We start from the raw sequence: 144,179 nt of genomic DNA, 5'->3' as shown, positions 1-144,179 counted from the left end.
ATTTTCTCCCTCTTTTCTTCCTTGGTGTGGCCGGCACTTCTCTTTCTCTTCTCTCCATCCTTGTGGCCGAACCTTTCTTCTTCCTTGGAGATCTTGTGGTGGCCGGATTTTAGCTTGGAGAAGAAGGAGAGAAAGCTTACATACCTTGGAGCTTGGTTGGTGGAAAAAGATCTTCATCTTTCAGAAGCATTGTGCTTGGCCGAAACTTGAAGAAAGGAGAAGAAGGTGCTTTGGCGGTTTCTCATCTCGGAAGATCGTTGCCCACACAACATCCGAGGTTAGCAGAGGAATACGGTAGAAGACCTAGAGGTTTTTGCTTGCAAAAGAAAAGGTATACTAGTATTTAATTTCCGCATCATACTAGTTTTATTTCTTTGTAAAAATACCAAATACAAGAGGCATGTGATTCTAGTATTTCAAATTTGTTTTTGATGTTGTGTTTTTTTGTTTTACTTTTCCTTGTGATTTGATTGTTCTTTTCGGTTGACCTAAAGTTATTTAAGGAAATTAAATATTAGCTTTCCTTAAAAGACTTTGTCTAGGCGGTGGCGGTTGTTCTCATATCCAAGAAGGCCATGTGCCTAGCCATGCAGTCCTGGAAGCCAATTTTGAAAATTAATATTTAATGAAATTAATAACCTAGGTGATTTGGATCGAACGTGTTAAGTTCCGCAGGAGATCCAAGTCTAAACCTAAAATAAAAAATAGATTAAACTTTGGATCAAGCGTGTTAAGTTCCGCAGGTGATCCAAGTTTAATTTAAAAGAACACATGGTAACTAGGAAAAGGTTCAGACCTTTGTACAAAATTTTTGTACAGTGGAACCATTAGGTTTTCCGAGTAGCAACCAACAATTGGTATCAGAGCTAGGGTTTTGTCTCTGTGTATTTGGTATTAGTTTAATTATGCACATGTCATACATAATTTAGGCAGGTTAATAGTAGGATGTGCTAACTTTGTGGATGCAGGATCCAACTATTATGGCTTATAGTTATTATGTGCGTGATTGGACCCTTGGACATGTCAAGGGCATTTTATTGTGTGTGCATGATTGTATTATAAAATACAGCAGGAGCTGTATTTAGTTTATTAGGATTTTATTTTTGATCTAGTTACATGTACATTCCTTTTATGGAATATAGGATCGATGGATGTAAATTTTATTTTATGTCTGATCTAGTTTACATGTACATTCCTTTGAGGAATATAGAATCGAAAAATGTAAAATTCTATTTATGTCGTGGATCGAATCTTGCAAGGCGTTGAACCTTTTGAGGACCAGAGACGCAGCGGAACAAGGAGCAAGATGGATGCGACAACTAGACCCGGTGGCAATGGCCAAAGATGGCAGCAGCTTGGGTTGGTGACATACGGAGGACAACAATAGATAAAAGCCATAATAGTTGAAAATTAGTTTTTCTATTTATTGCTTTTTATGCTGTGTTGTGTGTGCTTGTTAGTATGCATGTTAAGTAGGCTAACATAGTCAAAATTCCTCACTTTAAATAACTAAGTGGGAGAGAGATTTATTTTTAAAATAAATTCCAAGGTCTCCATTACTGGTTTATAAGTGATGCAACAAGCTTACGCGTTGGCTCTGAGTGCCTTCCTCCATATCGGATGAGCTTGTTTGCGGATCACTAGATTAAACTTCCATTTTGGATGACTATAGGAAGTTAATTAAGAGCGTGTGATCTTCCCCATCGGAAGGGGCACAATCTTATTAATGGACTTAGTGTCAAGTAATGGTATACACTTAGGCACGTCTAATAGTATCCTCCCCATCGGAGTCACTGCTATTATTTGTGTGACCAAAGGAAACCAACTATTAATTTTATTTGTCAAAAAGTTAGGTTGATAAGATAATAAAATTAATGGGTTAAACCCTCCTTTTACAAATGTTAAATTTGTATACGTCCACACTATCGTGGCATACAAAATTCACGGTGTTTTGAGGTGTTGGTTAATTTAAAATAGTATTGTTTGAGGAATCAATATTATTCTAAATTTAGAGTTCTGACCAAAAGTTATTTGTGATTCTTAGGATGACTTTCAACCCACTGACCATCATACTAAAAGGGAACAGACTTACTGGTCCTAATTACATAGATTGGAAAAGGAACCTGGACATTGTTCTTACTGCTGAAAGCTATAAGTTTGTACTGACTGAACCTTGCCCTGATACACCCAATGGTGAATCTACCCACGAGGAGATTGAGTATCATAGGAAATGGGTAAAAGCAGATGAGATGACGCAGTGTTACATTTTGGCTTCAATGTCAAATGTATTGCAACATCAGCATCAAGATTTACCAACAGCCTATGATATTATGAACAATCTCAAGGAACTCTTTGGTCACCAGGATCGGGCCTCTAGGTAAGAAGCCATGAGAAAGATAATGACGGCCACCATGCAAGAGGGTACTCCCGTGAGGGATCATATCCTAAAGATGATGGCTTATCTAAATGAAATACAAATTCTTGGAGGAGAAATTGATGGGGAAACCCATATCGATATGATCCTCCAAACGCTACCTAGAAGTTTTGAGCAATTCCGCCTGAATTACAACATGAATAAAAGGGTATATTCATTGGTGGAACTACTGCCAGAACTTCAGGCAGCAGAAGGTTTGTTCCGTCATAATTCTCATATTCACTATGCTGAAAATGGTTCTACTTCTAAACCGAAAGGAAAGAAGAAGAAGAAGAAACAAGTTAGTTCAGCAAAGAAAGTGAATAAATCTCAGAGTACAGGACCTAAAGCTGGAATGAAGAAGCCGAAGGGCAAGTGCTTCATATGCAAGCAGTCAGGGCATTGGAAGGCAGACTGTTCTCGTAGGAATCAAAACAACAAAGGTATATCTCATGCTCCAGTTGTTGAAACATGTTTAGCGGTGTTATCTACCAGCACCTAGTGTGTAGATACGGGAGCCACTGATCATGTCTGCAATTCCTTGCAAGGGTTCCAGGAAACCCGACGACTAACTGAAGGAGAGATTACCGTCTACATGGGCAATGCTACTAAAGTGGCGGCTGTTGTAGTGGGAGACATCTACTTATCTTTTAATAGGAATAGAAATTTGGTTTTAAGAAATTGTCTTTATGTACCCAGTTTTGGAAAGAATTTAATTTCAGTTTCTAAGCTATTTTTGGATGGATATTCAGTTTCCTTTAGTAACGATGTGGTTATTAAGAGAAATAAAGTGATTATCTGTTCTGGTGCATTGGTTGGCAATTTATATACTTTAAATCCAATTTCTCCCACAAAGCAAAATATGGAAATTAATAACATATCTTCTAACTCAAATAAGAGAAAAGAACCTTCGAAAATGAACCAAGCATATCTTTGGCATCTAAGGCTTGGTCATATTAACTTAAGTAGGATTCAAAGGCTTATAGCCGATGGACTCTTGGGTTCATTAGAGTTGGAAAATTTTCCAACTTGTGAATCTTGCTTGGAAGGTAAAATGACCAAGAGGCCTTTTAAGGCCAAGGGGTATAGAGTCAAAGAAGTGTTAGAATTGGTTCATTCTGATTTGTGTGGTCCTATGTCTATCCAGGCGAGAGGTGGTTTTGAATATTTTGTCTCTTTTATAGATGATTATTCAAGATACGGATACATTTACCTAATGCGCCGCAAGTCTGAGTGCTTTGATAAGTTCAAAAAGTACAAGGCTGATGTGGATAAACGACTAGGTAAAAGTATCAAGACACTACGGTCTGATCGTGGTGGCGAATACCTCTTAGGAGAGTTTAGGAATTACTTATCAGAGTCCAGGATTCAATCCCAATTGTCTTCACCTGGTACACCCCAACAGAATGGTGTGGCAGAACGAAGGAATAGGACTCTTATGGAGATGGTTAGATCGATGATGAGTTAATCAAAATTACCAAATTCGTTTTGGGGATACGCTCTGGAAACAGCAGAGCACATTCTGAACTTAGTACCTTCTAAATCAGTTTCTTCTACTCCCACAGAATTGTGGAATGGGCGAAAACCCAGTCTAAGACATATTCGAATTTGGGGTAGTCCAGCACATGTGCTGAAACCAGATGCTGATAAGTTAGAATCTCGTACAGAAGTTCGCGTGTTTGTGAGTTATCCCAGAGGAACGAAAAGTGGTTTATTTTATAGTCCTAAAGACCAGAAGGTCATTGTTAGCACCAATGCCCAGTTTTTAGAAGAAGACTATATAATGGATCACAAGCCCAGTAGCAAAGTTGTTCTAGAAGAACTTAGAGAGGACACGTCTACTTTAGTACCAATAGTACAAGATGAAGTACCACAAGAGACTGCAACACGTGTTACACCTGATACACAACCACAGACGGTGCCTCGTCGTAGTGGGAGAGTTGTGAGGGAACCTGAGAGATTCATTTTTTTGGGAGAGTCTTCAGACTTGATCCCGGGTAAACATGAACCTGATCCCCGAACATATGTGGAAGCACTCCAAGATATAGATGCAGCATCTTAGCAAAAGGCAATGAATTCTGAAATAGAGTCTATATACTCTAATAAGGTCTGGGAGCTTGTAGAACCACCCGATGGTGTAAAAGTCGTTGGATGCAAGTGGATCTACAAAAGGAAAAGAGGGACAGACGGGAAGGTAGAAACCTTCAAAGCTAGGCTTGTTACGAAAGGGTATACTCAGAAAGAGGGAATTGATTATGAGGAGACCTTTTCACCGGTAGTCATGCTTAAGTCTATCCGGATACTCTTATCCATTGCTGCTCATATGGATTATGAGATTTGGCAAATGGATGTCAAGACAGCTTTCCTTAATGGAAGTCTTGAAGAGAACATCCATATGAAGCAACCAAAATGGTTCATTGAAAAAGGCAAAGAGCATCTAGTGTGCAAGCTCAATCGGTCCATTTATGGACTGAAGTAAGCTTCAAGGTCTTGGAACATCCGGTTTAATGAAGTAATCCAGTCATATGGATTTATTCAGTGTCCGGATGAGTCTTGTGTATACAAGAAGTGTAACGGAAACGTGGTGGTATTTCTTGTACTATACGTAGATGATATTTTGTTAATTGGCAACAATGTCAAGGTATTATCGGACGTAAGGGTATGGTTGTCCAAACAATTTGATATGAAGGATTTAGGAGATTGTGCACACATTCTTGGGATCAAAGTTATAAGGGATCGCAAGAAAATAATGTTGTGGCTGTCCCAAGCTTCATATATAGATACAATCCTTGCTCGTTTTAGCATGCAAGATTCCAAGAAAGGTTTCTTATCTTTTAGGCATGGAGTAGCTCTATCTAAAGAGATGTCTCCGAAGACATCAAAAGAGATAGAGGACATGAAAGCAGTTCCTTATGCCTCGGCTGTAGGAAGCCTTATGTATGCAATGCTGTGTACGAGACCTGATATCTGTTTTGTCGTGGGCATAGTTAGTAGATATCAGAGTAACCCTGGACAAGGACATTGGACTACAGTAAAGCATATATTAAAGTACCTGAGAAGGACTAGAGATTATATGCTAGTTTACCAAGCAGACGATTTGCTCCCTGTGGGTTACACGGATTCAGATTTCCAGTCAGATAGGGACAACAGTAAGTCTACATCAGGCTATGTGTTTACTTTAGGAGGAGCCATTGCATGGAGGAGTGTTAAGCAGAAATGCGTTTTGGACTCAACCATGGAAGCTGAGTATGTAGCAGCCTCTGAGGCAGCTAAAGAAGCAGTATGGCTCAGGAACTTTCTAATGGGCTTAGATATGATTCCTGGTTTGCCCAAAATCATTACAATTTATTGTGATAATAGCGGTGCAGTTGCAAACTCGAAGGAACCACGAGCCCATAAGGCAAGTAAACATATAGAGCGCAAGTACCACCTGATACGAGATATGGTGAAACGAGGAGAAGTTGTCATCGCCAAGATTGCATCAGCAGATAACCTGGCAGATCCTTTCACTAAGGCCCTTCCGACAAAAGCTTTTGATCGGCATGTGGAGGGAATGAGAATCAGATGTATGGCAGAAGATATGACAGCTTAGTCATTAGTATAAGTGGGAGATTGTTAGAGTGTATATTGAAAGCCTAAGCTTTTGTAAACATTTATTATGAATAAAGAATCACATTTGATCAAGTTATCTACATTTGTTTGTAGTTGTTCAATTAATTTATATTGTAGATAACATAGTATGTGGTGGCACATACAGAAGATGATGTTATCAGTACATTATAAATTATAAACAGTAGCTCACGACCAAAATGGAAAAGAACAAACCATTGGAAGGTCGTAGTGTAATTAGGGATTAGTTTATCTTAACTATATAATTATACTAGTACACTTAGAGTGTATTGAGTAGGACCATTAGAGGTTGTTTCTTTTATACTGACTTTATAAAGGAACAAAGATCTCAGTTATTATGGAAGTGTGTGCTCTTAATCCTAATATAATAACAAGCACATATATTTGATATTTATTTCTTTAAATTATCAATGGGTGAGATTTAGTTCGATAAATCAATAAGCCCGATAAGTTGGGAAATGATATCACTTATAGTGTGTGTTGTTGATTATAGAAGGAAACTGTGTCCTAGTTATCTAGGTTGATAATGTCTCCAAGAAGAGCTCATAAGGATTGTCATGTTAAACCCTGCAGGTGGACTTAGTCCGACATGACGATAAGGTTGAGTGGTACTATTCTTGGACTAAGATATTGATCCTGTCTGAGAAGCTGACCGCAACGGAGATCCGGAAGAAAGAAACCCACGGTGCTGATGAAGAACAACGCTGATAAAACCTCGATCCGAGAACCCAAAGCGGATCAGGAGAAAACCAGAACCACCGAAGGAAATCTGATAAGTAGGGAGGAATCCCAGTCTGAGGGGGAGAACGCAGGACTTCCCAAGCTTCCAAGACCCCCTACACACAAGAGACCAGCCAACACTATCATCAGTGACCCAAGACCGGGGTGGGAATCCCTGGCTAGGCCCTCCGACGCTCAAGTTAGTGATCTCTCTTGATGTGAAGGAAGAAGAAAGAAGATGAACAGTAGTTAGGAAATTAGGGTTGTGAAAGTACACGATGATGTGAACTTACCTAGCCAACGGAGAGGATTCCCCCTTTTATACCACTTCATATAACCTCCGTAATCATGAAGTGGACCCCGGTTTGTTAAAATTCGTTACGAGATGATGTCAGGTGTGTACTTGCGAAAGATGATTTTTAAGGAATCTTTTTTGTACCCCAGATGTACCTTCTTTGTCGTTTAGCACCTGCAAGATAACCTGAAAGCATATTTCCCGCCGAAAAATATATAACACTTGTCATGAATTATTTTATATAACACCTGTCATGAATTATTTTATTTGACACCTCCTTGTTATGTTACAAAATAACAATAAGTTGCCTTTTATTCAACATGTTTCTAAGACATTGATTGAATAATCTTTATTAACTATCTACTTGAAAGAATATTCCCGACCGATATTAATCTATCCTTATCCTAAGGGTATGTAACGACAGATGATGACCTACCTTTACCTTGAAGACATGTCCTGGCCGATATTATTCTACCTTCATCCAGAAGATATGTTTCGACCGATATTGGCCTACCTTTACCTTGAAGACATGTCCTGGCCGATCTTGTTCTACCTTCATTCGGAAGGTATGTCTTGACCACTATTGGCCTATCTTTGTTCGGAAGATATGTACTGGCCGATATTGGCCTGTCCTCCTTCGGCAAGGTATATCCTGACCGATATTAGCCTATCTTTGTTCTAAAGGCATGTCCCGGCCGATATTGGCTTATTTTCATCCAGAAGGTATGTCCTGATCGATATTATCCTACCTTTATTTGGAAGGTATGTCTTGACCACTATTGGCCTATCTTTGTTCGGAAGATATGTACCGACCGATATTGGCCTGTCCTCTTCGGCAAGGTATATCCCGACCAATATTAGCCTATCTTTGTTCTAAAGGCATGTCCCGGCCGATATTGGCTTATTTTCATCCAGAAGGTATGTCCTGATCGATATTATCCTACCTTTATTCGGAAGGTATGTCTTGACCACTATTGGCCTATCTTTGTTCAGAAGATATGTACCGGCCGATATTGGCCTGTCCTCTTCGGTAAGGTATATCCCGACCGATATTAGCCTATCTTTGTTCTAAAGGCATGTCCCGGCCGATATTGGCTTATTTTCATCCAGAAGGTATGTCCTGATCGATATTATCCTACCTTTATTCGGAAGGTATGTCTTGACCACTATTGGCCTACCTTTGTTCGAAAGATATGTACCGACCGATATTGGCCTGTCCTCCTTCGGCAAGGTATATCCCGACCAATATTAGCCTATCTTTGTTCTGAAGGTATGTCTCGATCGTTACTGGCCTACCTCCTTTGATTCTTTCTTCCTTTTCTTTCCTCATCTGGAGACCCATAAAACCTAACCCATATCAGATATTAATTAAATGAGTTGTCAGTAACTCACTTAATTAGTGGACATTCGACATCTTAAACACACGGAGACTAACACACTCATAATAAGGAGCCCAAAAATATAATTTGGGATTGGTGCGGTAGTTCAATAATAGTTCTCTAGTGGAATGAATTATTATTGATAAAATTAAGTTGTGTGTTCGGGGCGAACACGGGATGCTTAATTTTATCGGGAGACCAAAACCAATTCCTCCTCTCGGTCCCTATCGTAGCCTCTTATTTATAGAATATTATACCCACCTATACCCACCTTCATACCCATGGTGTAGGGGTCGGCCAAGCTAGCTTGTGGATCAAACTAGGGTCGGCCAAACCATTGGTTCATGGGTGGCCAACCCTATCTTGAACCCAAGCTTAGGTGGTCGGCTTTATTTAATTAAAAAAGAATTTTAATTTTAAAATTTTCTTATGTGAAAGATATAATTTATTGGAGAGATTAAAAATTAAAATATCTCTTTTATAAGGTTCTACAAAATATTAAAGAAAGAGATTAAATCTCTTTCCTTATTTGTAGATTGGAAAGATATTTTATTTTTCTTCTTTATAAATTATTCACATGTTGAAAAATTAAAATTATAGAAAATTTTTTTTATCAACCATGAAGGGATTTTAAAGGGAAATTTTATTTTTTAAAATTTTCGAAGACAAATAAGGAATTTTTAATTGTTGATTGAAAATTGTCTTGTTTGCTCTCCATGAGGTGGTCGGCCATGACATAAGGGATTAGGAAATTTTGTTTAATTTTTATTAATTAATTCATGTCAAGGAAAGTTAAGGAAATTTTATTGTAATTAAATTTCCTTATTTGCCAAAGCTAAGGATTATAAAAGAGGGGGTTTTGGGAGCCTTCAAGGTGAACAACCTCTATTATTTTCTCCCTCTTTTCTTCCTTGGTGTGGCCGGCACTTCTCTTTCTCTTCTCTCCATCCTTGTGGCCGAACCTTTCTTCTTCCTTGGAGATCTTGTGGTGGCCGGATTTTAGCTTGGAGAAGAAGGAGAGAAAACTTACATCCCTTGGAGTTTGGTTGGTGGAAAAAGATTTTCATCTTTTGGAAACATTGTGCTTGGCCGAAACTTGAAGAAAGGAGAAGAAGGTGGTTTGGTGGTTTCTCATCTCGAAAGATCGTTGCCCACACAACGTCCGAGGTTAGAAGAGGAATACGGTAGAAGACCTAGAGGTTTTTGCTTGCAAAAGAAAAGGTATACTATTATTTAATTTCCGCATCATACTAGTTTTATTTCTTTATAAAAATACCAAATACAAGAGGCATGCGATTTTAGTATTTCAAATTTGTTTTCGATGTTGTGTTTTTTTGTTTTACTTTTCCTTGTGATTTGATTGTTCTTTTCAGTTGACCTAAAGTTATTTAAGGAAATTAAATATTAGCTTTCCTTAAAAGGCTTTGTCTAGGCGGTGGTGGTTATTCCCATATCCAAGAAGGCCATGTGCTTCGCCATGCAGTCCTGGAAGCCAATTTTAGAAATTAATATTTAATGAAATTAATAACCTAGGTGATTTGGATCGAACATGTTAAGTTCCGCAGGAGATCCAAGTCTAAACCTAAAAGAACAAATAGATTAAACTTTGGATCAAACGTGTTAAGTTCCGCAGGTGATCCAAGTTTAATTTAAAAGAACACATGGTAGCTAGGAAAAGGTTCAGACCTTTGTATAAAATTTTTGTACAGTGGAACCATTAGGTTTTCCGAATAGCAACCAACAGCAACAGTCCAACAAGTGGTATAATTAAGAGCTGAGACGCCTCAGAAGGACTAACCGTCAACTGAAGCAACAAAATGATGGCCGGAGCTAGCGTCTACCCACTAGCATTTGAGGGGGAGTTTGCTTTTTGGAAGCAACAAATGGAGGTATATCTAAACAGTGATTTTGGTATTTTTTTTAATAATGGAATTTGGTTATGAAGCACCAAAGACAACAAATGGAGAAGAACTCGAGAAATATTTCTGGACCGATAAGCAACGTGACGAGTCCATGGCAAATGCTCGTGCAGAGATTCACCTTCTAAGCGTAATACCAGATGAAGATCTCGAGAGAATCGGAGAATACAAAAGCGCAAAAGAACTTTGGGAAAAGTTCTTGAAGATCTACGATAAAATAGCTGAAGTTGAATCCAACTCCTCGATGGACACCAAGTCACCATCAGAACAGTCCGAGAATGAGGAAACTGTCGAGACAGCCAAACTCCTTCCCGAGGACACAAAAAGCTCATCCCAGATGAGCATCAATGAATGGGGAGAATCTTTAGAAGAAAGCAACTCAACAGGGGGAGAATCAACAGCTGACAAGGTAAGTCAGGTATAGTCTTTACCTTCTGAACAATTGGTCAAATCAATTAAAAAGTTGCCTAAAGATTTTTGCAAATTAGAAATTGAATCGTCAAAAGAGTTTTTCGGATTAGAAAATATTTTGTTGAATAAATTTTGCAAATTAGAAGCATTACCAAAAGTTTCTTGCGAGTTACAAAATAATTTGTCGAATGAATCTTACAAACTAGAAACACCGTTGAAAGATTTTTTACCAATTATTTTGTCAAAAGAATTTTCTGGATGCTTAATATTGTTTGCCTCAAATCTTAAAAATTATGATTTGAGAGATAATGATAGACTAAAATGGAAATTTAGATATCATGATGATATTAAAAAAATGACAGTAACTTGAGAATGAATTTGTTTAAATAATAAAATAATAATAATAAATATTATTTTTTTTTGCAATTTTGCCTAAGTCAAAAGTTTTTTATGAAATTAGAAATTTCTCCTTAAATTTTTTACTTAGAAAAATCTTCAAAAAAAAAATTTTTTTTTTTTTGCAAAGTTACCTAAGTAAAAGTTTTTTAACTTAGAAAATTTCCTTACTTAAAATCTTACTTAGAAACTTTGTTTTACTTAGAGACTGTTTATGTGAAAATTATTTTAAATTTTTTAAGTCTCAAAATTTTCTAAATTTTACCCTTAGATTTTTTTTAGAACCCCAATTTTTTTTATGTAATCAAAGGGGGAGAAGAAAAAATATAAGTCTAGGGGGAGGTAGACAAATTTTTTAACTGTTTGCACTTAATTACAAATCTAGTTAATTTATTTTTATGTCTATTTTTACCCTAGCTTAACTTGGGTTGCTCACATCAAAAAGGGGGAGATTGTTGGAACCCCAAGGTTGTTTTGGTGTGATCAACAAGTTAAGTTAGGTCGTGTGTGTTTTAACCCTTGTGTCTAAGTGTGCAGGAGCTTAGGAACACAAGAAGTCGAGCGGAAGACGTGATTAGCGAGAAGGACAGCACAGGGAGAGAGTCGACGGGCTCGGTGCGTTCGAGGGACGAGGTGCTGCAGAAGAGTACCCCGGCGGATGAGAAGGAAGAGTGTGCTGGTTCCGAGGGACGAGAAGCGGGAGCGGAAGATTGCTCGGGGTTCAAGAGATGCAGCTAGCGAGAAGATCGACACGGGAGAGAGCCGATAGGCTTGGTGCGACCGAGGGACGAAGACTGCGGATGAGTACGCTAGCAGACGAGAAGAAATCATGCGATGATTCCGAGGGACGAGGAGCCGAAACAGAAGTCTGCTCGAGAAGGCCGGGAGTTGGACTCAGGTGAGCCCTTTTCCGGATGGACGAGATCACCCAAGCAAGTGGATCCTGAGTTTAAGAACCGGACCGAGGCGGACTGAACCGGAGCAAAGGTCCCCGGATGAAAAAATCAACATCTGCTGACTTTAGGGCTCCGGGCGCCCGGAACAGTTCGGGGCGCCCGGAATGGCTCCGGGCGCCTGGACCTAATTTGTTGACCATATCGCGTCAAACATGATCTGAACATTGGGAAATAAAGTTTTATCCCCCCCAGAGCTCTCGGAACCCCTCAGGGCACCCCGACTAAGGTTATAATTATAGCCTTAGTCCAGAAGCTTTTCAACAATTCCAAGCAACTCATTTTCAACACTTGTATGTTCTAATTTAGAGTTGAGCTTCTATTTCTTATGCGTCAACGTTGTAAGAGGCTTCTCCGCCTGAAGGAGATACTAGTGCTTCAACTTTCTTGGATTAACAACCTCCTCGGTTGTAACCATGTAAATCCCTATGTGCCTCTTTCTTTTCTATTTTATTTATCTGCTTAATTATTTAATGCAAGTGTTAGTTTAAGAAAAATTGAGAAGGGTTGTTTTAATTTTTTTCAGGGCTATTCAACCCCCCTTCTAGCCTGTCGTAACGGTCCAACACATACATGCCATTTATTATATATATATATATATATATATATATATATGTTGTGGTTTATATGATTCAGGTGTTACAGACAGATCTATTGCTAGTGAGTACTGTTCATTATTAATGTTTATGTTGATTTCTAGATTGGGTTTGTCTATCATTACGTCAGTTGTGGTATATACAGTTTGTACGTCAGCTATGATCATTATATCATGTGAGATAGACTGGTACTAGTAGTTGAGTTTATTGGTTATATCGGTATGATCATGTTCTTTATTCTCTACTGAGACTGTATACCTTTGATCTCGATGTTTATCTATGGACCCTGCACTATTCTTGTCTATTACCTGCTGAGTTATCTATAATCACCACTGCATTTATACCTTTCTGTTTTCAGGTAGCAGGCTGATGGTTGGTGTGTCGCTTGGAGTATTCTGTCTGTCGGTCCTACGTCATATCCGAAAACTGCTTTGGGTATCATTTAGGCTTTTTTCGTATTTTGTATTTGGTGTATTTAGTGTTTTTCTTGTATTTGTGTGTTGTGGTTGTTGTATAAAGCCTAGTCGGCTAGCAGTTGTCGTTTTTTGTTTGTATGGATTTTCTATAACGCCCTGACCCAGGCGGGCCCCACCCAGACCGAACTGGGAACGCCACCAGAATTACCCATCAGGTTGACGACTAGCTCCACAGACCACCAGAGGTCCTTTCAGCGTGCTTTGTCCTCACTCGCACGAACCTTGAAAAACTCCCAGGAGGTCACCCATCTCATATTTCTCAAAGCCAAGTACGCTTAACTTTAGAGTTTTTAAGTTTGGGCATCCGAAAAGGAAGGTGCACCTTGGTGATATGGATAGTACCATCTAACTTTTTTTAAGTCATACTTAACCAGAATCTCAGAATCGGGGTATTACAAATCACCCCCACTTAAAGACACAACGTACTCGTTGTATAACCATGAATCACATCACAGACAAATCCTAGAATCTCCCTCGCTAGGTGGTGCCCTGGGTGCTCCTGCCACAGGCGCACTCACGGTCGCAAGGTCGCTCTGATACCATCTGTAAGGCCCCGGCCCGGGCAGGCCCCACCTGGACCGAACCGGGAACGCCACCATAAATAGCCCATCAGGTTAACGACTAGCTCCACAGACCACCGGAGGTCCTTTCAGTGTGCTTTGCCCTCACTCGCACGCACCCTATAAAACTTCCCAGGATGTCACCCATCCTCAGATTTCTCCAAGCCAAGCACGCTTAACTTTGGAGTTTTTAAGTTTGGGCGTTCCCGATTTGATCTGGGTGGGGCCCGTCCGGGCTGGGGCGTTACATTTTCCTTATCGTTTTTCCGCTGTGTTGATTTTTAGTACAACCGTGTGGGCTGATTATAACTGCGTGATTGTTGTTATTTTTATCCAGCTGGGTAGGCGGAGATTATTAATTGCGTGGTTGTGGATATATTCTACCCATATGTGGCTGATGTATATTTGTGTGTATGTATGCTTCAGATTATCATCGGTACAGGGGAGATGCTGCAGGATTTTTGTCTGATAGGGACTCCTCTGGGGGCGTGATAGAAAGTTCAACAATGATAAGGAGCTTTGGGAGGAATTGATCAGGCTTCATGAGATTCTTTCAGAGCCAGAAGACCAAGTTGAACCCGAGTTCGAATCTGAGTATGAATCTCCAGAGTCAACCTTCGAACCAGACTTACAAGAATCATATCAGACCGATTTCATAGCATAGATGGCCAAAAAAGAGATAGCTGAATCTGAGTCTGAATTCGAGATGACAACAGTCAAGGGGGAGAATCCTATCATGAATCTATAAGGTAAAATTATAAATTCAAATTATAAATTTCATATAACTTATTTTAAGTGTAGGGAGAGAGGACACTATAGAAACCAGTGCCCTACTCATAAGATTTGGTCGGCACAACCAGAGGAAAAAGAGAAATCGATCCAGAAAGGGAAGAAGCACATTGAATGCTCCAAGTACAAATGAATGGGTCATTGTAAAAGTCAATGCCTAGAAAGAAGACCCAAGAATCTAGGGGGAGAAATCAAGGTTAGTAAATATACATTACATGAAAATCTAATTTTTGCAGCACATGTCGGTACCCTAACTCATCATGTTTGCATTAGTTTAGATTTCTCTAAAAAATTAGATATGCATACTAATAATGTAATGAATAAAGTTGATTCAAATCTAAATAAGAATAACTCAAAGTTATTTAATAAAAATAAGAAATTAACTCTTAGAAAAATAGAATAATATTTTTTTAAAAAATTAATAAATTAGAAAAGATGGTTAATAATTTAACCAAATTGTAAAATCTAGACTTGGATTACAAGTCTAAGGTAAAACTTAAATTCTACAAACCAAGTTATAATCTGTTAGATCGTAGAAGTCACTACGCGCGCACGCGCGGGGGGTGAGGGGGGGGTGAGGGGGTGAATAGAGATCGTTAAAAATTCATAATCTGAATCAAGTATGCAGCGGAAAAATAAACGGCACAATGCTAACACAAATCAATTTTACTTAGTTCGAAGCCTTCGTCGACTCCTACTCCAAGGCCTGCACTTGTTAAGTGCTTTCATTAAGCAATTCACTAGCAGTTCACAAAAAGGATTACAAAAATAACTACAAGAACTCTTAAGAGAAATACCGATAACAATTTAAAAAAAAACTTGAGCCGTAAGTTGTTGGAGAGGCTTCGCAGCATCGCAGGATCTAAGCGCAATAAAGCAGTCATAGAAAGAAGTTGTTTTCCATAGCTCTGGAGGAAGGCTCCTTTTATAGGGGTGTTCCGGGCGCCTGGACTGTGACGTAGGCCCGGCCAACTAGCGCGCTCCCGTCGAGATAGAATTTTGCATTCCATGTGCCCGGATCCCTTCCGGGTGCCCGAACTGCCATTTTCCAGCAACTCAATTTCCTACAAGAAAATATTAGTCTGAGGCAAATGCAAATTATACTACGCTGTAAAATAATGTGTTAGTACAATTATAGTAAAAGAGTATCAATTAGATTTCGTCTCACCGCCACCGAAATATAATCACGATCTCAACTCAGATTCTCGAAATGGTTCTAAGTTGGATTGAGGCCTATTTTCCCTAACTGGGAACGCATCCTTACCAAGTCACTCCCCTCCAGTGACTTATCTTAACTTACCTGCCAGATATTCGGTCAGCTCATCGACCTGTCTGGACTTCGTGCAAGCTATCCGGTAGGCCCGTTGACTTAACTGGACTTCCCTGCAACACTGAGTTAGCACAATAGATAAAATAGTATAGTAAAATAGTGTTAACAGAATTCAAGTTTTGCTGGTCCGGTCGACCGCGTGCGGCTTCACATATAACCAGTCGGTCACATATAACCTAGGGTTACCTCCCTAGGGTTGCCTACCTTCACTCACTAGGGCCCGGCTTCATTCACTGGGACTTCCACCATCTAGCTTCACTCACTAGGGCCCAACTTCACTCATTGGGACTTCCACCACCTAGCTTCACTCACTAGGGCCCGACTTCACTCACCGGGACTTCCACCACCTAGCTTCACTTATTAGGGTCCGGCTTCACTCACCGAGACTTCCACCACCTAGCTTCACTCACTAGGGCCCGACTTCACTCACCAAGACTTCCACTACCTAGCTTCACTCACTAGGGCCTGGCTTCACTCACCAGGACTTCCACTTTGCCTAACCTTTGGTTAGAACTTACCTTTGCTAGTCATCTAGTCCTGACTAGACTTCTCTCTCCCAAACATCAAGTCCTGTTTGGGTCCATCCTTGGTCATATTGTCAAACATCGAAACCCTAGAGGTCAATTGCACCAACAACTCCCCCTTTTTTATGTTTGCCAATTTTCTTAAGTTAGGCTTGGGTCTTTAAGGGTTAATTCTCAAGATTTAAGAAATTTGAAAAAGTTTGAGAGGTTAGAAATGTTTTAACTTTTCTAACTTAAGATAACTCTCTTCCTTTAATTTTTCTAACTTAAGATATCACTCTCCCCCTTTAGCACACATCAAAAGGATATAAACTTAAGGTTAGTTTCTATTATGTTTTGCACCAACAATGTGCGAAAAACTTTCAACGTACATTTTAAAATGGCCGAGGAAAGAAAAATTTCTAAGTAAACATAAAAGAAAACTTAAGTAAACCTTTTTTCTTAAAAGTTTTGTAAGAAAAAATTTTATAAAACTGTTGAAGAGAATTTTTTGAATTAAAGCTTTTGAAAAAAAAACTTCTAAGTACTTAAACAAATTTTCTAAGTGACAAAAGTAAGTTTTCGCAATTAAAAACTTTTGAAAGTTAAAGTAATTCTTTGATAGCGCATTTTCAAAATATTTTTCAAGGTGTTTTCACAAAAATTTGTAAAGCAAAGAGTATTTTGTAAAAGATTATGAAAATAATTTTTCAAACTCAGTTTTAAATATTTGCAAAACTTAATTTTTAAAAATTACTTTTAATCTTTGTTCCCTCCTCTTCTGTCGTGCAACTCTTGCTCGGTGGAGAGCCCATGATAGCAATCGGGTGTCACTCAGTTCGGCGTGATCATCAGTGCTTGGTGGGAATCACGGTCAGTCGTTGTATTCTGGGAAACAGATGACCATAGTAAGCCTCAAAGCACAGCCAGAGGTGGGCGAATCTGTTTCAAGGAAACTACGTCAATCGCAAGCCTCGGTGCGCAACTCAAAACCCGACCGACCACTTAGTAAATCTGTCACTCTGCAACACAGATCTGCTCGCTCTGTCACTCTACAACACAAACTTGCAGCTCTGTCGCTCTGTAACACAGATCTGTCACTCTGCAACACATACTATTGGCGCTGGGAATTCCGTTCTGTGTAAATCCCTTGTATAAAAAATTGTACAAGCACAGAACTTTTCCTAGCAACTCACATGCACGATCAGACATGTGTTTGATCAATCAAGAAAGTTCTTGATTGATCAAAGCGCACCTTGATCGAAGCACAAGATCGCTGGTCTCTTGTGTTGGTGTTCAGGATCCAAACAAAGAAAAACAAACTAATTGCACTGCGGAATAAGAATTAGTTGTACCTTTCTTCGTATGCTAAGACTTCTTGATCTTCTGTTGTATTCCTCTCCTCTTCTTGAACGTCGTGTGGGCGACGATCTACCAAAACAAAACACCCAAACCTTTTCTTCCTTTCCAAGCCACCTACCACCAAAGAATGCAAAGCAAAAGGGGTGCCTCCTTCTTCTTAAAGCCGCCGGCCACCAAGGTGGAAGCAAGGATTGTCGTCGGCCCTATGGGTTGAAGGTGGATGCTGCCTCTTCTCCCTTCTCTCTTCTCTTCCTCTTGTCTTCTTGCCACCGGCCACAAAAGATATGGAGGCTAGAATTGCCGCCGGCCCTAGCAAAAACAACTAGGTGTCGCCGGCCCTAGAGGTATTGAGGAGAATTGTGTAGAGGAGAGATTAGAGATTAGGTTATTATTTAGGGAGTACCTTCTACTGTTCTTTTATAATCTTTGCTAGCGGCTAAAAAGAAAAGATTCTAATAGAATTCTATTTTTAAATAAAATTTCCTCTTTTTTTATTCCTATTATGGATGGTTACAAAAAGGAAAGATTTTAACAAAATTAAAATTTCTCTTTAAAACCATTGTAAATAGTTATAAAAGGAAATAATTTTTAATAAATCTTCCTTTTATTACTATTATGGTCGGCCCCTTGCTTGGGCTCCAAGCAAGGATGTGGTCGGCCCCTTTCTTGGATAGGAAGTAAAAATGAAACAGGTGAATACGAGGTTTTATAGAGGCTATAACAGGGACCGAGATGAGGAATTGGTTTTGGCTTCCTGATGAACTTGAGCTTCCTATGTTCAACCCGAACACCCAACTCAAGTTCATCAATAATAACTCATACCACTAAAGAGTTATTATTGAACTACCACACCAATTCCATATTACAATATGGGCCCCTACATATCATGAGTGGGTTAATCTCCCTGTATTTAAGATATCGTATGTCCGTTAATTAAATGAGTTACTGACAACTCACTTAATTAACATCTGACTTCAAGAGTAGTACGACTTAACTTTATTATCATGTCGAATTAAGTCCACCTGCAGGGTTTACATAATAATCCATATGAGCTCCTCAAGGGGACATCATCAACCTAAATAAATAGAACACAGTTTCCTTCTATAATCAACAACACACCATATAAATGGTACTATCTCCCAACTTATCGGGCCTATTGATTTAAAGAATAAATCTCACCCATTGATAAGTCAAAGAAATAAATACTAAGTATATGTGTTTGTTATTATATCGAGATTAAGAGTACACACATCCATAATAATAGAGGTTCTGTTCTTTCATGCAGTCAGTATAAATCGAACAACCTCAAATGACCCTGCTCAATACACACATAGCATACTAGTGTAATTTTATAGTCAAGACAAATTAAAACCAAATTACACTACAACTATTCTAATGGTTTGTCCCTATCCATCTTGGTTGTGAGCTACTATTTATAATTTATAAGGAACCGATAATATGATCTTCTGTGTGGCACCACACACCATGTTATCTACAATATAAATTAAATAGACAACTGCAACGACATAAAATGCAAACATTTGACCAAAGTGATTCTCATTTTAAAATATCTTAAAACAGATGTTCATACAAAAGCTATACTTATAGTATACATCCCAACACATACTTGCAGCTCTGTCACTCTGCAACACAGATCTGTCACTCTGCAACACAGATCTATCACTCTGCAACACAGATCTGTCACTCTGCAACATAGATCTGCCCGCTCTGTCACTCTATAACATAGATATGTCACTCTATAACACAGATCTGTCACTCTGTAACACAGATCTGTCGCTCTACAACATAGATCTGCCCGCTCTATCGCTTTGCCGCTCTACAACACAGATCTATCTCTCTGCAACACAGATCTGTCCGCTCTGTCACTCTGCTGCTCTACAATGCAGATCTGCTAGACCTCACTATAAGAAAAAAGCTAATAGACAACGCTTTAAAAGAATTGTCTATGTGGCTGAAAAGCGTTGTTAAAAGCACTGTTGTTAAAAGTCTACTCAAAGACTACACTTTAAAAGTGTTGTCGTTTGTAGCAAAGACAACGCTTTTGCAACGCTTTAAAAGCATTGTCATTTTTTACAAAGAGAACACATAAAAAATGTTGTCTTTGTTAAAGACAATACACAAAAAACATTGTCTTTGTTAAAGACAATGCATAAAAAGTGTTGTCTTTTTTAGCAAAGACAACAATTTCACAATGCATAAAAAAGTGTTATTTTTTTAGTAAAAGATAAGAAGTTTTAAACTATTGTCTTTTAATATCAAAGATAAATAAAAGATAAATGAAAATAAATCTATTTTAATCAACAACATATTATTGAATAAACAACTAAGATCAATATAGAAATTATCATCCTTACACTTCTATAACAAACATAATTACTTGCATACAAATAAATTTTAATTAGGAGGCACTCAAAACTACTCCTATCGACTACATCTTATTGCATGAACTTAAAAAATCTTGATAGATGCTACTTGTCCTCTTGATTTGAATGTTCTTTACTCATTGGCTTTAACCATCTTCTCGTTTAAATCCCAAAGTCTTTTTAATAGTTCTTCGTCAAAGTACTTTCCAGCCACACCCTTGAGGTTTGGATGCAATGTCACATAACATGTAGTTGTTGCTCCTATAGTCATCCATATTTGAGTTGTTTAGCCGAAGTTTCTGAATACCTTCATTCACCATTCAAAATATCTGAAAAGACACTGCATGTAAAATTTCCAAAATCTCAATATTGAATGAAAGTCAACAGGAATAAGCAAACAACATGTGAAATTTTCACAATCTCAGCTTCTATCATCCAAGAAGTCAAAACCTTATTTCAAAAAAGTTAAGAAATTAATGCATCATAACAGAGTCAACTAAAATAAAACTATCAACTAAACATAAAGGCAAACATAGGGAAAGTAAATACCTTGGAGATGACATGTAAGATTGTTTCAGTAGTCCACATGGCAAGGTCTGACTGGGATAACTAGTATCTATTCTATGTAGTTGTTTATAGATTCACAATGTTGAGGTACAGACTTAATTAAAGTTTTGTCACCCAAAACTAACTCCCGCAATGATGCAAATCCAGTTTGTGGGAAAAGAAAAGAATAGATGAACAAAGAAAATTCAAGTATTAGATAATAGACATGAAATATGAAATAGGAGAAAAAATAATATTCAAAGTATAAACCAATTCAGTATGCTTACACAACTTCTAGAAAAATAAAAGAACTAACAAATTCAAGATAATAAGAATTTGAGCAGACTGAATTCTTAAAAGAATTATTACAGATGAGATAATCATCCAATGACAAACTATATATGCATGTAAACAATTTGCAAGGGAAAGTAGGAAACTCACTTGTTCGTAGGCTGGATTTTTGATCCAATCTAACCTAGAGCATGGAAAGTAAAAAACACATCAAGTAAACATCTAGTGAAACAAACACTAGAGCATATAACAAAACCTAAACTAATTGCATTCAAATAAAGAACAAACATCATGGGAACATAAATCACTAAACTAACAAGCATTACATGAACTTAAACTAAAGAAATTGTATCGACTAAAACCTATATAATGGAAGAGACATTTAATCAAACACTTGATGGATGTGAGTCAATGAAATCATAATGTGTGCAAATTGAAACATAGGAGGTTAAATTAATACAAGCACTCACTACAACAAAAATGTTAAAAGACAACACCCCTACGACAACGGTTTTCAGAGAAAGCATTGCGTATTGCTCAAAGATAACGGTTTTTGCCAAAACCGTTGTCTTTGAACTCTCATTAAATATAAAAGACAACGGTTTTGGGAAAACTGTTGTCATTGAGCGATTTATTTTTGAATCAACAACACTTTTTACAATGATTTTCTAAATCCGTTGTCTTTAAGCGCTTTTTAAGTGGCTACGACAACAGTTTTGATAAAACCGTTGTATTTGACTTTGGTCTTTTTTTTTTCCCGCTCGTGCGCAGTTTTGTTTTCCCTCTCTCTGAATATCTTTTCGACGTCATATTTTCCCCTTCGCGTTCCCGAACCCTAAGCCATTTTTCTTTCCCTCTCCCCATACAATCTCTTCATGTCATCCTGCCGACCGATGGATCTTCCTCCACGATGGTGTGCTCTCCTCTCTCTCTCTCACTCTCACCCTCACTCTTGATTTGTCTACCTTTTCCTCCTAAAGGTTCAAGACAAGCCATGTCCTTGGTGTGCTCCTTGCATCTTCCCCTCTTCTGGAGCAAGCCTGGACCCGCTGCCTGCGTGCCAATGCAGGTAGCGCCAGCTTTATCATCGACAGGAGCAACGCCGCAGTCTTCATCGCCTTCTCTAGGGCGCAAGCTGTTGCTTCACCGTCTAGCCTTGGAAGAGGGTTCTTTGAACCTATTTCCCTATATAGCAGCACGTATGAGCTCTTCGCGCCACTGGGAAGAGCCGAAGAGGACAGCGGTGGGAAGCCGCAGCCCGTGCTCCTCCAGGCCGACGCCCTCCGCTTGTTTATGAGCTTGTAAATAAGTAGAATGTGGATTGGCTGGTGGTTAAAGCAAAGAAGATCTCATCCTCTCTCTTGTTTGATCCCTCTCTCTGGTGGAGAAGAAATAAATGGTGGACCAAATCGATCTTGATTGGCCTTGGAGCCTTCCCTTTGTCCTTCTCCTCCTCCTCCTCCTTTCCTGCTCTCTCTCCCAACTTGCTTCGTTGTGTCACTCCAAATCATTTTGGGAAAACTCTGGCCTGGGATCGATCCGTGATGGAGCACCGATTGCTTCAACGGATGATGGCCCTAATCTTGCGGTGGCATCGCCTATCGAGGTCAGGTAAAGTTTTGATTTTTCATGGCGCTTTGCTTCCCGTGGTTAGAATTTGGTGGAAATCGCGGGCGAGAATTGTTGATTTTGCCGAAATTGTGTGCATCCTTTCTTGTAGATATCCTTGGAGAAGTTGCTTTTTTTTATGCCGACAGAGTTTTCCAAATTAATATTTTCTTTTATTTTCTTTTCCTTTTGAAAAAAAAAATCACCACTTCTTTTTTTAGTTCAATTTAGCCGCTTTTGTTGCCGCTACAGGCTTTGGTTGTTCCTTGATGTATTGGAATAATTCATAGATCAGAGAAGAATATGAAAACATACGTCTGTTTCACATGTAAGCAAGCTTCTTCTGCAGGGTCTATAGCAGACTGCAAAGGCATCAGGATTTTAGCCATGGCATCCTTGTTTATTGTTGTTTTTGTTCATGTCTATAGAACTACAATAGAGTCAGAGATGCATATTTCTACATTATATGCTCCAAGAAGACTGTCCATTTTCTAACAAAGATAGTCAACAAGTTTTAGTCAAAATAAGCTAATTTTTCCATGCCTGGAGAAGGCAATAGAATCTTTGATGTCGAAGTCAGTCTTACATTAGGAAGATTATGAAAATATGACAAATTATCCAAGTTTGATCTGCTTTCCACCATAAAATTAGCATGTGACCTCTTCTATACTCCTTTTGTTGTTTAGTCAGTATTAAGATAAGAAGTTCTGATTTTAATTCATTAATCATGGTCTTGTATACCATTAACCAGCTCTCCTGAATTTTAAAAAACTAAAATTTTAATAAGATGTGCATCTAATTGGATTTTCGTTAAGGTAATAATGTGATCCTATGTTTCTCAAGGGCATAAGTTGATGTTTATTAATATCGTAATAACATGTTATCTTGTCTAGGTAGATTTGTGATTGTTTCTTTTATTGCTATTGTTAGCTGCTGATATCAGATACTCAAAACAAGTCGGCAGTACCAGTTCCTTAAATAGAGTTTCTTTAAATATATTTTGAACTTTCAAATTACTTTCTTGAAGAATTTGATTCCAGTAGCTGACTGTAGAGTTTTTTCACAAGTAACCAAACAACATAATGAAGATTGTAAACGTCTCTTAAGACTAATAGGCGTGCCTACTATTGAGGTAAACTAGTCCACTTTCACTTATTGAATTCTTTATCCTTGCTACAAGAATTTGAACTAACAATGATACAGTTTTACTTTCTCTTACAAACATTTCCTAAAGCTGCATGCAATTGCTTAATATACAAGTATTGTATCTCTTGTTTTAGAAGCTAAACTCATCTTTCTGATCTAAAGGCACCTTATGAAGAAGAAGCTCAATGTGTAGCTCTTTGCAAAAGTGACAAGGTAAAATGATGCAATGTAACACAATCTATTTTGTTTTTTTAAGTTTAATATCCTAAATGTATTTGTTTGTTATCAATCTCTAGATGTTTGCGGTTGCCTCAAAAGACATATATGGATACTTTAACTTTTGTGGCACCAAGGTTTCTCCGTCATTTAATGGATCCTAGTTCCAAAAAAATCTATGTGATGAAATTTGAAGTTTCAAAGGTATATTTATTCTGCTTATTCCTAATTGAATTACTGTATTTATTCTCATCCTTATTTTTCAGGTTCTTGAAGAGCTAAGACTCACTATGGATCAGTTCATTGATTTGTGTATTCTCTCTGGATGTGATTATTGTGATAGCATTAAAGGTAAACTAGTTCCTTTGTAGCTCAATATCAAGGTCATTTCGTTAGTAGCTCTTTTGTCTTGAATCTTTGCTGTTTTCTGGACTGCTAATGGTCGAATTTTATTGTCATATTACATCTACTTTTCCCTTTTTGAACCTTGATGGCTTGCAGTCCTGAACTTTGAATTTCCCGTTGTAATGATTAACTTCGTGGGATTTCATATTTCTCATGGTGAATTTATTCTAAGGAAGAACATTTTCGAGAATTTACTTATACAAAATTTATGGCCCAATAGTTCCAAATCCACAAGCTTGAAGGCATATTTTAGACCACAATTTTGCTTGCTGTTCGTGAGTTCTTGACTTCCTTTTGCAGGTTTGCATGGAAACTATGATGCACTTAACATGCACGAATATGCCTGTGGAGAAGATCGACCATGCTCAGAATACCATCAAGGCCAATGGTATTCAAAATGTCGTAGCACTCAGGGGGATCCTCCTCATGGTCAAGATAAGTTTGTTCAAGTGGCTGGTGGATCTGCATGCACCCTTGATCCGGTATACTTCTTTCGTACATTTTAAAATCTTTTGGCTTCATTTATGGGGATTTTAATAGCTCGCGAGTGGCCTTTGTTGAGAATCCTCTTTATCTTTTATCTTCACTGATTGAACACTGAACATCAAGATATACTAATTTTGTAAATTGTCCTTTTGAAATATACATAACTAAATATGTGGGCTATGGTCTCCATGACCAATGAAAGTAATAGTCTTGTTTTTTTAGCGATTGAGTATTTGTACTTGAAAGTTTATCTTATTTTAGACATTTTTTTATTGTGTTAATGGATGTATTTTGCAATTGGCTTACAGGTGCAGCATATTCGAGCTAAGTATGGAGATTACTTTGGTATCACTGTTGCTAGGTATCCAAGTCAATTTAGAACAATCTCAATCCAAATGCTATTTAGTTATTTATATTGACCATGAATGTTATTCCTAAATACATTTTCCATTTTAGAGGCTCATCCTGATATGATACAAGGAGATGAAGGTGCTACATTGGAAGCCTATAACAGTGACCTTGCTTATTTGAAGAGAAAGGTTCCTCGTCATTCTTATCTAGAACATGATTAATTCTACAACTTGACTGTGACTAATTAAGTAATGCCATGACAAGAATTTGTATTGCATAAGTTTTATTTCTTAGAGACTATAAGTTTGTATTGCATAAGTTTATATTGAATAAATTTTTTTCTCTTCTGTTTTGCAGACATTGAGTGTTGTCCTGAATTTTTGGAAATCCTTCTCTCATGTCAAGATATTAAAGCTATGCGAAATATTTATTCTCTGGTTACAGTTCATGCAGTACCTACATATGGAGAACATTAATGGAAAACATGTGATTTATGGGCAGATTCAGTGATGTTGCGTTCCGAATGGGTGGATTGCGTACTAGACTATATTCATTACTAGGTATAAATTACTAGACTTCAAAAGATGGTTGAACACTTTGTCTGTGACTCCATGACTTATTGATTTTGATTCCTTAGTGCTAATAATTTGTTTGTTCACAGCTAGCTATCTCCTTTTCTCAATACTTCATTCTTGCATTTCTACCATGAGCAGAATTAGCTGACATTTCCCTTATTTATTGCCTCTCTTTGTTCTCATCTTTTGCTTTGATATGTCAATACCTAATATACATCCATGTGTTATCTTGCTAATTAAATATTTTGTGAATTTAGTTATAGGTAAAGCCGTGGTGTCCTTATAATTTTGTTTGGCAACCATGTGTTATCTATGGTCAGGACTTCTACTTCCTTTTCCTAAAAAATGGTTGCCAAACATGCGTCGAACAGTATTTCTTGGTATGTTTCTTTGTGGTCCAAAATTAATAATGGTTGGGTTGTGTGAGTAGCTTATTTAGTTGTTTCCGAATTATGCAAGGACTGACAATGTGGAAGTTATCTCTTTGTGAATTGTTAGATGATGACCTTTTGTATCTTATGAGTTGCTCTACAAATTTCTTGTTTGTTCTCTCCTTATGGTTTTCATCTATACGTCATGACTCAATCTTGTTTTTCCTCCTATCTCACAGTCTCCATGTATACAAGGTGGTAAGGATGAGTTTACATCTTTAACGTTTTATAGAAAACATCTATATACTGTAGTTTGATTTCTTAATAGTTCGCTCTATATACTGCATGTTAGTTTGGTCAAACGAGTGACAAGGAGGTATAATTCTCAAGGAAGAAAAGATCATTCCTTCTTTTGTGTTGAGTATAATGTAATTTTATCCTGCGTGAATGGATGTTACCAATTGTTTCTTGATACACACTGATTTGTATCGTTTTGTTTGACTTGTGTAGCATGAAACAACACCTAATATCTGTTCTATCTTGTATTGCTTGTTTTCCAAGAATTTGTGTTGTCATGTAGACTATAATCTGGAATTCTAGAATTTGATAAGTTTTGTTAAATTTTTCTCCTGCAGTTCGGTAATTCGTGAGGCTTGAGTTTTTTTTATGCAAGAAGTGAGCTTTGTTAGGATGTAGCTTGCCTTGCTAATTTGTAAATTAAAAGTCATATGGAGAACAATAAATGAAAAACATGTGATTTAATGTATATGGAGAAGAGTAATGGAAAACATGTGTATTTTGATGAGTAATAACTCATTTTGTATATTTTTGTAATGTGTGGCTACAAGATGAATTATATATCGATGTTTATTTTGGATTTAATGTAGTAAATATTTAGTTTTGTATTGGTGGTTTGCTTATATTAAAATAAGATTGGTTGTTTGGTATTAATGAACATTAAAGACAACAATTAAAAATGTTGTAAAAACTATGTAAACAACAACGGAATTTTTTTGTAAAAAGTAATAAAAGACAACAGTTTTATCCATTGTAAAATATATTAAAATTATATACCACAACAGTTTATAACTGTTGTAAAAAAAAAAAGCAAAATGAGTAAATATTATCTACCACAACGGTTTATATCGGTTGTAAAAAGAGTATACCACAACGGTTTATTTCTGTTGTTGAAATTATCTACCACAACGGTTTTAAAACGTTGTCGTATCCTTCGTAAACAAATTTTGAGCATATAAACAACAACGGATAAAAATCATTGTCAAATGTCTACAAAGATAACAGATTCAAAACCGTTGTCATAGGACAATACATTCTGCAACGCCTTCAGTTACAACGGTTTTTTGACCCTACGACAACGGATAATATCCATTGTCGTTTGCAGTTTTTGTTGTAGTGACTTAACATTCACATAAAACATGACTCAACATGAAAGAAATCAAACACATAAGAAACCACAAGTGTTTATGGATGAACCTAAGCTTTGGACGGATCTTGTAGATGATGGTTGTTGTAGATGGAATTAAACTAAGAAATGAAATAGAAAAGCATTAAATGAAACTTAATCTAGTAAATGAAAGACAATGCAAGTAAAAAAATCTAGTCTAACTTAAACTATGATTGCAAGGAAATTAAAGTAACATCAAGTAAGCATTGAATGAAAGCTAGAGCATTAAAAAAAATCTAATATATCCTAATTGCATTCAATCTAAGGACAACTATCACTAACATTTAACCAAACAAAACATTGAAAGAAATTAAGAAACTAAAATGCATTAATAAAGCTATAAAAAGTGTTTGGGCCATTACATCGAACAACTTGTGAGCAACATTCAACTTAAGCCTAATCTAGAGAATCTTGAACATGGGAACTAGAATTCAATTACAATCAACAATCATTCAAAACATAAAAACCAAAGAAGCAATCAACAATCAAACAAATAGACCAATAATGGTGACAAAGAAGTTGCTGTTGGATACTTGAAGAAGATTGGATCTGATCAGAAGTTGGAGCTTGTTCTGTCCAGATCTAATTCGGATGAAGGATGCTCGAAGATGATAGATGGTGGCCGGATCTAAAGTGAAATCGGAACTTGTTCTACTTAGATCTGGTCCGGATGAAGGAAGTGGAAGCAGCTTCGATCATGGCGAGCAGGATGGCGTCAGGGTTGATGTGCGTCGGAATTGAAGTTACGTGTCCTAGCTTCCTCCTCTAACCTGAAGCAGAAGGGGCTGTCGGATTGCGGTGAAGTGTGCGGCGATACTTGCGGTTGCATCGGGGCAGAAAATCATGAAGGGCAGAGTGGATGAAGAATATGGTGAGATGGAGAGGATGAGGATGTGAGGGGGAGTTCCGGCTGGCGGTGATTGATGAGCAGAGGTGGCCGCCGGCCGTTGGTGAAGGAGAGGAATTAGAGGAGAAGGCAGCGTGCGTGGCTTCTCTCCGCGTGAAGGCAGAAGAACGAATGAGAGAGGAAGAGAAGAGTTTATTTCCCCAAATCTGATCCAACGGTCGTGATCAATCCAGATCTGATGGAGCGGCTGAGATTAAATTTGAGTGAAACCAAGGGGTTTGGGAGATAGGTAGGTGCCGAGTGAAACCAAGGGTTTTATTACTCTTTACTTGATCCAACGGTTCATAACATCCCAGATTGAGATGATAACTTGACAATAGACAACGCTTTTTAAAAATCGTTGTCGTAGACACTAAAAAAATTGATAATAGACAACGTTTTTCAAAAAGCGTTATCTTTGACCCACAAAAATTACTAATAGACAACGATTTTTAAAAAAACGTTGTCTATTAGTCAAAAAATAAAGAGATAAGCAACGCTTTTCACTAAAAGTGTTGTTAAAAAAACAAAGACAACGCTTTTTTAAAAAAATGTTGTCTTTTAAGTATTGTAAAATCTCAATTTTCTTGTAGTGTCTACCGTTCGACAATATAGACCTACTACTTGGCTGATCAGCCTGCTCGACAACTCAGTCCGCTCTTCGACACATAACAGAAACTAGCCCCTACTGGCAGCCTGAGATTATCCGCTCAGGTCATTTCGACTGTAAGTTGAATTTAATTTAGTGTTGTATAAATTCAACTAATACCCCATAAATCTCCGGCAACAGATTGTTTATTTCCAACAATCTTAAAACACACTTGGTTCTATTGAGATGGCCACAGAACAAAATATTGAGGTGCAACAGACTCAACACCTGAAGGCTCCCTCTGCCCCGATTGGAATTGTGTCAATCAATCATGGGGAAAAGCTATAGAAGTTCAGTGGACTAAACTTCAAGAGGTGGCAGCAGAAGATGCTCTTCTACCTGACCACGCTTAGTCTGGCTCGATTCTTGACTGAGGTCCCTCCCATGCATGCTGAGGATGCTGATGCACAGACCATTAGTGCAATGGAGGCATGGAATCATTTTGAGTTCCTTTGCTGAAACTATATCCTCAATTGCCTTGCCGACTCGTTGTACACTATGTATAGCATGAAGAGAACGACTAAGGAGCTATGGGAGTTCCTGGACAAGAAGTACAAGACGTAGGATGCAGGGGCCAAGAAATTCATCATGGGTCGATTTCTGGACTACAAGATGGTTGACTCCAAGACGGTGATCAGCCAAGTCCAGGAGCTTCAGGTGATCTTGCATGAGATCCACTCAGAAGGAATGGTTCTGAGTGAAATCTTCCAGGTGGCTGCTATCATTGAGAAGCTGCCCCCCGACTGGAAAGACTTCAAGAACTACCTGAATCACAAGAGGAAGAAGATGAATGTGGAGGAACTCATTGTTCGACTTCGCATCGAAGAAGACAACAAGAGTTCATCGAGAAAACTGTTCTCTCAGGCTACTATGAAAGCCAACGTGGTCGAGTACGGTCAAAGCTCGAAACAAAAGAACCCTAAGTCTTCCAAGATGGGACCCGGAGGAGGCATCAATAAAAAGAAGCTCCTTGGGAAGTGCTTCAACTGTGACCGAGTGGGTCACAAATCTTCGGAGTGCAGGAAGCCGAAGAAGAAGCAGGAGACTGACCTGAATGAGGGACCAGAAATGGACGACCTCTACTCTATGGTCTCTGAGTTGAACTTGATTGATTCAAACTCGCGGCAATAGTGGATCGATACTAGAGCCACCAGACATGTATGCTGCAATAAGGAGATGCCCTACAACTTTAAAGAAGTCACTAGAGACAAGCTGTTCATAGGGAACTCAGTAACCTCAGACATCATGGGCTAAGGAAAGGTGGTGTTGAAGATGACCTCGAGCAAGGACCTTACTCTGAACAATGTGTTGTATGTTCCAGAGATTTAGAAGAATCTAGTATCCGGATCACTGTTAAGCAAGCATGGTTTTCGTATTATTTTTGAGTCGGACAGAGTTGTATTATCCAAGAATGAAATGTTTATAGGAAGAGGTTATGTATCTGATGGGATATTCAAGCTCAATGTAATAGTCATTAGGCCCAAGATAAATAAAAATGAAAGTTCTTCCACTTATATGCTTGAGTCTTCGTGTTTATGGCATGGTAGACTAGGACATGTTAACTACGAAGTGTTATGTAGATTAATAAACATGCAAAGCATACCTGCATTCCACCTTGACCTAAAACACAAGTGTTAAATTTGTGTTGAAGCGAAAATGACAAGGTCATCCTTTCAACATATTGAAAGAAGTAACGAACCACTTGACCTAATCTACACTGATGTGTGCGACCTAAAGGTATGCCAACACATGGTGATAATAAATACTTCATCAATTTTGTAGATGATAACATAAAATACTGTTATGTGTATCTTCTCAAAAGTAAGGATGAAGTTATAAAGAAATTTACTCTCTATAAGACTGAGGTTGAAAACCAGCTTAATAGACCGAGTTATATGTTGAACATGGGATCAGATACGAAACAATAGCTCCTTATACTCCTCAGCAAAATGGAGTTGCTGAGTGAAAGAATCAAACTCTAAAGGAGATGATGAATGCTCTTCTATTGAGCTCTGGATTGCCAGAGTCTATGTGGGGGGAAGCTATGTTAACACTTAATTACTTTTTAAATAAGGTGCCCCGGAAGAAAATAGATAAGAATCATTATGAGTTGTGGAATAGAAGACAACCGTCCTACAAATATTTATGAATGTGGGGGTGTCTTGCCAAAGTGTTGGTGCCTGATCCGAAAAGGATTAAGATAGAACCAAAGTTTATTGATTGCGTATTTATTAGATATACACAGAACAGTAGTGCTTATCCGTTTGTTGTGTATGAATCACAAATACCGGAGATACACAAGAACTCAATAATAGAATCAAGAAATACCTCGTTCTTCGAGCATGTATTTTCATATAAGACCCGGGAGGATGCTAGCTCCTCAAAGAGGGCATATGAAACACAAAGCGAAGAAGAAGATGATGAACCAGTCGAGGCTAAGCTTAGACGGAGCAAAAGAGCTCGGGTAGAAAAATCCTACGGATCATATTTTATCACTTTTATATTGGAAAGTGAGTCTTGAAGTTACTCAGAAGCAATAAGCTCATCTGATAGACATTACTGGAGAGAGGCAATTGCATCTGAGATAGATATCTTGCAAAATTACACTTGGGAACTTGCGGATCTTCCTTCGGGAAGTAAACCACTAGGTTACAAGTGGATCTTCAAGAAGAAAATAAAATCAGATGGCACAATTGATAAGTATAAGGTCAGATTGGTAATCAATGAATACCGACAACAAGAAGGCCTTAATTACTTTGATACATATTCTCCGGTATCGAGAATAATTTCCATTAGAGTATTGTTGACTATTGCCGCTCTATGGAATCTTAAAATATATTAAATGGATGTAAAGACTGATTTTCTAAACAAGGATTTAGAAGAGGAAATCTATATAGAGCAACCTGAGGGGTTTTTTGTGTCAGAACAGAAAAACAAGGTATGTAGATTGGTGAAGTCATTATATGACTTGAAACAAGCACCAAAGCAGTGACATGAAAAATTTGATAATGTCATAAAGGAATGTGAATTCAAGATCAATGAATGTGATAAATGTGTCTACATAAAAGCCACAGAGAGTGACTATGTTATCTTGTGCCTCTATGTAAATGACATACTTATCATTGGAAGTAATGAAAAGATAATAAAATCGACAAAAGGTATATTGAGCTCAAGATTTGATATGAAAGACATGGGCCTAGCTGATATGATTTTAGGAATTAAAATTCTTAGAATAGAAGGACTTGTTCTTGGTCAGTCCCATTACGTGGACAAAATTCTTGAGAAATTCACCAAGGGTGATACTATGTTGGCACGAACGTCGATAGATACGAGTCAACATCTATCAAAAAATCATGGTGAAAGTATCTCTCAGCTAGAGTACTCTCGAGAAATTACAAGTCTGATGTATCTGATGAGTTGTACACGACCAGACTTGGCCTACGCAGTAAGTAAACTGAGTAGATATACGAGTAATCCTAGTGTTGAGCACTGAAAAGGGATAACAAGAGTACTGAGGTACTTAAGGTATACTCTTGAATATGGTCTGCACTATACGAGATATCCTACTGTGATCGAAGGATACAACGATGCAAGTTGGATATCTAACATAAAAGACTCTAATTCTACAAGTGGATATGCATTCACTCTGAGAGGTGTAGTCATTTCCTGGAAATCTTCTAAGCAAACCATAATAACCAGATCTACGATGCAATATAAGTTTGTAGCTCTTGACAAATGTTGTGAAGAGGCTAAATGACTATGACAATTCTTAGAAGATATTCCACGATGGTCGAAACCTGTGTCGATAATTTGCATACATTGCGATAGTTAATCAGCGATTGGTTGGGCATAGAGCCATCTGTCTAATGGTAAGTCTAGACATATACGCCGTAGACATAATACCATTAGACAACTGCTCTCAATGGGAGTTATCACTGTTGACTATGTGAGGTCAAAGGATAACTTAGTGGATCCGCTAACCAAAGGGTTAAATCGAGAGTTAGTTACAAGCTCATCGCGAGGAATGGGCTTGATGCCATTGTTAGCGATCAGTGCGGAGGACACCCAACCTATGCTGACTGGAGATCCCAAAAACTAAGTTCAAAGGGATAACTAATCTGCACTGACTAGACACACTGTGAGGGATAGCCCAATGAAATATTGACTAGACCAGGGTAAGCCGATGGGCTTTTAATGATCAAGAAAAGTAAATGGCAACTCTTAGGAGATCACCTATGTGATAAAGAAGTGAGGTCACTTCGAAGAGAATTAGATGCACAATTCTTAGAGCTTCTCACAAAACCAGGCTTGTTGATGGCCAAGAACAAACACACTTATGAGAACTGAGTTGTATCAAGGAGAGTCTTAGGTGAGATTTGTCACTACTTACACAGATGATAGTATAGTTCAAGGATATTGTGTCTACTATCAACAGTGAGCAACCGGATCTTCACAAGAGAAGGTTCAAAGGGTAAAACCTACCTATCCTATACTTGACTCAACTGCTGAATGCTATCACATACTCTATCTCCATTCATATAGGGGATTATTAAATATGTGTGAATGGAGAAGAGGTTGAAGAGGATAGAAGCTCCATTATGAATGAGACTTTAGTCCCACATTGGGAGTTTCATGGTATGTTGGTTAGTTTATATTGATTCACATGCATTGAGGATGTGAACAAATGCATAGGGAGAGGCTCTCTTTCACGCGTGGGTGCATAAGGGAGGGTGCAAATCCAGGGCCTAGATTGCACTAAACCATGTTAACTCATGCGCGGGCATGACCTGCGCGTGCCATGTCGGATCGGTCAGGACAAAATTTGTCCAAGTAGAACAACCAACATTTTTCCACGTAAACCTTTTTGTTGCTGTGTAACAGATGCATTAAAGTCAAGATTAATGCAGAATCAAAACGGTTGAGTGATAATGAGTGAAACAGTAGACGTTTTATTGGTCAACGAGTAATGGTCATTAATCGATCATTAACGCTGTCATTGATCTGAGCTCCTATATAAGGAGGTTACAATCACTGGCAGAATATACTGTTAGTTAGAGCCCTAGGGCCAATCATTTGATGATTGTTGTATGGACTCATTGTATCATATTCTTCTATATATAAATAAAGGCATTTGTTTTGGTTATTATACTTACTTGTATTGGTGCCAAATAACTAAGTATAATAGCGTCCTTGAGTAGAAGGTTCTTACCTATATCAATCGATTGGTTGAATCGATAGTGAGATGATATAGGGAACACTACTCTTAATCATTCCTAGTCGAGTATTAACATTCAGGGACAATGTTAATGTGACGAGACTAGCATGTAGGTCAACTCGATGACTTGATCTCACAAGTCATGGATATGGAGATATCAAGTTGACACACGGGTATGCATTGGAGAATGTATACTGAATGACCCGCCATGAGAAAGTATCATGGATCGTTATATGAGTGTCATATACTTTCTCATGTGGCTATTAGTATGACTACTAGTCCTTGGACCTAAAGTCACCATGGTTCCCTACATAAGGAGTTACGTACTTTGGCTTTGTCAAACGTCACTCGTAACTGGGTGGACTATAAAGGCGATTACTGGGTATGTAACAAATTATGCAGAGGGATGTGAGTGATGTAGATGGGATCTATCCCTCCTATATGGCGGGAGAGACATCGATATTCTTGATAGAGTGAGACCACTAAGTGCATGGCCATGCCCAAGTGAGTCAATATGAGATATTGAGCTCATTTGATCGAGTGAGTCTACTTGGAGTTCAAGATTTAGATTGATTAGAGGATGACACGGTCTATGTCTCATATTGATCAATCTAGAAGTCTAGGATAGAAAGACACTTGTCATATATTGTGAAGAGTCACAATTAGTAGTCACAATATGATGTTGGATCTCAACATTCTTATAACTTGGGTAGTAATGATGTGTTGCTAGATACCGCTCATTACTTATGCTTCTAAATGGGTTTAGGAGCATTGCCAACGTTATAAGAACCTATAGGGTCACACACAAAGGGCAATTAGATGGAGATTAGGTTCATTTGATGAACCTAAAGGATTAGGTTCATGTGATGAACCAAATTGGATTAAGAGTAATCCAAATTAGGCTAATTGAGTTGGACTCAATTTGGTTCATGTATTAAATGAGTCTAATTTGGACTTAAACTCATTGAATCAATTTAATTCAATGAATAGGGATTCATTAAATTAAAATTGACTTGAACCAATGCTTAAATTTGATCAACCATGAGAGAGAAGTGGTCAAGTTTGACTTGAATTGAGAGGAATATGAAGAGTCAAGTTTGACTTGACCATTTGCCACCTCATTGGTGAGTTGGCAAGAAGTGGACCAATGATGATGCTCCACATCATCATGGTTGCTTAAGTGAGATGCCACCTCATGGGAGTTACCAAGAGTTGTGACTCTTGGCATCCCATGGAGGTTACATTCTCTCTTAAAGTGGCCGGCCACTTTAGATGAGTGGGTTAGTGCATTTTGTGTGCTTGGTGAGTAACTCCTTCTTCTTCCTTAAGCTCTTCTCTTCTCTCCCTCTACTCCACCATTACTGATCTTCTAAGGTTGCTAGCACATCCTTAGAGGTTCTCTCCATCGAGTTGTTTGTGTGGATACACATAAAGAAGTATCTACTTTGATACTTTCGAGATTCGGCGAACCTTAGACGAGCGGGATTACGCGAAGGGCTTTGCATCAAGGGTAAACTCTTCTCCTTTATAGATCTAGTGTAGATCTAGATTAGAAAACTCATACTCAAAGTTTTACTACTTTTATTCTTCGCACGGATCCGATGGTGGGGGTTTCGGGGTTTCCGCAACGCAAAAAGTGATTTTTGCAACCCGAAAATCCCAACATATACACATAGAAAAACACAAGCAGAAGCTCTCCACCTGTGTTCCCTCCTCTTCTATCGTGCAACTCCTGCTTGGCGGAGAACCTGTGATAGCAATCGGGTGCTACTCAGTTCACCGTGACCACCAGCGCTTGGTGGCACTACAAAAATGCTTGTTTTTAACGACGGGGGTACCGACGGAATCTCAACTCCGTCGGCATATACCGACTGAATATATCTCTGTCGGTAAGTCCTGACGGGATTTAGGTCAGTCGGTATTTACCGACAGAATTATTATTCCGTCGGTATTTACCGATGGAATTACTAATTCCATCGGTATTTACCGACGGAGTAATAATTCCATCGGTAAATATCGACTGAATAATAATTCCGTCGGGACTTACCGTTAGGGTTTTGTTTATTTCCGACGGAATTAATATTCCGTCAGTAAATAGGTACAGCTAACGGGTGCGAGCGTAAACATTACCGACAGAATTATAATCAGTCGGTAATTACCGGGTTTAGGGTTTTATAATTCCGACGAAAATCCAATTCCGTCGGCATTTACCGACGGATGTATGTTTCCGTCGGTGGGGTTCCACCCGTACCCGTTCTCTTTTAAATTCGCTAAAGCTTGCCCGATAACTAGCCATAATCACCGACGGAATTAACAATTCCGTCGGTAACTCACGATTTAGGGCACAGAATGGCCGCTTTCCTCTTCGCGCGACCCTCTCTTTCCTCCGATTTTCCAGCGGCGGCGATTCACTCGGCGATTTTCTGGCGGCTCTCTCCAGCAATCTCGGCGCCCTCTCCTCCCGTTCACCCCGTTCCGGCGATCTCTCAGGTATGCTCTTTCTCTTCTCCTCTCTCGTTTTGGTTTTCACATGGTCGGCAGTCGCGCCCTGCTCGCGGATCGCTGCCGGCAGGGTGCTCGCGGCCGGCAGGGTGCTCGCGGGCGGCAGGATCGCTGCCGGCGGCCTGCTCGCGGCCGGCAGGGTGCTCGCGGGCAACAGGGTGCTTGCGGCCGGTGGCCTGCTCGCTACCGCCGGCCTACTCACGGCCGCTGGCCTGCTCGGGGGTTCCTGGTCTGCTCGCGGCCGCCGGCCTGCTTGCGGCCGCCGGCCTGCTTGCGGCCAGCAGCCTGCTCGCAATTGTAGCTGTGCTTTGCTACTGTCCGTAGCTGAGCACAATCAAAACCTTAGAAAATTTAAGTGCCGTGACATATTTTGATCCATTTCTCTATTGTACTTGCATAAAATGTAGTGGTCAATAGGTGTTTGATCGATGCTTCTCATATATGTATGAGTATTTCATTTGATGATGCTATAAGGAACAACATGTTTATAATAGTTTCATTTATTTGCTCTAGTGTAGAGGTGATTTTCAGTAATATGATATGATGATCGTGAGATGAAATTGTGCACATAATTCTTTATTTAAACTTATTTCAAGTGATACAACAAGTTTAATAATGTTTCAATTTATATTCTCTTTAGGTTATAACAATGTATATGAACAAAGCTTGGATGTACAATCGATTAGACAATGGTTTTATCAGAGATGATTTTATTGCTGAAGTTGAACAGTTTATGATTTTTGCTAAAAGTCATCCAGAATGTATGAATGGTGCTGAGTTACGGTGTCCGTGCAATCATAAAAAATGTCAAAATAGAGCATTTCATGATGAGGATAATGTAAAAATGCACATATGTAGAAATGATTTTGTGCCAAATTACTACAATTGGTATTGTCACGGAGAGCCTTATTTATATGAACCAATTGGGTCATCTGGTGGTTCATATTCTGGGACTACTGTTACAGCTCCTGAAGCATCAAGTAAAATTGATATTTCAATGCAATCAATGGTTCAAGATGCGATGAATGCAGTTGATTATTCGAATATAGATGAAATATCAACCCCTGAATATCAGCAACTATATGAAATGTTAAAGGCTAGTGAAAGAAAAGTGTGGGAAGGCATTCCTTCTGGTCATTCACAACTATCAGCTACAGCAAGGTTATTGAATATGAAAGCAGAACATCATTTCTCAGAAAGATGTTATGATGAGATTTGTCAATTGATGTCAGAGTTGCTCCCTACTGATAACATAATGACTGATAGCTTCTATGAAACAAAGAAATTGATCAGAGGTTTAGGTTTGCCTGTAGAGAAGATTGATTGTTATATAAACAACTGCATGATATTTTGGAATGAAGACAGTGATTTGAATGAATGTAAAATCTGTACTCACCCTCGTTTTAAGCATCGTAATCGCATACCAGGGAAGAAGAGGAAAAATATTGCTTGGAAAGTGATGTATTATTTTCCGTTAACTACTAGACTTCAACGCTTGTATGTATTTGCAATTACAGCTAACCACATGTTGTGGCATCATGAGCATGAGCATGAGCACGAAGGAGGTATAATATGTCATCCTTGTGATTCTCCTGCATGGAAACATCTTGATACTGTGTTTCCCTCCTTTGCAATGAAACCACAAAATGTGAGATTGGGACTTTCTGCAGATGGATTTCAACCATTTGGTCAGTCGAGACAACAATATTCATCTTGGCCAGTTATATTAACACCGTACAATTTACCACCATGGATGTGCATGAAAGATGAATTTATGTTCCTTACCATGCTTATTCCTGATCCAGCCAATCCAAAAGATAAGATAGATGTTTTCTTGCAACCTCTAATTGTCGAGCTTAATGAATTATGGAATGTAGGGTCGGTTACTTATGATATTGCAAGTAAAACTAATTTTACATTGCATGCGGCCTTATTATGGATGATCAGTGATTTTCCAGCATACTCAATGTTGTCGGGATGGAGCACGGCTGGTAAATTAGCATGCCCACATTGCATGACAGAGTCCGATGCATTTTCATTGCCTTGCAGTGGGAAGGTATCTTGGTTTGATAATCATCGTAAATTTCTACCACTGGATCACCCTTTTAGACGAAATAAGAAAAATTTTCTAAAGAATGTTGTAGTCAGAAAACCTCCCCCAGCAGTCCATACTTCAGGTGAAGAAATCATTGAACAAATAGATAGTTATGGATTCCTCCCAGTATCTCAGCCTAATTCTGATGAGATAAATAAGTATCTTGTGAGGATGTGCAAGTGTGGTTGGAAGAAAAGGAGCATATTCTGGGAGTTGCATTATTGGAAGTATCTACTCATTCGACACAATATAGATGTGATGCATGTTGAGAAAAATTTCTTTGATAATATCTTCAACACTGTGATGAATGTACCTAGAAGAACTAAGGGCACTGCAAAATCACGTGAAGAATTAAAAGAAGTAGTCAACAGACCAGAGTTGCATCAGAATGAAACAACCAATAAGTTTCCCAAAGCTTGTTATACATTGGACAAAGATGGTAAACAAGCTTTATGTAGTTGGTTAAAAGAAATCAAATTTCCATATGGATATGCTTCGAATATGGCTCGATGCGTTGACATGAACAAATTAAAGATGTTTGGAATGAAGAGTCATGACTGTCATGTGTTCATGCAAAGACTTATTCCAATAGCTTTTCATGATTTACTTCCCAATAATGTTTGGCAAGCACTTACAGAGTTGAGTCTTTTTTTTAGAGATTTGACAGCGAGGTGTATTATGACGGTTGATATGATTCATCTAGAGACTGACATTCCTCTCATACTTTGTAAGTTGGAGATCATATTTCCACCAAGTTTTTTTGATTCAATGGAACATCTACCGGTACATTTACCATATGAGGCACGAATAGCTGGTCCTATGCAATATAGATGGATATACCCATTTGAAAGGTTTTTGAGAAAATTAAAAAATAATGTTCGTAATAAAGCAAGAGTTGAAGGGTCAATATGTAATGCTTATCTGGTGGAGGAAGCATCTTCTTTCTGCTCTTATTATTTTGCTAATAATGTTAAAACCAGACACCGCAAATGTCCTAGAAATTTTGATGATACTCAGAATATAGATCCATCGATGATTTCTATTTTCAAATTTTCTGGTAAACCAATGGGTGCATCTGTTTCTAGATGGTTAACTCAACAAGAATACCATGCTGCAAAAACATACATACTCTTAAACTGTGATGAGGTCAAACCCTACATAAAGTAAGTTAACTTCTCTAATCAAGCTTTTATTTCGTTGTAGTTAATTGCTTGATATCCTAATTTTCTTATAATTACCTTATTTCAAATCTTGTATGAGCAACAATTACATCTTCAAAATCCATCAATGACTGCAAGTGAGGTTGCTGAAAAGTTAGAGATCGAATTTACATTATGATTTCAAATATATGTGAGTTAGAGAAATTTTCATAATTCTTTATTAAAATAAATTTGGTCCTAATTTTTCTTATTACTATTTTGATAGGTGAAAGACCGAAGAATATCTAATGTACAAGATGATAGAATATTGAATCTTGCATCTAGACCCCTACGCCAAATAATGGTCTATTCGGGTTACTATGTTAATGGTCTCAAATTCCATGTGAGACAATGAGATTCGCAGAGATTAACTTTTAATTCTGGTGTCTGCGTTAAAGGATCTATCGACACCAATAACACTGAGTTTGATTACTATGGTAGACTTGAGGAAATTATAGAGGTTGAGTATCCTGCATTACCGATAAAAAGGTATGTGTTGTTCAAATGTTCATGATATGATCCAACCCCAAGAACAGGTACCAGAATACATCCAAATTATAATTTAGTAGAGATTAATGCAAACAGAAGGTTCAATAAGTTTGAACCTTTCATTTTTGCAATACAAGCGGGTCAGGTTGTTTATCTTGAATATCCTATGAAGAGAAGAAGAGCTAGTGAATGGTTGTCTGTTTGTCGATTGAAGTCTCGTTCTACCATAGAAATGTTGAACACTATTACTGCTCAAAACCATGATGCATTCAGAATGACGAAGTTGAGAGACATTCGGTTGATTCACAACTCCAATCTACATCACAATTACTTGTAGATGGTAATGCCACTGACGAGGAGATAGATGATGGAGAGAAATCCAGCAGTGAGGATTTTGTTGAACTAACAGAGTCTAGCGACGACGACTTACAAACTGTTAATGTTGAGTAGAAATGCTTCCAGAGTCTAGCATTGATTAAATTTTAACATTATTATTCATCTAGTAAGTTATACTGTAATCATGTTTTGTTGCTTATTTATCATGTTATTAAAGACTTATTATGATGTGCTGTAATATGTTTTTGTAGGTATAAGGTATCATGGTAGATCTTCCAGCACCACTCCGTGGATCCACCGTCCTTAGGGTTGTTGAAGAGTCGTAAGTATTTTTTTTTATTATTAGTAATTCAAGTTCTTTATTTATAACATATATCTTATGTCTTAAGATTGCTTATATGTAGGTTTACTCCCGACGGTCATCGAGTATCCACATATATCACATGAAAATTTAAGGAAAGAGTTTACATATCAGGGACTACATGGAGACATGTAGATGCTGCAACTAAGGATTTCTATTATCAAGAATTTGTGGTAAGTAAATTGAATATGTACTGTAAAATACCGAAAAATGGCGAATAGTGATATGGGAATTTTTCAGAATTTTTAGAAATTTTCTGGGAATTTTTCGGAGCTCGTATGGATGAGTTTATGGGGATAAAAATAGGGCCCGGGAAAGCCAGTTTAGTCTACCCTATTTTAGCGAGAAAATGTTTATTTTCTTAAATCCTTTTTCTTTTCTATTCTTTTTCTTTTTTTTCTTATTTCCTCTTCTCACGTCGTTTTTCTTCTTCCCTCCCCGCGTGCCCGACGCCAAAAACCTAACCGGAGGTGGTTTCTTTCCTCTCCTCTCGCGATTAAAACCCAAGCCGAGCCCTTCCTCTCCTTCTTCTCTTTCCCGAGCCGCACCAGGAGCCGCCACCACCTGAGGCCGAACGGAGCGGCGCCGATCCACCGCCAATGCACTTGTGCCCTAGCACTCTTTGCCCCTTCTTTCCTTGCCGCGGAGATCCTCAAATCGTGCCGACCATCGCCGAAGGTTCCCGCTCTCGTGCCCTAGTTTTGGGTTCACAGCCGTTGCCACCGCACCTTTACCCCTCACGGCGACTGCATCTCATTGTTTCCCATCGGCCGATCTCCGACGCCACTGCCGCCGGCCTACTCCACGATGTGCCCTAGTCTGGATCAACTGCTCTCTTCGTCATCGTTGACCTAGGGTTCCGATGGCCAGTATTGAGGTAAGCTATGTTTTGTGAAGTAGAGTACGATTTGGTGATGATTGGGTACGATTTGCAACTCTGATGTACGATCCATTTTGTAAATCTCAGACATCGCCGCACTGCATCCTTCGCCGGGAGTGCATCACAGCCATCGGCGCTAGAACTCGTAGTGTTTCCTTGCTGGCACTCATAAGGTATATTGCTGCCACTCATTTTGTGGAGGTTTTAGTATTTACTTAGTACTGATCTAGGTAATCTGGTTTGGGAATTAGCTGCAGCTTATTGCGCTAGCCACAAGGAGGCAGCATTAAATTGAATTCCAGCAGCAGTAGACACACCAGTGATTTCCAGCTGTGGGTTACACTCTGATCACAAGGCATTAGTGGTTATCATCAGATTTGGTGAGTTTTAAGGTTGAAGTTATTGCTAGGATTAAAATGGCGGATTGTTATTTAGAGGATTGATTAAGTTATTTGGGGAATTATGTGAGTTTGGTTCATCATATGTTGAATATTAAGTGATTGATTTTTATGAGGTAATTGATTCATGATGGAAATCTTATTGATTGGTTGATGTAGAAGGTCACATGATCAATTATAGGATTATGGGATTAGTATCATGATTTGTTATGATGGATTGTTGATTAAATTGACATTGTGATTAATAGAAGAGTTTATAAACGATATAATCATTGGATTGATTATAAAATGTGGAGTGTCTTGGAAAGATTAAAGGATTCATAGATGATTTGATTAGGGTTTTCCCTAATTAGGTTGAGTTGAGATTTAGCTAATTGTTGCATATGTAATTAGCTAAATTATAATCATGTGATTTGCAGGACGTTGATTCGGGACGAGCACTTCGACATAGAGGTTGATTAGCTCGATCTACATTGGAGGCGGGTACCTCTTGACTTATCTTTTATGATATTGTCAATTGGATATGCATAGTATTTTATAGCTACAAGAAATGATCATATTTGCCTTTGGTATGTCACGGTTTGATACCCATAGTATGTTCTGTGTTGTCGCTTGTTATGTATACATGTTTATACCTCGTGATTTTTGCCATGAGTACCTTAATTCCTAGAGTAAGTGGCATACCATACCTTACTGATGTTAGGACTAGATTCTGGATTTTATTTTCTGGCATGTGTATCTAGATTATCTGATACCTAGATTTTTATATCATACCTGATTTGTGTACCTAGACCTTCTGTTTTGTTTCATGTATAATGTTGGAACATATTTTATGGAGGTGGATATGTTCAGGACCTAGGTTATTATACCATAGAGGACCTGTATACCCTAGATCTGTGGATCTGACTTACTTGTACTAGGGTACACATTTTTTTATATATATATGTGGATTTGGTTCAGGATATTGTCATGCTTAGTTTCATGCACCATTCGCATGATTGCATGCTGCGTGATAGGCTGTTCCATTATTGTAAAGCATATCGCCAGTTTCATCACTGTTCGGTGCTCCGTTGGTCCGCTCATGGGTAGCGTGACGCAGCGTGATAGCATGTCAGTTTTGCTCTGTTCGGTGCTCCGTTGGTCCGCTCATGGGTAGTGTGACGCAGCGTGGTAGCACGTCAGGGATCCCTTCCCGTCATAGTGTACCGGGAGATGAGAGCATTGCGCTCCCCCATTTATGATTTGGGGTAGGAGTATGTGTGTACTCCGACAGCATCCCATCCACTCACTACTAGAGTGCACGGTTGTCACAGCCCTACCTACTCCGTCTCACCATTGTGTGTGAGATGACTGACTGGCGTCTGGGGTGACCATGTCATTGGCACCATATGCATTTATTGCATTTATTTGTTTGTGTTTGCTGCACTTATATGCTGCATTTTGGTGGATGCATTTGTTTGACATGCATACAGTAGGCATAGTGTGTATCTGGTTTGACGACCTTTTTGTCTGGATAGGAGTTCCTGGTGAGTACAGCTTCCTCAGTTACCTTCCAGTTTTACATATTTCCTACATATGATTAGGGAGTTGTATTCCATGTTTACTGCTGTTAGATATATCTTACTAGGCATGTCTATTGGTATTCGCTGAGTTGTTGAACTCACCCCCGTGGACACTATCTTTTTCAGGTACCAGGTTGTTTATGGTGTCGCTTGGAGTATCCTGTCTGCTGGTCCCCATGTCACCTCAGAAGATCTGTCTCCGCATATTGTTTACTTTTATTTTGGTATATGAACTTGTGTATTTAGCTTGTGTTCCGATTTTGTTTTCTGGAGTGTATTTTGTATTGGTTGTTGGTTGTGTAAGCCTAGTCGGCTAGCAGTTTTGTGTTTGGTTTGTATTTGGTTTTTGTCATTTTCCATTGTGTTGGTTTTGTTCCAGCCGAGTGGGTTGATGATATATATATATAACTGTATGGTTGTGTGTATATTCCAGCCGCCTGTGGCTGATGTATATTATGCATGTAGAAATGCTTCAGATTGTCACCCGTACAGGGGAGGTGCTGTCGAAATTTCTTCGGACAGGGACTCCCCCGGAGCGTGACAATTTAGTAGTATCACAGCGAAGTTATACGATACTTGCTATGTGTTCTGGATTTTGTGGTTTATCTGATACCAATTTATTTGGTATCAGAGCTCAGATTACTAGTCTTATTTCCGGTGTTTCGGATTTCGGGATTTGGTTTTCTCGATGTGACTTTTCGGATCTTGGGACCTGGCAGCGGTAGGACATCTCCAAGCTATAGGAGGTATGTTGGTATACTGTAATCCTACCTTTTTGTTAGTATATGCACCGTTGACTATTACAGTTTATGACATGTATTAGCACTCTTTACTAGTACCTGTCTAGTTGAGATAGCATATATTTTATGTATTAGGTAAAACCTTGATGATGATCGACCTTGATAGAGATTAAGGGTTACAGATTCTGGTGATTTATCATATCATACACCAGTAGTTTTTAGCTTCTGTTATTACTTGTTGGTTAGCAGATTGAGGCACATACCAGCCTCTGCTATTATTAGATGGGTAGTGGATAGTATCTATATCTTTATGTTGACCTAGCCAGTAGTATACCATTTATTCTGAGTTAATTTCATCAGTAAACATTGATTTACTCTTGTTAGATCGGTTAGTGGAAGACTGATTTACGTTTGTCGACTTGGGTAGTCATAGATTGATATACCTTAGTAGCTTGTGGAGGATTAAGGTATTCTTGATTAGTTAGTAGATGACCGATTTAGCTTTATTGGTCCGATCAGTAGAGGATTGTCATACTCTAATTTTGGAGGTTTGAATCTTTGGATTATTTGTGCTTAGTTAGGTAGCTAGAGCACATGTGAGTATATGACTTGTACTGACGTAGAAAAGACTGAATTAGTCGTATACCATTGTCGGCTTGGTCAGGCTATAGAGGTTCGATGTATCCTATTCCATGGGTACTTTAGTTTTAGACTGTATGTACCTAGTTGGATTGTCTATGATTACGTTTTCCTGTATGATCTTTATGTTTGATTCTATTTAGTTATACCCCTAAACCATGAGAGTAGGTAGCATAGGGTTTGTGTGGTAGATTGGATTAAATATGTTGATTATACATACCTGCGTAGTTTATACACTTAATTATTATGTGTTGTAGGAGTTCAATGATAGACGGTTAAATTGCATGTAGTGGGTGTATATTTGTCCAGATGATGATTATTGTGGGTATACATTTCCAGTTATGATGGTTGTGAGTTTCTAGTAGATTATACCCGAGTGGTTAGACGTATGTGTCTGATTGGTTTATTGGAGGTATTTTGTCGATTTATTCTGAGTTGTGATATGTGCAGATGTGTTCGGTGTAAGATTTGAGGTATCTTGTGGAATATATATGATTTATGAGTACACTTGTGTCTATTAGGCTTTATTGGAAGTATTTAGTGATTATGCTCATTTGGTATATGTTGTGAGTATGTTTGTTGTGTACTAGTTGGAGGATTATGTCGATTATACATATGTTGTGTGTGCACTTGTGCCAGGTGTATGATTGGTAGCATCATGATGATTCTACCTATGTTGAATGTAGAATGGGAGTGTCTACATTATGTTATTGGTTGTATTACCCTGTCAAATTAATTCTCTTATTAGTGGGTGACCGACCCACTAGGATGATGATGCAGTTGACGATGGATTTGATTTGCTTATTAGGGTGTTATACCCTTGACTGCCCACAGTGGTCTGTGATAGAGTGATCTCATGCAGTCTCTAGCTAGATAGTTAGGTGTCCTGAGCACTGATGGATCGTTTGTGGTGGAGCGTAGCTCCCACATATTATTGTTGGTTTATGGTGGAGCGTTGCCCCATATATTTTGGGTTGTTGTAGCTCCCACATATTGTGGATTGCTTGTAGCGGAGCATTGCTCCCATATTTAATTGCAGATACATATTTCGGATTATTTGTGGTGGAGCGTTGCTCCTACATATTGAGGATTTCTTGTGGTAGAGCGTTGCTCCCACATATGTGGTATTTCGTGTGATGGAGCGTTGCTCTCACACTAGAGGATCTATTCCTTGGTGATTTATGTTGTTGGTGATTAGATTTCCGACTTATTATCAGAGATCTTATGGTTAGGAATGTCTGTGATACGGACATTTTGTGTCTTGATTTTACCATTAGGGCTTGGGAAGCCTTAGGTGTTTCAGGGACTCGATGATTTTGGTATGTCTATGATGTTTGGATCGGTTTCCATTATCCTTGTTGACGATGTTGTGATTTAATACGGATCCGAGGTGAGTCACATACACCACGTTTGCATAGTTCTAGAGATGTTTCGATGGGAACATCTATATGCGAAGTTCAGTAGTGTGTATTTTGATTGTCTTCTGTGAGATATTTGAGACACACGGTCACCAGTAGGAGTATACCGTGGTTCCACAGAAGACAGAGGATTACCGTTGGGAGTAGACAGAGTCTATACAGGAAGCTCGCAATTTCCTCTGTTTGGCTCGATATTTCCGGAGATACGTTGAGGGTTTCTCTCGGATAGCTATGTCACTGACACGCCTGATCGGGAAAGGCGTGAAGTTCACGTGGTCCGAGGATTATGAGACCAGCTTCCAGGAGCTGAAGCGGAGATTAGTGTCGGATTCAGTTTTGGTTTTACCTTCTAGAGAGGATGGATTTGTATTCTACACCGACGCTTCTTTTCAAAGGTTTGGGCGCTGTTTTGATGCAGCACGGCAGGATAGTCTCCTATACTTCTCGACAGTTGAAGGAGTATAAGGAGAACTACCCAGTACATGACTTGTGGCTGGCCGCCATTATTTTGCCTTGAAGATTTGGGAGCAGCATCTGTTCGGTATTACATTTGATATTCTCACTGACTATAAGAGTCTCAAATATCTGTTCACTTAGAAAGAAACTATATCTTCGACTGAGGAGAAGGATGGAATTCCTGAAAGATTACAATTTGTACCATTAGCTATTACCCGGGGAAAGCTAATGTGATTGCCGATGCACTCAGCAGGAAGTCCAAAGGGAATTTGGCTTGCCACCGAGTTTTAGTTACAGACTTGGTTCAGAGTTTCTTCGAATTAGAGCTTGAGGAGCAGGGACGGACAGAGCAGGGTATTCTTGTTACCATGGTTGTTCAGTCGTCGATCAAGACGAGGATCCGATAGGCCAGGCAGGTGATCAACATTTGCAATTTATAGGCAGCCAAATAGTTTTCGGGCAGCAGACCGAGTTCACACGAGACGAGGAGGGTATTATATACTTCCGAGGCAGATTATGCGTACCTCAGTCTCATCCGGTCTTACAGGAGCTACTTTAGGAGGCTCATCACTTTCGAATTGTGGTCCACCCAGGCAGGACCCGCATGCATGGAGATTTGATGCGTTCCTATTGGTGGAACGGAATGAAGAAAGACATCGCAGATTTTTGTAACTAGATATCTTGTTTATCAGCAGGTGAAGGTTGAGCACTCGAGACCTGCCAGATTACTTCAGCAGATTTCTATTCCTGAGTGGAAATGAGAACACATTCCTATGGACTTTGTGGTGAGTTTGCGGAGGGCACGACGAGGCGATGACGCGATTTGGGTAATCGTTGATCGATTAACCCGATCCGCGCGCTCGTTAGCGATTCGGAAGACTGATTTCCTGGATCGATTGGTAGATCTGTTTTGCCAGGAGATCATCAGATCACGTGGTGTCCCATTGACTATTATTTCGGATAGAGACCCCCGATTCACGTCTCATTTTTGACAGAGTCTGCAGCAGGCCTTGGGCACGCAGCTCTGTTTCAGTACAGCTTTCCATCCTCAGACAGATGGACAGTCAAAGCTGACCATTCAGACTCTAGAGGACTTGCTGAGGTCTTGGGTGTTGAATTTTGGAGGCAGTTGGGAGGACCATTTGCCATTGGTAGAGAGTTCGCCAACAACAACGGTTTGCATTTGGCTATCCAGATAGCACCGTTTGAAGCGTTGTATGGTAGGCCTTTTCGGACACCCACCCTCCGGGATGAGGTTGGGGAGGCCCAGTTATTGGGACTTCATAGAGCTCAGCTTGAGACAGAGTTGGTCCGTACTGTCAGACGGAGGATGTCAGAGGCGCAGGACCGCTAGAAGAGTTATGCAGACCGGAGTCGTAGACTCTTAGAGTTCTCTGCAGGCGACCATAATTTCTACGAATTTCACCCACGAAAGGAGTGAAGAGATTTGACTTCAGAGGTAAGCTAGCTCCGTGATACATTGGACCTTTCCAGATTTTGGAAAGGATTGGAGCGGTAGCTTACCGGTTGACACCACCACCGTTCCTAGCAGAAGTTTATGACGTATTTCATGTATCTATGCTGAGGGGATACATACCCGACCTAACACATGTGCTGACAGATGTTTCAGTCCCTATTCAGCTTGACGTCACTTATGAGTAGATTCTGGTACGGATTCTATACCGGAAAGAGCGTCAGTTGTGGAACAAGACTATCCGGCTGGTAAATGTCAGATGATAGCATCATTCAGACGAGGAGGCTATTTGGGAGCTCGAGGATACGATCCGAGCTCGATACCCCTATCTTTTCACTTGAGATATGTGATTTAATTTGTCGTTCAGCATTTTATACTATCTATTTGTTGTTAGTACTTGCTGATGGTAGATGATGAAATTTGGGGCCCAAATTTTTATTAGTAGGGGAGAATGTAAAATATCGAAAAATGGCGAATAGTGATATGGAAATTTTCCGAAATTTTTAGAAATTTTTTGGGAATTTTTCGGAGCTCGTATGGACGAGTTTACGGGGATAAAAATAGGGCTCGGGAAAGCCAGTTTAGGCTACCCTATTTTAGCGAGGAAATGTTTATTTTCTTAAATCCTTTTTCTTTTCTATTCTTTTTCTTTTTTTCTTATTTCCTCTTCTCACGCCGTTTTTCTTCTTCCCTCCCCGCGTGCCCGACGCCAAAAACCTAACCGGAGGTGGTTTCTTTCCTCTCCTCTCGCGATTAAAACCCAAGCCGAGCCCTTCCTCTCCTTCTTCTCTTTCCCTAGCCGCACCAGGAGCCGCCACCACCTGAGGCCGAACGGAGCGGCGCCGATCCACCGCCGGCGCACTTGTGCCCTAGCACTCTTTGCCCCTTCTTTCCTTACCGCGGAGATCCTCAAATCGCACCGACCATCGCCGAAGGTTCCTATTCTGATGCCCTAGTTTTGGGTTCACAACCGTTGCCGCCGCACCTTTACCCCTCACGGCGACTGCATCTCATTGTTTCCCATCGGCCGATCTTCGACGCCACTGCCGCCGGCCTACTCCACGATGTGCCCTAGTCTGGATCAACTGCTCTCTTCGTCATCGTTGACCTAGGGTTCCGATGGCCAATATTGAGGTAAGCTATGTTTTGTGAAGTAGAGTACGATTTGGTGATGATTGGGTACGATTTGCAACTCTGATGTACGATCCATTTTGTAAATCTCAGACATCGCCGCACTGCATCCTTCGCCGGGAGTGCATCGCAGCCATCGGCGCTAGAACTCGTAGTGTTTCCTTGCTGGCACTCATAAGGTATATTGCTGCCACTCATTTTGTGGAGGTTTTAGTATTTACTTAGTACTGATCTAGGTAATCTGGTTTGGGAATTAGCTGCAGCTTATTGCGCTAGCCACAAGGAGGCAGCATTAAATTGAATTCCAGCAGCAGTAGACACACCGGTGATTTCCAGCTGTGGGTTACACTCTGATCACGAGGCATTAGTGGTTATCATCAGATTTGGTGAGTTTTAAGGTTGAGTTATTACTAGGATTAAAATGGCGGATTGTTGTTTAGAGGATTGATTAAGTTATTTGGGGAATTATGTGAGTTGGGTTCATCATATGTTGAATATTAAGTGATTGATTTTTATGAGGTAATTGATTCATGATGGAAATCTTATTGATTGGTTGATGTAGAAGGTCACATGATCAATTATAGGATTATGGGATTCGTATCATGATTTCTTATGATGGATTGTTAATTAAATTGACATTGTGATTAATAGAAGAGTTTATAAACGATATAATCATTGGATTGATTATAAAATGTGGAGTGTCTTGGAAAGATTAAAGGATTCATAGATGATTTGATTATGGTTTTCCCTAATTAGGTTGAGTTGAGATTTAGCTAATTGTTGCATATGTAATTAGCTAAATTATAATAATGTGATTTACAGGACGTTGATTCGGGACGAGCACTTCGACATAGAGGTTGATTAGCTCGATCTACATTGGAGGCGGGTACCTCTTGACTTATCTTTTATGATATTGTCAATTGGATATGCATAGTATTTTATAGCTACAAGCAATGATCATGTTTGCCTTTGGTATGTCACGGTTTGATACCCATAGTATGTTCTGTGTTGTCGCTTGTTATGTATACATGTTTATACCTCGTGATTTTTGCCATGAGTACCTTAGTTCCTAAAGTAAGTGACATACCATACCTTACTGATGTTAGGACTAGGTTCTGGATTTTATTTTCTGGCATGTGTATCTAGATTATCTGATACCTAGATTTTTATATCATACCTGATTTGTGTACCTAGACCTTCTATTTTGTTTCATGTATAATGTTGGAACATATTTTATGGAGGTGGATATGTTCAGGACCTAGGTTATTATACCATAGAGGACCTGTATACCCTAGATCTGTGGATCTGACTTACTTGTACTAGGGTACACATTTTTTTATATATATATGTGGATTTGGTTCAGGATATTGTCATGCTTAGTTTCATGCACCATTCGCATGATTGCATGCTGCGTGATAGGCTGTTCCATTATTGTAAAGCATATCGCCAGTTTCATCACTGTTCGGTGCTCCGTTGGTCCGCTCATGGGTAGCGTGATGCAGCGTGGTAGCACGTCAGTTTTGCTCTGTTCGGTGCTCCGTTGGTCCGCTCATGGGTAGTGTGACGCAGCGTGATAGCACGTCAGGGATCCCTTCCCGTCATAGTGTACCGGGAGATGAGAGCATTGCGCTCCCCCATTTATGATTTGGGGTAGGAGTATGTGTGTACTCCAACAGCATCCCGTCCACTCACTACCAGAGTGCACGGTTGTCACAGCCCTACCCACTCGGTCTCACCATTGTATGTGAGATAACTGACTGGCGTCAGGGGTGACCATGTCATTGGCACCATATGCATTTATTGCATTTATTTGTTTGTGTTTGCTGCAGTTATATGCTGCATTTTGGTGGATGCATTTGTTTGACATGCATACAGGAGGCATTGTGTGTATCTGGTTTGACGACCTTTTTGTCTGGATAAGAGTTCCTGGTGAGTACAGCTTCCTCAATTACCTTCCAGTTTTACATATTTCCTACATATGATTAGGGAGTTGTATTCCATGTTTACTGCTGTTAGATATATCTTACTAGGCATGTCTATTGGTATTCGCTGAGTTGTTGAACTCACCCCCGTGGACACTATCTTTTTCAGGTACCAGGTTGTTTATGGTGTCGCTTGGAGTATCCTGTCTGCTGGTCCCCATGTCACCTCAGAAGATCTGTCTCCGCATATTGTTTACTTTTATTTTGGTATATGAACTTGTGTATTTAGCTTGTGTTCCAGTTTTGTTTTCTGGAGTGTATTTTGTATTGGTTGTTGGTTATGTAAGCCTAGCCGGCTAGCAGTTTTGTGTTTGGTTTGTATTTGGTTTCTGTCATTTTCCATTGTATTGGTTTTGTTCCAACCGAGTGAGCTGATGATATATATATATAACTGCATGGTTGTGTGTATATTTCAGCCGCCTGTGGCTGATGTATATTATGCCTGTAGAAATGTTTCAGATTGTCACCCGTACAGGGGAGGTGCTGTCGAAATTTCTTCGGACAGGGACTCCCCCGGGGCGTGACATGTACATTATATTTATCCTTTAATATACTAAAATTTTATTTTTAAATTGCAGAAAAAATATACATGGGAGAAGGGGCACGAGGTAGAATTTGCAAAAACTTGAAATATTTATTGTGCCAAGTTGTACAAAGAACTATTATACTATGTGAGAAAGGATGGCACACGACCTGCTTATGTATCCGACGAGATTTGGAGTGCATGGACGGCCACTTGGTCTGCAGAAAGATGGCAGACAAAGGCTCTAAAAGCTCGAGCGAATAGGAATACAGAGCTAGGTGGCCCGAGTACCAGATCTGCTCGGCATACATCAGGATCTCGATCCATTGTTGAGCACGCTATGGATCTGGTGATTTTAATTTAAAGTTATATAAATTAAATTTTTATTTATTAATGAACTTGTATAATTTTAGCCAAACTTATTTGTGCATGCAGGAGCGTTCTTTATAAAGACAACCCACTTGCTTGGAAATCTTTCTCAAGACTCACCAGAGAAAGGATGACACATATGTTGATGATTGATCAAAGAACATTGGAGTTTGAATTATTAACTTACAATTTATATTTAATCTTTAATAATGATTAATTAGCTTTAATAATTGTGTATAAGATATAAATTGTATATTTTTTCTACACAGGAGGAAATGACAAGCAGGGTTGCTCAGGCATCTCAGCCACCTGTAGAGGGAGGGGAGTCACAGGATCTATCCACCCAGGAAATAAATGAAATTTATTATGATGTTATGGGTGGAAGGACAAAGAAATCCTCCCTCTACGGCCTTGGCTCCCAGGCCAAGGTGGTATTTGATCGCTTGAGGACTCCTAGGGGTCGTGTGAGTTCCTATTCTTCTTCTTCTGAGGTGGAGTCATTAAGAAAAGAAAACCAAGACTTGAAGACTCAGATGACTACCATGGATCAGAGGTGGGAGAAGAAGTGGGTTGCACAGGAGCAGGCATTGGCCCAGATGCAAGCACTCATTGCACGATGGGACCCATCACAGCAGCCCCAGTCAGAGGAGACCCCAGACCCATCAGACCTAGACCCCGCTGATGATTAGATTTTTTTGAGGTATGTTTAACTATAACTTGATTTTTTTTTAGAATTTTTTAGAAATTCATTAAGTCAAATATATTTATTGTATTGGGATATTATTAGATGTTTATCTTAAAGTGTTTTATATTTTTCAGGAGTTCATACTGATACATTCACCATCACCACTATTATTGGTTATCTAAAATATAATTCAGGTATTTTTTTTTACAAGTAAAATTAGTTATATATAACAATGTTTGAGTTATATTACATTTGCATCGATTTATTCTGATCATAATCTATTGTATTTGACTTTTACAGGATTATATTCGGATATATGTATAGGTGATGTATCATGGTATGTATTTTGGATATTTTGTATTTGTCGTTCACTTATATACTTTTAGATACTTATGATTGTGAGAACTTGATACTGTTAGAGTGTATACTGAAAGCCTAAGCTTTGTAAACATTCATTATGAATAAAGAATCACATTTGGTCAAATTGTCTACATTTAGTTGTAGTTGTTCAATTAATTTATATTGTAGATAATATAGTATGTGGTGCCACATACAGAAGATGATATTATCAGTACCTTATAAATTATAAACAGTAGCTCGCGACCAAAATGGAAAGGAACAAACCATTAGAAGGTCGTAGTGTAATTAGGTATCAGTTTATCTTGACTGTATAATTACACTAGTACACTCAGAGTGTATTGAGTAGGACCATTTGAGGTCGTTTCTTTTATACTGACTTTATAAAGAAACAAAGACCTCGGTTATTATGGAAGTGTGTGCTCTTAATCCTAATATAATAACAAGCACATATATTTGATATTTATTTCTTTAATTTATCAATGGGTGAGATTTAGTTCGATGAATCAATAAGCCCGATAAATTGGGAAATGGTATCACTTATAGTGTGTGTTGTTGATTATAGAAGGAAACTGTGTCCTAGAGATACTAGGTTGATAATGTCCTCAAGAGGAGCTCATAAGCATTGTCATGTTAAACCCTGCAGGTGGACTTAGTCCGACATGATGATAAAGTTGAGTGGTACTACTCTTGGACTAAGATATTAATTAAAAGAGTTGTTAGTAACTCACTTAATTAGTCGACATTCGATATCTTAAACACAGGGAGACTAACACACTCATAATAAGAAGGAGCCCAAAAATGTAATTTGGGATTGGTGCGGTAGTTCAATAATAGTTCTCTAGTGGAATGAATTATTATTGATAAAATTAAGTTGTGTGTTCGGGGCGAACACGGTATGCTTAATTTTATCGGGAGACCAAAACCAATTCCTCCTCTCGGTCCCTATCGTAACCTCTTATTTATAGAGTATTATACCCACCTATACCCACCTTCTATACCCACCTAAAGGGGGTCGGCCAAGCTAGCTTGGGAACCAAGCTAGGGCCGGCCTAAGCATAAGTTGGGGTGGCCGGCCCTAGCTTGAACCCAAGCTAGAGGGGCCGGCCATATTAAATTAAAAAAGGATTTTAATTTTAATTTTTATTATGTGGAAGATATAATTTATTAAAGAGAATTAAAATTAAAATATCTCTCTTGTAAAAGATCTACAAAAGATTAAAGAAAATGATCTCTTTCCTTATTTGTAGATTGGTGAGATATTTTATTTTCTCTTTAAAAATTATTCACATGTTGTAAAATTAAAATTATAGAAATTTACTTTTATCAACCATGAAGAGATTTTTGAAGATAAATTTTATTTTTTAAAATTTCCGGAAACAAATTAGGAAGTTTTAATTTGTTGATTAAAACTTGTCTAAATTGTTTCCCCTTGATGTGGCCGGCCAATATAGATTAAATTGGAAAATTTTATTTTATTTTTCTCAATTAAATCATGTCAAGGAAATTAAGGGAATTTTATTGTAATTAAATTTCCTAATTTGCCTAGGCCAAGGAATATAAAAGAAGGGGTGGGGGTGTCTTCATGAGACACAACCTCTATTATTTCTCTCCCTCTTTTGTTCCTTGGTGTGGTCGGTCATCATCATCATCCTCTCTCTCTCTTCCTCTTGTGGTGGCCGAACCTCTCTCTCCCCTTGGAGCTCTTGCGGCGGCCGGATACTACTTGGAGAAGAAGAAGAAGAAGAAGAGAAAGCTTACGTCTCTTGGAGCTTGGTTGGTGTTTTGTTCTTCATCCTTGGTAAAGCTTCTTTGTGGCCGAACCTAGCTAGGAGGAGAAGAAGGTGGTTGGTGGTTTCTCATCTCGGAAGATCGTTGCCCACACAACGTCCGAGGTTAGAAGAGGAATACGGTAGAAGATCAAGAGGTTTTTCTAGAAGGTATAACTAGTAGTTTTTCCTTTTCCGCATCATGCTAGTTATTTATGAAAATAATACCAAATACAAGAGGCTTACGATTCTAGTATTTCGAATATGTTTTTCGATGTTGTGTTCTTTTGTTTTATTTTTCCTTGTGATTTGATTGTTCTTTTCGGTTAACCTAAAGTTAGCTTTCTATAAAAGGTTTTGTCTAGTCGGTGGTGGTTGCTCCCATATCCAAGAAGGTCATGTGTCTCGCCACGTCAGTACTGGGAACCAATTATGGAAATTAATATTTAATGGAATTAATAACTTAAGGTGATTTGGGTCGAACGTGTTAAGTTCCGCAGGAGATCCAAGTCAAAACCTAAAAAAACAAATAGATTAAGTTTTGGATCAAACGTGTTAAGTTCCGCAGGCGATCCAAAATTTAATTTAAAAGAACACATGGTAGCTAGGAAAAGGTTCAGACCTTTGTACAAAATTTTTGTACAGTGGAACCTCTAGGTTTTCTGAGTAGCAACCAACAGATACTTAGATTTTATTATATTTTGGAGATTTTCTATTTGTCGTTCAGTTATGTTTATGTATTTGTTGTATGTTGTATTTTGGAGATTGTGGATTGATTTATATTATGATCTTGTTGTTGTATGTTGTTAATATATTGTGTGGATTGTGTTTGTGATGTCATTGCTTGTGATGGTTTTTATTTGTATTAAAATTATATATGGGAAACGAGCAAAACAGGGACTGGATTTTAAATTTTTTTCAGTTTTTTACCAACGGAATTATAGTTTCCATCGGTAAAATATCGAAAGAACAGTTACCATTTTTGTGATATATCGCCGACAAAATCACTAATTCCGTCGGACTATTACCGACGGAATCACATATTCCGTCGGTAATTCCCGACGGAACCCCTGATTCCGTCGGGAATCTCCGTTTACCACCATTTGGTTTTTTACCAACGGGTAAAAAATGCAGTCGGTAATATACCGACGGAATATATAATTCCGTCGGTAATTACCAACGGAAATACTTTTCCGTCGGTAAAGTGAATGCCGACCAAAATACTTCTGATACCATGAATTCCGTCGGTATTCCGTCGGTAATGCCAAATACCGACAGAATATTCAGTCGGTAATAATAGTATTTTTTTGTAGTGTGGGAATCACGGTTAGCCGTTGTATCCTGGGAAAAAAACGACCACAGTAAGCCTCAAAGCACAACCGGAGGTAGGCGAATCTGTTTCAAGGAAACTGCGTCAATCGCAGGCCTCGATCCATAAGTCAAAACCTAACCGGCCACTTGGCAGACATGTTGCTCTGCGACACAGATATGCTCGCTCTGTCACTTTGCAATACAAACTTGCAGCTCTTTCGCTCTGTAACACAGATATGTCACTCTGCAACACAGATCTGTCACTCTGACTTGTAGCTCTATCGCTCTATAATATAGATCTGTCACTCTGCAACACAGATCTATCGCTTTGCAACACAGATCTGTCACTCTACAAAATAGATCTGTCGCTCTACAACACAGATCTGTCGCTCTGTCACTCTACAACATAGATCTGCCCGCTCTATTGCTCTGCAACACAGATTTGTCGCTCTGCAACACAGATCTGTCGCTCAGCAATGCAGATTTGTCGCTCTGCAATACAGATATGCCCGCGCTATCGCTCTACAATACAGATATGCCCGCTCTGCCGCTTTGCAACACAGATCTGTCCGCTCTGTCGATTTGTCTCTCTGTCGCTCTGCAACGCAGATCTGCTAGACCTGTCGCTCGGCAATACAGACCTACTACTTGACTGATCAGTTCACTCGGCGACTCAGTCCGTTCTTCGGCACGTAATAGAAATCAGCCCCTGCTAACAGTCTGAGATTATCAGTTTAGATCATTTCAACTGTAAGTTAAATTTAATTTAGTGTAATTTAAATTCAACTAATATTCCATAAAGCTCGCTCCGACAACAAATTATTTTTTTTCCAACAGGGCGTTCCCCTGCCGAAACACTCGTTCCGGCCATTTCACGTCTTTACAGGCAAACCGTGGTGATAAGGGAAGTATCATGTGACAGTGTGAGCCATGGACTACGAAAAGAACTCTAAAGCTAGGTATGTAGAGCTACTATTAAAAGATTTCAATTAGGCAAATGTCACACTTTTCATGGTTGGATAAAACTAATACAATGTAAACTGTACACTACTGTGACAGAACTTTATCATTGGCAACCGTTATAGAATACGACGTTTATTGGAGAAACGAGGGCATGAGTATGCTTTTGACAAACAAGGAGAGGTGCCGATAAAGCCATGGATCTACTTATTCAAGCATATTCAAAAGATTAGCTGGAGAGGAATCAACTTTGCAAGTCCTCTTGATGCATATGGGAAGACATATATCTCTCTACCAGTAGCACCTTAATAGTCATTTAGGAGAGCCAAAAATTAAAGAGAACACAATACCATGGTCAATGGTCTCGATATTATATTGACTAAGCAAGATTTTATTTCTTTATATGTCACTTATTTTACCCTTCAATTACTTTTACAAAGACGAGACATATAGTTCTACATTTTATTTATTAATGCGTGACGAGTAAAGGAAGGCGCAGATGCAAATATACGTATATAGGATATTAGGATATATATATAGCATCAACCTGAACAGATTTAAAGAAAGAACGTGAATTATGATGGTTGATGCATCAGCAGATAAGATGAAATAGCTTCTTCAGCTCCTAGCTACTACAATCTCATCACACTTATTGTAATCTTAATAAAGAGTCAATAGAAGAGCTGGATGAGAGAACGCAATGCCGAGATTGGTGAGATGGTGTAGTCTGAGAAACCAGCAGCTACAAAGATACTTTTCCATTCTGCTTCGCTCCTCTCCTTCCCTGGCGCAGGCACCATCATGTGCACATCCAACAGAAGCTGCGTCTCTGTCGTTTCATCATGAATACTTCCATCCTCCTCATTTTCCAATTTCATCACCATTTCAATAATTATCACCTTCCCTCCTTCCTCCTTTGGAGGAATCGCCTTCTTGCAATTTCGCAGTATCCTCACGCAGTCTTCGTGGTTCCAGTCATGCAATATCGACTGCATTATATAGCAGCAGATGATTGATGATTCATTATAAGAAAATTAAGTGGAAGAAGAAAATTAATGATATTGCATGCCTTGAGAATCACTGCGTCTGCAGGGGGGACAAACTCGAACATGTTGCCAGAGATGGCTGCCACCGTTGGGTTTCCCTGCAGCGAACTCACAACGTGCGGGAGATCGAACACGGCGCACTTGATCTGCGGGAAGGCTTCGGCGATGGCGGTGGCCATCACGCCGATCCCTCCTCCAACGTCCACCAGCGATCGCAGGCCCCGGAAGATGTCGTCGCCGTACTGTTTGAGGATCAATTTCGCCATGAAGCTGGCATCGGCGGCCATGCCCAGGTTGAAAGTAACGTTGAACTCGGGGTTGTTTCCGGTCAACTCGAACACTGACTTCCCGTAGAAGAGGTCGAAGACGGTGGGTGGTTCGGCGGCGGAGGTGAACCACCTGCTCAAGCAGTGCCAGGGGTTGACAACTACCGGGTCGAGAATGGTGAGCACGAACGGGGACATGTTGTCTGCTTTGCTGGTCACGAGAAAGGAGGCAGAGATGGGGGTGAGGGCGTAGGCCTCTTCTTCCTCATCGCCGGCAGTGGAGCTGGCGAAGAGCCCGGAGTGGACGAGCAAGCGCATGAGGCGGCGGAATGAGTCGGTTCTTGAAGGGAGAATGGAGAGCTTGGTAAGCAGAACGGAGAGAGGAAGAGGCTGGCCATGTCGATGGATTACGTCGGCGATGCCGAGCTCGACGGCACACCTGAGGGCCATGGAGTTGACGTAGCTGAAGGTGATGTTCCAAAGATGGCCGTGGTCTCGCACTAGCTCAGCCATGGTCACTTCTTGATCGCCATGAATTCCACTTTTATTCATGGATTCCATTTCTCATCAACTATGGATCTGCAAGTTAATGGTTCCTTGCAATCAGTCTTCGTGATGTATAAATAATGATACTCAAACGCCCATGGCATGATGCCATTAGAAAACAATTGCAAATTAGCAGGCAAGTGTTTATATAATGAAGCAAGTTGCACGGAGGAAATATAATGAAGCAAGTTGCAGTATGCATAGTAAATACCTATCGAAAAAATCAAATATGCATGTCAACGGAAGGAATCAGAAACAAAAAGGCATGAACGAGGAGCTGAACAATATGCAGGCTTTTTCTTCTTTCTTTTCAGTTTTTGGTCGTTAGATTTTTCCAGAATATAATCTCGACTGTTGGTTGTGAACAAACAAAAAGGCACCCGCCAACGGCCTGCACCCGATCCAAGTAAAATTAAGATCAAGTTGGTAGTGGATATTATTTTTTTCTAAAATATACTTTGTATGAAGTAAAAGTAATTATAAGAATTAAATAGAAAATTTTGATAGATTTATTTACATATTCTAATTATTTAAGATTGTCAGTTCTATTTTAAATATTATTGTGTATCATATGTAATTAATTAAATTTAATAGGCTGAGTTTTTGCAGTGATTTTTTAAGTATAAATAAGTTTCATAACGTGCTGTGATTCGAGAAGGATTTCATTTGTCATAGGTTTATGTTTTTCACAGGCATAATTCTCTTTTAAAGTTTGACATTTTAATGAATCGCTTATTTGATTTTTATTAATACTCAAATCATTCATATATTTATCAAATCATCCAATTTTTTTTTTTAAAATGATTATATTATAATTTTTAAAATCAGTGTTTCCTTTCTCTGAAAAGTTATTTTTTTTTAAATGATCCGGCAGTAAAGACAGGGGATCCTCTTTGTGGAAAGCCAATAACACGTGGAGGTCAAAAGTTAAAAGGGTCAGCATGAGGTCTATCCGATCGGCCGAACGGGTCCGGGCGGAATCAAAGACAACCCGACGGGGAGTCGGGTTTCCGACGCTCATGGTGAACAGGGTCGTCGGGCCGAGCGGGTAGTCCGCTCGGCCGAGGCGTGAAGAAGCAATACTGTGAAGGAACTGTCTCAGCCGAGCACGCGACCGGGAATCTTCCGGTCGGACCGATACCTATGCCCGGTCGGAAGTAATATACCTGCCGAGCGGCTGGACGCTCGGCGTGGGGAGAGAAGTGACAAAAGGACAAGGGAACATTAGGGAACATCTTCTGACAACAGGCATGTTCGACGACCAAGTCATATGCAGAATCTTACGACGGAAGGTTCTGCTGTCTCATCAGAGAGGTGCTCGGACTGTATCAGTATGGTGTCAAGCATGCTCTGGCAAGCCCATACTAAGGCATGGTAAAGGACATGTGTACGCCTCGGTAGGTGTGCATGAGCCTCCCCACAGCTCTATATAAGAGCCCTCAGACTTCGCCGGAGGTACGCGATCTCGCATCTTTGGAGCCACTTCATCGTTTTCCTCTTGCCTGACTTGAGCGTCGAAGGGTCGTCGCCGGGAACCCCTTCCCGGCTCGACTTCCTTGCAGGTTCGTCGGAGACTCATACGGTCGGTCAGAGATCCACGTCATCATCTGGAAGAGCGCCACGTGCCCAGCGTCCATCGACTCAGCGCTCAGACAGGATCAAATTGGCGTCGTCTGTGGGAATGCACCTGCATCCGAGCGGAAGAGATGGACGAAGCTGGACGACCGCACACCGTGATGCTCTCCCAGGAGGAGCTCGACTCTCTAATCGAGGCAAGAGCAGCTAAGCTCGTGGAGCAACAGAAACAGAAGGCGCAAGCCGAGCGAATGGAGCAACAAGCGACGTCAGCGTCAGGAGGCCGAGAGGAAGCACTGCCTGCCCCGGTTCCATTTCATCGGGCCCTATTCCGTATGCCTCCCGAAGCCGCACCAGCCAACCTTGATCGAGGATCTTCATCCGACGAGGCTCCCCGGCGAGACTACAGAAAAGGCAAGGCTCCCCGAACGGACGCCTCCCCCGAGTGGATCAACCAATAGTTTTCAGAGGCCATCCTGCGGGACCCTCTACCCAAGCATTATGTGCCCCCGGCGATCGGGGAATACAACAGAACCACCGACCCGAATGACCATCTAGGAAAGTTCGACAACACAGCTACACTACATCAATACACGGATGGAGTGAAATGTCGAGTGTTCCTTACCACCCTCTCGGGATCGGCGCAACGATGGTTCCGGAGGCTGCCGGACGAATCCATCACCAGCTTTAAAGAGTTCCGCATCGCTTTTCTCCATCATTTTGCGAGCAGTCGGCGTTACCAGAAGACCAGTGTCAGTCTATTTGCCATCAAGCAAGAGCCCAGGGAGCCGCTCAGAGCTTGCATCCAATGATTCAACCGAGTGGCCATGGATATTCCAACGGCCACCTCAGAAACAATGATGAATGCGTTCACGCAAGGCCTCGTGGACGGTGACTTCTTCCGTTCACTTATTCGAAAGCCGCCCCGAGACTATGATCATATGTTACACCGGGCCAATGAGTACATTAATGTGGAGGAAGCACAGGTAGCCCGAAGAAAAAAAGCTCTAACTGAGCGACTAGCCCCTGCCGAGCGGAAGCCTCTCACTGGTCACCAGCTGCCCAGAGGACCGCGAACCGAAGCAGTCCGCCCTCAACAAGCAAGGTCTCACGCCATCCAAGAAGTAGCCGCCGAGCGGCCCAAACCAAAAAAGAAGGTATGGACCCCTTCCACATCCTGGAGCACACCCCCTTCCCCGTCTCCACCTATAAGGCCGCCGACGAGATGCTCGCCGCGCATTGTACTCTTCTTCGCTGCTCTGCTCTTGGGATTCTCCTCTGCTCCGGCCACGGCGCTGATCCCCTACATGAGAGGGCTGTGGGATGCGATGTTCCCCACCGCCGGCGACTATAAACCCTCCGGCCGGAAGACCGTCGAGCTCCAACGTTAAATATAGAGAGTCGCGCCGGCGACTATAAACCCTCCGGCCGGAAGACCGTCTAGCTCCGACGTTAAATATCGAGAGTCGCACCGGCGACTATAAACTTTCCGGCCGGAAGACCGTCGAGCTCCGACGTTAAATATCGAGAGTCGCGCCGGCGACTATAAACTTTCCGGTCGGAAGACCGTCGAGCTCCGACGTTAAATATCGAGAGTCGCACCGGTGATTATAAACCCTCCGGCCGGAAGACCATCGAGCTCCGACGTTAAATATCGAGAGTCGCACCGGCGACTATAAACTCTCCGGCCGGAAGACTGTCGAGCTCCGACGTTAAATATCGAGAGTCCCATCGGCGACTATAAACCCTCCAGCCGGAAGACCGTCGAGCTCCGACGTTAAATATCGAGAGTCGCACCGGCGACTATAAACTCTCCGGCCGGAAGACCATCGAGCTCCGATGTTAAATATCGAGAGTTGCACCAGCGACTATAAACTCTCCGGCCGGAAGACCGTCGAGCTCCGACGTTAAATATCGAGAGTCACATCGGCGACTATAAACTCTCCGGCCGGAAGACCGTCGAGCTCCGACATTAAATATCGAGAGTCGCGCCGACGACTATAAACTCTCCGGCCGGAAGACCATCGAGCTCCGACGTTAAATATCGAGAGTCGCGCCGGCGACTATAAACCCTCGGCCGGAAGACCGTCGAGCTCCGACGTTAAATATCGAGAGTCGCGCTATAAGACCGTCGAGCTCCGACGTTAAAAATCGAGAGTCGCACCGGCGACTATAAACCCTCCGGTCGGAAGACCGTCGAGCTCCGACGTTAAATATCGAGAGTCGGACCGGCGACTATAAACCCTCCGGCCGGAAGTAATGCTGTTTAGCGATAATTCCAGTTAAAGCTACGCATGTATTCAACTAAGCGGGTCCAGCTGACCAAGTGTGCAAGCGGGCGGGTTACCAAGAGTACCCCGTAAACATTTAGCGAAAATCTCATTTGCGAGACAAGATATATTCAGCCGAGCGACCTAGCTATACAAAATACTTCGTAAAAAATCTCGTTCAAACACAAGAGAGGCGGGATGAGAGGCGAATAACGAGGAGAGGTGAACAAACGTGAACGACGGTAGTTGGTGAGCCGAGCGGACAGCACGCGTATTAATTAGCAAAAGGAAAAAAAGCAAGCAAGAGGAATCAAGGTCGAGCGGCCTAATTACAAAAAGGGAAGTTTTTGGCCGAACGGTCGAATCACATAAAAACTTCTATTCAAGAAAATCATAAAGGTCCTTAGGGATGTTGCTAAGGAGCGCTGCGTAGTCTTGGGCCGGGATGCTGGCGGAGTCAGGGAGTTGACCCTTGGACTTCAGATAGTCCGTCGTGGTGGTGATGGCAAGCTCAAAAGCATTATACATCCGCTCGCGTACTTTTTCTGAGAATTCGACCGAACGGATGTAATTTAGCCTCAAGGCGGCAACCCGGCCTGGCTCAACCTCCTAGTATTCTTTGAGGGCCGCTCGGGAGGCGTCGACAGCTGCCTGGTGTTCTTGCAAGGCAGCCTCAAGCTTCGCCACCTCATCCGATCGGGTCGCCTTCTCGTCGGCCAACTGATCCATCAGCTCCTTAACCCGTTGCTCCAGGCCTCGCACCTCGACGTTCTTCTTCTCCAGATCGGCGATAGCCGTTTTCTTCCGATCGGTGGCCAGGCTTATTTTTCGGTCCAGTGATTTGACCTGTCAATCGAGTTCGGACAGAGTATGGGCCTAGTCGGCCGTTTTCTTTTGCTCATCCGACAACAGATCTTGGGTCTTCTTGAGCTCTTTCTGCAGCTCGGCGTATGAAGGACCCTGGGAGGGTGCGCCGCCCGAACTCCTTAACCTTTTTAACTCTGCGTCCACCATGGCCAGGCGGTTGGAGACGACGATCTCTTCTACCCACCTCTGACATAAACAAGATCATTAATAGCCAATCGGAGAAAGTGCGTAGAAGACTTCAAAGAAAACATACTTACCCCAGTGGCCTGCTGCATATGGCTATTGGCCAGATTGCTGAGTGGAATCATTGCGACACGTGCCCGAGCGTCGGCCCACATTTCGGCTAGGGGCCCCTTCATGGTGATCATGTGCTCGGGCGCGGTTGGCCGATCGGACTCAGGCATCAACTCTTCGGTGGGGAGATGCAGGGAGACCCTGATGGTACGGTGCCGACCGGGAGTCGTCTGGGCGGAAGCTGGGGAAGGATCGGAGGCCGGTGCAGAAAACTGGGACAAAATGGCCAAGCGTTGGACTCGACGGGGAGAGGGCGGAAGAGCGCTGACAGGTATGGCCTCGAGGGGATCCGCGGACGCGCCCAGTTGGGATGGGGTCCGATCGGACGAGATTGCCTCAACTGCTGGGGCTTTGCCGCGAGAATCGGCGGTGGTCCGCTCGGACGGCTGGACCGCGGAAGTGGCCGATCGAAGTGGTGTCTCCGCTCGGCGCCTCTTTTGTCGAAGAGGGCGCTCTTCCTCCTGAGCGGAGCCTCCCTCCCGGACGGAAGGCCCTCGGCTCCGGGAGAGAAGCCTGAGCGGCCGACTCCCCCGCATTCGTTTCGCTCTCTCCTTCGTTAGAGCTGACCGGGGTGATGCCCAGTTGCTCCATCTCTTTGGCAGCTGCGGCCTCGAGCGCCGCCGCTTTCCTCTTCAAAATTCCAGCCATCACGGACTCCATGACAATGTCCGCTGCAAAGAAAAAAGGAGAAAATCAGTTAGCAATCAAGGCGAATGTACAAGTAAAATTCTTACCGAAGCCGCTCGGAAGGGGAGTCCGGATCGGACTCAGGCCAAATATGTACATCACCCCTTCAGGTAAGAACTTATTGATGTCGAACTTCAGACCGGCTAGCATGTTGGCAGCGTGAAGATAGTCCGATCGGGTCTTGAACCTCTTAAGCTCATGGGAGATTGGCGGTCCAACCTGCCACTGGGTTCGGAAGGAGGCCCGTTCGGGAAGACGAAGATAGAAGTAGTACTCTTTCCAATGTTTATTGGAAGAGGGCAGTTTATTAAAGAAGACTAAACCGGGCCGAGCCTGGAACATGCATGTAAGTTCCCAGCTCAGACTGTTTAGGGTAATAAAAATAGTAGAAGACCTCCGGTCGGAGGGGAATGTTGTGGATTTTGAACAAGACAACAACGCCGCATAGAAGGCGGAAGGTGTTAGGGACTAAGCTTCCGAGCGGAATGCCGAAAAAATTACAAACTTCTACGATAAAGGGATGGATTGGAAAGCGCGGACCGGCTATGAACTGGTCGCGGAAAACACAGAAAGCTCCGCGCGGCGGTTTGTGTGGCCGAGCGGAGGGGGAGGGTAAGATAAGTTCAAAATCAGAGGGGATGCCAAAATTGTCCATCAGAATATCGGCGTCGCGCCGATCGAAGCGCGACTCCGTGGTATACCACGGGCCGAGGGCTTGGTCTTGAGGCTAAGAGGAACTGGTCATTGTCCGAACGGATGAAACCACAAAAGGCGAGGAGAGGCAAAGGATAGAAAGAAGAAGACAACGAACAATATAGCAACCAGAGAGCGAGAACTCGGCAAAAAACACGAAGATAACAGAGAAGGGGTAAGGACCTTACAAAGAAGCTGAGGATCGAAAGGAGGAGGCGGGAGATCGCCGGAAACGGAAAAGCGGGATCGCCGGAAGTCTGAAACGCCAAAGGAAGCTGTGGAGCACGAGAAGGCACAAATGCGGCGAGGAGGGGGAGAAGGAGAAGGCTTTATAGGGTTGAGCCCGAACGGCCTCCACCGTCGGATGCAGGTCACGGGAACCGAAGCATGCATCGGGCCGTCCATTTCAAACCGCCTCGGTCTCGTCACCCGCGACGCCGCCGTCGTACGATGACGGCAGCAGCGCCACGTGGCATTCGACCACTGGAGGGCATTTAATGAGCGCCTTCACGAGGCGCAGAGCGCATGCTCGGCCTTAATGTCGAAGATTGGCGCAAATTTCGAAGAGATCCGAGGAATGTTGGCGTTGACTGAGGTCATAGATATCCCCGTGGGGGTCGAGCGGAGGATAGTTTCACAGAGACGCCGTTCGGCGTGACTGGCGGTCCAGTCAGTCGGACTAATCGCCTCCTTCGACTAGACTTGAAGGGGAGGCAAGTGATCCGGCAGTAAGGACGGGGGACCCCCTTTGTGGGGAGCCAATGACACGTGGAGGTCAAAAGTCAAAAGGGTCAGCATGAGGTCCATCCGATCGGCTGAACGGGTCTGGGCGGAATCAAAGACAACCCGACGGGGAGTCAGGTTTCCGACGCTCATGGTGAACAGGGTCGCCGGGCCGAGCGGGTAGTCCGCTCGGCCGAGGCATGAAGAAGCAATACTGTGAAGGAACTGTCTCAGCCGAGCACGCGACCGGGAATCTTCCGGTCGGACCGATACCTATGCCCGGTCAGAAGTAATGTGTCTGTTGAGCGGCTGGACGCTCGGCGCGGGGAGAGAAGAGACAAAAGGACAAGGGGACATTAGGGAACATCTTCTGACAACAGGCATATTCGACGACCAAGTCATACGCATAATCTTACGACGGAAGGTTCTGCTGTTCCATCAGAGAGGTGCTCGGAGTACTGTAGCAGTATGGTGTCAGACATGCTCCTCTAGCAAGCTCATACTAAGGCATGGTAAAGGACACGTGTACGCCTCGGTAGATGTGCATGAGCCTCCCCACAACTCTATATAAGAGTCTTCAGACTTCGCCGGAGGTACGTGATCTCGCATTTTTGGAGCCACTTCATCGTTTTCCTCTTGCCTGACTTGAGCGTCGGAGGGTCGTCGCCGAGAACCCCTTCCTGGCTCGACTTCTTTACAGGTTCACCGGAGACCTATACGATCGGTCAGAAATCCACGTCATCATTTGAAATAGTGTCACGTACCCAATGTCCAATCATAAGACTTCACAACGGATTAATTAACAAAAACGATTTGCACGCAGGAAATATAATAAAGCAAGTTGCAGTGTATATATCGTACATACCTAACGAGTTCTCTTTAAAAGTTCTATTTCATTTGTCATAGGTTTATGTTTTTTCACAGGCAGAGTTCTTTTTTAAAGTTTGGCATTTTAATAAATCGCTTAGTTGATTTTTATTAATACTCAAATCACTCGTATATTTATCAAATCATCCATTTAAAAAAAAATGATTATATTGTAATTTTTAAAAGTAATATTTCCTCTCTCTAAAAAAGTTGTTTTTTCAAGACTTCACAACGGATTAACTATAAGATGAAATTACAATTTGAATCGAATGTAACCGGTCTAAGGTCACGAGTGAATTTAGATAAAAACTCATTGATCTTACTCATGCATATTAAAATCAACTCAAATCAAAATTAATATTACATGGAGATCCGTGATCAATGATTGATATTTCGGTCTCTAATCGAGCACTAAGTGTACTTAGTGATCGATAATTTCAATCGCAATAAGTTTAATCGTTGACGTCATTTAGCAACGAAATTTAATTTTCATCGCTAAAATTAACAACGGGCCCTTAATGTCCATCGCTAAATATAGTGATAGAAATTTATCTTCATCGCTAATATTAGCAACGGAAATAAATATTCGTCGCTAATGCAAAATACTTATTTCTGTTGCTAATTTAGCTAAAGAAAATTTAAATAAATTTTATCACTAATCTCCAATAAATTTTCAACAGAACCTTCTATATTTGACAATACATACTATACATTCAATAACAGTCACATTCAGATCAACAATATTCATATTCATATTGATACATGATATATTCATATTCAAATCCATTACATTCAACTTTCACAAACACATTCAAATCCATTAGGAATCAAACTATCAATAAAGCAACAGAATATCCAATTGAAAGTCTAAAGTTAAAACATCAAATATACATAGTTCAAAAATAATATAATTCAAATCCATTACATCCCAACTTAAATCTTAAAAACTAATACATTCATTATCATCACATCTCACCATCTTATCTTGTAGTAAGTATAATACCATATGTTATTAAAAAAAATAAATACATGATTCAAACTACACTACATTTTCTATTTTAAAATAATCCTACTAATATATGAATCTAAAGTTTAAACTACTTATTAGAAAATATAAAAACTGATTAATACAAGCTCATCATGCTTTAAAAGAATGCATACCTTAATGATATAATATAGTATCAAATATAATTCTTCAAATATTGATCTTTTAGAAAAAAACTCTTTTGAAGAAAGAAAATAAATCCTAATAGAAAAAAAACATTCACAATTCTAAAATCCCTAAACGGACTCAAAATTCAAATATACAAAAGATAAACTTTTTACTAAAAATACCTAAATACCAAAAATAGTTTAAATAACAAGAAAAATGAAAATTACCAAACAAAATAATAAAAAAAATCTTTAGATCCTTCTACTTTAGTCACTCCAGGTTGAAAAAAAACTCATCCTTGAATTTAAAATAATATCAAGTAATAATCCAGAAAGTCGATCATCAAATAGTAACTCGACAATTCTTTGTTATGGATAGATGCATACTAGAGTAGTTTTATTTGGTCCTTATCTTCTAAAGATTGATTCTTCTACTTAATCATTTTTTTTTGTAAGTGGTTTCTAAATCTCTATAGGCAAAATCAGCTTCCTCGATTCCGTTAACTTCATTTGCATTAGTAGGTGCTTCTTCATCAAAGATTTCTTGAAATATATTTCTCATTGCATGCTTCAATGTCATGTAATTGACTCCTTCCTTGTGAATCTTAAATGCTCACCCCTAGGAGTATGGTGCAATGGAAGGGTGTCTAATTATCACCCACATATTTACGGTTCAATTCCCAGTTACGATGCATTTGTAGAGATTTTTCCTTCAAATGAGACACACAATCAAAGGATACTCAGATTATGGACCGCCCACTGCGGTCACTTCCCAATTTATCCTAACGGCCGATGGAAAACTTTACCTGATTTGATTAATTATTTTTTTTAAATGCTCTATTTATATAAGAAACATTGTTCCAATTAGTAAGGGTATGCACATCTTCTAAATATTCAAGATCTTGATCAACATATGGAACAAATAATCTTACAAGAAGTCTGCTTGATCTATTAGATTCAACAATTTCTAGTTCATCAGTAGGTTGTCGTGATTGCAAAGATGATGCCTTATTAAGAATGCAATCTTTGCCAACAGGCCCAAGCTTAACTCTGGATGAGATTGGATGATAATCATCTATGTCACCCTATTACCAATGACTACCAAATGTCAAATTGATCTGCTTGTGGCATATTCATAATACTTTTAATGTTTCTATTGATGACATATGCAGCCTCTTTTAGTATAATGTAGCTAAATTTCACGATTTCTTCACCTTCACAAGGTGTGAAAATTTCTCCTGGATACTCTCTAAAATGGACCATTACATTCCATGGCTTTTCTGTCAAATTAGAGCCATTGTTGGACTGCTACTTGGTTAGAACCTCCAGAGAATGCCAGTTGTATGGATTTACCATGGCCTTGGATTTCTTGGCTGGTGACAGCCCAAAACCAATGATCTTCACATGTAGAAATTCCTCTGAGGAAGTGCCCCTTGTTTTCAATAACGGATTTTAAAGACGGAATATTCCGTCTCAAATTTTCTTTAGAGACAGAAAATTAACTTTCAAAGATAGATTTTTTCGTCTCTAAAATCATGTTTTCTTGTAGTGTATTATATTTAAGAGGTGTTCTAAGACAATCAATTTATATATTGTATCATTTATTGGATAAATAGAATTCATTATTTGAGTGCGCATTATATATATATATATATATATATATATATATATATATATATATATATATATATATAATGAACGGTCAATGCCGTGAGAATCCAGTTAAGCGGACGTGTGTACCCGATTCTGCATTAAGCTTGGCCTGATGCTGAGCTTCCGACGCTCAGAAGACTCAAGCATGGCTCTAGCATGGAGGAACGAGGGTCGAGCGTCCCCCCGCTCGGTCGAACGGGGAATGCAGCCTCGGCCTGGCAGATATGGTTTCTTCGCTTGGCAAGACGGAGCTTGGACAACAGGATGATTGGCCGAGCGGACATCCCGCTCGGCCTGGCCATGGGGTCGCCCGAAAGGCACTAGCCGAGCGGTTCCTCCGCTAGGCCCGGTAAAGGACAAAGGAAGCATTTGGCAATATCCTCTTAGGGACCAGTGTCGTCGCCGACAGGTGGCATGGTTGACGGCATGGTCAGACAGAGAATCGTACGATGGAAGTTTCCACTGTCACGTCAGGGATATGCTCGTGCTATTAAGGTATGGCGTCCAACACGTTTTTTTGACACACTCATTCCAGGTATATTTTGAGGAGCATGTACGCGCCTCTGGGGAACCCTATATAAGGACCCCCAGACTTCAACGGAGGTATGCTCACGTCTTTACTGTAGCTACAGTTTTCACTTCCTCTTTACTCTACTTCTTTCCGTTGAAAATCTTACTTGAGCGTCGGAGGGTCATCGCCGGGGAACCCCCCCCCCCCCTCGGTATTGTGCTTGCAGGTCCACGGCAGCGAGAGATCTACACCTTCAAAGTCTTCGACTAGTCAACAAGAGCGTCATATCCTAGCGTCCATCGACTCAGCTCTTGGACATGATCAAATTTGGCGCCGTATGTGAGAACACACTTGAATCTGAGCTAAGGAGATGGAAGAAGCTGGACGTCAGCACACTGTGACGCTCTCTCAGGAAGAACTCGGGGCGCTCATCCAGGCGAGAGAAGCCAAGATGGTAGAACAACAACAGAAGCTGTTAGCCGATCGGCTAGTGCAACAAGCAACATCGGCGTCTGGAGGCCGAGCGACGACGTTAAACCTATGTCTCCATCGACGGTTGAGTGACGACCATAAACCCCAGTCTTCACCAAATCGTCGAGAGACAACGTTAAACCCATGTCTCCATCGACGGTCGAGCGGCGACCTTAGACCCTAATCTTCACCAAATCGTATAGTGACGACATTAAACTCATGTCTCCATCGACGGTCGAGCGACGACTTTAAACCCCGGTCTTCACCAAATCATCGAGCGGCGATGTTAAACCCATGTCTCTATCGACGGTCAAGCGACAACCTTAAACCCCGGTCTTCACCAAATCATCAAGCGACGACCTTAAACTCCTGCCTTGGAAGATCGTCCAACGGAGACGTTAAAACCTAGAGTCGAGCGGCGACTATAAACCCCGGAGGTACAAGCCTAGCGAATATTTCAATAATGAAAGTACGGTCATAATAGTCGATCGGAACCATACAACCAAATACTTTAGCAAATAGATGGCGTATGAAGAAAGAGCCCAAAAGGATTTCATTGATAATTGGTTACTTCTGAACGGCAGGAGTACATTCAAAACATTCTCTACCGACCCCTCGCTCACTCGATATATTCGAAAGCCTCGTCGGGAATGGACTCAAGGAGTTGGACGCGGTTCACATCTTTATCAGACAAGGCCTCGGAGACATGACCGTTCGCCTTCATTTGGTCGAGCATCGCATCGATCGCCAGCTCAAACGATCGAACGATCCGATCAGTCGTCTTCTCCAGAAATTGGTCTGAGCGAAGGTATTGTTGCTTCAGGACCGCGAAGCAGCCCGACTCGGCCTCCTGATAGGTAGTCAGAGCAGCATGGGAGGCCGCCAGCTCATCTTCAAGGCGCTTCACTCGATCCTGAAGCTCCGCCTCCTTGGCCGAGCAGCTCTCCCGCTTGGCAACCAGGAAGTCCTCTGCCTTCTTCAGCTTCTCGGCCAACTATCGAGCATCCTGGTTTTTCTGCTCCAGGTCGGCGATGGCTCGTTGTTTCCTTTCGGTAGCCAACTCGAGTTTATGATCGTAGGTCTTCAATTGCGCCTCTATCTGGCCCATCCTACTGGCTTGTTCGGCCGACTTCTGCTACTCCTCCGCGAGGAGCTGTTGGGCCTTCTTCAGGTCGGCCTACAGACAGGCGGTCGTTGGCCCCTGGGAGGAGGCTTCTCCAGAAATTTTGAGCTTCTTCAGCTCATCCTCCACTTGTGTCGGCCGCTGGCACATGATAATATTCTACTCCTAGTACTACAAGCAAATATTAGTGCCGAGCGGAGGTAACTTATGAATTGATTGTTGAAAATACTAACCCTGGTGAACATCTTCAGATGGCTATCAGCAAACGCGCCCGGGGGTTTCATCGTCGTTCGGGCCCTCGCTTCCTCCCAGATGCGAGCGAGCCATCCACTAAAATAGACTTGATGCTGGGGAGAGCTGGGTTGGTCGCCTGGCGCAAGAAAGTCCTCCGTCGGCAGGCGAAGAGTGGCGGTGACGGATCATCGCCCGCTCGGCGTCGAGTGAGAAGAAGCGCTCAATCCTGAAGTATGGGCAGGGGGGATTGGAAGGACAGCGGATCGTGTTATCTTTCGCCTAGTTGGTGGCAAGGAAGCGATCGGTTGCACGACGAGCGGCTCCGGTAACTCAGCCACAAACGGAGTCCGATCGGAAGAGGTAGCCTCCACTGTTGCAAGAGCAGTTGGAGACGGGGCACCCCCTGCAGAGGTTTGGGCGGCCGAGGTGACAGAACGGGAAGGCGCGTCCGTCCGACGTCTCTTACGGGAGAGCGGTATTTCATAGCCCGAGGACCCCGAACCCTCAGTGGGGATGACAGGTGGGGCTTCTCGGACCGATCCTGGGTCGGCCGCCCCTTCGGTGCTGGGCGTCCGCTCGGCAGTCCCGTCGCCCGCAGTTGTTGTTTCCCCAGCTATGCCTTCCTGTGAGCCGACAGGGGCCAGGCCGAGCCGTTCCATCTCCTTGGTCATGGCTGCTTCAATCTCGGCCTGCTTGACCTTCATTATCCCAGCTGCTCGGGCACGCATCATGATGTCAGCTGCAAAAGAAGAACATAATCAGTTAAACTCAAAGGAAGAAGGTTGAGAAATTTCATACCTAGGCTGCTCGGGAGCTTCGTTCGGATTGGACTTAGCCCGAATGCGTACATTACACCCTCTGGCAACAGCTTGTGAATGTCGAACTTCAGGCCGGCCAGCATATTAGCAGCATGGAGGTAATCCAGTCGGGTCTTGTATTTCTTCGGATCAAGTTGAGTAGGGAGCCTGACCTGCCACTTGGTCTGGAAGCAGGGTCGCTCGGGAAGTCTCAGGAAGAAGAAGTATTCCTTCCAGTGCTTGTTGGAGGTAGGCATTTTGTCGAAGAAGACTAGACTGATCCGAGATTGGAAAAGGTACATGCCCAGCTCGGATTGCTTGGAATAGTAGAAGTAGTGGAAGACCTGAGGGGTCAGTGGGATGTTGTGCACTCGGAACAACACCACCACGCTGCACAGCAAGCAGAAAGAGTTGGGGACGAGCTGGGCGAGTGGGATACGAAAGTAATTGCAAACTTCGGTTATGAAGGGGTGGATGTGAAACCGAAGACCGGCCATGAACTGATCTCGAAAGAAACAAACTGTGTCGATCGGCGGGTCATTGGGTCGGTCGGACGGGGAGGATAAAATTATTTCATGGTCAGAGGGGATGTCGTAGACGTTTACGAGACTCGCGGCGTCACCCGTGTCAAACAGAGTCTCCATGGTAGTGTACCAGAGATCGAGAGCGGGGTCGAACGGCTGCGAGGAACTCGCCATTGCCGGGAAATGAAAAGGCAGAAGGTTCGACGGAGAAGATGATCGAGAAAAACCAGGTGGAAACGGGAAACAGGAAAGCTATGGAAACTATGCACAAACGGAGATTGGGAAAGGTCGAAAGGCTTACAAAGAGAAAGGCCGCTGGAGGAAGCCGAGAGTCGCCGAAACGCTTGACGCAAACAAAATCGCTGGAGCAAACCCGTCGGAAAGCACGAAGAAAGCATAGACGGGAAGGCGACGCTGAGGCTTTATAAAGATGGGCGCGTCCGACTAGAGTTGTCCGATCTAGGGCCCAGAACTCGGAGCGCGCATCTGGCCGTTGAATTCGAACCGTCAAACGTCTCATCAACAGTTGTCACCTCGGACGTGTGGCGGCTGCGTCGGTGACACGTGGCATCCTCCCATAGGCCAGCATTTAATGGGTGTGGGCGTGTGCTCGGTCTTAATGGGGGTGATTTATGCGTATTCCAAGGAGATTTAGGCGACATCAGCATTGACCGCCCGGCTCGCACCCCGCCGGGAGCGATGAGGAAAAAATATTCAAGTACGAAGGCTTTAAGCGCCGATCGACATAGAAAGATCAGTCTTACACGGGCCGATCGGGATCTAACCAACCCATTGGCTGGTCGGCCAATCGGTCACCAGACTACATGTCCAGTCAGTCAAACTTACAGCCTCCTTCGATTAGACTTGAGGGGGAGGCATGTGATCCGGCGGTACGAGGGGGCCCCCGTCCTGCAGAAAGTCCTGAGCCACGTAGGAGGTCAAAGTCAATGGACAACGCCGTGAGTATCCAGTTGAGCGGCCGTGTGTGTCCAATTCTGCATTACAGCTCGACCTGATGCCGAGCTTCCAACGCTCAAAAGACTCAAGCATGGCTCTAGCAGGGAGGAACGAGGGTCGAGCGACCCCCCGCTCGGTCGAACGGGAACATAGCCTTGGCCTGGCAGATATGGTTTCTTCGCTCGACAAGACGGAGCCGGGACAACAGGATGATTGGCCGAGCGGACATCCCACTTGGCCCCGCCATGGGGTCGCCCGAAAGGCACTAGCCGAGCGATTCCTCCGCTCAGCCCGATAAAGGACAAAGGAAGCAGCTGGCGATATCTTCTTAGGGACCAGTGTCGCCGACAGGTGGCATGGTCGGCGGCATGGTCAGACAGAGAATCGTACAGTGGAAGCTTCCACTGTCACGTCAGGGATATGCTCGTGCTATTAAGGTATGGCGTCAGACACGCTTTTCTGATAATTCCATTCCAGGTATGTTTTGAGGAGCGTGCATGCACCTCTGGGGAGCCCTATATAAGGACCCACAGACTTCGACGGAGGTATGCTCACTTCTTTACTGTAGTTACAGTTTTCGCTTCCTCTTTGCTCTACTTCTTTCCGCCGAAGATCTTACTTGACCGTTGGAGAGTCATCGCCGGGGAATCCCCCCCCCCCCCTCCCGGCTCGACATTGTGCTTGCAAGTCCACGGCAGCGGGAGATCTACACCTTCGAAGTCTTCAACCAGACAACAGGAGCGCTATATCCCCAGCGTCCATCGACTCAGCTCTCGGACAGAATCACTTCAAAAGTCTAAATTTTAAATTTAATAAACTAAAATTTGAAATTTTGATTTCAACACTTGGTTCTAGTTGAAACAATGATCTGTCAATCTCTAGAACTTATCTATGATTTAAAGTCAAAGAATCATTTATGATTTTACTTCCTCTTAATATTTAGCATATCATATCTAAATAATAATTATAACTAGTAACTTAATAAAATAAAATTTATAACAATTTCATTTTTATTCATATTATACTCAATGATGTTTTTTCTTATCTCAGAATCACTAGAATACTCATTCGAGCCCACATTAAAAGTTATGGAGGAGATAAAGGAGGTGGTGCATGGTGGAGTGGGAGGTACTTGTTTGAAGTAGGTTCATCTTATATATTTTTTAAAATATCTTAATATTATTATTTCACCTAATTTATTATTAGAATAATATTTTAGAAACATAATAACCTATTTCAATGATTATTTTTTTTCAACAATTTAATAATAAATAACAAACAAAATTGATAGCAAACAAGCAACATACTTAACTAGTAAAAAAAATATGAATATATGAAAATTTAAAATTAATATTTTTCAAACACTTAATCCCGTAATTGAAAGAGATCTAAAAAGAAAACTTCAACTAAATTAAAAGATATTAGCTGTGGAGTGTTGGCAAAGTGACAACGACGGCATGGCAGCAATAGTTTGTAAGGACAATGATGTTGATGAGAACGATGTGTGATGAAAGATTTTGAGAATAAAATTAGGATTAAAAAAAATTAAAAGGGGATCAAAGAAAAGAAGGGAGAATTATGTATAAACAAAATGGTAGGAGACTCCCAGGCGGAAAAGGAAAAATGGGAGAGAGAAAATAAAATTTATGAAATATTTTATGCCAAAATTTGGGATCTCATATCGCTACGTAAGTAGTTATCAGCTAAATCCATCCGTGAATTATTTTTAGATATTTTTTAATCCGTCCAAATTGGATGGTCTTGCGATCATTTTTAATTAGATTTTTTTTTTGTCCATCCAATTTGGATGGAAAGACTTTCTCTTCCCCTCTTCCTCATGCCCAAATAGTTTTCATTCTTGGCGACGCTGCTAATGATGAGTAGACCATAGCTGAGGGAGGCTAAAAAAAATCTTTTATTTTGTTGTTAAAATTTCTCTTCTCCTTCTACAAATGAGTAATTTTAGATATAATTTTATGATTGAGCTTCAATCGGCCCATTGAATTGCAGTATATATGCTTGCGTAAGGAAGATGATGGATGGGTCCACCAGGAAATATTATTATTTTAAGGTTAAATTTAAGTAAAATAGATAGCACTGTTTCTATCTAATCAATAATTAATTAATTATGATGACTTTGAATAACAGGTACCGAAATCAATTGAAATATGATTTCACATAAATAATAAAATTTATGAGTATATATATTAGGATGGTCCTATAGGATATGCAGTTGATTATACGATCATAATTTTATTAAAATGAGATAAGGGGTTAATCCATCCTTTAGGCTATGTTTACTCAAGAGTGTGGATGAGGAAAGGAAAGGAATCAACTATGGAAAGTTATCTTTGGAGGAAGAGAAAAGAAATGGTGAAGAAATCTTTTCCTTTGCACACTTGTTTACCTTGATAGAGGAAGGTGAATACTTATGATGTAATTTTGTAAATCAAAAAGGGTGCATGCGTCATTTTTTTGGGTACATAGTGTAATTTTATGAGTTAAAAAGGCTACATACGTCATTTTTTTTGGTATATGGTATAATTTTGTGAATGCAAAAGGGGTACATGCGTCATTTTTTTTCCATCCGCTGTTTTCCGTCCGATTTTGAGGTGATCGATTTTGACTCAAAAATTATCCGCGGATGGATTGCGTTACTTTTTCTTCGGAAAATTTTAATGAAGTAAACGACGGAAACTTTTCCACTGTGGAAACTTTTCCTTAATTTTCTTTCCACTCTCCCAAGTAAACATAGTCTTAATTTTGATGATCATCAACTATAAATTGATTCTGCAATTTATCTCCCTTTATAAATGAGAGTGTGAAATTCATCTCGGCAGTGAGTCCAACTCCATCTTTTCTTTATTAATCCAAGTATTTGGATTAATTTCTTCATTGGCCCTGGTATTTTTATTTTATTTTGACTCCTGACTTTTAATATTTCATTCATCAGAGTCATTAGGCTTTGGTTACTTACTTGGGAGGGAAGATAGAAAATTGATAGAAAATGTAGAAATAAGGTTAACCTCCTAATTATTTTGGTCACCAAATATTGATCTCATTAACCAAATGAGTATGAGACCATTGGATGAGGATTTTTATTTTTATTTTTATTTATTAATATTTAGAAGTAAAAAAGAAAAAATTCATATAATTATTTCTTTCAATTTTACATCGATCAACACAAGCGACAAGGATACATAACATACTTACATACACATATATAATTTATCAAACTAAAGTGTTAAAAATTGTTAGGAAGCAAATTAATTAATGAAAGTAGAGGAGCCAAAATGAGAATAGTAGAATTAATATAATTTGTTGAGCATGCAGGTAGGGTTTTGCCACTTGGAGGAAGATGTCCCATCTCCATTTATAGAAATAAGTAGTATAAATACATGTGACGACTACTCCCCCAATGCCTTCTTCCTCCACCACATTTCACAACTAGAGAGGCAAATTTAGGGAGAAGATGGCAAGTGGTGCAGGCCTGCTTGGCAGCCAACAGGATTCACTACCAGGTCCAATTTCTATATATCTTTTTTTCTATCATTGCAATCTCAATATCTAACCTCTTTTTTTTTTTTAATTTTCCTATTAATTATTCCACTTTATCTCACTAATTTTTTTTTTTAAAAAAAAACCATCCTTAATTTTACTTTACTTGTGTTTTTGAAACCTTTGTACTCCTGGTCCTGGAGAATGTAAATATACATTTACTTGAGTTTTTCACTACTACATGTGTGCATATATTGGTACTTAATACACTATATATATGATATGTAGATATTATTCATATTAATCTCATATCATGATTTTGCTACAACTAATGCATGCACCACGCTTTGAGATCATTTTATGCTATTTTGTACCTTCACATTTATGCATTGAGATTATTTTGTTTTGAGCATGCATGAATGAATATGTATAGCATGAAATATAATACTCTTTGTTATTTTGCATTTTTTTTCATGAGATTAATGTATAACAAAGAAATAAAATGGTTAGCTAGCCAAACTCAATATTAATTATTTTGAATGTTTTTTTTTTTTTGCAAGTAGCGTAAATGTGAAGAAATTAGGTTTTATTTTTTAGTAATTTTTTTTTAAGAAAAAAAAGGAAAGATTTAACCACCAACTCTTGTCGTGCGCATGTAAATTTCGTATTCAATCTGGTTCGTAGGATTCTGTGGTCCGCGTCATTGGGCCGTTCGTTGGCGCTCGCCAATCGCGTGCGCATCGTCTTACGTTACGGTCTTTTTTAGATTCCCGAGGACTCGAGTCAACTGCCTTTCCTGCGTTCGACACGTGTCCGATCCGGACGTGGCAACGAGACGGTTCTTTTTTGGGCCGGCGCTTTTTCGCGTGCATGCAGTGGATATGACTATTTAGCCCTAGAAATTTACATACTTTTTAAGTACCTCACAAAGTTATATGAAGAACAAATGAGAATGAAATTTAAAAGTATTCTAGGACATTTCGAGTGGAATTTTGAAAATCAGCCAGAAAGTTATCAACAGTTTTCTTTTAGTATAAATCTGAAGAAGTATAAAATTGTAGGGGTTTTAATGTGAAGTTTATTGATCCTTTCTTCACGCCGTGATGCATTTAAACTGTTTACAGTAGTAACCGGCGCCGGAAGAGGAGGTGATGCCCGGAGTACCGTCGCGGAAATGGAGCCCACCTATGTCATGGGCGGCGGTGGCCAACCGTACCCGCCGCCAGCATCCCAGACTCCAGCCGTGCGGGAGCAGGACCGCTTCATGCCTATCGCAAACGTGATCCGCATCATGCGTCGCGTGCTGCCGGCGCACGCCAAGATCGCCGACGACGCGAAGGAGATGATCCAAGAGTGCGTGTCGGAGTACATCAGCTTCATCACCAGCGAGGCCAACGAGCGGTGCCAGCGCGAGCAGCGCAAGACCGTCACCGCCGACGACGTCCTCTGGGCCATGCGCAAGCTCGGCTTCGACGACTACCTCGAGCCCCTATCCCTCTTCCTCCACCGTTACCGCGAGCTTGAGGCTGGAGGCGCCGCCTCCGACTCCTCCTCCGCCGGCCACCGCGCTCTTCCCGGCCTCCACCTCCCCAAGCACCACCGAAGCGCCGCGGCCCCTGTTCCCGACATGTCTGCCCCCGTTTCTCAGTTCTTCGCCGCTCCTCCTTCTCAGGGATTCCTCATGCCGACGGCGCCACCGCCGGCGCAACCGATCAATCTCATGAGCGACAGCATGGTGGGGTACTTCCTGAACATGTACGGCACCGGCGGCGGAGGAGAAGCAGGGCCCAGCGGCGCCAGCACCGGCAGCGGAGGATACAATTTGCCCAATTTTGAGCACCCGTTTCCACACAAGTAGTCGCCGGCGATGACCTTTGAATCATTGAGTTAATTGTACGGTTAAGGAAGAAGATTGTGTTAGTGGAGTAGCAATTCAGTTGGAGTCGATGTGCTTTGGGATCTCTTTTCTTTGCATCAAATTAATCAATATCTTGCATCTTTTTTCTTCAAAAAAGACCATTCAGATATTTCATGTCCCACATAAAAATAGCATTGTCCCTTTTGTTGGATCGACGTCCAATAAATCAAAGGAGCATCAGAATTCACAAGCTCCAAACCCATAATATACATCCAAACTAATCTAACAGACAACAAAATAATCCAAAGCTTACAAATTTTTGATTGTTTACACGAGCAATTCATGCATTGATGGAATTCTCAGACTTTGCACTATGTGGCTTCAGTTATTTTTACATCGTCGTATCAACATCTCGAGGGGTATCATAGCGGTAGCATTTGCATCAGTGTAAGCTGCATGTGGACCAGGTGCACGAATTCATGCAATGTTAGGATTGAATTTGAAGGATCAGATGGACTTCAACGCTCGTAGCCTCCATATATTCTGCATCATTTTTGTTCATAATGAAAGAATGACTAGAACCCACGGATGAGGAGGGATCAAAGACAAAAGCTCAACGTACAATTGGTTCATTGTCAGAATCATCCTTTGCATCTGTCAACTTGGGTGATTCAATTTCCTCCTTTGATGACTCATGTAATTCTTCTGCTTTCACTTCCTCTTCTGATTGGGAGGCCAGTGTCACTTCCTCATCTTGAGGACCATCTAATATTGATAAGATAAAAAGGTAATCAAAACTGGCAATAATAGGTACTGAAGCAGAAGAACTAGGTGTACCTGATTTTGCATCATCATACTCTGACTGATCGATGCGCAAGTCCTTGAGCTCATCGTTACTGGAAGGACTAAGATCTAAATTATTGTTGCTCACTGACACTAGTTTGCTGTTTTCCTCGACCCTCTTTATTGTAGAACCCTTTTTCTTTGCTTTAGAGGAAGACCTGTCAATTTCTCTATTCGGTAAATTAGGTGTTTAATTTCATAAGCAAAACAGCAAAAGCACAAAGCAAATATATTTCACAAACCTTTTCCTGCTCTCCCCAATAGTTCACTATAATGTTCTCATGCCTCTAAGTTCTAAAAGAAGGTAATGCATTATATGATCATCATTATCACCAATCATCAAATTCTATTTGTTCCAATTACTTGGACCTGGCTATGAATCTTATAGTTCCATTGAGCTATACGAAAAGTATCACTAGAAATATTCAAACACATGAAAATTGTTGTTTATTATTCCCTTTAATGGACTCAAGTTTTCTAAATGAATTGAATTGTATGGAGGAGAAATCCATTAAACTAGACGCTCTGTTCTCATTGTGGAAAAAAAAAAAAAAAAAGTGGAATTCTGATTCTCTCTTCCTTTTTTTTTTCTCCTAGTAGCCATTTCAGCATCAAGAAGTTATACCAGCAGCAACGCAGTCTTGACTTCTCTACCAATTTATGAGTACAATGCAGTTAACACAAATATGAGACTAAGAAAACTCACAGATTTTTAGACACCAATACAGGTAGGGATTTTGGTTGCTGCCAACAAAAGGAACTAGTAATTCATTAGAACTATCATACTTTGAAGGTAACAGACGTTCAAGCAAACAAAAGAGTACAGCAAGATTACAACCTTTCCAGCTGAAAGAGTATTATTGATGATTTCCCAATTCTCTTTGCTTAAAAGAAGAACCTCCACATCTCCATCATCATAAAGAATCTAAGGCAACGAAATAACAGGACACAAGATAGGTAAGTTCAGAAAACAGGTAACTATTCAAGATAGGTAAAAAAGGTAGTAAGATCAAGGCACATGAATTTCGACTAGAGAGCCGTCACTTTTTGCATGGTATAATGTTGTTAGGAAGAAAAAAAATATATCAACATTTTTGTCAAACATTGCTTATATGTTGTCTAAAACAGCAGGGTTACAGTTGCTCATATGTGCTCGGAATGGATAACTCTATTTGTAAGCCATCAGTAAACTAATTGCAGCCAAATCCTTCAAATCAGTGTTTTTTGAAACCAGAACTGGCTCTCAAACAATTAAGGGAAAAAATCAAAGGGCGTCCCTATTTTATCAAATCATTAAAAGGACGCCCAATTTTAATTTTTTATCCAAAGGGTACCCACCCCTGTAAAATGACACGAATACCCTCTGACATATTGTATGCTTTTGGCACGTGCACTCCCACCTATATTCCTACCTAAATTGGATCATATTATAGCAACTATAAAACCGTAACTGATACAACTATACAACATCTGAGTTGTAGCAGCTACGAAACTATAGCTACTACAACTACAAATTCAACTTTAAGAAGCCATAACTTTTGATTCGGGTTGAATCACTGGACGCACAATATATCAAATCAAAACTCGTTTAGAGATCTTCGATTTGATATATTGTACGTGTTCAATCCGAGTTAAAAATTATGACATCTTAAAGTTTACCCAGCATACACGTAGCAACTACGAAACCGTAGTTGCTACAACTACAAGCTCAACTTTAAAAGGTTATAACTGTTTCGGATTGAACCACGAAACGCACAATATATCAAATCGTAACTCGTTCAGAGATCTTTGATTTGATACATTGTGTCCCATGGTTCAACCCAAGTCAAAATTTATGATCTCTCAAAATTTACCCAACATACACATTGTAGCAGCTACAAAAACGTAGCTACTACAACTGTGGCAATTCAATTGTAACAATTATGAAAACAAAGTTGCTACAACTACAAGTTCAACTTTAAGAGGTTATAACTTTTTATTCGGGTTGAACCACAGGATGCACAATATATCAAATCGAAACTCGTTTAGAGATCTTCGATTTGATATATTGTGTCTCATGATTCAATCCGAGTCAAAAGTTATGACCTCTCAAAATTTACCTAGTATACACGTTGTAGCAGCTACGGTTTATAACTATAAGTTATAACTTTTAACTTGGGTTGAATCACGAAACAAACAATATATCAAATCGAAGCTCGTTCAGAGATCTTTGATTTGATATTTTGTGCACCCCATGGTTCAACCTAAGTCAAACAATTATGACTTCTCAAAGTTTACTAGCATACATGTTGTAACAGCTACAAAATCATAGCTACTACAACTATGTAGTAGCTACGAAATCGTAGTTGCTACAACTGTATGACAGCTACGAAACTGTAACTGCTACAACGTGATTCGATTTAGACGGGAATATAGGAGGAAGTGTGCGTGTCAGAAGCATGTAGTGTGTCAGAGGGTATTTGTGTCATTTTAAAGGGGGTGCAGCGCCATTTTGATAAAAAATCAAAATGGGACACTCCTTTGACTTCGATAAAAAAAGTACTCTTTTGACTTTTGCCCAACAATTAACTAGGGAACAAAAGAGGCGGAGACTAATCCAGTTTGTTGAAGGTTGAGAAGTAGAAGAGATTCAGTCGAAGTAAATTTTTAGTGGTTTCAACTGACAAAAAAAAAACCATGGCTAAGGGGATGATAAATTAATTTGATATAGCTCTAAATGCAGATTTTCCTACCCAATCATTAACTTGAAAAGAAATAATAATATCATTCTTAAGCTTAATTATAATGACTAAATCATAGACTAGGTAATCGTGACTAGTAGAGCTATGAAAATGTGGTGCATAAATCAGTTGCATGTTGACCATAACCTGCTAATTTATTCCTGGCACTTAGCAATCATTCTTGGGAATGTAAATACAACCATCGACTAAAAAGCAACCAATGATCAAACACTTCAGCAAGCCAGAAAACAAACCTAAAGAGAACTAACAGTGTAAGATGAGTTTTTACCGTATGCTTCTTGTTTCCTGGATCATAGGAATGCACAACACCTTGATAGAACCTGGAAATAGCAGCATCACTTTTCTAATGACACAAACTACTTGTGTTTCAACAGCTAAACTTTTAAGAGTAATAAAGGCTGGGTGTTAACACATTTAAGAAAACGACAATTGTCTAAAATAAAAAATTTCATAGAAAGGTACCAATTAAAAAGGCTCATAAGCAACAAATTCTTACCGTTTATCCAATGGCCACCAGATCCTTATTCTGGAACCAACTAATTCTGATTCACTGGATTGATCTACTAGTGACGTACACTGAAGGCATATGTGATTCATTAACATCAAGAACTTTCATACCCAAAAGAACATGAAAAAAACTAGCAAATGTATTGAGAATAACTCTATATTATTACTTTATCAATGATGAGGAAGGATAAAACACAACAATTTGGGGGATACACATTGTGTAAGATGTTCAAGCATGATGCAGATTAGGCAGACAGAAACAAGCGAGGCAAAAGAACCTAACTATAGGCAAACAACCCTAGAGAAGTACTGGATATTTTACCTTCCCTGCATCTTTGTATTCACATATATTCATAAATTAATCAGACGGGAATAATCATTTGCCTATAAACTATGGATTCAGATTTTTTCATGCTCAAATTTCCTATTTGTTTTTGGTTGGTCTTCACTTTAAATCCCAAAGTTGTTGGCATTTAACCTATCCTGTCTTTTGGTACTTAAGAATCAAATAGCCCAATTTCGATATTCTATCAGCATTTAAGAAATTCAGAAACTGATTTCCCAACTGATAGAGAGGAGACAGACATTCTAGTTGAATCATTCTAGTTTAATAAGGATTAATGTCAAAGAAGCATTGCCAATCAGAGTCAAGGAGATGAGTTAAAATCGTTTCCAAATAAGAGTGACACCACAAATGAGATGGTAGAGAGGAGACAGACATTCAGAATTTGTGTTTTCTTTAGTAATCATGCTTTGGGATTTGTTGTTCTATTATTCCTCTTCAATTCTAGTGGTAAATTAGCTCAGTATCTCCATAAATAGCATGCAAACAATTTATATACCAATCTAAAAACATATTTCTTTTGTTTATCAAGTTGCAAGTGCATTTGTTTATACTTTATAGTACATTACCAACCATCAGTCATGTTAGATTTGCAAGGCATTTTACTTGTCAAAATGATGACCATTGAACAAGATATGCAATACAGTAAGGACTTCAAATGATCCCACTAAAACTGAGGACCTATTATAGCATCAAGCATATGCCAATGAGAGAAATGTGATAGAATCATCAAGCATATGTCAATAAGAGAAATGTAATAGAATCACAAAGCTAACCCTGGTAAGCGATAAAAATAATAAAAGAACAGCCACGCCATATAATGGTTATATTATCAAATCAAGATACCTTTTCTAACCGAGCAATGCTTCTTCTTTTACGCTTTTTAGTTGAACTAGTTCTAGATTGATAATCTTTCTTTTTGTTGTCTTCTCCTAATGTTAATTTCTGTAATATTCAAATGGAGATTAGCAAATTTAAAACACACACACACACACAATTAATATGATTGCAAAGAACATTTTGTTTTTACCTCTGAAGAGCTATCCACATCTTTCTCAATATGCAATGCATCAGAAACTTTTCTTCCTTTCATGGATGAGATGTCAGTTGCATAAGTGATGAGCAGATCAGTTTCAGTTTCAGTCCTGTCATCCTCAAACAAACTCTGTTCTAACAAGGACTGTATTGGAGATCTCTTTGTGTTTCCCTTCCGACCCTTTGATGAATTCAACCTATTCGTGGAAATTGATCTTTTGCGTTTTGGTGTTGGTGCAAGCACCTCAAACCCAATGGCATCACGTTGTCTTTTACTCAGAGATGATATTTCCTTCTCAGTATTGACTTTACCATTTTGCTTTCCACTTCTGCAATTGTGATCTGAAACTATTGCTTCCCTGTCTTGAGTTTGTTTAAAACTCTCCAAATTTATTTCTCTCACCACACCCAACACGTCAAATTCACTATTAATAGTTTCCAGATTAGTAAATATGTCCTTTTTCTTTTTTTTCTTCTTCTTGACTCCTTGATTTCTGAGAATTTCCATCATCTTCCCAAGAGGAACTTCATTGTCATCTCCATTCTCCTCCACAACCATTCCATCCTCTACAACAAGTGAGTCACCCTAAAATGTCAAAAAGAAAGTTGTGGTCAGAATATAAGAAACTAAATGGTTTCACATGTATTAAATTTACATTTCCAATAATCTTCTTAGGTTCTGTATGTAGATACCATTTTTTTATTCTTCAGTCTAAGAGCCTCAAAATGGGCCAAGACACTATCGCTATTCAACCACGTCCATTTGTTGTCATCCTAAAAATGGAACAAAACAAAGTCAAGTCAATAGAGAAACTCAGACATAGGTTTAGAAATAAATTAATAAAAACATAAAGCACTTGCACCAAAACTACAATTGGCTAAGCACTTATGTGAAAAGTGGCTGTGAACATAGGACTTTCTACTTTGATTTCATCTTGGCTGATCTATATATTTATATCCTTAATATACAGAATCTAATTCAAGTTGTATATACATATATTAATAATTAGCTTGATTTTGGCTCTAATTTGACCCAAATTGAACCAAGATTGAACCAACACACCACATAATCTTATTCTTCCACTAGGGATATAATTAGCTCTTAGTTGACGCTAATTAGGTTCAGATTTAATCTAAATGCACTATATTAAACTCAAAATTAGGTCAGCTAGAAGTAAACTGTGACGACCCAAGTAGAGTAATGACAGGCAAAACACAGAAACATTATAATTCCCTGATATCAAAACCAGCACCAGAACTAAAATTTCAGACCTTTAAAGTAGCATGTTACTGAAGATAGTATCCTTCACAACTACCAATTTCAACATGTCATGCTTCATTATGAAACATCATATAGTCATAAGTACTATAATGATATCGATCCGATTTTGAATTACTGCACTTTTCCTGAATTTTTTTTTATAATGAACATGATTTCGGAAAACATTTATAATAGAAAAGCAGTTTAATTTCTCACTGGAATGACATGTCTGCCACTAAATTTGGTCCCATAACATAAGTTCAACTAGATATTTGTTTTAACACTTTCCATCATATATTAATTTGTCTTTCCCCTCTCCATGGAAAGAAAACAATTCTACTTAAACTGTTTGGAAGTGATGAACCTGTGCACTCGGACATGTTGAGCAGGATGGCATGAGGTTAAGTAGACACAGATAGTAATGCAGTTATAGAGATAAAAATAACAAGATATTTCCAAATAATCATGGAAACTCAAGGGAAAAAAATGAATGGAGTAAACTTGATCCTTTGAAAGTACAAAGACTGTTTAATCAAGAATGACTCACCGTCATGCTATAGTTATTGCTACAGTCAACAGCTCTGTATAACATATTTGGCAATGGAATTACATCAAACCCTGAGACCTGAACCTCGTCAGGCACTAGTCTCTTTAAAATTGAGAGTCCCAGATAGCATATAGCGTATAGAGCCTGCTTGTCCCCAGCAAAATGCAAAGCTCAGTTAGTTAACAAAATGTAAGAGACGCTCCAAAACACAATGAACATTGGATAAAAAAAAAAGAAACATGATTAAGCAACAACAAGAAGAGGATTAAGCAACAATTCAATGGAGCTGAAGTTTGTAGAAGTCTGGGAAGAAGAAATCACTTACATTTGACTTTGTTTCATCAACTACATCTTTGGCATTTTTAATACTGTGAAAGATGGAGAGGATTGTGTAATAGCTCTCCTTTCTCTCGATTGGAAAAGCACCAGATTGTTTACCATCATCACCATGCAACAACAAGGAAAGAAGTAAATGCAACCGCCTGAAAGCAAGAGCATATTAGCATAATCAAAAAAGTTTGTAAAAAACATATGAGTAAAATGAATGAATTTGTTATTGAAATGTGATATAGCAACATAATCATCTCTATTTCTTCCTAATGTAGAACAAAAGGCAGCCTCAAAAAAATAAATGCAAAGTCATACGATTAGTAATATCTTACTCAAGGTCGGAACATGTAAGTATATAGATTCATCAGGTATGCAACAGAATCAAGGAAAAAACATTCAAATTCAAAAGGAAAGAGCATACCAGTATATGTGCTCAAATGCCTGAACATTCAAGCACTCATCAATATTTGGACAAGAAGGGTCATGTGCAAGAGCATGGACCGTGTAGGCAAGAATATATTCAGGGTAAGCTGGTGCGGAACTCAAGTCAGATTGTGTAGACAGTTGTCGCATTTTAACTTGCCGACACATGTGTACAAGTTCAAGTAGACTCTGTTTACACTGCCAGAATACAATATAAATTTCTTGTTAGGTAAAATAACTATGTTCCAAACAGATAAAAAATAATATACCACGCCAAAATTAAACAAAACACCAACCTCTTCATATTCAGGGCAGTGACAATCATTAAAGTTAAGCAAGAAGGCACAAGCATACTTTGCATCCAATAACCGTTCCTTGATATACTGATGTACTTTGTTTAAGAATGATTTTTTAGATTCAGCATAAGCATCCTAAATTGAAATAAAAGAGTACAATCATAATTCGATGGAAGTTTCATTAAAAACATGTCAAGAGCTGGCAATTACCTGAGAAATTCTTAGAGTCCAATAAAACAAACTAGTAGTTATCTTTTGGTCCCAATATCTTGATAACCGAAGAACAGCTTTTGCAGAAGCAAGCCTCATATGAGCTTTATCAACATTGCTACAAGAAGATACCATTTAGCCAACATAGTGTCCAGGAAAAAAAACTCAAAAGTATATCCTAAATGAAATAAATATTCAGCACTTTGACCGTATTTCCTCTGAGATTTCCCCATAAGAAAATATTTTCTGAAGAATTTCCAGAAGCTTTTCAATTCCTGGTCTCATATGAGCATCTTTGGCTGGTATGTAGCTTTTTACCAATGTTTTGATACCAAACATCTGCATGACAGATATAATGTATGAATTGTTCAAGAGTTTTATGCTGACTGTGAATTGTTTTCCAGTAATCCAGTACTATAGTTCAGCACTGACCTTTGTCAAACACAGTTCAGATATTTCACTCCATTCAGTATTAACAAAAGAAACCTCATCAGACTTCTGCAAAAAGGGAAATCACAAACATTAGAATCATCAAGAAATAAGAGGCCATAGAGGCCTATACAAAATTTTACTGAAAGGCATACATTACTGTTATGCAATATTTTACTGGTAATAAACTCAGTAATTTCATCCTCTCTTGTTTCAAAAATTGGCATAGCAGTCTGTGCAATGCATCCAAGTGATTGCAAAATAGATGGCAAATGTGATTTCTCCTCCAAAATATCCACAAGCCTCTGATATATCAATTAGAAAGTTTCTTCAGTCTAGCTATCACCACAAAGAAAGTTTTACCACAATTAAATCAACAGAAACCTTGTAAAGAACAGAGAGTGACTTGAGACCATCATCTTTAGTTATTGCTGCTAGGGCCTGTACAGAATATTTAGCCTGCTTCCTGGTGCCCTCTAGACACAACCTTTCTAAAAGAAGTTCAACTGAACTGCAATTATGATAAAAAAGCATAAAATTTATGTAAACATATATCCACAGCTTTAACAAGAAAACCAGTTGATCATAAAGGGAAAAAAAAAATCAAGTGTGTAATTGTAGTTTCATAGCAAATGGGCATCTGGTTTTTTACCTTGAAGCCATTGTCAGTTGTTCGCGAATAGTCCCACCGGCCTTTGCCAGAACATGGGCAATACCTTCCTTAACCAAGTCATTGTCCTCTTTCAGAAGAAGAAGAAGATCTTCTTCACACCCAGCTAAAAGTAAGGGAGAGTAACCTGAAATGACCTGTAATATGCATATTTATAATTTGAAATAAAGGATCGATAGTTTCAGGAGGTAAAGATTAAAGACTAATAAAGAGTCTAAAGTTGAAAGTGAAAAAGCAAAATAACTACCATAAATTCAGATGTACTTTATTTGGAGAAAAAATTGTACTGCAAAGACCACATTTCCAATATGTAGCCAATTGACATAAAGAGCAAAGTCAGAAGTCAAAATTATAACTTCATTTTTCCATACTCAGTTCCAACCAAACAAAATTGAAAATCCAATAACTAATATAACATCTGTTGCATTCTATTAATGTAGATTTTGTAGTTCCATAAACATCAAATGCATAAATACTTAAACTCATATTAACTGTATGGTACAATTTACACATGTAAAATTACAATTCAAACTCGTATTAATTGTATTGTACAATCTATACATGTAAAATTACAATTTACAGCATCTGCATATGTATGTACCGTAAGCAGATTCATGGATGAAGAAATAAGTTTTGTATTTCCAGCAGAATGTTGAGCAGCAGCTTCTGACAGTGTCTCTTTGACAAACTCTTTGTTGAAGAGTATGTACGAACACTTCAAAGTAAGTGTATCCATAAAATCATAAAGTGGATGCTTCTCACCAAGGATTTTAAGCAACTCATCCTGCACAAATACACAAAGAGATTCAATTATGGACCACATTAAGCAGACTCCAAATAGAAATCATGGAATTTTTTGAAAATATATTCAAATAAATTATGAAGCAACATGCAACTCTGACCTTTTCATCATTTTAGCTGTTGAATAATGTCAGTTAAAAAGCTTACCACTAAAGAAAGAGACAATTTGGAAGAAAAATAAAAGAATGTGCAGGTAACTACCCGGCGTGACCATGATTCGTACAAACTAGTGGATGGATCAAGTAGTATTGTTAAAATTTTCCAAATATTAACATCTTTCAACTGATTAAGAAACTGAAAATTCTCCTCAGCATTCATAGGGTCATTGAACAACCGAGACATGCTCTTGAAGCAAACAAAAATTCTTTTGTGAAGTTCAGATGCATCTTCCTGCATTTTAAGATCCATTTGTGATAACAACATAAATCAACCAATCACCACTATAACCATCCATATGTGCAAACCTGATATGTCTGTCTAAGAGACAGATACTTCTGCATTTCATGCTGTAACCTGCAATCCAAGAGGAAATCACCTGAAAATCAGTGGAGAATATATCACAAACTAGATACTTCCTAGCTGCACAGAGAAAAAAACCCTAAGTATTATATCAGAACTACAGACCTTTGCTTTTGCAAAAGAATCTGCTCAATGGCTTTAATCTCGAATTTATCAAATACTGAAAAAACTGACACCCAATGTTTCACCCTATTTTTGATTGATAACTCAGGTGGAAACAAAGATCCACAAAGGAGAAGTTCAACCGCTTCCAACCTGCAAATTGTTGCTTAAAATCAAGACCAAGTGTCTTTAAGAATAATACTTACCCTAATCCCTCAATCAACTAAATAGAAAGGCAAATACTGTCTTCTACAATCAAAATATACTAGTTCAATCAAGGACCAATAGGGCTACCAGGCAGCAATTCCTTTTTATAGTGATCAGTTTTTTGTGTTGGTACCATAAAGTATAGGCAGTACATGTAAATACAATTTTTTAACCATTTTTTTTTATTGTTTGTACATACTGATACAACTCTATGTAATATATAGCAGTGTAATGGATCACCGAGATGGATATTGGAGCAGAATTAAAAATCTTGTTTCAGTATCCTGCTTCAGCAAATTAAGACAGTGTTTCATCGACCTAAAATCATGACAACAAGAGCAATGAAGCTGTTGGGTGACGAATAATTTTTATTTAGAACGTAAAGAAAAAACCTCTTTTAGTGTTTCAACCTAAAATAGTGATTGATCTTCGTACATAATCACCCAGAAGATGGTTGCCCTCCTGGTTGATTATGAATTCATAATAATAAGAGCCATTACTATGTTTCACTTCATCCAGTATTCTGAGTAAATGCTTAGCAACCTTTGAAATAGGTGATTTTAGTGGCATTGTTGGTGGTTCTCCGTGACTATATTAATAGTACCAAGACCAGAAAACCCCAAGAAACAAATGATGCACCTATGGCATATCAAATAAACCAACTAAAAGAGTCAACCCTTCAAGAGAATGATATCCTGTATGATTGTTGGTCTTGGGTAAGACTGTATGAGTATGATTGTTGGTTCTGACCCACATGAAATATGCCAATCAGTAGTGAAAAAATTGAATCCATGTAAAATTTGAGTCAATCAAATCCATACAAATTTTCAAATGTAATGCAACACGTGAAAAAAAAAAATTGTATGTATCTGACAAACAAAAAATTCACAAACTAAACTATGGATCATAAACTATTGAATCCAGCAAACTGGTTTCAAAATTTTCTTGGTCCTGCTGATGCCAATTTAGCAACTTTCCGGATCAATGTCCGCACATATTTGTCTTGAAGTATATTGCCCAACCTAAGAGCAATTAGACCAGCCCAAAGGTAAAAATAGGGAGTCTGATAGTGGTCAATTCATGCATAACTCATACAAGCTTCCAATAAATATAAATTTTCTCAGGGATAAATTGTTCTTATATGATACAAATCAAGAATGATTCAAAATTGTTGAGGTAGGTATTTTGGTAGCAGCCTAAATGGTTTTGAGCAATCACATTTAATGTACCAAGACCGTGAAATCATGAAGCAAATGATATATGTAAGATCAGTAGAACTAATTAAAGAGAATTCCTACACTTCAGGAGTATGAGATCAGGTGAAAATCTTTCCTTTAACAGATTATATTTTTTATTTTTCTGAGATTGTATTCATTAACTAAAACACCATTTATGTTTTTAGGAAAAGAAGCATCATTTTTTATAATGACAAAATAGTTGAAAAATAACTGAAATGGAGATACCTACTATCAGTTTGAAATCACACAGTTAAAAATTATACTACAATTGCTGCATATCAAGGAGCAAGGATAATAACAAAATACGATATAATGGAATGATATACATAGGCATGATATTGAATAAAGATGATCAAGTATTTGTGTCAAATAGAAAAAAAAAAAAAAGAGGAAAATGACCAAAACTTTAAGGTTCCAAAAAGGTTTGACTATGAACTCCTATTTATTGCAGTTTGAGAACATGCCAGCCTGATTGTGAGCAACCTTGTGCAGAAAGTCTAATCATGCATGCGCAGATGATTAATAGACAGGAAGAAACCATAGCAACTTCCATGTGAAATAAAGGACACTCTCGGAGTTTGAAACTATTTCTGTTCTACTTGCCTAAAATCTGGGTCATACAAACATTTCAATATCTTCCCTGGTATCCATTTGCAATCATCCAAATTTGTTGAACCATCAGAGCTCTTCAAGCAATACAATTGATGTAGATCAACAAGCCTCTCCATTGTATACTTCTTTACAGTCAACTAAGGGATGATTACAAAACAAGAGTTCAAATCAGAAAATCAGCATTAAAAATCAGTAAATAAGTATTAAAAGAAATGGAATACAAACAGATTTATCTCGCAGACGCTCAGCCACAAAACTAGCTATCTCCATTGGAATTACTTTGAAAGAATGACAAGCCACATCATAAACTGCAGCAACAACTTTTTTTCGAACTTTCTCATCATAATCCAACACTCTGTCAGAAAGTGCTTCTAGAAAAAATAGCCATCATATTTCAATACCATCAAATGTTAGCAAAACATTAAGTTAGATGATTAAAAATGATTAACTACTGCCTGCATACTTATAATCAGAGGAGCCTCAGGACGTTCAGGATTAGTAACCAGGCAATTCTTCAAATGATCAATGACAGATAGACGGACTTCAACTACTCTGTCAGTCAATCTCTTTAGGAATTCATCAAAGACTGACTGAAAAGCTTCAGATACAGGTACCTCAGGTAAAGAAAATAATTTCCCCAAGAGCTGAACTGCTTTAAGTCGAATGTCTAGCTTATCTGTCTACAAATTTCAAAGTTGAAGTACCATAATCACTAGTGAAAGATTCATCTCAAGATTCAACTACAACTCTCTATTTGATTTTAAAGAGGTAAACTAAGATATACCATATCATATATATCAACAACCTAAAGGCACATAGCCTCACAGTATAGTGCAAGGCGAATGTGATGATGTACAATATGACTACCTATTTATCTTAATGGTCACCCAAAAAAACATCCTTTGAGTAACTTGAAGTGGAACTAGGAGCATACAGTCGAGGTTATGAAACTTACCAACAATTCGCCAGTTATGTAAGGAATTATTCTTGCAAGAATTTGTGGTGCGCACTGGTACAAGTCATATATAACTTCATGATGATCAATTGAATAATTTAAATAACTACCATCGCCTGACAGTGAAGATACAAGAAACTGCTTTATGAATGGTTCAAGTTTTCCTGCACAACGTTCTATAACATTCATAGCAAGCCTCCGTGCAGCCATAGAGGAACCCTAGGACAATAAAGAAAGAAAAAAAAATCAAGATGAGAAAATACTGGCATGTAAAAGCAAATGGAAAATGAATTCAAACAAAAGAAAAAAAAAATATGAGTAAAATAACTAGGCTTACATTTACTTTACAGCCCAACACTGAAAGCAGGATTAAAATAAGATTTTCCTGTAATTCCTCACTCTCATCTAGAATAAGGATCATGATAGTTTGCATTGACGTAAAGATGTTTTGGGGATGATCGTCACTGCATATTGAAGTCACCATAATTCAAGGACACTATAAAGACAAATGCTTAGCTCTTCTACTGATTACAAGACAGTGAAAATGATACAAAAATCTCAAAGCATATACCATTACAATGCAAATGAAAAGTGCTTCAAAGCAAATATTAGTGTAAGCGCAAACAAAGATAAATTGAACTAGTATAAGACAATAAGTGAGCACTACGTAGAAAATAGATATATCACTACAGCCATGCACTAAGAATAATTTAAGGTGAAATTTTAGTGAAGCTCACCATCTTGTGATGCACTCAGCCTTTGATGCTTCTTATCAGCTTTAAAAATTAGGAAACATTTGTGGAAATAGAAAACTTGCTGTGCTACTCTGCTTTAATATTTAAAGACAATTTTAGCAATGAAAGGAATTGATCTTTAATAAAGAAATAAAAGCCTAATCTACAAAGGAAAAAAAACATTACTAGTTCCATTAATTTTAGCAAGGATGCCAGGTTTGTTGGTCATTAGTCCCTCTTTCATTGACACCAATGAGAATATTTTCTTCAAAAATAGCATAAACATCTTCCTTATATTGTTTTCTCTTGTTTCATAGACCGGCATAAACTAACAATATAAAATCCAATTCATTGCAAACTAAATTTAGATAGGCCTTTAAATCTATTACATCATTGCGACATAAACAGATAAACTCTCTAGTCTCTATTGTGTTTCAAAAAGTTTTGCATTGATGATGGATCTATCAACTATTTTTTTAAGATCTTTATTGAGTCACATCATAATATCGCTGTCCCATATGCACTCCACATAGAGTAAACCACTGAGACACCAATATCATATGGAATCTTGACAACTTCCCTTATTGCAATTTAATAATGATTCTATTTCTACCATTTATTTGTGACATCATTTTTATTGTTTTAAACTAATGGTAATTTATAACTCCGCCCATGATGAAGCAGCCCATTGTTCGTCAACCTTTTATAGAAAATAAAATTGAACTTGATTTGATTGCAATGGGAAAATGATAGCAATGGCATTATCACCTGATGACTGAAACAAATGTTCTGAACATTTCCTGTATGAGATCATTACATTCAAGATCCAACATCACAACACATGACCTGTATTTGGCAACGGTCTCAAGGATAACAACCCTTCTCTCATAAGAAGGGCTGTCAATATCACCCAATCCAGCAAAGGTACCAACAATCAAATGAAATATATCCTGCATAAAAAAGCAATTATATATAGAGAGATTCGTGCAGTCCATACTCCAGATATTTTATGCTTTTTAATGCCTCGATGTAGCTTTCCTTACAGAAAAAAAATACAAACCCTTAGAACATCATCACTATATGGAGCGTCTGGTGCAGTTATTCTGGTGATTTCACAAACACAGGTTGCTACAAGAACTTTGACATCACGATCTTGATGCGTCAACAGGTCTTTTTGGGCAAATGCATTTACACAAGATTGCATTGAGTCTGAGACAGAAGGTGACGGTGACTGCTCTAACTCAGACAGACAATTTGCAGCTTGCTACAAAATCAATTAAAAGATAAGTTGCATAAAATAAACAATAGGCAACTCAATATCTTCCTCAACCATTGCAGTTAACACGGAAAAAATAAATAAATAAATAAAAAAATAAAATAAAAAATAGCTCCACCACACATCAACTATTCAAAATACATAGTATCATGTTATTGCTTATTTCTTCATTACCACTGCATGTCTACATTAAAGAGTGATAGTTCCAGCCACACTTTGTTATTTAAGGTATTTGAATGGTTATTGTCAGAAACTAAGGGAAGTTAAACCTGCCAAAATAAATGAACTAATGTCAGTAGTAGACGATATATCAACAAGAATCAACAATGCCATGAAGGTGAAGAAATAAATCACAAAAGCAGGATCTAGTTATGTGAGTTGGACAAAGAGGCAAATGCAAAGATGAGCCAATGACTATACATTAAGCCAATCCATACTTGAAACTCCTCCATCACTAGCTTATTTCAACACATTCATATTAGATATTTCCATATCCAATCATGAAACAAAATGTTGCTAAAGGAATTGAGTTCTTGTGGATTTGATTTTGCATTCAATTGGTTACAAACATAAGAAATCTGACCATTTGTGTTTATCCCAACTATTTGCAGTTGGCTACATGAATATTATAAGTCCATTGAACAAGATATTTTCATGTCAAATCATGGAACAAAAGATCGCTAATTCCTGTGAATCTGATTTTGCATTTAATTGGTTGCACACACAAGAAATTGGATCATCTATGGTATCCCAATTATTTGGGGCCAGCTACATGAAAATTACAATTCCATTGAGCTCTTTGCAATTGATACATCACTAGTAAGTAGTATTCAAATTAATTAATTTATGTCTGTGGTCTCCCTATGTCTCTTTCAGTTTCCCCTGTAATAGATTCAACTCTTTGGCAACTTATTGATAAGATAAAATTGTAATCCACTAACCAATTCAATTACCAAAGCTCAAAGTTTTTATTTATCTTTCCCTCATTTCAAGACCGTGGAAGGACTAAATGGAGGCAATATTTCTCTTATCACTATGTGCAAGAAAAATAATAATGGTCAAATAAATTTGTATTTCATACCATTCATTTTGTTGATTGATGATGAAGAACTTATCGAATAAAGTAACAGAAGGAAAATTCCTACAATTGGCAAGTTTAGCATTTTTGAGTTATTTCTTACAACTTACATCGTGTACATTTGGAGTTTGAATTGAATACTGATAAATGTGTAAAAGTGTATAGATGCTTGTCTAGTGTAGGCTATATTGTTCTTTACTGAGGATGAATTTCCAATGAAATGGAATAGATACTACATGGGTTACAAGTCAGGTGATCACAAGGCACTCCACCCTGCAAACTTAAAACCAATATAAAAGCTAGCAGACTGATTGAAGAAATCATAGGCTATCTCAAAGTCATATAGACATATCCAAGATTATGAATTAGAGATGATAGGGAGATATCTTGAACCTCAGGAAATCTTCCTCAGCACATAGTTGTATAAGATCATCTTTTGTGTCAATAAGCTCAAGTTCAAGCACAGATGAAATTTTCTAAGGAAGCGCAGATGGAGTCAACCTACTAGCATTTTAAATGACCCATATGATCTCAATTCTCAAAGATATCGTGTAAGACATCTGTAAAAAGATTGACTAGAAAATTGTGAGAGTTAAGTCTTATATGAGGTTGCAAACAAGAGAAGACTCGCAGCCTAAACAAAATTCCTTAGTTAAGCTAACTCGTGAAATTTTCACCTTCGGTGGTCTTGTTCACATGATTTAAGCTCCATACTTCAAATTTAATTCGGACAAAAAAGATTCCATCGGAAGTCAAGAAGAGTAGCCAAAGAACATCTTTTTCGCGACAATTTAAAACGCTCGACAAAAAATGCCTGCCAAGACAACATTTTTCTTAGCTAAAGCACGAAAATAATCAACACAATTCCACATGCGACTGCAGTCGAACCCTAATACTGACCTAGTGCAACTGCCCCATCCCAAAACGCTAAAAAAAACAGAGCCTGAAAGACACACAACCATGCAAAGACGAGCTTTTTCCGAGACCCGAGTTCAGATCACTAACCTTGAGTAGCTTAATTAGCGCGTCTTTGGACGCTGGAGGGCTCTCCAGTTTCGATCCCACCTCCTTGAGTTGCTGCTGCAGCTTCTGCGCCATTTCTGCCATCGGTCAGCGACGGAGCAGGGGTCGACCAGCTCGTCTCTCGTCGTCGTCCTCTTCCTCGTCGTCTAGGTCTTCCGCCCGCTGCCCCGTTCAAACCAACAAACGAGCAGGAGTCGAATGGATCGGGAAGGGGAGGAGGCAAAGCGGACGAAGGGGCGTGCAAATGAGGAGTGACTTCGAACGATCCTTCCGATCACCGGGACCCGTAGATCACGAGGATGTGATGCATCATAATCAACAGCAAACTTCTTATTCGACCACGTGTCGAAATATAGACGCTCAAAGTCGGGGCCTGTACTTTTGTTAGCCTCACGTGACGATCAGAAACGATGCTGTATGTCCTGTTACAGATTAACTAATTCGAACTCGCCGAATTTGGTGCGGGCTTGAGCCCGGAGGATGATATTATTCAGATCACTCCTTTTTTTATAAATAATTATATCGGCCTTGTTTGTACGCTGTATAAGTCTTTGTATGAAAATGACAAAATGTGCATTTTTGGATAAAAGAAAAAAAAAATCCAAATATTTTACAGAAAGAGTGGTAATCATATAATATTAGTAGTAACGTTACACTTAAATTTTTATTTTTTACTACAATTAATATAATGTATTCATAGTGGGTAAAACAACCGTTAACTTAATAATTCATTAGGTGGGATGGGTAATACATGCAGAGTAGGATTAAGACAAGAGAATATAACATGATTTGTGAGAGTAGAATTTAGGCCCCACACGTGATTAAATAAAGAGAAAATGTCATAATATGAACAAATTCATTTGTATACACGTGGCTAAGAGGAAGAAAACAGGAATTCCAGTTTTACTCGTCTAACGCTAGCTATGTTAAGGAAGTCCAGTTCTATATAGTAGAAAAAATAGCAAAAATTTTAGTGTATCACATCAAAATATGTAGAATTATATTAAAAATTTAATATTTCAAACTTTATATTATATCATACCAAAAAATATATATATAATATTATATCATACTAAATTTTTTTAATAAGATATTGATATACAATTTAATAATTTAGCATTCGTTTATCAATACTAAAATTAAATATAAACGTGTATAAAATTTATACATACTAAAATCGATCGAAATCTTAATACAGTATCTATACATCTTTTCTGTATGTCAAAATTATTGTTAGGTATGACATTTCAGTACCGGCAAACTTGTTTGGTGTGCCGGACAATAAATGGATCAAGATCTGCCTTGACCGCCACGGCCCGAGACGGTTTTGAAAAAATTGGTTTGAACACTTTTTCAGATATATATATACACACACAGTTACAGCTTTCAGCAGCAACAGTATGCTCTGCTTGTTAAAAGTTAAAACTAAAACAAAGGGAAAAAAAAAACATGTATCCTTTTTCGGAGAAAATGAACAGACAAACAAAGGTTAAAAAGGTTAATCGAAGGAACAACAAGACCAGTCCACAGATTTGTCTGTTGAAACAGAATATATTTTTGCTTTTTGCACTTCGTCCTCTTCAATGGGAAATTCTGCTTCAAAAGTGGCGACTTAGTCGTCTGCACCGAGTTGCTCAGTCAAACAGAATCCATCTTTTCCATTTCATCCTCTTCGATGATTGTTTTGGGCTTTGCAGCAATCGAATTCTGCTTTGAAAGTAGTGGTTTTGTCACTGCTGATGACTCTTTCGATCCCTGCAAGTTGAGGAAAGTGTAGAATGACATCCCACACAAAGCAACAACTGCTCCGCTGAGACTAACCATTCCAGGGTCGGAGTTGAAGAACACATATCCACCCAGCATGATTACGCAAGTCTTGAACTGACCAAGAACAACGTGAGAGATTGCAGATGTTGCACTGTGCAGTATAAATCAGATCCAAAAGAGTTGTTTTTAGTGATATGATGATTAAAGGCAGTAAAAGTTGCAGAAGACATTCTAATTATTCACTGTACAACAAAAATAATGATACTAAGCAGAAAATCTCAACTTTTACATGCCAACTTAAGTGACTGAAATCCTTTACTAGTCACTGATTAAGTGCTACGCCCTCTCTTCATTCTTTTAGGACAAGCTACACTGAAATCTCAAGCTATAGTGTAATCTCATTTATTTTTTTTCTTTCTCTAATGATGTTAAATCAATTGTGTTTTTAATTACACGGGAAGTATCAAATGCTTTATAAGCTTATAATTCAAACCTATTGTTCTATCACTGCTAACCTTCCACAAAATAGGAGAAATTCTAAATATTAATAAAACAATCATGTTGAACAGATGAAATATAACAACTCTACATTACAGAGTAGATCAAACATATGAGAATATCCCTTCGTGTCAAGTTGAAAACTTGATCACTTAGTGCAGCTAAGGAACAATTTAGTATATTCAAATTATAAACAATCATATTATAAGTTCCTAGAGACTTGCCGACTCACCCAAGTGCCAAAGCACCAGACCACTGGAGAAGAAACCCAAATAACGCTGATATGATGATGGTAGATGCATTGTTCCAAGTCCAGTTAAAGGATAATACACCTGGAGGATCTAGCAGCGGCATTAAAACCACAAAGAAGAATATGGTAATTGGGCTTGTCTTCCACATTAACCTGGTCAGATGGGAACTGATTTAGAAGCACTGTTAGAAGTGGTGAACAGATCAAGTTATATAATTTTTCCACATACGCGAGTGCAGTCCAGTTGCCTGTTTGTTGCAAATTTGACCATAGAATTTTATTTATAGCACTAGGCACAATCCATGCCAATGCAACACAAGCGCCAAAAAAATTAAATTGCAGATCAGTAACTGTTGCAACAGCCACACCGATTGATACAATAGTCAGTGTGATAACCTGGATTGGACAAAGAAAAAGAAGAGTTGGAGATTCTTTTGAAAATAATATGGTATCATTTATAGCTAAACCACATACAGTCCAACAAAATGAACTCATTTATAGTCCAGATGTCTCCAAATGTAATTAGCATGTACAGAAGAGAAACTTGGGTTGCATGCATATCCATAGGAAACTCTTTTTATCAGTAATCTCATCTTTCAGTCACAGTCAAAATTTTCTCCCATTTTCTTTAATAAGTGTTGAAATATCATTTATTTCCATAACTTATCAAGATTGGTTATAAGAGTGGATATGTATCTTACCTAGATTCTGCTGCATATAGAGACAATGCTAAGCTTAACTTGGTAAGGGTATAACAGCAAAAAAGCCACTGGAGCAAGTCCTAAATACAATCATATACAACTTCTATGACATATTCGTCGCTTCTAAATTTTTTCTGTTTATGCTAGACCGATTAATTGCAGTTAAATAAAATTCTAAAGGAAATCATAAGTAGAAACCTTTTGAAGCGTCACCCTCTTGCTAAGAATCATAAACTCAGCAAGAACAATTGTCGGGGTCACAGCTATCTTAGCCATTTGATAGAAACCCACACTGAAATAAGAATCAGATATCAATGGAAATGGTGGAAGCATTAGAATAAGAAATAGGATTACTTTGGAGTAAAGAATTAACACAATTCAAGTTATATTGTAGCACATGGATGGGAATCACCTATTATGTTGTAGGCTAACGTTAGCAAGTCCAGTGGCCATAGCCATCACTGCACCCAGGACAAATAAAGAAGAAAATGGTGTAGATTTAGAAGGCGGCGAAGCAGGCAACAGTGATAGTGCTTTGAAGATAGCCATGAGCAACCAAGAAGTTACATAGTGGATCAAAGATAGGGCGATTGGAAAATTGAATCCAACCTTGCCCATGACCTGTAAAATAAAGGATCATTGGTTTCTTCAGTAAAGACTCATATTGAAGGAATTTGCAATCCAGTGATTCCGAAGGAATGTGTGGACTTTGTTCCATACAGGAGTAGGGTTCATGAAGAATAGGAAGTGCCGAGTTTGCCTAAGAGAAATGAGAAACTCACCACTTTGTTGGCCATGATTATTCCAACAGCCACAATGAAATTGAAGGTCAATGCCACAAATGGACCACATAACTTTTGCTGCTGGCGCTTTGCACCTTCCGAAGTATGAATATCACTGTATAAAGTACCCCGTAGCTCCTCCAATGCTCGACCTGAAAGCCATAGGATTGAGAAAAAAATCAACAGAATGAAGCAATTTGGTGGTTTCTCCTACTCTGCTTGCTTTCCCCATTATCACCTGGAAAAGAATTATGTCTTTTGTCCAAAGGAAGCCTTACTGAGATAGAAGTTTAAACAAACTAATAATGCTGGGAGTTTAGCAATAGGAATTCAAGGTGATGTAAGAAGAGGGGAAAATGGAATTCCTACTCAGCAATCATACATTTTACTTTTCTCCTTAGGACATTCACTTTCATCCTTATCGATCTTGGTGATCGATATCATCATTATCAAGCTTTTAATCCCAACTATTTGAGGTTGATTAGGTGAATCATATCCCTCTATTGAACTCCATGAAAGGAAATATAGGTAGTATTCGTTTGATGCAGTTACTTATGGTCTCCCTATATTTTCTAAACCACCACCTTTAATTAATTTGATTTGCCCACATATAGGAGATATGATTTGCCTTTGAACATGTCATACCATCTTAATCTATTTTCTCCCAGTACTCATCTTCTATATTTAATTGCTTTTGGATAGTAACCCCTTTTTATCTTTTCTAATAGTTTCACAATGATGCAATTGATGAAATCTACAAAGATATTAAGATATCGTTGCAATTTCAAATATTTGCACAGGATCCAATACATAAAGTCTAAAATTCTATACCACCTGCTACCAGTTTTAATTAGGCATGAAAGAAAGCGTTAGTTTGACTAATACGCATTTTGACAAATAAGACCTAACTTTACAAGTCGATTCCCATCTATCCGGAAATTATGAGCAAAATAGTAATGACATCGAGGATTCAAGATCTACGTCAGGTAATTGCCTATTGGACAGGCTCTTGAGGAGAGTGCATCAGAATGAAATAAACACGTTCCCTTGTTTATCTACACTAAGAAAAGGCACCGACAAAGAAACAACCCTCTACCTTAAAAGCTAATCCATACTCCTTGGACAGATAACAAAATTCATCATTGTTAGGGCACAAAACCTCCGAAGCAAGAAAATAAATCAAAACCAAATCAACCAATAAAACAAGTTAAAACACTCAACGAATCAGTTTCCCCTAACTCACAGATGGAAAATTTTGAAACGAGAAAGAGAAACATACCTTGCTGCCCAGCGTCACTGTCTTTGCGCTTCATGAGCCTCCTCCCATCCTTGCCCAATATTGATTCCAACAGTCCCATTCCGATCTACCAGGCCAAAAAAGCATCAAGCCGACTCGTAAGATCCTATCTTTCCGCGAGGAGGCCGGCGATGCGCGCAGAGCATGGAGGAGCCTTGATTTTTAGGATCTGGCACCGCGATCGAAGGCGACGAAAGCAGTTGGAGGAGTGAGGAAGAGGGGACGTCGTACTCGATGATGTAACCTTCGAATTAGAAGAATTGATAAATATTCATTTTGTTCTTTTAAATTTAATGTTTTTTTTTCCAAAAAATAAAATGGCCGATATGCCTTTTAAAATATAAGATTTTTTTAAACTTTATTTGGCATGTTATGACACGCATATATCATATCATTTTTATTAAATAAATTAATAATTAGAGGTGAAATTTTTAATATTTTTATAGTTTAATCTTTAGAGATGTTTTGATGAAATTAATGACTTAAGAAGCAAAATGAAATTCACCACCATCTGTAATCGAGTGAGCAAGTTCTATTTCAACTTTTCATTTGCCAATTTTAGATATCAAATTTTGTTATTTTCATTAATCCTTTCTATCCTTGATGAATTTTGAGATTGTGTTAGATATATTGTTTTTCTATATTTACATCCCTAAATAACATTAAAAATATATTGCTTTCTTTTTTAATTATCATTTTGAGTTGTATCTCAATATAAGTAAAAATATTAAATATATTGCCAAAAAAAATTATTTATCTAATCCACATATTCAGTCGTCCAATTCAATCTACTTGCCTTCAAAACTTAGGACTTATCCAATCTCTCGTCTGCTTACCCATTTAACCAACCAAGCCGACCTATTTGTTCAATCCCACATATTCAGTCGTCCAATTCAAGCTCACTTGACCTATTGCGTCTAATTCAAATCACTTAACTCAGTTTGTCTAATACATTTTATCTATGTTGTCGATTTTTCGCTCAGTATAATTAAGAAATAGTACTTCCATAAAAACTGGTACTTATATTTTGTTTATAGTCAACTAAAAATATTTATTAGAAGTAAAATAATTGGCCACATTTCAATATCTTCCCTGGTATCCATTTGCAATCATCCAAATTTGTTGAACCATCAGAGCTCTTCAAGCAATACAATTGATGTAGATCAACAAGCCTCTCCATTGTATACTTCTTTACAGTCAACTAAGGGATGATTACAAAACAAGAGTTCAAATCAGAAAATCAACATTAAAAATCAGTAAATAAGTATTAAAAGAAATGGAATACAAACAGATTTATCTCGCAGACGCTCAGCCACAAAACTAGCTATCTCCATTGGAATTACTTTGAAAGAATGACAAGCCACATCATAAACTGCAGCAACAACTTTTTTTCGAACTTTCTCATCATAATCCAACACTCTGTCAGAAAGTGCTTCTAGAAAAAATAGCCATCATATTTCAATACCATCAAATGTTAGCAAAACATTAAGTTAGATGATTAAAAATGATTAACTACTGCCTGCATACTTATAATCAGAGGAGCCTCAGGACGTTCAGGATTAGTAACCAGGCAATTCTTCAAATGATCAATGACAGATAGACGGACTTCAACTACTCTGTCAGTCAATCTCTTTAGGAATTCATCAAAGACTGACTGAAAAGCTTCAGATACAGGTACCTCAGGTAAAGAAAATAATTTCCCCAAGAGCTGAACTGCTTTAAGTCGAATGTCTAGCTTATCTGTCTACAAATTTCAAAGTTGAAGTACCATAATCACTAGTGAAAGATTCATCTCAAGATTCAACTACAACTCTCTATTTGATTTTAAAGAGGTAAACTAAGATATACCATATCATATATATCAACAACCTAAAGGCACATAGCCTCACAGTATAGTGCAAGGCGAATGTGATGATGTACAATATGACTACCTATTTATCTTAATGGTCACCCAAAAAAACATCCTTTGAGTAACTTGAAGTGGAACTAGGAGCATACAGTCGAGGTTATGAAACTTACCAACAATTCGCCAGTTATGTAAGGAATTATTCTTGCAAGAATTTGTGGTGCGCACTGGTACAAGTCATATATAACTTCATGATGATCAATTGAATAATTTAAATAACTACCATCGCCTGACAGTGAAGATACAAGAAACTGCTTTATGAATGGTTCAAGTTTTCCTGCACAACGTTCTATAACATTCATAGCAAGCCTCCGTGCAGCCATAGAGGAACCCTAGGACAATAAAGAAAGAAAAAAAAAATCAAGATGAGAAAATACTGACATGTAAAAGCAAATGGAAAATGAATTCAAACAAAAGAAAAAAAATATATGAGTAAAATAACTAGGCTTACATTTACTTTACAGCCCAACACTGAAAGCAGGATTAAAATAAGATTTTCCTGTAATTCCTCACTCTCATCTAGAATAAGGATCATGATAGTTTGCATTGACGTAAAGATGTTTTGGGGATGATCGTCACTGCATATTGAAGTCACCATAATTCAAGTACACTATAAAGACAAATGCTTAGCTCTTCTACTGATTACAAGACAGTGAAAATGATACAAAAATCTCAAAGCATATACCATTACAATGCAAATGAAAAGTGCTTCAAAGCAAATATTAGTGTAAGCGCAAACAAAGATAAATTGAACTAGTATAAGACAATAAGTGAGCACTACGTAGAAAATAGATATATCACTACAGCCATGCACTAAGAATAATTTAAGGTGAAATTTTAGTGAAGCTCACCATCTTGTGATGCACTCAGCCTTTGATGCTTCTTATCAGCTTTAAAAATTAGGAAACATTTGTGGAAATAGAAAACTTGCTGTGCTACTCTGCTTTAATATTTAAAGACAATTTTAGCAATGAAAGGAATTGATCTTTAATAAAGAAATAAAAGCCTAATCTACAAAGGAAAAAAAACATTACTAGTTCCATTAATTTTAGCAAGGATGCCAGGTTTGTTGGTCATTAGTCCCTCTTTCATTGACACCAATGAGAATATTTTCTTCAAAAATAGCATAAACATCTTCCTTATATTGTTTTCTCTTGTTTCATAGACCGGCATAAACTAACAATATAAAATCCAATTCATTGCAAACTAAATTTAGATAGGCCTTTAAATCTATTACATCATTGCGACATAAACAGATAAACTCTCTAGTCTCTATTGTGTTTCAAAAAGTTTTGCATTGATGATGGATCTATCAACTATTTTTTTAAGATCTTTATTGAGTCACATCATAATATCGCTGTCCCATATGCACTCCACATAGAGTAAACCACTGAGACACCAATATCATATGGAATCTTGACAACTTCCCTTATTGCAATTTAATAATGATTCTATTTCTACCATTTATTTGTGACATCATTTTTATTGTTTTAAACTAATGGTAATTTATAACTCCGCCCATGATGACCGGTCATGGCCGGTCCCAAGTCCGGATAAAGGAGGAGGGTTGCGTTAGGTTGCCAGCCAGCGTCAAACTATGACAAATATTTCATGAATGAATCCATTAAACTATTGTGCTAATGCTAGGTTGTTCCCCGGAAGGAACGCGTTGCAGGGTCCGACTGTAACGTCTCGGCAAGGACCGCTACATCTCCAGAACTCGGGTGTAGTGATAAATATGCAAGAGTTCACGTTACAGGGTCCGACTGTAACGTCTCAGCAAGGACCACTACATCTCCATGAGAACTTGGGTGTAATGTTAAATAGGCAAGAGTTCTCACACCATAGGTTAGATAAGAACAAATATGATAGGAAAACTAATAATCTAAGATTTGGAACATGGAACATAGGAACTCTCACTGGTAAATCAATGGAGGTAGTAGATATGATGATAAGGAGAAAAATTAATATTTTATGTGTACAAGAGACAAAATGGACAGGTGAAAAGGCAAAGATGATAGAGAACTTGGGTTTTAAGTTATGGTACACGGGAAAGAGTAAAACAAGAAATGGAGTGGGTATTATTGTAGATAGTTTGTTAAAGGATGAAGTTGTAGGAGTAGTTAGAAAAAGGGATAGAATTATAACCCTTAAGATAATAGTGGCGAAAGAAACTATTATTATAATTACATATATACACCTCAAGTAGGATTAGATGAACACCAAATATAGGTTTTAGGAACACCTAAATGAGGTAGTACAAAAAATTCTGCCAAACGAGATGATTTTAATAGAAGGAGATATAAATGGGCATATAAGAGTAAAAAATAAAGAATATGATAGGATGCATGAGGTTACGATTTTGGAATAAGAAATAAAGGAAAAACTATATTGGATTTTGTGATAGGATATTACTAATAATAGCTTATATGTTTTTCAAGAAAATAGAAAAACACTTGGTTACATTCAAAAGTGAAAATAATATCTTTTGTCTTTCTTATGGTAAGAAATAAGCATAGAAGATTTATAAAAATTGCAAGTTGATCCTGGATCAAAACTTAACTACCTACCATAGGTTAGTAGCGTTAGATATGCACCTTAAGCATAATATCAATTGAAGAAAAACGTGCGCGGCTCCTATAATCAAGTGGTGGAAGTTATAGGAAAGGAAACAAAGTATATTTACAGAGAGGGTAGGAGCACAAGTATTAGGAGAAATGCATAGTGACTCGAATATGACATGGATAAGATGACATTAAATTTGAAAATAGTAGTCAAGAGTGTACTAGTAGCCCAAAAAGCTATAAGTAAAGCCAAAAACAAAACTTTCAAATACTTATATTGATAGCTAGATACAAAAGAAGGAGAAAGGAATATCTATATAATTGCTAAAGCAAGAGAAAGAATTACAAAATATCTTAGCCAAATAAGCTATAAAAGTGTGTGAATAATGAGAAAATAAAAAAAGTAAGGGAAAAAAACATCTATAGAATAGCTAAAGTGAGAGAAAGAAAAACAAGAGATCTTAGCCAAATAAAATGTATTAAAGATGAATGTAATAGGGTATTAGTAAGCGATGGAGAAATAAAAGAGCGGTGAAAGAGGTATTTTCATCAACTTTTTAATGAAGGTTTAGGAGACCAACTTAACTTAGGTAATTTAATTAGGTCAAATGAGCATCGAAATTTTAATTTTTATCGTAGAATTCAAACTTCAGAAGTAAAACAAACTTTAAATGAGATGCACAATGGAAAAGCCGTTGGACCAGATGATATTCCGATAGAGGTATGGAAGTGCTTAGGGAAACAAGGTATTGAATGATTTACAAAATTATTTAACATGATATTGAAAACGAAAAAAATACCTGATCAATGGAGGATAAGTACTCTAGTTCCCTTATATAAGAATAAGGGAGACGTACAAAATTATGCAAACTATAGGGGTATTAAACTAATGAGTCATACTATGAAACTTTGGGAAAAGGTAATAGAAAAAAAATTAAGGAAGAAGACCATAGTGACTGAAAAACAATTATACATCTTCTTAGACAATTAATTAAAAATATCGAGCATTAAAACAAGATCTACATATGGTATTCATCGACTTAGAAAAGGTATACGATAGAGTCCCAAGAGAAATTATATGAGAATTTTAGAAAAGAGAGGTGTTAGCATAGCATATATTGAACTAATTAAGGATATATACGAGGATATAATAACAAGTGAACCCTTCAAGTGGATTAACTAAAGTGTTTTCTATAAAGATAAAGTTACATCAATCATCAACTCTAAGTCCATATCTTTTTACATTAATTACGAACAAACTCATTGGACATATCAAATATGGTATTGCAGTACGTGTTGTTTTAGATGATATTATTTTGGTAGATGAGACACGTGAAGGAGTAAATGTTAAGCTAGAATCTTGGAGAAACACTAAAAGGAAAGGTTTTAAGCTTAGTAGATTAAAGAAATAATATATGGAATTTAAGTTTAGCAATATTGAAGTAATGAAACAATTGTTAAGATAGAGAGGACGAGTTGCTCGAACCGAGAGATTTAATATTTAGGATCATTTTTACAAAATGATGGAGGGATCGAGAGATGTCTTACATAAAATACAAGTGGAATGGGTGAAAGAGGGGACTAGTTTCGAGAAAACTCTTAAACTTAAAGGTAATTTCTATAAACGCCAGTTAGACCTGTTATGTTGGGCTATGACTCGAGCACATGAGCAGAAGATGAGAGTTGCAGAGATGAGGATGTTAAGGTGGATGTGTGGACATACGAGGATGGACAAAATAAGAAATGAGAGCATTAGAGAGAAAGTAGGAGTTGCATCTATTGAGGAAAAACTCAGAAAGACACGTTTAAGATGGTATGGACATGTACTTAGACGACCAATAAATGCTCCAGTTAGGCGATGTGAAACTATGATAAACATGCATATAAAACGAGGAAGAGGAAGACCAAAAAAGACTTGGTTAGCAACAATAAAACAAGATAAAATTTATTTAAATATAGATGATGATATAATAGGAGATAGAGTTCAATGGCGTAAAAGGATTCATACAGCCGACCCCACCTAGTGGGAAAAGGCTTGGTTGTTGTTGTTGTTGTAAACTAATGGTAATTTATTGATGAAGCAGCCCATTGTTCGTCAACCTTTTATAGAAAATAAAATTGAACTTGATTTGATTGCAATGGGAAAATGATAGCAATGGCATTATCACCTGATGACTGAAACAAATGTTCTGAACATTTCCTGTATGAGATCATTACATTCAAGATCCAACATCACAACACATGACCTGTATTTGGCAACGGTCTCAAGGATAACAACCCTTCTCTCATAAGAAGGGCTGTCAATATCACCCAATCCAGCAAAGGTACCAACAATCAAATGAAATATATCCTGCATAAAAAAGCAATTATATATAGAGAGATTCGTGCAGTCCATACTCCAGATATTTTATGCTTTTTAATGCCTCGATGTAGCTTTCCTTACAGAAAAAAAATACAAACCCTTAGAACATCATCACTATATGGAGCGTCTGGTGCAGTTATTCTGGTGATTTCACAAACACAGGTTGCTACAAGAACTTTGACATCACGATCTTGATGCGTCAACAGGTCTTTTTGGGCAAATGCATTTACACAAGATTGCATTGAGTCTGAGACAGAAGGTGACGGTGACTGCTCTAACTCAGACAGACAATTTGCAGCTTGCTACAAAATCAATTAAAAGATAAGTTGCATAAAATAAACAATAGGCAACTCAATATCTTCCTCAACCATTGCAGTTAACACGGAAAAAAATAAATAAATAAATAAATAAAATAAAAAATTGCTCCACCACACATCAACTATTCAAAATACATAGTATCATGTTATTGCTTATTTCTTCATTACCACTGCATGTCTACATTAAAGAGTGATAGTTCCAGCCACACTTTGTTATTTAAGGTATTTGAATGGTTATTGTCAGAAACTAAGGGAAGTTAAACCTACCAAAATAAATGAACTAATGTCAGTAGTAGACGATATATCAACAAGAATCAACAATGCCATGAAGGTGAAGAAATAAATCACAAAAGCAGGATCTAGTTATGTGAGTTGGACAAAGAGGCAAATGCAAAGATGAGCCAATGACTATACATTAAGCCAATCCATACTTGAAACTCCTCCATCACTAGCTTATTTCAACACATTCATATTAGATATTTCCATATCCAATCATGAAACAAAATGTTGCTAAAGGAATTGAGTTCTTGTGGATTTGATTTTGCATTCAATTGGTTACAAACATAAGAAATCTGACCATTTGTGTTTATCCCAACTATTTGCAGTTGGCTACATGAATATTATAAGTCCATTGAACAAGATATTTTCATGTCAAATCATGGAACAAAAGATCGCTAATTCCTGTGAATCTGATTTTGCATTTAATTGGTTGCACGCACAAGAAATTGGATCATCTATGGTATCCCAATTATTTGGGGCCAGCTACATGAAAATTACAATTCCATTGAGCTCTTTGCAATTGATACATCACTAGTAAGTAGTATTCAAATTAATTAATTTATGTTTGTGGTCTCCCTATGTCTCTTTCAGTTTCCCCTGTAATAGATTCAACTCTTTGGCAACTTATTGATAAGATAAAATTGTAATCCACTAACCAATTCAATTACCAAAGCTCAAAGTTTTTATTTATCTTTCCCTCATTTCAAGACCGTGGAAGGACTAAATGGAGGCAATATTTCTCTTATCACTATGTGCAAGAAAAACAATAATGGTCAAATAAATTTGTATTTCATACCATTCATTTTGTTGATTGATGATGAAGAACTTATCGAATAAAGTAACAGAAGGAAAATTCCTACAATTGGCAAGTTTAGTATTTTTGAGTTATTTCTTACAACTTACATCGTGTACATTTGGAGTTTGAATTGAATACTGATAAATGTGTAAAAGTGTATAGATGCTTGTCTAGTGTAGGCTATATTGTTCTTTACTGAGGATGAATTTCCAATGAAATGGAATAGATACTACATGGGTTACAAGTCAGGTGATCACAAGGCACTCCACCCTGCAAACTTAAAACCAATATAAAAGCTAGCAGACTGATTGAAGAAATCATAGGCTATCTCAAAGTCATATAGACATATCCAAGATTATGAATTAGAGATGATAGGGAGATATCTTGAACCTCAGGAAATCTTCCTCAGCACATAGTTGTATAAGATCATCTTTTGTGTCAATAAGCTCAAGTTCAAGCACAGATGAAATTTTCTAAGGAAGCGCAGATGGAGTCAACCTACTAGCATTTTAAATGACCCATATGATCTCAATTCTCAAAGATATCGTGTAAGACATCTGTAAAAAGATTGACTAGAAGATTGTGAGAGTTAAGTTTTATATGATGTTGCAAACAAGAGAAGACTCGCAGCCTAAACAAAATTCCTTAGTTAAGCTAACTCGTGAAATTTTCACCTTCGGTGGTCTTGTTCACATGATTTAAGCTCCATACTTCAAATTTAATTCGGACAAAAAAGATTCCATCGGAAGTCAAGAAGAGTAGCCAAAGAACATCTTTTTCACGACAATTTAAAACGCTCGACAAAAAATGCCTGCCAAGACAACATTTTTCTTAGCTAAAGCACGAAAATAGTCAACACAATTCCACATGCGACTGCAGTCGAACCCTAATACTGACCTAGTGCAACTGCCCCATCCCAAAACGCTAAAAAAAACAGAGCCTGAAAGACACACAACCATGCAAAGACGAGCTTTTTCCGAGACCCGAGTTCAGATCACTAACCTTGAGTAGCTTAATTAGCGCGTCTTTGGACGCTGGAGGGCTCTCCAGTTTCGATCCCACCTCCTTGAGTTGCTGCTGCAGCTTCTGCGCCATTTCTGCCATCGGTCAGCGACGGAGCAGGGGTCGACCAGCTCGTCTCTCGTCGTCGTCCTCTTCCTCGTCGTCTAGGTCTTCCGCCCGCTGCCCCGTTCAAACCAACAAACGAGCAGGAGTCGAATGGATCGGGAAGGGGAGGAGGCAAAGCGGACGAAGGGGCGTGCAAATGAGGAGTGACTTCGAACGATCCTTCCGATCACCGGGACCCGTAGATCACGAGGATGTGATGCATCATAATCAACAGCAAACTTCTTATTCGACCACGTGTCGAAATATAGACGCTCAAAGTCGGGGCCTGTACTTTTGTTAGCCTCACGTGACGATCAGAAACGATGCTGTATGTCCTGTTACAGATTAACTAATTCGAACTCGCCGAATTTGGTGCGGGCTTGAGCCCTGAGGATGATATTATTCAGATCACTCCTTTTTTTATAAATAATTATATCGGCCTTGTTTGTACGCTGTATAAGTCTTTGTATGAAAATGACAAAATGTGCATTTTTGGATAAAAGAAAAAAAAAATCCAAATATTTTACAGAAAGAGTGGTAATCATATAATATTAGTAGTAACGTTACACTTAAATTTTTATTTTTTACTACAATTAATATAATGTATTCATAGTGGGTAAAACAACCGTTAACTTAATAATTCATTAGGTGGGATGGGTAATACATGCAGAGTAGGATTAAGACAAGAGAATATAACATGATTTGTGAGAGTAGAATTTAGGCCCCACACGTGATTAAATAAAGAGAAAATGTCATAATATGAACAAATTCATTTGTATACACGTGGCTAAGAGGAAGAAAACAGGAATTCCAGTTTTACTCGTCTAACGCTAGCTATGTTAAGGAAGTCCAGTTCTATATAGTAGAAAAAATAGCAAAAATTTTAGTGTATCACATCAAAATATGTAGAATTATATTAAAAATTTAATATTTCAAACTTTATATTATATCATACCAAAAAATATATATATAATATTATATCATACTAAATTTTTTTAATAAGATATTGATATACAATTTAATAATTTAGCATTCGTTTATCAATACTAAAATTAAATATAAACGTGTATAAAATTTATACATACTAAAATCGATCGAAATCTTAATACAGTATCTATACATCTTTTCTGTATGTCAAAATTATTGTTAGGTATGACATTTCAGTACCGGCAAACTTGTTTGGTGTGCCGGACAATAAATGGATCAAGATCTGCCTTGACCGCCACGGCCCGAGACGGTTTTGAAAAAATTGGTTTGAACACTTTTTCAGATATATATATATACACACACACTTACAGCTTTCAGCAGCAACAGTATGCTCTGCTTGTTAAAAGTTAAAACTAAAACAAAGGGGAAAAAAAAAACATGTATCCTTTTTCGGAGAAAATGAACAGACAAACAAAGGTTAAAAAGGTTAATCGAAGGAACAACAAGACCAGTCCACGGATTTGTCTGTTGAAACAGAATATATTTTTGCTTTTTGCACTTCGTCCTCTTCAATGGGAAATTCTGCTTCAAAAGTAGCGACTTAGTCGTCTGCACCGAGTTGCTCAGTCAAACAGAATCCATCTTTTCCATTTCATCCTCTTCGATGATTGTTTTGGGCTTTGCAGCAATCGAATTCTGCTTTGAAAGTAGTGGTTTTGTCACTGCTGATGACTCTTTCGATCCCTGCAAGTTGAGGAAAGTGTAGAATGACATCCCACACAAAGCAACAACTGCTCCGCTGAGACTAACCATTCCAGGGTCGGAGTTGAAGAACACATATCCACCCAGCATGATTACGCAAGTCTTGAACTGACCAAGAACAACGTGAGAGATTGCAGATGTTGCACTGTGCAGTATAAATCAGATCCAAAAGAGTTGTTTTTAGTGATATGATGATTAAAGGCAGTAAAAGTTGCAGAAGACATTCTAATTATTCACTGTACAACAAAAATAATGATACTAAGCAGAAAATCTCAACTTTTACATGCCAACTTAAGTGACTGAAATCCTTTACTAGTCACTGATTAAGTGCTACGCCCTCTCTTCATTCTTTTAGGACAAGCTACACTGAAATCTCAAGCTATAGTGTAATCTCATTTTTTTTTTTCTTTCTCTAATGATGTTAAATCAATTGTGTTTTTAATTACACGGGAAGTATCAAATGCTTTATAAGCTTATAATTCAAACCTATTGTTCTATCACTGCTAACCTTCCACAAAATAGGAGAAATTCTAAATATTAATAAAACAATCATGTTGAACAGATGAAATATAACAACTCTACATTACAGAGTAGATCAAACATATGAGAATATCCCTTCGTGTCAAGTTGAAAACTTGATCACTTAGTGCAGCTAAGGAACAATTTAGTATATTCAAATTATAAACAATCATATTATAAGTTCCTAGAGACTTGCCGACTCACCCAAGTGCCAAAGCACCAGACCACTGGAGAAGAAACCCAAATAACGCTGATATGATGATGGTAGATGCATTGTTCCAAGTCCAGTTAAAGGATAATACACCTGGAGGATCTAGCAGCGGCATTAAAACCACAAAGAAGAATATGGTAATTGGGCTTGTCTTCCACATTAACCTGGTCAGATGGGAACTGATTTAGAAGCACTGTTAGAAGTGAACAGATCAAGTTATATAATTTTTCCACATACGCGAGTGCAGTCCAGTTGCCTGTTTGTTGCAAATTTGACCATAGAATTTTATTTATAGCACTAGGCACAATCCATGCCAATGCAACACAAGCGCCAAAAAAATTAAATTGCAGATCAGTAACTGTTGCAACAGCCACACCGATTGATACAATAGTCAGTGTGATAACCTGGATTGGACAAAGAAAAAGAAGAGTTGGAGATTCTTTTGAAAATAATATGGTATCATTTATAGCTAAACCACATACAGTCCAACAAAATGAACTCATTTATAGTCCAGATGTCTCCAAATGTAATTAGCATGTACAGAAGAGAAACTTGGGTTGCATGCATATCCATAGGAAACTCTTTTTATCAGTAATCTCATCTTTCAGTCACAGTCAAAATTTTCTCCCATTTTCTTTAATAAGTGTTGAAATATCATTTATTTCCATAACTTATCAAGATTGGTTATAAGAGTGGATATGTATCTTACCTAGATTCTGCTGCATATAGAGGCAATGCTAAGCTTAACTTGGTAAGGGTATAACAGCAAAAAAAGCCACTGGAGCAAGTCCTAAATACAATCATATACAACTTCTATGACATATTGGTCGCTTCTAAATTTTTTCTGTTTATGCTAGACCGATTAATTGCAGTTAAATAAAATTCTAAAGGAAATCATAAGTAGAAACCTTTTGAAGCGTCACCCTCTTGCTAAGAATCATAAACTCAGCAAGAACAATTGTCGGGGTCACAGCTATCTTAGCCATTTGATAGAAACCCACACTGAAATAAGAATCAGATATCAATGGAAATGGTGGAAGCATTAGAATAAGAAATAGGATTACTTTGGAGTAAAGAATTAACACAACTCAAGTTATATTGTAGCACATGGATGGGAATCACCTATTATGTTGTAGGCTAACGTTAGCAAGTCCAGTGGCCATAGCCATCACTGCACCCAGGACAAATAAAGAAGAAAATGGTGTAGATTTAGAAGGCGGCGAAGCAGGCAACAGTGATAGTGCTTTGAAGATAGCCATGAGCAACCAAGAAGTTACATAGTGGATCAAAGATAGGGCGATTGGAAAATTGAATCCAACCTTGCCCATGACCTGTAAAATAAAGGATCATTGGTTTCTTCAGTAAAGACTCATATTGAAGGAATTTGCAATCCAGTGATTCCGAAGGAATGTGTGGACTTTGTTCCATACAGGAGTAGGGTTCATGAAGAATAGGAAGTGCCGAGTTTGCCTAAGAGAAATGAGAAACTCACCACTTTGTTGGCCATGATTATTCCAACAGCCACAATGAAATTGAAGGTCAATGCCACAAATGGACCACATAACTTTTGCTGCTGGCGCTTTGCACCTTCCGAAGTATGAATATCACTGTATAAAGTACCCCGTAGCTCCTCCAATGCTCGACCTGAAAGCCATAGGATTGAGAAAAAAATCAACAGAATGAAGCAATTTGGTGGTTTCTCCTACTCTGCTTGCTTTCCCCATTATCACCTGGAAAAGAATTATGTCTTTTGTCCAAAGGAAGCCTTACTGAGATAGAAGTTTAAACAAACTAATAATGCTGGGAGTTTAGCAATAGGAATTCAAGGTGATGTAAGAAGAGGGGAAAATGGAATTCCTACTCGGCAATCATACATTTTACTTTTCTCCTTAGGACATTCACTTTCATCCTTATCGATCTTGGTGATCGATATCATCATTATCAAGCTTTTAATCCCAACTATTTGAGGTTGATTAGGTGAATCATATCCCTCTATTGAACTCCATGAAAGGAAATATAGGTAGTATTCGTTTGATACAGTTACTTATGGTCTCCCTATATTTTCTAAACCACCACATTTAATTAATTTGATTTGCCCACATATAGGAGATATGATTTGCCTTTGAACATGTCATACCATCTTAATCTATTTTCTCCCAGTACTCATCTTCTATATTTAATTGCTTTTGGATAGCAATCCCTTTTTATCTTTTCTAATAGTTTCACAATGATGCAATTGATGAAATCTACAAAGATATTAAGATATCGTTGCAATTTCAAATATTTGCACAGGATCCAATACATAAAGTCTAAAATTCTATACCACCTGTTACCAGTTTTAATTAGGCATGAAAGAAAGCGTTAGTTTGACTAATACGCATTTTGACAAATAAGACCTAACTTTACAAGTCGATTCCCATCTATCCGGAAATTATGAGCAAAATAGTAATGACATCGAGGATTCAAGATCTACGTCAGGTAATTGCCTATTGGACAGGCTCTCGAGGAGAGTGCATCAGAATGAAATAAACACGTTCCCTTGTTTATCTACACTAAGAAAAGGCACCGACAAAGAAACAACCCTCTACCTTAAAAGCTAATCCATACTCCTTGGACAGATAACAAAATTCATCATTGTTAGGGCACAAAACCTCCGAAGCAAGAAAATAAATCAAAACCAAATCAACCAATAAAACAAGTTAAAACACTCAACGAATCAGTTTCCCCTAACTCATAGATGGAAAATTTTGAAACGAGAAAGAGAAACATACCTTGCTGCCCAGCGTCACTGTCTTTGCGCTTCATGAGCCTCCTCCCATCCTTGCCCAATATTGATTCCAACAGTCCCATTCCGATCTACCAGGCCAAAAAAGCATCAAGCCGACTCGTAAGATCCTATCTTTCCGCGAGGAGGCCGGCGATGCGCGCAGAGCATGGAGGAGCCTTGATTTTTAGGATCTGGCACCGCGATCGAAGGCGACGAAAGCAGTTGGAGGAGTGAGGAAGAGGGGACGTCGTACTCGATGATGTAACCTTCGAATTAGAAGAATTGATAAATATTCATTTTGTTCTTTTAAATTTAATGTTTTTTTTTCCAAAAAATAAAATGGCCGATATGCCTTTTAAAATATAAGATTTTTTTAAACTTTATTTGGCATGTTATGACACGCATATATCATATCATTTTTATTAAATAAATTAATAATTAGAGGTGAAATTTTTAATATTTTTATAGTTTAATCTTTAGAGATGTTTTGATGAAATTAATGACGTGAGAAGCAAAATGAAATTCACCATCTGTAATCGAGTGAGCAAGTTCTATTTCAACTTTTCATTTGCTAATTTTAGATATCAAATTTTGTTATTTTCATTAATCCTTTCTATCCTTGATGAATTTTGAAATTGTGTAAGATATATTGTTTTTCTATATTTGCATCCCTAAATAACATTAAAAAAATATATTGCTTTCTTTTTTTAATTATCATTTTGAGCTGTATCTCAATTTAAGTAAAAATATTAAATATATTGCCAAAAAAAATTATTTATCTAATCCACTCGACCATCATCAAACTTCACACTTTCTGTACCTCCCTCATGTGAAGGACGTTCAAAGAGTATGAACCGTCCTTCAAAACTTAGGACTTATCCAATCTCTCGTCTGCTTACCCATTTAACCAACCAAGCCGACCTATTTGTTCAATCCCACATATTCAGTCGTCCAATTCAAGCTACTTGAAAACCTATTGCGTCTAATTCAAATCACTTAACTCAGTTTGTCTAATACATTTTATCTATGTTGTCGCACAGTATAATTAAGAAATACTACTTCCATAAAAACTGGTACTTATATTTTTTTATAGTCAACTAAAAATATTTATTAGAAGTAAAATAATTGGCCTTGTGAACTGATTGCACCAACAAACTATTCATAAAAATGTTTGACTTGTTTTGAGAATGAAGAAGCATGAAGTCTACTAGATGTAGCATGTAAGCAGTACATGAACACCCTGAGGCATCAAACAACAACATCCTATTACAATTATTTACATAAATTGCGTCCAGGAAAAACTCACACTAGAACAAGTGGGAAAATAAGATGAAAGGGGGAAAAAAAAAATCATGTTTTATCTATCTACTAGGCTCTTCTTTTACATTGTCCATCTCTTTGCAAGCTTCTTGCCACACATTCTGCTTCTTGCATGATTGATGCACTGTGATCTTCCTAATTACCCCCACTCAACTCCTTTTCTTCTATTTTTCTTTGCCAAAAGAACAAAAAAATTGCGAAGTATGGAAGGAAGTGTGGTCATCTCTGTTTATAGAACTTTACCTTAGGCATCACCAAAATTTTCTCCTCTGCACAAAAAGGAACAACCCCAAAACCAATCAATGTCAGTTTTGAATAAACCATAGTAACCCTTAGATTCTTAAAATAGCATAAAAGTTAAATATTTAAATTCAATTCCAAGAAAAGAACACCATGTTTCAATAAATCATACTGAGCCTTAAATTCGTAGAGATTGCATAACAGATAAATATTTAAATTCAATTGGTAGAAAAGGTCACCATGTTTCAATATCTGAATGGCTAATTACAACTTTTTCCAGGTACATGAACAGTAGGATCAAACGTTGAAGATCTCTATTTGAGATCCTTGATACTAGATTGACAATATATTTAGGAGCAGCTAATCTCACTTGAGTGTAAATATGCTTGAGCAAAGATTTCAGAAAAATAACACTTAGAATAGTAATCGGCCAAAATCATAGACCTAGTGCATCAAAATTCACAAAGTTTGATGATGGGTTTGGTTCACAAAAATAACTATTTTATTGATTGTGAATTTTAGAATAAGTATTTCTATTGCGATTCTAAAAATGAGCTCAGAATACTAATTTCTGTTAGATTTGTGATTTTCAATTTATAAGAGTAGCTATTCCTTATCTTATCCATTATTAAACATATTATTACATTATTCAACTGTTCAAAGTATACACATCAAGAATAAAGTAAGTGAATCGAAGAGGCTAGTCATATGCCCTGAGTATACTAGTTAGAACAATGAATAGGATGTACCAATATGGATAGAGGGACCAAATAGACTACTTGGTCGAACGCATCAGATGAGTCAATCGACTCAATCATGTCGTAATGGTTGACCACCCTCTATAAAATGGGTTAGTAAGGCTGCACAAATTAATCAAGTTGGGCGGGCCTAGTGGACTAAATAGTAGGGGTTGGTTGAGTTAACCGATTGGCTGAGCCGATGAACCAAACAAGTTAAATGTGTCAGTGGAATAAGGAGGTTAACTAGGTTTGTTAGACCCACCAAACTGGACTAGTTAATCAATTGGACCAATAGGAAAAGCAAATTGGGCAAGTAAATGCATCAGTTAGGTCAGGAGGGGCAGTCAAGCTAAATGGCTTGGTCATATTGGGAGTGTGGACCAATTGGTGGATTAGGCATATTGGACAAGGTAGATAAGTTAAAACCAATTGATTGAGTAGATTATGTGAGCTATATGAATTGAACAAATATCTCATGTATAGAATATATAGATGTTTTGGTGAAAATTATTCCTTGTCTGTTATTATTAGTATTCTTACGAATTAAAAAAAATATATATTTTATATCTCTTCCATACCATGAACTAAATTAATGAATACTTTTACTATTCTATCATTTTCCCTAATTTCATTCCATAGGAATAGTTATTTTATTCCTAGTGTATTGTAATTTGTGAACCAGACTGACCAAGAGAGTTAGAAAGATCTAAACTCAGGAGTGGTGATTTAATTTTTCCTAACATATCAAGATAATTCTTGCTTACTCTCTCAAGCAATCCTTAGCCTGTTCAAAAGACCACTTAACATTATAACTTGTAAGTATCAAACATTTATTTAAATGCAAAGTATGCAAATCAGAATCCTAAACACTAACAGATTAACTAATTTGCCCTTTTTTTATTTTTTTCCAACTGAAGATACTAAATATAACCAATAGATAAATTCAAAAGGAAATATCCTGTTTCACAAGTTAACAAATAAGAGCAATAAGCAACTGAAAAGATTAGTGCTTCTTCGCTAATCAAATGTACTCATGGATGAGGGGAATTATGGTCTACAAATATGAAATCAATTTTCTGGACATACCCTAACAGTAGTATCATTTAGAGCTTCTATAGACGTTTCAATCTCCAATTGCTTCGTCACAGTTGCTTGTAATACCTGAATGAGGAACTTAGATCAAATTCTGGGATCAAAATGTCAAAAACAGAGAATGATACACTACAACTTCGAATGGGCATGGCTAATATATCCAAGCATTGCATTACCTTGTTTGTCTTGTGAAGATCTGACTCAACATTTTTAATCCTATTCATTGAATCTTGGATTGCCTGCTCTTTCTCCTGTGGAATTTCTGCAGGTTTTCTGCTAAGTTCATTAAGCAATGACTCAAGCTTATCAAGACGTTGGATACATGGAGTCACATCATCTTCCTTGGCAGATTCTAAGTTTGAATGTTTATCATGTATCAACCTCAGTCTATCTGATGGGTGAATGCTACACAGTCTCTGGTCTGTTCTAGATTGAAAGATACCAAGGAAGGACAATACTTTTACCAACAAAGTGATCAATGCTCTACCAAAAGTTTGCAATTTTCCTCTTGGCTCATTTTCAGTGGCATTGTGCCCCTCAAAGGACAAGTTGCCTGAAACATCAAATAAAGATAAAAATTTCACCAATTTACCTGGTAGTAATAATTTCCTTGTTATTGCTTCAAGAACAATATAACTTTGTGATCTGCAAGCAGTAAACTAGATAATAAAGGAAATGAATGGTTGTACAAGTGTTTGTGTATGGATGCTTCTGTGACTGTAGAGTTCAGCAGATTTGTCATTCAAGGGACTCGGGTTTTGGGAAAAACTAATACGATGGTCATTTTGGTCTAGTGCAGGTTTACATGACAATTTAAGTGCTATATGATCTTTCTCTCTTCGTGAAAAAAGAATTTAAGAACCCAAAAATTTGGTTACTAAGGAAAAGGCATTTAGATCATCCATACTACCTAATGAATGTGAGGCTCTTGCAGGAAAAGAATGGCTATCATCCTTTACTTCATCAGACAAGTTCGCTGCAGATACTGGCATTTTACCGCCAGATGGTTCAGGTACAACATGATTAGTACATCCATAGGAAGACATAGAATCTGCTGCTCTGACCTGTCAAGACAATGAAGACAAGGAGATGCATAAAGATTTTGTAGTAGTTAGTCAATTGTGCAGCGACCTTACCAGTTACAAAAATTGCACACACATATAAATTTAAAAATTGATGATGATGAAGAAGACGACTCAAATAGAATCACCAGTGCCACAATTTCAATTTGGGCAGTATCCTCTATTTTGTAGGAGACAGATTTTTTCTATTTTGTGTAACAAACTAGGCATTGATAAATATTTACAATTCAGCTCGAGGAGAGTGTTTGAAAATATAATTTAGTCCCACATAATGTATTTATCTTTTAATTGCTATTATTTCTGTACTAGATGTATGAGGGTAATTATTCTTTTTTTCTATGTAATAAACTTCATAATTACCTCAACTAAGACATAGTTACAGCATTCCATAGTATGATAAGTGAATGTTACAATATTATTCAAATCATCATGGAGCATTTCCCAAATGCATACACAGCCAAAAAAAAACACATTGGAATTAGTTTTAGTTAAGTGTTTATTAGTCAGATGCATCAAACTCACATCTTCATGCACCAGAGCTGAATGATTATGTTCAGGAGTCATTGATATGACTGGAGAATCAAGATAGTCTACCTCATATCCTGATCCAGCAGTTGTACCTCTGTTACTTCTCTGCTATTCAAAGGGCATGAAGTCAGTTTAGTGGCAACAAAAAAGGAAAATGTACATATACATCGAAAACATGACAAAAGTTACAAATTCAATATTTTGCCTTTGATGGATGTCGCCTGGAATAAGATGCATTGATCTGTTGGCCATGTCCATGCCTGATTTCACTAATACATGATGTTCCAATGCAATTTACAATCTACACAGAACAATGAGCAATAGATCTCTCAGTTGAAGAAAATATTAGTCTAATGGGACAGTTTGTTAGTAAATAGAATATGATATAATGCAGCAAGTAACAAGATGGAGCTACCTACTTTCATTATAATTGGGTCGTTCCAGGGTCCTTTCTTAGACCTGAGGCATCCTCCCTGAGTGTAGCAAGTACATGTGCCACCAAGAAAATCAGGCAATTGGCTGTAAGAAAAAAAAAAATTACATGAGTCTGGTGGTCATGGGTATGATAAAAGACATCCAAAGGCAAAGAACTCAAAGCCTACCAACCTTGAATCAACTGCTTCAAGAAGCTTACTCTGGTACTTTGCACCAAGAACCTACATAAGAAAATTTTACCATAGATGCCATGCAGAACAGAACAAATATGACTATATGACACAACAAACTAATTCTTTGGAAGAATTTAGCTTACATGTATTTTTGAAGTTGTTTTGGAATCGAGGAAGCCTTTTACAGTGTTCCACAGAAGTTTAAATCCATGTCCAGCATTTATCACAAACATTTGATGAAGTGTCTGCACAAACTTAAACATGTGAGCCTTCCTCCTAGAAGATGCAGAGAAAATTTTGTCCTACCTCAGGATAGTATTCACTGTCTATCTTGTTCATGTTAAGCAACAAATCCCTTGCTGTTTTGCTGAAATTCTTCAATCCCTGTAATCAATAATACACCAGATAGTTCAAAAAATCACACTCAGATGACAAAGAAATGGCCCAAATCGATAGATAAAAATGAAACTGAGGGGCCACTAGCAGTGTTTGATATAGCAGGAAATTACATAAAAGTATAATTAATCTTTTCCATTTTGTCCAAAAGGTATTGTTATTTGTTAAATACAAGAAGAATGAAGAAAAAATATTTAATGAAATATTTCTAAAGAACCGTACAAAGAAAGCTCATAGGAAGACATGATAGAAACATACTACACCCTGTACATCCAATATTGTTGTTGTTGAGCCAATATATCTTTTGGCAGCTATAGAACATGCAGGAAATTTCTCATTCAGGGTTCTCTCAAACTCCTGCACATGATATTTCAAGTAGCGCTCCACTGTAGTTATGCACATAAGCTTGTCAGGCTCAACACTCCCAAGCCTCTCAATATAGATCGGTCTTCCCTCCTTGTCAACTCCGTGATACCCCTGAGGATAATAGTGCAAGACATCCTCCAGCTCTTCAAAATTGAAATCCTTCAATTGATCAAGAAATTGTGTGATCAACATGCCAAACATTGTTTTAAAAAGAGCTGACTTCAGTACATCAAAAGAACTCTTCTAATATAGATAGTAATGCAAATGTATCTAGCTTAGTTTTTTTATTCTCTGGCCCAGACAGTTCCCATTTTTAATTTTTATTAAAAAATGCGAATATCTAAGATAATGAAATTGGCATTAACATTACTATATCCATTACATGTTGTATCCACGTATTACAGTAGTAAAGGCAAGTCATGAATACAGACTATTTGGACTCAATTACCTGGATAGTCATAGGTATACTACTATAGGTAATTAGGTTTTGTTTCATTCCTCGAAAATGATAAAAATATTATAGGAGGCATAAATAAATACCTATACGTTTTGAAGTAATAAAGAAGGTAATACTAATGCTCGCTTTTGATAGTCACCATTCTTAGGAGGCATGTACAGCTACACCATGATTGGTGAATAATACATTACCTCCAGAATTGAGTCTGTTCCAAATTGTTTTCTCCATTGAAGCATCTCGTCCCACATCTGTATTGCTTTCTCAAAATCAAATTTCCTGGCTTTAAGGAATCTAGAGACACATACAAAAAAACTTTGATAAAGTTTCTTATGGATTAATGTGATCATAATATCAAATATTAAGTCCTCCACAATTACAACATGCCACAACAAGACTAATCATGTCAACCCAAGTGATCAAACTATTAGGAACAGATGACCTAACCTGAGCAATGTATGGTAATTATCATGCTTATCAGGTAACAGATTTTTTGTAATGAGTTCTTGCCGGAATGCTTGGACTGCTTGCTCCTCTTCAGCATCTCTCACATCCTCAATTGAAAATGAAGGAACTCTGAAATCAACTCTCTTCTTACTCCGCTTCTTCAGGGAATAAGTAAGTTTAGTGGAAGCGTGCAATGCTTTTTTCCTTAAAGATCCTATTTTTGTTCTCCTCAGCTCATCTTCAGAGTTTTCCATGTCAGGTATTCTTTCTTTTCTCTGATCAAAATAAATAGATCCCTCAAATCCTGTAAGGAAGACAGGTACAGTATTTGAGAAGTCCATCCATGTTGTCGTATTAAGAGTCCTTAAACTACCCACCTAACCTTTGCTCATGAGTCATCAATGAACAACCTTTTCAGTGTACGAGCTTCAGAAGTATTGAACTGCAATTTATGCCTCTGGTTAGAATCAACCAAAAGGTCCATAAATGACGACATATTAAGAAAAAAAAACTATAAAGGAAATGTAATGCGATAAAGGAAGAAAGACACAGAGAACTGTTCAAACATCAGATACAAATCATCAAAAATCATAATTAAAAGAATATCTTTTAGTAAATCATCTCAACAAAATAGATCCACGTCGAATCTAGAGATGCATCGCGACGCCGAAGCAAAAGTTACCTCGCCGACAGCTCCAACATCGCAAGATCCATTCGCATGGATGCCGAAGTTCGTATCGACAAAGGTACCCGACAACTGCATTCATCCATCAGTTACCAAAATGATCAAAATAAACTCCTTATTTTAATCTCTCCGTTCATAAATCACCATAGCCCTCAATCGAAGATCCATCTGAACTAGAAAGCGATCCTCAAAAACCAATACTCGAAAACCGTCCCAAAACCCGATGTCAAATGAATAAATGAACCCCACTACCTTGCACTTCTAATCCCAACGAGCACGAACAAATTTTTGATCGAAAGAATTCAATTTGCCGCAACCACGAGAGGAACACCGGCAAGTACCTCTTCCGGATCAGGAGCACGACAGGAAGCGGAAGACAAACCAAGAGTCTATAGCTCAAGGCAGGGTGAACTGAAGGATCGCAAGAACAACGGAGAAGAGAGATCGTCGTGTGGAGAAGCAAGAGTTCGATTACAGCATCGACTCCTTTTTGCTTTTAACATTTGCCGTGAGATCATATCGACATATTTGATAGACGCATAAGCCTTTTATGCGGATAAATGTGCAGTGAGACTTCACAGTATGTATTTCCATTTTACTCCTCATTATTTAATATAATCACATATCCAATCATTTTCTATTTTTATTTCCATGACCTTTTTTATATATTGTTTTCATTCCCTGCAACATTTATTGGAGGGCTAATCTTATTTGATTTGAAATATAATTTTTTAAAATAAAATTAAAATATAACACTGTGTGATTTAATAAATAAATGAATATCACAAACTAGATATTCTTACAAAATAAAATGATTATAAAAAAGTTTAATTAATTTTAAATGTTATAAAATTATCTTTAAAAATATAATTAATTTATATTATTTCATATGGTTTTATATTGACTTATATAAAACAACCATTTAGGACAAAATTAAATATAGTTTCCCTTCTAATTTTTATTCATTATATCAATTTTTTTGGCATCATAAACTTCAAGCCGCTTTTAGGTTGATTAAGTTATGCCAAAGTGTGAGATTATTAGTCTCATTAGTTAGTAAAATAATATATTAGAAAATATTATTGTACACGATATTGAATAATGGAATATCCAACAAGAATGTGATCTTGGTGGATGAGTTAAAGTGGATATATGATTCAATATTTTATATTATCCTTTGATATAAATTGTTAGTAGATGAATGAACAGGAAGCAAAGATAAAATACTATAAAGGTTTTTTTTTAAAAAAATAACCTCGACAAAAAAAATACAAATTAGTTACATAAGGTTTTTTGTGATAGAATAAATTGAATAATTTATTTTGGATTTGATTTTATCTGCAACATTATTTTCTTTCATTTAAAATTTATTACATGCTTGTTATCAAGAATACAGTTTTGGTAATTAATCAGTATTAATTATATTTTTAAAAAAAAAAAAAAACAATTTAGCAAAGTAGTTTAAAATAAGAGGAACTATTTTACTTGCTATCCCGTTTTGGGATGTATTTTAGAAACAAATGCAAGGAAAATAAAGAGAAACAAATTAAGTAGTTTTCTATGATAAAAAATTAAGTAACGGTTAATTGCCCTAAACTCCCCATGCAAAGATTCAATTTTATCTTCAATCCCTATGTCAAAGATATAATACTCCGATTCTGATATAAGTATAACTTAAAAGGTTAGATGATACTATTCATATCACTAAGGTACATCTTCCTTTTTTGAAAGTCCAAACTTAAAAACTCCAAAGTTAAGCGTGTTTGGCTTGGAGTAATCTAAGGATGAGTAACCTCTTGGGAAGTTTTCTAGGATGCGTGTGAGTGAGGACAAAAGCACGTTGAAAGGACCTCCGGTGGTTTGTGGAGCTAGTCATCAACCTGATGGGCAATTCTGGTGGCGTTCCCAGTTCGATTCGGGTGGAGCCTACCCGGGGGCTGGACGTCACAGATGGTATCAGAGCGACCTTGTGACCGTGAGTGCGCCTGTGCCAGGAGCACCTAGGGCACCACCTAACGAGGGAGATTCTGGAATTTGTCTGTGGTGTGATTCGTGGTTACACAATAAGGACGTTGTGTCTTTAAGTGGGGGTGATTGTAATAACCCGGTTCTGAGATTCTGGTTAAATATGACTTAAAAGGTTAAATGGTACTATCCATATCATCAAGGTGCGCCTTCCTTTTCGGAAACACAAACTTAAGAACTCTAAAGTTAAGTGTGCTTGGCTTGGAGTAATCTAAGGATGGATGACCTCCTGAGAAGTTTTCCAGGATGTGTGTGAGTGATGACAAAAGCACGCTGAAAGACCCTCCAGTGGTTTGTGGAGCTAGTCATCAACCTGATGACCAATTCTGGTGGCGTTCCCAGTTCGATCCGGGTGGAGTCTGCCCGGGCTAGGGCGTTACAAAAGAATATTTGTTTCAACACTCTATTCCATACTAATTCATCTAAGTCACTATCTGTGCACAATTTTATACAATTATATCCAATTAAACTGCATATATACTTGATTTCAAATATTTTGTGCCCGATCTATTATGGATAGTGCTTAATTTGATAAAAAAAAATATACTAGATTTTAGTTTAAATGATGTTGAATTTAAGAGGAATTATATCTTATTATAAACTTTTTTTACCTATATTTTGTCATGTACCTAAAAAAATGTGTGCATAGGAATGATGCTGAATTTATGAGGAATTATATCTTATTATGGACTTCTTATACCTTTATTATGGACTTCTTATACCTATATTTTACCATGTATCAAAAATTGTGTGCATAGATAATGTATTAGAGTTGAGTTAAATGGCGTTAAATTTAGAAGGAATTATATTTTATTTTGGACAAATGATACCTCCTTTTAAGCTTTTGTATATATATTTTATAACAATCCTTCAAAACATGTGCATAGATAGTAAATTTGATGAATTGGTGTGGATTAAGGAGTTAAACAAATATTCTGATATAGGGATTGGTAATATAAGTTGAAACTTTGCAGGGAGATTTTAGGTTAATTTGCCCATAAAATAAACATAAAAATGGAAGAAAAAATATATCTTTTAAAGCTGTTTTATATTGATTTCTTCTAACTAGCTAAAACTACCATAATAATTCAAGGAAGAAAATTCAAGTGTATGAAATACTAAAATAAAATGAATATTTACGCATTGTATATATAATAATCTTTTAATTCTTTCAATTATTGACTCATAAGTAATGAAAAAAACTTTTTTACAATGCGGAGGTAGAAAACTTTCTCACTTAAGAAAGGAAATCTGAGCCATTAGAGCTGGATCGGACGGCCTTCGTCGTAGATTCCCCGAGACAAAGGAACATATGATAATGGGAGTCGAAGCAGAAGAGCAGCAGGAGTATTGTCAGCACCAGCAGTAGCACTTTTTTATTTATTACTCCAATAATATTTCGTTTTAAATAAAAAGACACTCATTGATTCCTAAATCATGTCATGGGGAAGAGCAAATGTAGAGATTGATAGATCGTGATCCAACACCAACAATCACTAAATTGTTTCTTTAAGATATTTTAGATATCCGAATTGTTTTTATTGTCAGTAGTCCATTGATAAAGAGATTTGAGCAGTATTTATCATTTTAAATAAACTTTTTTTTTTTGTTGTTTGTTAAAAGAAATATATCTAAAGCTAGTTAGCTGCTGCGAGATGCAGATGACGACTCTTTTGCTGGTAGTTCATTTAGCAGGGAAGAGGACCATTATTATATTCTTCTGCGTTCCACAAGATTTGGTATCTCCACAAAGAACAAAAGTATTGTAGTGATTTTATCAGTAAAATAATTTCTGAAAAGGAAATAAAATGTGGAATTTATCGTCTTCCTCGGCGGAGTTTGGAAATATATGGGTTGGCAGAAAGTGTAGAGAGAATCTAAGAATGTTGTTGTTACACTACGGAATTTCAGTGTGTTTTTTTTTTTGCTTCTGTTGTTGTTGTTAGAACAAATCAGATTATCCGATGAGATTTCGCTGTCGATGGTTTCGTGAGGTCGCTGTCGTCGATCGATCTGCGAGACCTTTCTTGTTTATTGTTATATAAAAGAAGCTTTTGTAGGTTGCTTTAGATGCTCTGCTCTTCTGCTCTGTTTTGCGATTTGGAATCAAGACATTCTGATGGGGACGTGACCGTCGACAAACTTACTTCTATGAAACGTCCATCCATCACTGCAACTGCTATTATTAATAAAAAAGAAAATAATACGATTACCATAAGGTGAGGGTAAAAAATGTGATATATATATCGTAAAATTACAAATTAAAATATTTTTTAGCACAAATTAGTTTAAATTTTTATTTCATTGCTCTGTTGCAAGAAGATAAAAGAATTCATGGTGCAACGACAGTAAAAACGGGGGTCTATTCTATTCAATTAAATGTCAGAACCATAGCCCTGTTTAAAAAGTACATGTTTTAATTGACTTTAGTATTATTTATTTTAGAGAATTATGATTCTAAAGGAATCATATAATTAATCATACCAAGGTGAATGTCAGTAATGACTTTCAGAATTGAGCTTTATTTTAATAATTCGATTCTCGAAATGCAATTGACATCAATATAATTAACACGGATAATAACAACACTAATTTAAAAAGAAAAAAAATGTTGATATGCTAACCTACATTAACAATGGAAATTCGAGGTCGAAGATGGAGGGATGCAAACATCATGCTAACCTAAAAGATAGTCTCAGGTAAAAAGCGAGCTTTCTTTGAATTGTTAATAAATGAACGCAGCTAGCAAAAGTACACTGAATCAGAAGGTGACGACCCACAGCTCTTAAATATGTTGGGATAAAGTGAGAGATACAAAAACACACAAGGTACACGAGTAGTACATGGAAATAGCAAGAGTCATCGAGGAACTTTGCAGAGATGGAATATTGGTTTGTTCTTAAACCGATAAATTAACAAAGTTACTGTGATTCTTATTTGTTAAGGAAGAAGATGGAGAACATATATAACAGCCTCTAACCCATGGCATAGTTCTGAGTCCATGCATGATCTTGCAGTTGATTCATACTTGGCTGTATCGGTCCTGTAAATGGGAGCGATATCAGGAACCAATGGATCGTCAGGATTGGGTCTGGCCGTTAGAACACCACTCGAATGTTAGTCTTGGTACAAAGTCCTGAAAAGAGAAATGAAGATTTTATATCAGATTATATTTACAAGAGGTAAAACAAAGAATGTAAATCACAATACTATATGGAATCTAAACCAACATAGATGCAATTAATGAATATATTGGACTCGCGCTCCAGTTGTTTACTTTGATGATGTTGTTGTAGTGGAAAACATTCAAGTAATTCTCACAATGCTAACATAGGGGATTTACTTGGTATCCACCTCAAGAAGAGATGACTAATTCAAGGATCCGGCCCTCACTTACTCATCCACTATGAAATAATTCCTTCTTGGTAACGACCGGAGGCGAAGAAGTCTTGTACAAACTCACACACAAAGATATATAAGAAGAACGAAATACAAGTTAATACAATCTCAAATCTTACAAGATTTACAATGAAGAAACCTTAACTTATTTTTCTTCTTGCTTGTGTGAAACGCCTCTTGACCTTGGAAGTACATCAACACTTTTCCCCAATAAGCTTCAAGAACTGGCGAGAACTTGTGAGAATTATGAGAGAAGAGAGCGTAGAGAGATACTGAGGCGCTGCGAGGAAGACGACTTTAAACTCAATGCTTCCTTCGCAACGGTCACATCTCAATCGGTTGATCAATCGATTGGGGAAACTTGAATCGATCGGATGATCGATTCCGAGCGCCTCTGTGCTCTGCTGGCGGAAGTCTAAATCGATCAACTGATCGATTCAGACTTTATCGCTGCGATTTTTGGCTCCCTAATCGATCGACTGATCAATTAGGAGCTCCTCTGTGGTCGCGATTTCGCTTCCCAATCGATTGGTTGATCGATTGGGCTAGCCTTCACTCGCGCACACAACCAATCGATCGACTAACCGATTGGACTACGGTCCAATCGATTGGTTGATCGATTGACCTCCCTTTGACTTGCTTAAATCAAGTCTAGGATCCCCAATTCCAACATCCAATCAATCGTGACCTATTAGAACTCCTCATGTCTAGCATCCGGTCAATCTTGATCTACCGGAACTTCTTCACAAAGTGTCCGATCAATCCTTTAACCCACTTGGACTTTAAGCCTCATGCCAAGTGTTCGATCAACCTTGACCCACTTGGACTTACCGTCTCGTGCTAAATGTCCGGTCCAACATGACCCACATGGACTTCCACCAGATATCCCATTACCCTTGACCCATCTAGATTTCCTCGTGCCAAGTATCTAGTCAATCATTTGACTTACTTGGGCTTCGCAACACCAGGTGTCTTGTCAACCTTGACCCACCTGGATCTCCATGTGTCTAGCTTCACTCACAGGTCTTTCCATCTGCCTAGCTTCACTCACTAGGACATTTCATCTGTCTGGTTTTACTCACCAAGACTTTCTATCTGTCTGACTTCACTCACTAGGACTTTCACACCGCCTAACCTCCAGTTAGGACTTTCCCAGTCAAGTATCCAGTCAACCCTTTGACCTACTTGACTTTTCTTCACATCAGACTGGGCCAAAATTTGACTAAAGAGGAATTGTTCCAACAATCTCCCTAATCAGACGATCGCATCTACAATCTCCCTGTATTGTCAAATATCGGAACCCAAACATCAAAACTCAAGTTTGAGCCAATTCAAGCTTAGTCAACCTGGTCAACCTGACCCATGAGATATTGCACCAACAATCTCCCTCTTTTGAATGTTTGACAATAGCTTTAAGTTAGACTAATCTCATAGTCTCAACTTTTTCTTCATGTCAATGTATGAATGAGGGTTTCATTAATTCTCTCTCTTTCCTAGAGGGCAAACTCCCCCTTTGGATAATGAAAGCATAATTTAGACCCTACATTTTCCCCTAAACTTTCCTAGAGGGACAAAGACCTAACTTAAACTCTACATTCTCCCCATATTGGCACACATAAAAGACTCTCCCCCTGAAAAGTTACTCAACGTTGTGCGCAACCTCACATGTTGTTTACAATACTACAATGAAGGTCTCATACTCTTCATTGTATCCAATGCTCACCCTTGAGCATTAAACCTCTTTAAAATGCTCATCCTAAATCATTCATCGTTCCAACAATGAAGGTCTCATACCCTTCATTGTAGCTAATGCTCACCCTTGAGCATTAATCCACTTCATAATGCTCATCCTTGAGCATTCACAACTTAACAATGAAGATATTCACTCTCCATTATTTTTCAATGCTCAACCTTGAGTATTTACTCTAAAGAAGATTAACCACCTTCCAAGGTGTTTGAAAAAATTAATTTTCATGTCTTTAAAGAGTAACTCTCTCTAAAGACATACTTCAAATTTCTGTCATTGCACCAACAATGACTTGGAGTCCCTAAACCTTTAGAAAACCCCAAAACTGAAGTTTTGAGGTTCAAGTATCAATATTTGAACGCAAATCTCAAACTAAACTTCAATCTAGTGTTCCTTAATCATTTCTCCTTGTTCCCATCATAAAACTACCCTTAAAATATATTTCAAGGGGTTAGGAGTGGTAAAAAAGACTAAACGTGGTTTAAAGATTTCGCGACGTTTTGTTCACGTAAAATACCTTTGAATCGATCGACTGATCGATCTAGCCAGGGTTGAATCGATCGGTTGATCGATTCAGCGGGCTTTAGCTCGCGAAAATCCCCTTTCTCAAACGATCGGTTGATCAATTGAGCCTGTCCAATCGATCGACTGATCGATTGGGTTTCTGAATTTCTGAAATCCAATTTCAGCCAAAATTCAGAAATGTTTTAAAAATTCTACAAAATTATAAAAATCATGAGACTTCTTGTAGACATTATTTAGGGTATATACTATCAAGGAAAAATAATTTTCTAAGAAAATACTTCATATTTTTAAAGATTGACACAAATTTGAAATCTTGTAAAAACTTCAATGTTTCTTCCAAGTTTTTGTCTAACTTTTCAATGATAATTACTATCAAAAGATAGCCTTCACCAAGATTTTCTAAAGCATATTTAAAATAATTTTAAAAACCAATTTCCAATCATGTTCTTTGGGCTCAATACACATGACTTGTACATTAGTTTTCCCAATGATTGGAATACACATAACTATGTGTTTAGATGAAATAAAAACTCAAATAGATGCATTAAATTAACATCTTGAGTCTTGTTCATCATCCTAGCATCTCACTTGTATCTGATGTGCACTAAAACACATATAAGTCACCTTATGGTCTTTATGAGATATAGATTTTGGTTTTGCCCTAAACTAGGGATCATGCATATCTATCTAGGCATTTTAGGAATTAAGAACATCCACCTAGGATGTCACTTGTTAGTAAATGCCACTATCTTTATTTACAAGGAAACTAAAATGATGCATGATGACTTATGACATACATCAAAAAGAAATAATTTTCAAAAGAAAATATACTATTGCTACATGATGTATGTATGACATAACATGATATTTTTGTTTGTTTTTCATAAGAAACATGAATGCAACATATGATGTCATGGCATATGATGAGCAAACAAAGCATGACAATTTAGCATAAATAAAATATACCTAGATATTCTATCTAAGTATCCTTAATTCTTAGCTAAACCTAAAATTGATCCTAGATTTATCCTCATTTTCTCAAGAAAATGTCAAAACCCAATTGACATTTCTTTTGATTTTCCTCATTTGTGCCAAATAAAATTAAGTCAAATTCCTCAAATTTTGGCACATTTTACTCTTCCAAAGAGTAATCAATTAATTCTTTTCATTTTCAAAGGTTAACAAAAACCTTGAAAATGCCTCAAAGTGCCAACTTTATCAAGGTTGGGCTAACCACCCTACCCATTTAGAGTTAACACTCTCTAAACCCATCTAGGGCATAAAGAATATGCTCCTCGGAACCCAAAATCTATTGGTGCTCCTTGGATATCCTAGGTACTCACTAGGGATAATCTCCCTAGATACCTTCCTAATGACCTTTCTAGGCTTTTTAGAAGCCTTAGTAGCTTTCTCTAGGTCAACTCTAGGGATAACTTCCCTTATGACCTTCTTGGTGACTTTCTTTGACTTCTTAGAAGTCTTAGTCACATTAGTTTTTCCAAAAATACTTCTAGGGATAACTTCTCTTGTATTTTTGACTTGACTCCTAGATCTAGGGTTGGTTCCATAATTATATGGAATCATATGGTATGAAGCCACATTCTTCTTAGCCTTAGGTTTGTATCCCAAACTTCTATGGGCATAGGATGAATTTTGTGTTTCTAAACCTAGGTTATGCTCATTTTGACCCTTAAAAATATTTTTCATTTTCTTTAGGATCTTTTCTAATTTATCAAGCCTTGATCTCAAGATTTGATTTTCCAACCTTAGATCCTTAGATTTTGATTTTTCTTGATTCCTTTGAGTATTTTTTGTTTTAGGCCTATATCTAAAATCTTAGAGTTATTGCCTAATTTGTTATCTATTTTTCTAGCCTTAGATTGAGTGGTTTTAGCATGATAGACCACATGATTTTCCTTAATTCTATCATGCTTCCTATTTTCATGATAAATAGCATTAAAATGATATAAATTATTTCTAGCATATTTTTTATCATGAGTCAAAGGAATAGGTTCAATGAATGATACCTTGAATTTTACCTTGGAAGCTCTCCCTTAACTTGAGCTTCCTCCTTTGGCTTTGGCCGGTTTCTTCCCCTTAGAACATTGGCTCCGATAATATACTCTTTGATTGCACAAGAAACACACAATGTGTTCCTTGCTCTTCTTTGTCACAGGGATGCCCTCCTTAGGCTTTTCCTTAGCCTTTAGTACCACTTGACCCTTTTTCTTAGTAAACTTAGGACACTTACTTTTGTAATGCCCTCTTTCCCTACACTTAAAATAAATGATATGATTTTTATTATTAACAATTAAAATTGTTATACCTTTGCTTGTAGGGGTGACACATGATCCTCCATTTGATTTTTTTTTTTATTTGTGGAGGAGGCACCATCTTCTTCTTTTTCATTTGACCCGGAGGTAGAAGCCTCTTCTTGCTCCGGTGTCACTGAATGACGCTCCTTCTCAATCCTAGAGGTGGAGGCTTCTTCATCTTTATCCTCTTGTACATGAAATAAAGAGTATGCTCCCTCTTTGCTCTTTTGGTTGCACTCCTTTAAGGATGAAGCTTCTTGGACTTCTTCTTCAGAAGTTGAGCATATTTCAACTTCGGAGTCCTCTTGATCTTGATCTAATGAGTTACCCTCTTTGGATTCTTCTTGATTTGGTACAGTGGAGGGTACCTTATGGAGTTTAGCCAATTTGCTCCATAGTTCCTTGGTATCTTCAAATTCTCCTATTTGCTTCAAAATGTTGCTCGACAATATGTTGACCAATACTTTGGTCACTTTGTCATTGGCTCCGCTTATTTGAATTTGCTCTTGGCTCAATTTACTTTTCTTGAGAATTTTGCCTTTTGAATCTCTTGGAGCTTCAAAGTCTTCCATTAGAGCAAACCATTACTCTATCTCCATCATAAAGAAATTTTCGATTCTTGATTTCCAAAAATCGAAGCTTGTTATTGTGAATGGTGGAGACACCCTTGTGTCGAATCCGAATCCATCTCGGAAATCCATCTTGAAGTTGAGCCTTTATGAAATCTTTGACTTGTTGAAATTTGCTTCAACTTCTTCTCCCTCTAACTTGTTGTCCTTTCCGACGATGATTCCGGTGAAGAGCGACCTTACTCTAATACCACTTATTAGGGTCGATTGATGCTAGGGGGCGGGGTGAATAGCTCATCGCGCTCCAATTGCTTGCTTTGATGATGTTGTTGCAGCGGAAAACACTCAAGCAACTCTCACAATGCTAACACAGGGGATTTACTTGGTATCCACCTTAAGAAGAGGTGATTAATCCAAGGATCCGACCCTCACTCACTCATCCACTATGAAATAACTTTTTCTCGATAACTACCGGAGGCTGAAAAGCCTTGTACAAATTCACACACAAAGATATACAAGAAGAAATAAATACAAGCTAATGCAATCTCAAATCTTACAAGATTTACAATGAAGAAACCCTAGATTACTTTTCTTCTTGCTTGTGTAGAACACTTCTTGACCTTGGAAGTGCAACAACACTTTTCTCCAAGAATCTTCAAAAACTAGCGAGAACATGTGAGAATCATGAGAGAGGAGAGCGTAGAGAGATACCGAGGTGTTGTGAGGAAGACGACTTTAAACTCGACGCTTTCTTCGCAACGGTCACATCCTAATTGATTGATCAATCGATTGGGGAGCCTTGAACCGATAGGATGATCGATTCAGAGTGCCTCTATGCTCTGCTGGAGAAGGTCTGAATCGATCAACTGATTGATTCAGCCTTTATTGCGACTCGCGTGATTTCCGGCTCCCCAATCGATCGACCGATCGATTGGCGGTGCCCAATCAATCGACTGATCGATTGGACCAGCCTTCACTTGCACACACAACCAATTGATCAACTGATCAATTGGACTACGGTCCAATCAATTGGTTGATCAATTGACCTCCTTTTGACTTGCTTAAATCAAGTATAGGATCCTCAATTCCAACATCCGGTCAACCGTGACCTGTTGGAACTCCTCATGCCTAGCATTCTGTCAATCTTGACCTACTGGGACTTCTTCACCAAGTGTCCGGTCAATCCTTTGACCCACTTAGATTTTACTCCTCGTGCCAAGTGTTCGGTTAACCTTGGCCCACTTGGACTTACCGTCTCGTGACAAGTGTCCGATCCTCCATGGCTCACTTGGACTTCCACCAGGTGTTCGGTCACCCTTGACCCATCTGAATTTTCTTATGCCAAGTGTCCGGTCCTCCATAACCCACTTGGACTTCCACTAGATGTCCGGTCAATCCTTTGACCTACTTGGGCTTCCCAACACCAAGTGTCCGGTCAATCTTGACCCACCTGGATCTTTACGTGCTTGACTTCACTCACTAGGTCTTTCCACCTACCTAGCTTCACTCACTAGGACTTTTCATCTGCCTGACTTTACTCATCAGGACTTTCACACTGCCTAACCTCCAGCTAGAACTTTCCCAGTCAAATATCCGGTCAACCCTTTAACTTACTTGACTTTTCTTCACATCATACTGGTCAAACCAGAGGAGAATTACTCCAATAATTTTTCCAATTGGACGATCACATATGTAATCTCCCTATATTGTCAAACATCGAAACCCAAACATCAAGACTTAAGCTTGAGCCAACTCAAGCTTAGTCAACCTGACCAGGAGATATTGCACAAATTTACTGTGTCACAGGCATTTACATTTTCCTAATCAAGATATACCATTTTGTATATATAAAAAAAAATCTTTAAAAATCGTGATAAATCATAAAATCCCGTACATTGTTCTCTTAATCGCATGCATGAGAATAACCACTGTGAATTAATTGTAACTTTTAAAGGCCATTCCATGCAGCAAGAACCTCCTTAAACACTTCAACTATAAGTTCTCTATCACCATTCTGCATAAAGACATTGATGTCTTCAGTAATCTCGTAGAGTTTTCCAAACTTCACCAGGTATATCAAGCAGCTGCTCTTCAGCTTAGGTAAGTGGTGGAGATGGGCAACTTGGAGCCTTTCAAGCACATTGCCAGTATCAATGTCATCTGCAAGGCTTTCTTCGCACACTTCCTTTAGGTCAGATATATCGTACTTGTCAGCGGCTCTTAGGAGGGCAACACGATGAACTAGGAATTCATCGGACCTAAAGTTACCATAAATGTAGTTGAGGAAGGCCTGGCAAGCGGCGAAAGACATGTCAGAGATGTCGATGATCGAAAGTTCTTTCTCTTTTAGGTCATGAGAAAACATGCTGCGGAAAACAGGAGACCTTGTGGCCAGGACCGCTCTGTGTGCACCAATACTTCTATCAATGAGATTATCAGTGACATTGATTCTGATATCTGTGTGGACACCCTCAGTTAGCATCCTACTAAATGAATTGAGGGTCGCGGCACCTCTGTTCTTATTAGCCTGCTGATCCGTCCAGATGGAGGTAGTCTTATCACCCTGAAACACAAGAAAACAAATTTAGGAAATGATAAATGTTTCAGAGAGTACCATTTTGCAGGTTTCTTTGCAAAATTCAGTAATAAGATTTTTCCTTGTCACTAACAATTATATGTTATTCCTCTTAATCACTGATGGATTTATAGAAGTATCATATCAACACATAACAGAATCTGCTTACTGATGGAGTTAAAATCTTCAGGTCAAGGAATTCAAGGTCGATGATGAACCTGCCTGTAAGCAAGGTATCTATAGCCCACACAAAGTCATTATTGTTCCTCAGCCGTTTGTCAGAAATTGCTGCACATAGAAATAAAACATAAAAAAATTAATTTCCCCCCCAAGGTTAGCATCTTGCGGATTACTTATCCTCTTTTACTAGAAAAATGTAATATCCAATTTAGAAGCAGTATACTCTTCATTATTGAACTGCAACCAATAAATATACATTCGAGATGTTAGCATCTATTTTCAAAATTAAGATGGTCTAAGCAGAAATTCTTATCTTTTGCTAGGTAACAAAATGAATCTCCAATTTGAAAAATTCAGACCTGGATGGATGAGGGTTTGGCGGTTTGGAGTCAACGGAAAGACAACCTTGATGTTGAAGGAGGCAATAGGTGGGTTTTCTCTTGTTAAGCTAGAATTCTCAGGGTATAGTTTGACATAGAGTTGCTTGCTCTTCTCAATTGCGAGATACCTGTTTCTCATAATCCAGGTATGGAATTGGGTGGTTAGATTTTGTAAATTTACAGTTAAAATGAATAGAAATTGCACGCCAGGAATAAGGAACAGAAAGTACTGTGTGTACAAATGAAATTCAATGGTTACTAAATAAATTCAGAATTATTGGAAACAATAGAGACTCATACTCCAATGCACGGCAATGCAAGCATAATTCACAAGGAGCAGTAAGATAAATATAGAGAGACATTCAACAATAACAAAATTTGAACTTTGATATCCAATAAAGAAGAGACCATTTGTAAAATAAGTCTTAGATTGAATTCAGTGCTGGGATTTCAATACAAGTTAGACAGACGAGGAACAACAAGATGAAGATAGAGACATTCTGCAATAACAAAATTTGAACTTTGATATCCAATCAGGGAGGAACCTCTATCAAAGTGTTGGATTGATTAAAAAAAAGTCTTGTGTGTACAGATGAAGTTTATTGGTTATATATAACTCATAACAACTCTAGTTATAAGAAACAGTAGAGACTTATACGATGATGCAACTGTAAGCATAAAACTACGGCAATGCAAGCATAATTAACAAGGAACGAAATGAAGATAGAGACATTCCGCATTAACAAATGTGAACTTGGATATCCAATCAAGGAGAGAATTTTAGCAAAATAAGTCAAAGATCGACTTCAATTAAGAAACGAATAGGTTGATCAGGGATCTCGATACTAGTTCGACAGATGAGAATAAAGGGATGTAATCGATACCAGTTCCAGAGGCCAATTTTGAAGAGGTCGGACCTGCGATAGGAGTAAGAGGAAAGTGCATCGATCCTCCATTGGGCGAGCCGCGACGTGGTCTCCACCCGGTACGCACAATCATCGCTCATCCTCGCCGGTGCTTCCGTGATTGCTGCCGCTGCTGCGGCCTCATCGTCGCATCGGGAAACTCTCCCGCTGCTCCGCCTTCTGCTCTTCCTCCCTGCCTTCTCCGAACGCCTCTTCTCATGAACGTGTCAGTTCCCTTGCAACACCGTTCTTGTGACAACCTAGAAATAGGCAAAGAGGGCGACAAAACTAGGGATCGCTTTCGGGTAATCCAGCAAAGGCAATTGCTTCTCCGCCATTGAAGAAACATTGGCAAAGGAGAGGGAGGGCGAGGAAATCAACTCTTTTTATTCACATCCCAAATTCTAAGCCCCCAAAATATCTCTATTATTAAAAAAAAAAAAAAACAACAATCAAAATTATCCAAAATTCTAAAATATAAAAGTATTAAATTTAATATAATACTTTAATAAAAAAACAGTACTTGCACAATTTACTATCAAATTTCCGAACTAACATAAATATAATTTGATATTTATGAAAGGGTACAGTTATATATTTGTTACTTCATTTTTATCCCTTCCCCAACCTCCCCTTTTTATATATCATTTTCTAAAGCATCCGAACCACATTTTAAAAAATTCTAATTTAAAAATTATTTCTGTGATTTGGATACACATTACCTCATCATGTGTCTCCGTCCATATCTTTTCATGCTCTTATAAACACAATACCATCATGAATCTCTTCATGCTTTCCATATCTCTTCATGCAGTTTGGCGGGATTGCAAAAGAGTAAATAGAAAATTGGAGTATTGTCATAAGACGTTCAAGAGGCACCTTTGAAGGATAATGATATTCAAGAACAATATCGTTGAAGAACATCAACATTGAAGCACAAATTTCAAGTAAGGCTGAATTTGGTAGAAGAAGACAGATAAAGATTTAGTAATGTACATATCAATTTACTATTGTAAAATTGGTTTGTAATGTCAAAAAAAAAAAAATAGTGTACACTTTTGTAGCAAAATGTGATTACACAAATCGTGTTTATGTTGTCCATTGATGTATGAGAAAGATTTATGGAACAACAATAGCAATATTGTGCCCTCCATTACTTATTTGGGCTCTCTAGAGGTGCTCCATTATGATGCTAAATTTCAGCTAGACCATGGTCCTGATATCCAGGGATCATGTTGGACCTGATATGATATTTATCAAGCTTACGTTGGGCTTGATATGATATCTATCATGCCCACATTAAGCCTAATATGTTGATACCATACCCACTTTATTTCTTGATCACAACTTTGGTTTGACATCATATCTACCTTCTCCTCGCTCAACCCTTTCTAGTGATTGCGAGTTTGCAGAAATCCAAATATCGTAGATTCATCAGTGAATTTTATCAAAATTCACTAATAGACCTAGATAAATATGATTGCACTCATTTCAAGTCTTGTGAGTTTTTAGTGTTGCAAGGACCTCAATGGTGACATCCATTGTTTATTTAGGGCTCTCTAGAGATGCTCCAACATTATGATAAGTTTTAGTTTGAATATGGGTCTGATATGTTCTCATATCATGCCCACTTCATTCCTTGATCAGATGGCTTGACACTATATCTTGTTTCTCCTCGCTCAATCCTTCCTAATGGTTGCGAGTTTACGGAAATATAAATTGCATAGGTTGATCAATAGATTTCAGTCAAAATTCATTGATCAATTATAAAAATCTAGTATGTGTTGGTGCAATCGACCTCCAAGGTTTTAATGTCAGACAAATATGTTTAAGTATGCTTAAGTATGCTTAAATATGTTTAAGTATAGAGTTTGATCTAGGAAAGTCCTAGTTGTAGGCTAGGCAAGGGAAGTCCTAGTTGGAGGCTAGGTAAGGAGAGAAATCTCGATATATCATGGAAGCCAGGTGGATTGGTCTGGAGGACCTAATCCCTGGGTAGCCGAATACTGAGTCCTAGTTGTAGGCTAGGTAACGGAAATCTCGGTATGTCGTGGAAGCCAGGTGGATAGGTCTGGAGGACTTGATCCCTGGGTAGTCGAATACTGAGTCTTGGTGAGTGAAGCCAAGTGGAGAAAATCCTAGGGGATGTCAATCTTAGGTAACGAGAAGTCTTGGAGGAATGAACTCCAAGCAAGGTTGATCGGATGGTTTCCGGTTGACCAGCGGATCTCGGTAAATCTAGGTTTAGGTTTACTATTGTTTTCTGTATTACTATTATTGCTGTTGGCTAATATGGTATTGCAGGAAAAGTCTTAGTGGATCAGGCGATCAGACACTGAGTAGACAAAAGACCAAACATGTCTGGAGGATCATGTTTGGCAGGTAAGTTGAGGTATGTAACTGGAGGAGCGACAGTGAGGTCGGGTTTCCGAAGGGAACAACCTTAGGTCGCTGATCCAACTAAAGAAACTGGGAAGGTTTCCAAGTTGAGATCAAGACAGTCCTAACTGTCATACTCATGCATTATATATTACTGTGCTAACCTTTGTGTTGCAGGGATACTTTGCTTAATACTGTGTTGCAGGTTTGGCCGGATCGGTCGACCGAACCAGAGGATCGGTCGACCGAACCAAGATGACTCAGCACAGATCAGTTTAATCAGTAACGATCAGATGCAGAAGGAAAATACACTGATCGGTCGACCGAACCATCAATATTAAAGGCACAGTAAATGCAGATCACGATAAATCTCGACGAACAGGGAAGGATCCTGTTCGGTCGACCGAACAGAGGGATCGGTCGACCGAACAGAGGGATCGATCGATCGAACAGAGGGATCGATCGATCGAATCATTGAAGTCCAGTTAATGCAGAATATCGAGCCAGCATCAGACTCTAGCTGGAAGGGATCGGAGCTGGTTTGGTCGACCAAACATCCATCATACCTATAAATTGAGGCTCGAAGTCAGAGGCCAAAAAAAGAACTTTCTGATAAAAAATTCCTGCTCTGCAAGCAACTTGTCCTCATCCGTGCT

The 144,179-nt window shown here is 38.4% G+C and overlaps 8 protein-coding genes across 17 annotated transcripts; 1 reads left to right on the top strand and 7 right to left on the bottom strand.

Moving 5' to 3' along the window:
- Positions 1–58,498: 58,498 nt before the first annotated feature.
- LOC122039789 (trans-resveratrol di-O-methyltransferase-like) lies at positions 58,499–59,918 on the bottom strand. Its single transcript, XM_042599233.1, has 2 exons — positions 59,032–59,918; positions 58,499–58,951 (listed from the first exon to the last, which is right to left on the bottom strand). Exons 1-2 carry the CDS (start codon positions 59,833–59,835, stop codon positions 58,634–58,636), a joined length of 1,122 nt encoding a protein of 373 aa, XP_042455167.1. The 5' UTR covers positions 59,836–59,918; the 3' UTR covers positions 58,499–58,633.
- A 19,929-nt stretch (positions 59,919–79,847) lies between these two features.
- Positions 79,848–80,574, top strand: LOC122043800 (nuclear transcription factor Y subunit B-10-like). The gene has a single exon (XM_042604377.1). It carries the CDS (start codon positions 79,891–79,893, stop codon positions 80,572–80,574), a length of 684 nt encoding a protein of 227 aa, XP_042460311.1. The 5' UTR covers positions 79,848–79,890.
- A 147-nt stretch (positions 80,575–80,721) lies between these two features.
- Positions 80,722–99,034, bottom strand: LOC122041510 (sister chromatid cohesion protein PDS5 homolog A-A-like). The gene is made up of 32 exons (XM_042601217.1): positions 98,737–99,034; positions 96,438–96,641; positions 96,146–96,327; positions 94,981–95,107; positions 94,644–94,862; positions 94,152–94,368; positions 93,914–94,059; positions 93,680–93,825; positions 91,635–91,784; positions 91,475–91,523; positions 91,212–91,400; positions 90,811–90,993; positions 90,192–90,346; positions 89,924–90,050; positions 89,695–89,844; positions 89,543–89,608; positions 89,313–89,449; positions 89,111–89,228; positions 88,901–89,035; positions 88,603–88,802; positions 88,177–88,333; positions 87,852–87,995; positions 86,737–86,817; positions 86,039–86,629; positions 85,855–85,953; positions 84,655–84,734; positions 84,427–84,478; positions 82,256–82,342; positions 82,124–82,161; positions 81,412–81,575; positions 81,197–81,339; positions 80,722–81,117 (listed from the first exon to the last, which is right to left on the bottom strand). The coding sequence occupies exons 1-32, from the start codon at positions 98,836–98,838 to the stop codon at positions 81,082–81,084; spliced, it is 4,674 nt and encodes a 1,557-aa protein (XP_042457151.1). The 5' UTR covers positions 98,839–99,034; the 3' UTR covers positions 80,722–81,081.
- A 1,045-nt stretch (positions 99,035–100,079) lies between these two features.
- Positions 100,080–104,309, bottom strand: LOC122041511 (nucleotide-sugar uncharacterized transporter 2-like). 2 transcript variants are annotated; one of them, XM_042601219.1, is made up of 8 exons: positions 104,032–104,309; positions 102,753–102,904; positions 102,383–102,591; positions 102,169–102,262; positions 101,499–101,665; positions 101,252–101,422; positions 100,576–100,672; positions 100,080–100,509 (listed from the first exon to the last, which is right to left on the bottom strand). In XM_042601219.1, exons 1-8 carry the CDS (start codon positions 104,108–104,110, stop codon positions 100,393–100,395), a joined length of 1,086 nt encoding a protein of 361 aa, XP_042457153.1. In that variant the 5' UTR covers positions 104,111–104,309; the 3' UTR covers positions 100,080–100,392. The 2 variants fall into 2 exon arrangements, with proteins under 2 accessions (XP_042457153.1, XP_042457152.1); XM_042601218.1 differs by having other exon boundaries at positions 100,080–100,672.
- A 794-nt stretch (positions 104,310–105,103) lies between these two features.
- Positions 105,104–113,583, bottom strand: LOC122043799 (sister chromatid cohesion protein PDS5 homolog B-like). The gene is made up of 8 exons (XM_042604376.1): positions 113,276–113,583; positions 110,980–111,183; positions 110,688–110,869; positions 106,407–106,533; positions 106,069–106,287; positions 105,577–105,793; positions 105,339–105,484; positions 105,104–105,250 (listed from the first exon to the last, which is right to left on the bottom strand). Exons 1-8 carry the CDS (start codon positions 113,375–113,377, stop codon positions 105,104–105,106), a joined length of 1,344 nt encoding a protein of 447 aa, XP_042460310.1. The 5' UTR covers positions 113,378–113,583.
- Positions 113,584–114,618: 1,035 nt separating this feature from the next.
- On the bottom strand, positions 114,619–118,848 carry LOC122041509 (nucleotide-sugar uncharacterized transporter 2-like). 2 transcript variants are annotated; one of them, XM_042601216.1, is made up of 8 exons: positions 118,571–118,848; positions 117,292–117,443; positions 116,922–117,130; positions 116,708–116,801; positions 116,037–116,203; positions 115,793–115,963; positions 115,118–115,214; positions 114,619–115,051 (listed from the first exon to the last, which is right to left on the bottom strand). In XM_042601216.1, exons 1-8 carry the CDS (start codon positions 118,647–118,649, stop codon positions 114,935–114,937), a joined length of 1,086 nt encoding a protein of 361 aa, XP_042457150.1. In that variant the 5' UTR covers positions 118,650–118,848; the 3' UTR covers positions 114,619–114,934. The 2 variants fall into 2 exon arrangements, with proteins under 2 accessions (XP_042457150.1, XP_042457149.1); XM_042601215.1 differs by having other exon boundaries at positions 114,619–115,214.
- Positions 118,849–119,760: 912 nt separating this feature from the next.
- LOC122041508 (phosphatidylinositol/phosphatidylcholine transfer protein SFH13-like) lies at positions 119,761–127,051 on the bottom strand. 7 transcript variants are annotated; one of them, XM_042601208.1, is made up of 15 exons: positions 126,777–127,051; positions 126,217–126,281; positions 125,840–126,143; positions 125,587–125,686; positions 124,831–125,097; positions 124,483–124,560; positions 124,320–124,421; positions 124,175–124,224; positions 123,988–124,087; positions 123,774–123,869; positions 123,563–123,673; positions 122,869–123,022; positions 122,135–122,511; positions 121,953–122,027; positions 119,761–120,155 (listed from the first exon to the last, which is right to left on the bottom strand). In XM_042601208.1, the coding sequence occupies exons 2-15, from the start codon at positions 126,236–126,238 to the stop codon at positions 120,138–120,140; spliced, it is 1,854 nt and encodes a 617-aa protein (XP_042457142.1). In that variant the 5' UTR covers positions 126,239–126,281; positions 126,777–127,051; the 3' UTR covers positions 119,761–120,137. The 7 variants fall into 7 exon arrangements, with proteins under 7 accessions (XP_042457142.1, XP_042457143.1, XP_042457148.1 ...); XM_042601209.1 differs by having other exon boundaries at positions 126,866–127,051; XM_042601214.1 differs by having other exon boundaries at positions 123,635–123,673; positions 126,866–127,051.
- Positions 127,052–138,950: 11,899 nt separating this feature from the next.
- LOC122041506 (BTB/POZ domain-containing protein At1g55760-like) lies at positions 138,951–141,537 on the bottom strand. 2 transcript variants are annotated; one of them, XM_042601205.1, is made up of 4 exons: positions 141,124–141,537; positions 140,219–140,367; positions 139,849–139,967; positions 138,951–139,667 (listed from the first exon to the last, which is right to left on the bottom strand). In XM_042601205.1, exons 1-4 carry the CDS (start codon positions 141,243–141,245, stop codon positions 139,053–139,055), a joined length of 1,005 nt encoding a protein of 334 aa, XP_042457139.1. In that variant the 5' UTR covers positions 141,246–141,537; the 3' UTR covers positions 138,951–139,052. The 2 variants fall into 2 exon arrangements, with proteins under 2 accessions (XP_042457139.1, XP_042457140.1); XM_042601206.1 differs by having other exon boundaries at positions 141,157–141,537.
- Positions 141,538–144,179: the final 2,642 nt, after the last annotated feature.

Source organism: Zingiber officinale, chromosome 2A, assembly GCF_018446385.1.
Source record: "Zingiber officinale cultivar Zhangliang chromosome 2A, Zo_v1.1, whole genome shotgun sequence".
Lineage (NCBI taxonomy): Eukaryota > Viridiplantae > Streptophyta > Magnoliopsida > Zingiberales > Zingiberaceae > Zingiber > Zingiber officinale.
This window is presented reverse-complemented; position numbering and strand designations above follow the sequence as displayed.

Excerpts from the sequence above, each read along its gene's own strand:
- LOC122039789 (XM_042599233.1), bottom strand. The coding sequence starts at position 59,835 with ATGGAATCCATGAATAAAAGTGGAATTCATGGCGATCAAGAAGTGACC. Across the intron at positions 58,952-59,031 it reads CAGACGCAGTGATTCTCAAG|TCGATATTGCATGACTGGAA; the intron begins GCATGCAATATC and ends TATATAATGCAG.
- LOC122043800 (XM_042604377.1), top strand. The coding sequence starts at position 79,891 with ATGGAGCCCACCTATGTCATGGGCGGCGGTGGCCAACCGTACCCGCCG.
- LOC122041510 (XM_042601217.1), bottom strand. The coding sequence starts at position 98,838 with ATGGCAGAAATGGCGCAGAAGCTGCAGCAGCAACTCAAGGAGGTGGGA. Across the intron at positions 89,845-89,923 it reads CACTCTCTGTTCTTTACAAG|AGGCTTGTGGATATTTTGGA; the intron begins GTTTCTGTTGAT and ends TTGATATATCAG. Across the intron at positions 81,576-82,123 it reads GTATTGGTGTCTAAAAATCT|GTCTTCCTCTAAAGCAAAGA; the intron begins GTGAGTTTTCTT and ends AGAAATTGACAG.
- LOC122041511 (XM_042601218.1), bottom strand. The coding sequence starts at position 104,110 with ATGGGACTGTTGGAATCAATATTGGGCAAGGATGGGAGGAGGCTCATG. Across the intron at positions 102,905-104,031 it reads CAGTGACGCTGGGCAGCAAG|GTCGAGCATTGGAGGAGCTA; the intron begins GTATGTTTCTCT and ends TATGGCTTTCAG. Across the intron at positions 101,666-102,168 it reads AGAGGGTGACGCTTCAAAAG|GTTATCACACTGACTATTGT; the intron begins GTTTCTACTTAT and ends TGTCCAATCCAG.
- LOC122043799 (XM_042604376.1), bottom strand. The coding sequence starts at position 113,377 with ATGGCAGAAATGGCGCAGAAGCTGCAGCAGCAACTCAAGGAGGTGGGA. Across the intron at positions 111,184-113,275 it reads CGCTAATTAAGCTACTCAAG|CAAGCTGCAAATTGTCTGTC; the intron begins GTTAGTGATCTG and ends TTGATTTTGTAG. Across the intron at positions 110,870-110,979 it reads ATAGTGATGATGTTCTAAGG|GATATATTTCATTTGATTGT; the intron begins GTTTGTATTTTT and ends TTTTTTATGCAG.
- LOC122041509 (XM_042601215.1), bottom strand. The coding sequence starts at position 118,649 with ATGGGACTGTTGGAATCAATATTGGGCAAGGATGGGAGGAGGCTCATG. Across the intron at positions 117,444-118,570 it reads CAGTGACGCTGGGCAGCAAG|GTCGAGCATTGGAGGAGCTA; the intron begins GTATGTTTCTCT and ends TATGGCTTTCAG. Across the intron at positions 116,802-116,921 it reads GTTAGCCTACAACATAATAG|TGTGGGTTTCTATCAAATGG; the intron begins GTGATTCCCATC and ends TTCTTATTTCAG.
- LOC122041508 (XM_042601208.1), bottom strand. The coding sequence starts at position 126,238 with ATGACTCATGAGCAAAGGTTAG. Across the intron at positions 124,225-124,319 it reads AAACAACTTCAAAAATACAT|GTTCTTGGTGCAAAGTACCA; the intron begins GTAAGCTAAATT and ends TTTCTTATGTAG. Across the intron at positions 124,088-124,174 it reads CTTGAAGCAGTTGATTCAAG|CCAATTGCCTGATTTTCTTG; the intron begins GTTGGTAGGCTT and ends TTTTTCTTACAG.
- LOC122041506 (XM_042601205.1), bottom strand. The coding sequence starts at position 141,245 with ATGAGCGATGATTGTGCGTACCGGGTGGAGACCACGTCGCGGCTCGCC. Across the intron at positions 140,368-141,123 it reads AAAATTGGCCTCTGGAACTG|GTATCTCGCAATTGAGAAGA; the intron begins GTATCGATTACA and ends TATGAGAAACAG. Across the intron at positions 139,968-140,218 it reads CCAAACCCTCATCCATCCAG|CAATTTCTGACAAACGGCTG; the intron begins GTCTGAATTTTT and ends TTCTATGTGCAG.